The following is a 105,978-nucleotide window of genomic DNA, read 5'->3' as shown; positions in this document are numbered from 1 at the left end:
AGGTGAGCATCCAAACTACCTAGGCTCCCACAAAGCCATTACGTGCAATAGGATCAAAAACCCATTGCCATTGTTCTTCAGTTCTCAGTAGTCCTCATTGTCCGCTATGTTCAGCGAGTCCGGTTTTGTCCCATGCTTTTTCAGACCCCGGCCAGCTGGCCTTGGTGAGTTCCCGATAGAACATCCCCATTGCCTCAGAGTGTGGGTGCACCCCTCGTGGTCCTGAGTTCCTTGCTCGTGCTCTCTCTCCTTCTGCTCCTCCTTTGGATCGTGAGACTTCAGTCCAGTGCTCCAATGTTGGTCTCTGTCTCTGTCTTCTTTCATCGAAGATTCTTTGTTTCATTTTTTGTTTTGGTCACGGGATCTCTTCTCTGTAACCCAGGCTGGCCCAGAACTCAAGGCAATCTGCCCACCTCAGCCTGTTAAGAGCTAGGGTTACAGGCCTGAACCATCACAGTCGGCTAAAATATTTTTTGTAATAAGATCTTGCCAGGTAATATATCTTACTAGAAGGGACAGTCAAATCACTGAGTTTTTTAAACATATAATTTATTATATTTTAAACAATGCTGTGTTCTTATTTGTGTATGTGTCCGTGTGTGCACATACATGTGTGTGGCCGTGTGTGTGTGTGAGTGCGCACATGCATGCATGTGTGTATCCATGCCTGAGGAAGACAAAAGAGGAGTTGGATCTTCTGGAGCTTGGCTCTTACAGGAGGTTGTTAGTTACTTGACATGTGTGCTAGACACCAAACTCAGGTTTCTTGAAAGAACAACACTTGCTTTTAACCTCTGAGCCATTTCTCTGGGCTGTGTTTTTATGGCTTTAATTGTGTGTGTGTGTGTGTGTGTGTGTGTGTGTGTGTGTGTGTGTGTGGTGCATGTGAGGGCAGGTGTCTGTGAAAGGGGCTTCAGACACTCCTGAGCTAGAGTTGTAAGCCTCCCAGTGTGGTTGCTGGGAGTGGAACCCAGGTCTTCTGCAAGAGCACAGATGCTCTCTCTAACGCTTCGCTGTATTTTAGTCTGCAGACTCATTTTCCTCCTATGGTCAGGCTATCAACCTGATCTGCCCGATACTTGTTTTTATCTCTGAGGGACTTCTGCTTCCCATCTTGGCTTAGTTTTGTCTTATAAATTATAAAAGCCTTGTACGTATTCACAAGTCAAATGGTATAAGCAAAGCATATTCAATGATATTTTGTTTCTGACCTCATTCTCTCTCTGTCCTTCCCTCCTTTGTAGAACTTCAACCTTCCCCTCGGAATGTTCAAATTTGAAATGGTTGAAATAAACTGGTAACAGACTAGCATGAGAAAAGCTATAACAAAGTTATTTAACTGTAACTTTATTTGACAAGGGAGCCTTTAGGCTGAAGACCCAAAGACCCTGGTAAATTATCCATTTCTCATCTGGGGTTGGATGGAGCATGAACAGACTTGCAGGTCAGGGACTGGACAGATGGGTTGGGAGCTAATGCCATGGGTGGAGGGCAGGTGCCCAGCAAGGACTGACTGTTCACGGTCTTCCTGGCTTTTCAGTGACAGTACTTCTTCTTCCTGGTTGTGGGGGAATGGGACCCCTTCTGGAGTGGGGCTCTTACAACTTATTATCAGTGTGTGTGTGTGTGTGTGTGTTCACACCGGCATGAACATAGAATAGACTATACCCTGGCATGTTTGTAGAGGTCAGACAATTTTTGCGAGTCAGTTCTCTAACATTTGGGACTTGGGATTGAACTTGGATCTTCAGGCTTGGTAGCAAGCACCTTTACACACTGAACCATTTCACTGACCCCTAGTTAAAGATACTAGCAGGTTTGGAGGTCACTGGGGAGTCCTCATTCATAATTGGTAGCTTGTAAGACCTGGAACAGATGCTTAAGGCTGCTGGTGGGAAGAGTGGGATCTGAGTCACCTCTCTGTCCCTGGATGGAGACATGACATTTTGAACTGCCTGGAAGGGCCACCAATACAAAATTATCTAAATCTTACAGGACTGTTACATAACCACAGGCTTCTGATAGAGAACAAGGCCACATCATCACTTCCTTCCATAAGGATTAACCAAAATGAACCCATCAATCACCTGGACAGGAAACGCCCCTTCCCCTCCCCCCACCCACCCCAGGAAAAGCTGTCTATTCTTAAGACTTGATGAATACCCCAAAGCCATCGCCACTCTTGTCCTGAGAGTGGCCCTCTCTCCTCTGCGATATTTATTTCTCTTCTCTGGTATACACTACTAATGGTCCAGTGTGTGTCCTGTCCGAATTCCTTTGATGGGTATCACAAATGGCCAGGAAGCCAAAGAGCATCACAGCTAAGTCCTGACGGCTGATGATCAGGGAGTGTATAATCAGTTCTCATCCAGAAAGACAGGGGAATATAAGAACTTTTGGGTTGATTGGCTTCAGGTGGAAGTCTGATTTCTTTGACTTGCTTTGGGGAAGAGAAATAAGAACTTCTCTGGGCTGTCTCCGCAGAGAATGATGGGTAGAGAGACGTTGGGGAGCACTAAAGGGCCAAAGAAAACTTTGTGTCTGGGGATGCTTCTGTATTAGCTATTTTTCTTACTGCTCTGACAAAATGCCTGTCAGAAACAACTTAAAGAAAGGATTTCTTTCGGCCCGTGATTTAAGAGGATTTAATCACACGGCAGCATGCTTGCTGACAGACTCACGTGACTGGGACTCTCTACACTCCAGGAAGCAGAGAGTCGGCCTTCTGCTCTGCTCACCTCCTTTTCTCCCTCTTACTGAATTTTTTGGGAACCTGGCCCATGGGGATGCTGCTGCCCACATTCTGGGTAGGTCTTCCTATCTCATTTTTAATTCTTCAGAAATTCTCTCATAGTCATGCCCAGAGGTGTATCTCCCAGGTGATTCCAAATCCAGCCAAATTGACAATGAAGACCAACCATCAGGTATTGATGTGCAATTTAATAAAAGTGTTGGGCAATCTTTCATTACATTTAAATTCATTCATTAACTTTTTGAAAGGATATGTGCATTTTTTATATCCCTAGTCTTTCTTATTAAAAGGTAGATGACTATGCATTCTAATTTGCACTTTGTTCTTTCTTCACTCAACTCTATAGTGGAGCATGTAAATCACCCTATTAAATGTTCTTAACCCACCACTGTCCGGATTTATTCGGGTATCTGGTCCTGGCAGATTTGGAAAGTAACTCGGAAGCAGTAACTAGGAGATTGGAGTGATGGAGTATTTCACATTTGGGATGACTACAAAAAACAAATATGTTCTGCTGAGTGTGTTGGTGCACACCTTTGGTTCTAACACATGAGAGCAGAGGCTGGCATATAATTGTGAGTTTGCGGCCAGTTTGTCTACACCATCAGTGTTGTGGAGTGTTCATCAGAGAAGACTCCTTGGACGTGGGCTTAAGCCAATAGAAAGTCTGTTAGCTGGCCAGATGTTTGGGATCCCAGTTGTAATGATCTGTACTGTCCCTTTAAGAGACAAGCCCTGCCCACTCCCTCCCCCATTTACCACTGAGGCAGGCAGATCTTCCTTTTGCTTCCAGCCTGAGTTTTCTTCCTTTCCATCTCTTTCTTGAAGAGGCAGCTTCAGTCTCTCCCTTTTCCCTACTTATCCCCTCCCCCCATTCTCTCTCTCTCTCTCTCTCTCTCTCTCTCTCTCTCTCTCTCTCTCTCTGCCTCTCTCTATGCTCTTCTCCCTTCTCCCCTTCCCTTTCATAAGCCACTAAAAAATATCCCACCTCACTCTGTAATGCATATCTATCTGTCTGTCTCTCGCCCACTGTGTGACTACCTATCCAGGACCAGCCAGCCACCTTCAGAGACCTGTGGTGTGATCTCATGGCATGTCCATCCATCTGTCTCCCCTTGTGGGACTGGCTGCCTCATCGAAGTCTCTCACCCACCACACGGCTCCCTGCCTGACACTCATTGCCCCTCGTGGCCCACTGCAGCCACTAGGGGAACTGGGCTGTTCCTCCCTGTGGCACCCGCTGCCTGTTGCCTGCCACCACTTCAGGGACCTGCAGCATGGTCTCATGGCCTGCTGCTCACTTCAGCTACTCGGGGATCTGTAGCATTTTACTTAGATGAAATCGGGTGTGTTCATGGTGGTATGGCCATAGACACAGGATTTTACTTAATCCATTACATTGGTGCCATGACTTGGCCAGACTCTCCACATTCCCTCTGACCCACAGGCAGGCTTGCTGAGGACATGTGGAACCCTGGGCTGGGGAACCAGGTTTCTTTACAACAGTTATCCATTCTGCCTGAGCGTGACTTCTATGTGCACCACCAGCTTCAACTGGTGAGTTCCCCATTCTGGTCAGCTTAATAATTTCTCTGAACCCAAGGAATTGACTTTTGAGCTCCTGGCAATCTTCTGGTTTTCCTATAAATGGGGGGCGAAGCCCCCAACCATGTTCTTTACAGTTATAGTTGAACCCTTCACTGACATTCATTTCTGGATTGCTTCCCTTAGCTAAAATCGTGTTTGGATGACCCAGGGGCCTAGGAGCCCTCAGATTTTTCTTTCTCCTCTTTTTCCTTTCTTTTCCCCTCCTGCTGTGGTTATTTTTATTATTATTTTGGTTTGGTTTTGGGGTTAAAGGCCACTCAGAGTGGCCTCTGGCTTCCCTGGCTTCCAAGTCACCCAGACTGGATCCAGTCAGGCTTTAGCACCCTGCCTGTAGGCAAAGGATGCTCTCCTACAGGCCCTGCAGTGTTCACCAATGATTCACATCCCACCTATAGAAGGGAGAGTCTTCCTATAGGCCTTGTGGTGTCGCTGTTTGGTGGTTTTCAGAGTTTCAGCTATGGGTAGAAGCCATCCATGCCCATCAATCCAGCCTCCCCCTGGGACAGATGCCTTTTAGAGGATCTAAAATCCTAGGCCTTAATGCCCTACTTCTTCAGCTCCTACCCTCACTCTGCCAGTGTCCCACTGGCTCTACTTTTATGGGAACTTTCTAACTGCTATCAGCGCACAGGCAAATGGAAGGCATTTCCTCAAACTGTCCCTGCTACTGCTACTGCTGCCAACAAGATTGGTTGGATGCACAAGGCAGCTGTTTTCAATTCCTTCTGTTCCCCGCTGTGGCTTATGGCATGGTGGCTTAGGGACAGAGTGGATCACGTCTCTAGGTCTCTATTATTATTAAACTTAAAATCCCTGCAGCTCAAAAAATTGTGGCTTTTTCATACAACATGTGACCACTGACATTTTGACTGAGGTCAGGTAACTTTGTCGCCATCTTGGCTGAGAGCCAGGTCAGGTGACCAAGTTCTGCCATCTTTACTGAGGTATTCCCTGCCTGATTCCCCACTGTTAAATCTGTTACATGGGTGACCTTACCACCATCTTAACTGAGGTCAGGTGACTTCACCACCATCTTAACTGAGAGCCAGGTCAGGTGACCAAGTCCCACCATCTTTACTGAGGTATACCCTGCCTAGTCCCCCGATTTACTTATATTTTTGTCTCTAAATTCCTCTTGCTGACTCTGTTGCATGTATGTTTTGTGCAGTGGCATGCCTTTGGTAGGGTCCACGAAGAGCATCCACTTTACCCAATTTCTGTTCACTCTGTGTGTGTGTTCATACATTGATGGAGGAAGGTCATTGGTTAAAAAATAAAGAAACTGCTTGGCCCTCATAGGTTAGAACATAGGTGGGTGGAATAAACAGAACAGAATGCTGGGAGGAAGAGGAAGTGAGCTCAGACTCGATAGCTCTCCTCTCTGGGGCAGACGCCATGCCGCTGTGCTCCAGAGCAGATGCGATGAAGCTCTGACCCAGGATGGACATAGGCTAGAATCTTCCTGGTAAGTGCACCTCAAGGTGCTACACACATGAATAGAAATGGGCCAGGCAGTGTTTAAAAGAATACAGTTTGTGTGTTGTTATTTCGGGGCATGAGCTAGCCAGGCAGGGAGCTGGGTGGCAGGAACACAGCCCACAGCTCCTCACTACAATACATGTAACTTAAATGCACCCATGTTTACTGTTAAATGTTGTAACTGTCTGTTCATTGTATCTCATTCCAGACTACAAAGCAATACGTTTCATGTTTTAAATTGGTATGTAGTTTTAAGTCTCTTGCAACAATACAATATATTTAATCCAACCCTGATTTAAAATATATTAAGCTGTTCTTTACTATTGTCAGTTCTGCCAATAACCTTCTATTGCAAGCAGTTTTTTTTTCTTCTTTCTGTCTTTTTATGAGTGTTATTACCTGTTACCCTGTCTTTGTTGTTGTTGTTGTTATTTGAGACAGGGTTTTTCTGTAGCTTTGGAGCCTGTCTTGGAACTAGCTCTTGTAGACCAGGCTGACCTTGAACTCATGGAGATCCTCTTGCCTCTGCCTCCTGAGTGCTGAGATTAAAGGCATGTGCCACCACTGCCCAGCTGTGAGTTCTCTCCTTCCAACATGTGGGGCAAACTCAGGTGATCAGGTCTGTGCACTATATGCCTGTGTTTGCTGAGCCACCTCCCCAGCTTTTAGAGTACACATCTAAGGCCTTGAATTACGTACAATCCAGCAGTGAGAGGGACCCTTCTGCAGTCGTTACATCGCTAGCCACATCTCCAGGGTTGTGGAACTTGACTGCTGAAGGAGAACTTAGCCTTAAAGGACAATCTCTTCTTCAACACACAAAACTGAATGTACTCGAGGCAAAGAAAAGAGAGAGAGAAAGAGAGTAGTGGCAGCTAATTTTGATAGTTTGACAATAACGTTTAGCAAATGAGTTAGGTTTTCAGGCTTAAATGGAATGGGAACTAGAGTTTAGGCCTTGTTTCCCATATCTTCATAAAAAGTGCAGTGCTATTGGGTGCTACAGGGACACCGTTGTGCAACAGTGGGCCGTGCAGGTGAAAGACCCAGGAATTCCTTTCCAGTTAGATCTCCCCCATACAAAGAGCTTGGTTTTCAAGTAAAACACTAACTGCATGGGCTGTGAGTGGTGGCAGGGTGAAAGAGCTCCTCTGAGACACTCTGCAAAGGGACAGTTCATTGAGACACCCTAGAAAGGGACAGTTCATTGCAGTCGGCTATAGTACCTTCACACCCAGCTGGCCTCAGGCACTAGAGCCCATAAAAATCTCAAGTAGGACACTCCAAAGCATAGCATGCCCTGAAATTTAATGCCCAGAATATGGGCTTCTTTGGCTCCTCTGTGAAGGCTTTAGTCTGTAATTGCCAGCCTGGATTCACAAAACAACCTGGGGTTCACTCGGTAGGCAGACATATTTACACTATGTATAAAAGAAGGTGATTGGGCATATAACTCAGCGGTAAAGCAGTAGCCTAGATTGCCTAACACCCTAGGTTTAAACCTCAGTAACACACACATAAATATCACAAAAAATTAAAGTTTTTTTAAAATTTAATTTAACTAATTATTTGCCTATTCCCTCCTTCATTCTTTATTTAATTATTTTTGTTTTTGTTTTTTTGTTTTGTTTTGTTTTTTTGAGACAGGGTGTAGCCTTGGTTCTCTTGGAACTCACACTCTGTAGACCAGGCTGCCCTTGAACTCACAGAGATCCCCAGAGATCCACCTGCCTCTGCTCCTGAGTTTATTTAAATTGTAATTTAAGAATAGGTAGCACTGGGAGTAGGGATTTAGCTTAGTTGGTAGAGTGTTTATCTAGCATGCACAAAGTCCTGTGTTAGGTCCCCTGCTTGGGATGGTTAATGCCCATAAGCCCAGCACTGGGGAGGTGGGAGTGGAGGCAGAGACCAGCCAGAGAGGGCTACCAGAGTGGAACCCTGTGAAAACACAATGAAACAAAAATCAAACAAGAGATTAGGTTCTTACTCCACTTTGATGCTGCTGGAGGTCAGAAAATGAATCTCCAAACTGTGGTGCTCTGATATACTGGGTCTTTAGAACCTCAGAACCAAGGTGTCTCTGATCTTCTCTGTACCGCCTGCCTCTTGTCCTTGTTCTTTCCCAGTGTGTATCCAAGAAGCCAAAAATACTTCTTACCCAAAGGAAAGTATTCCTCTAATCTTCCCCCAGCTTTCCGTATAGGGACTGTGTTATGGTTTAAATAAAATGGTAGAATTCCTCAAGGGGCCCACGAGCCATGAGGCACAGGCAGGGAGTTACATGGCGCGTGAGAGACAGAGACCTATTAGGAATGCTATGCAGAGTGAGGTTAGATATTTATTTAGTGGGCTATGGAAGGGAAGGGAAAAAAGGGAAGGGGAGAAGAGGAAGAGCAGAGAGAGAGAGAGAGAGAGAGGAGGGGAAGAGGAGAGGAGCCATAGGCTTCTGCCTCTGTCTTCCATGAACAGGAAATTAAAGGCATACACCATTGTGCCCAGGGAGAGCAGTTTACATATAATCTACTGAGACTGTATTCTAGCCACCCTTTCCCATAGGCATACTTATTTTTCACTTATGCTGGGATTGAAGACCTTGGATATTTATTTATTTGACCTTTAAGCATTATTTGTATATTGTAGTGATGAGGCAAGCAGGTCTGCTTTTTGTCCTGCCGGGGTCTTGCACGACTAGCTTTACACCCGAAATAACAACACACAAATTGTATTCATTAAACACTGCCTGGCCCATTAGCTCTAGCCTCTTACTGGCTAACTCTCACATATTTATTTAATCCATTTCTAATAATCTGTATCACCACTTGACTGTGGCTTACCGGGATGAGTGTAATGAGCATCCGTCTGTCTGGGGCAGGAGAATCATGGCATCTGTCTGCCTGACTCTGCTTTCTTTCTCCCAGCATTCTGTTCAGTCTACTTCGCCTATCTAAGCTATTGTCCTATCAAAAGGCTAAGGCAGTTTCTTTATTTGACCAATGAAAGTAACATATAGACAGAAGGCCCTCCTACTCCAGTATATAGATATATAATTTTGAAAATTTGATGTAGGTTCTTATTATGTAGCCTGGGATGCCCTTTAGCTCATTGTGTAGACTAAACTGTCCTCGATCTCAGATTTCTGTGCTCTTCTGCCTCCTGAGTGCTGGAATTAAGGGCATGCATCACCCCCCAGCCGATTAATTAATTCATTTATTTAGTTAGGTTTTTAGGCAGGATCCCTCTATGTGGCCCTGGTTGTCTTGGAACTCACTATATAGATCAGGCTATCTTTGAACTCAGAGAGATCAGCCTGTCTTTGCATCTCAGTGCTGAGATAAAAGGCGTGCACCATCCAGCATTGCATTTCTTTATTTTTAATATATTTCTGAGTGTGTCAGTGTCTATGTGTATGCTGTGTGTGTTCAGAAAGGCCAGCAGGAGGCTCTGGATTCCCCGGAGCTAGAGTTACAGATGTCTGTGAGTCAGCTGATGGAGGAGCTGCGAACTGAACTCGGGTCCTCTGGAGGAAGAGCAAGTGTTCTAAACCATCGAGCCACCTCCTCAGCCCATCAACAACTTCCAGCTGAGCAGATAGTACTTCCCTGGACAGCTGAGTGATGGGTTCTGAAGCTGAGTCTAAGTCGCAGAGGACAGAGAACAGATGTTAGCATGTGTGGTGGTGATTAAAGACAACAGCCTAGTATAGTGGTGCACACTGTTAATCCCAGCACTCAGGAGACAGAGGCAGAATCTCTGTGAGTTCAAGACCAGCCTAATCTACAGAGCAAGTTCCTGTGAGTTGCTTTCTAAAAAAGAGAAAAGAAAAAAAATCTCTATTAAATTCTGCTTTCATGGAATCGGGTGAGCGGCTTAGTTTAACACAACATCAGCCTTTAGTTCCTCATTGAAAGGTTGGGGTGGTGTGCCTGCACCACAGACTGTGGCGACAGTGAAGTGGGTCGATACTGGAAGAACCATGTAAAGAACATTGCGTGAGAATCCTGCAGCAGCGACTGCCTCCATAAGAAGCTGCCTAGGAGGATGGAGGCCAGGTCAGCTCATGGCAACTGGGAGCGGGAAAGACTGCAGAAGGGAAATCCCAAGAGCAGTATGGAGCCAGGCGCGTCCTACCGGAGAAGACACAATGAAGGGGTCAGAAGCTCAGAACCGACAGAGCAGGTGTGTCTAATTTTTTGCTTTTGGAGAAATATTGAGTCCTGAGTGTCACGACCTCCCTCTCCCAGCTCTGAAGTTATCAGGAAAACAGCAATTTGAGTCCCAGTTTGCTTGGTCATTGATTTAACTAATTGATTATGTGTTGAAGCTGAAAGAGTGGCTGAGATCTGATGCAAGGGTTGACTGACAAGTGTCCGGAACAGTGCGCTCTCAGTGGTCGCTGTCATCACGTCACAGATGGATGACGGATGAGCAAACCACAGTGAAAGCTACAGTGTGTGCCTGTGGGGGTGGATCTCAGTCACTTCGGGTGGATCTGTCCTTAATTGTATTGTTATTCTCATACACAGGTCCCCAGCCAGGAACTTGCTAAGAAGCCTTTGTTTAAATCCCAGGGCCTCGAAAGCATTTAAATGTCTGGGTTACAGAAACCGAGGTGTGTGCAGATTTGAGCTGAGGAGCCTTTACGTCATTAAAGGACAGTCTGAGAACAGGAACCTGTTTGTCTTCTACAGCTGTGCTACTCTCGGTCAGACTCGAGTTCCCTGTAAGCTGTGAGTAAACCACAGGCCGACGCCTTCTTCCAAGTTCCTGATGCAGGACTGATTTCACTGGTGCATCCGACGCCAACGCGCTCTTTGCGGGGCTGTCCTTTTTTTCCTCCTCTCCATCTCCTTGCTCTTGCTATTTGCTGTGGTCTTTTCTGTTTTTCAGGTCTCTCCCCATCCTGACTCCTGTTTCTCTCTCTTTAGTCCAGGTATAGCAGATGGCACCTGGCCCCTAGAAAGCTGTCTCTGGAGAAAGGACTTGCTTCTAGGATCAGGCTTATTTTCATTTTTAAAAATTATTTATTTTGATATTTTTGAGTGAGACAGTGGTTCTCTGTGTAACAACCCTGACTGTCTGTCTTGGAATTTACTCTATAGACCAGGCTGACTTCAAACTCACGAAGATCCACCTGCCTCTGCCTCCCGACCACTGGGATTAAAGGCATGCACCAACACTACCCAGCAACATTTTTTTTTTTTTTTTTTTCGAGACAGGGTTTCTCTGTAGCCTTGATGCCTGTCCCGGAACTAGCTCTCGTAGACCAGGCTGGCCTCGAACTCCCAGAGATCCGCCTGCCTCTAAGCCTCCCAAGTGCTGGGATTAAAGGCGTGCACTACCACTGCCCGGCTAACATTTATTTTTTTAATTTATTTTATGTGCATTGGTGTTGTGTCTACATGTTTGTCTGTGTGAGGGTGCCAGATCCCCTGAAACTGGAGTTACAGTTGTGAGCTGCCATGTGCATGCTGGGAATTGTACCTGGGTTCTTCTGGAAGAGCAGCCAGTGCTCTTAACCACTGAGCCAACTCTACAGCCCCTAGGGACAGCTTTATTTTAAACACAGTGGCAAGCTCTTAAACTGGGAGGAGGACAAACTCAGCTTAGGGACAAGGCTGTAGGCTCTAGCAGAACAAAGCCTGGATTTTTTATTCCTTCACCACAGGCTCAAGCTTCTTTTTATTTGTTTGAGACAAGACTAACTACTACGCTGCGCTCACAAGGCCAGGAATTTACTATCTAGCCCAGGCTGGCCTTGTACTCACAATGCTCTTGATTTAGCCTCTCAGGAGCTGGGATTATAGATGGGTGCTGCCACATTCTCTCAGGCCTGTATTCTGTAAATAAGAGATGTTTTTAGCATAACAGAAACTGAGTGTGTGTTTCCTAAACACATTTTCTTTTCTTCCAGTACAGCAGGAGTTGGGATGCAATGACCCAGAGGACAGCTCCAAGGCCCTAAGATGTAGAAACACTAGACAGAAGGAGTCCAGGCCCCTGAATGACATGGAAGAATAGAGCCTCAGTGTTGTCTGCCCTGTCCCCTACTTTGTGACTTAACTAGCAATGAGTTTGTATTCTCTAAAACCGCTGAAATAGTGAGGTTGTTTGTTATGGCAATCGCTTTCCCCTGGTTGACTCACCCATTAAAATTGAAAAGTGCTAATGAAAAGACTCCATTTGACCTTGAAGAATGGGCAGGATAGAGCACACAATTTCCTGGTAATTGTAACTCACCCGGGGGGGGGGGGGGGGGGGGGGGAGGGGCCAGTCTTCTTTAGTTCACACTGCACCTCAGGACGTCCATGTTTTCACAGCACTCCTGCGGTGTGGTATTGCTGGTGGGAGATACCGGAAGCCTTGGGATAGAGAACCTGGCAGTCGCAGTGTCCCAAGAGCGATGGGTAGTGGCTGCTAGTGGACACAGTTGTCCTGGACCCAAGAGGAAGTCGCAGGCAGGTCAGGGCCTACAGAAATGTCTACAGTGGCCACAGAATAAGAAGCATTAGAGAACAGGATTTGCGCTTCCTTTGATTAAGTGCAGGACACTCTAGAGAGATTTAAAGTGCTGCCAGCTGTGTCACAAAGACAAGAGGTGACAAAGAAGGGACTCTTCTGTAAAAGATCGAGACCCCCACATGGGATCAATGTGGCTTCTGTTCTGACTTCTACAACATTTTCTCTTCAGAGAAGGCACAGTTTCAGGAGTGACAGGCTGTTCCAGGTCACCCCTCTCCAGTCACCCTTCTTTGACTTTGCTTGGAGGCGAGCCAAGTTTGGATGCCAGGGAGGCCTGGGGAATCTGCACCTTCTGCAGTAACCTCAGTGGGCGTTTTGGCATCTGAGATATTCGGTCCACCTGCTAACTAGGGAGAAACTCACAGCTGTTCCTATGGCAGGGTAAGTAACCTGATACCTCTGGTGACTGCTTAGAGCTTTTTCTTTGAGAGAAAAATCAGTAAGCAGAGGCAGGAGGGTTGACCCACATCCCTCAAACTCAGTGAATTCCAGACCAGCCTGGATGAGAGCGAGACTCTGCCCCTCAAAGATCCCCAAAAGAACAAATAATGAAATCAACTGAAAAAAAGAAAGGCAGACTAAGTTTGAGAATTCTGCTTCTGAGCTGTAATTCTTACGTTCAAATGGGGGAAAACGTGACAAGAAGCCGTCTGAAGGGACAAGACAAGCAAAATGGACAAAAGCTGTGGGGGCCAAGGAGGTCGTGGGCTCTCAGCATTCGCTTCCCTCTGCAAAGCTCTTGGCCAAAGCTACGTTGCTAGGTACATGCAGCACTTGGAGAAGCCTTACAGTTTATGTTTCTGTGTGGGGTTTATCCATGTGCGTGCGTGTGCGTGTGTGTGGAATGAGTCCAGAGGTTGTTCTGGGCTATCTTCATCTATCTTACTCTTCACTTTATTTTTTTCTTAGTTTGCTTCTTATTGTGTGATGAGACACTATGAACAAACCAATCTGTGGAAGAAAGTGTTTATTTCGTCTTACAACCACTAGGTTACAGTCAATCACTGGGGGAAGTCAGGACAGGAACTCAAGCAGGGAGGAACCTGGAGGCAGGAACTGAAGTAGAGGCCAGTGGGGAATGCTGCTTACTGGCTTGCTCTCCGTGGCTTGCTCAGTCTGCTTTCTCCTACAGCTGAGGATCACCTATCCAGGGGTGGGGCACTGTCTCCAGCAGGCTGGGCCCACACATGCTCAGCAATCATAAATCAAGAAAATGCCCCGAAAGCCTGCCCATAGATCAGTCTGATGGAGATACTTTCCAACTGGGGTTTCCTCTTCCCAGAAGACTTGAGCTTCTGTCAGGTTGCCAAACAAGATGACAACGACATAAAACCTAAGCAGCACACTCACTGAATCTGGAACTCACTGCTTCTGCTAGTCTGGCTGGCCAGAGAGCACCAGGATCCTCCTGGCCCCCAACCAATGCTGGGGCTACAGGAACACAACTATGCCTGGCTTTTATGCAGCACTGACCATCTAAACTCAGGTTGTCATGCTTGCCCAATAAGTCCTTCACATTGAACTATCTCCCTAGATCAACTTCATGACTGTAATGAATTGTAGTGTAAACATCTGATTTACAGGGTATCTTGATATGTGACCCCCAATGGGGTTTTGACCCACAGGTTGAGAACCACTACTACTACATTCTCGTGTGTTTTTTTTACTGAGACAGTCTTTCTCTCTCTCTTTCTCTCTTTCTTTCTCTCTCTCGGTTTTGTGAGACAAGGTTTCTCTGCATAGCCCTGGCTGTTCTGGAACTCACTCTGTAGACCAGGCTGGTCCTAGAATTCAGAGATCCTCCTGCCTCTACCTTCTGAATGCTGGGATTAAAGGCACCGTCCACCACTGCCTGCCGAGATAGTGTCTCTTCGGATAACCCAGGCTAACACTGAACTGGAGCTCCAAGCTGCCTCAGCCTCCTGAGTGCTGACTTTGCAGGCCTGTGTCACCAAGCCTGGCTGTAAAGTTTTCAAACTGTGATATGCACAGCTTCAACTCATTTCAATTCCAGAAGCAGGGGCACTCCTGGAGTCTCTTTCTTCTGTTCTCTACTGTGTCTGACTTCCTGTTCTGGGCCGCCTCAGCCTGTCCCAGGTGCTTAAGTTTCTGTCCTTTCTGTCCTTCTCACATCTCAGGGTCACCGACACCAGTCTTCACTTCTCTGACTGTGCTCTGATGAGCTGCTCTGATATCAGGCAAGCAGCTCCTGGTTTGTTGTGACGTGTAGTGTTTCTTTTCTTGGATGACCTACATTGACATAAAATAAGGCTTTTAGTCATATCCAGAGAAGCTGGCAAACCGTAAATATTTCAGTTACAGATCACTGCAAGAATTAACACATCAGGGACCGGTGAAATGGCTTAGTGGGGAAAGAAGCTTAGAGTCAGGCTTGATCTGAGTTCAGTTCTTGACACCTACACAGTGGAAGGAAAGACCTGATCCTCCAAAGTATGCATGTACTCATACACATGCATACACAAAATAAATAAACATTAAAAAAGAATTAACACGTAATTCATTAAGCCATTAAAATTATTATTGTGAGGTATGGTGACTCCTTTTAATAACATTTTTATTTATTTTTATGTGTATGAGTGTTTTACCTGCATGTATATCTGTGTACCATGTATGTGCCTGATGCCCGAGGAGGCCAGAGAGGGCACTGGTGGAGTTATAGATGGTTGTGAGTTGCCATGTGGGTGCTGGGCCTCTGGAAGAGTAGCCAGTGCTCTTAACCACTGAACCATCTCTCTAGGCCCCAAATTACTAATTTTATTACTCGGTAAGTTAAAAAGTTAAACCTTTAATAACAAGCCAGTGCAGGGGTATCTTTAATCTCAGAACTTGGGAGGCAGAGGCAGGTAGATCTCTGAATTCCAGGCCAGCTTGGTCTACATAGTGCAACCCAGTCTCAAACAATAAGACATCAATCTAAAGGACACCAGACACTGATGAAATACTGGTTTCCGGTGCTCAGGGCTTTGCACGTTTGATTCTCAGAACAGGAGTTATCAGCATTCAGCAGATGGTAGGGAGACCTGCCTAGATAAACGAGAAGCTCCAGCTTCAAGCTGTTGTAATGTTTTCGGTATTCACTGGAGCCTGTGAGTGGGAAACCAGTCAGCTCCTATTCTCCTGACCTTGCAAGTCAGGAGCAGCCTGTAGAGTGTAAATGGATACCTGAGACCAAGAAACCCACGTCAGAGCCTCTGTACACTTTAATCCACACCCGGGGAAAAGAGCCACAGGAGCTGTGTGCTTTAAAAGGATAGTATCATTTAATTCTCTCAGCAAGGAGATAGCAACATTTTCGTTTTAAGAGAGCAAGCCAGGTGTGGTGTTGCATGTCTGTAATTCCGGCGCACACAAAGTAAAGGCCGGAGGATTAGGGGTTCCAGGCCAGTTTCAACTACAAAGCCAATTCGATACCAGTTCGTACTACAATGATCTCAAATATATGTAATTTTAAAAACTAATAAATACCTTTTTTTGGAGACAGAGTTTCTCAGTGTAGCTCTGTCTGTCCCGGAAATCACGCTGAAGACCAGATTGCCTCTGCCTTCCAAGTGCTGGGAATTTTAAAGGCGTGTACCACCACCGCTGTCTGTCCAGGAAAAGCATGCGCAACCACACCTGGCCATAGATAAATAAGCTAAATAGATAAATAAAACCTGGTGTGGTGTCACGTGGCTGTAATAATGAGGTTTGGAGGTGGTGGGGGTGGGGAGATCAGGAGTTCAAGGTCATCCTCACCTACAAAGCCAATTCCCATTAAGACCCTTGTCTCAAAAACACGGACAGACAAAGCCAAAGCTCCGTGACTTGCCAAGATGGCCCTGGCAGTAACTAATACAAGTAGGCTTCAAATTCAGTTTGTCAATTCCAAACCCACGCGAACTGAACTTCCCAGCCCGCGCCTCCCTACCTACCGGCTATCTCGTTCCAGGCTCTCCGCACACCGGTCTGACCGCCTGCTGAGGAAGAGTGACTCCGCCCGGCGCAGCGCCGCCGAGCCGGTGACCGGCGGTAGCGGGTGCCTCCTTTCAGCCGCGCTTGCCGCAAGTCACACCTTTCCCGCCCGCGGCCCCACGCGCGGCCCGCTGCGAACTACACTTCCCGGCAGGACGCGGCGCGCGCACGCGCACGGGGGGCCTCCGCCATGGCGACAGTGCTGTCCAGAGCGCTCAAGCTCCCGGGTAAGGAGTCTGAAGCCCGGCGACCACGCTGGGGAGGCCTGGCCTGGGGAGAGAGGAGGACGAGGCTCGGCGGGGCCTGGCTGTTAGCCAGGAGGGCTGCAGCGCTCGGGGGACGAGAAGGGGCGCCGGGGTGTGGGTCAGGGGCGCTCGGGGACACTTGGGGACTCGCGGGGACTCCCGGGGCAGAGACTGCTGGAGGCGCGCGGGGCCGGATCGGGGGCGGAGGGGCGCGACGGTGACTGTCAGGTCAGAGAACCTGTCGCCGCCGTCTCCCAGGGAGGGCCGGCCACCGGAGCATCCTTCCCTGAGCGCCCGGACTCGCTGCTGCGATCTGGGGCTGGACCAGAGGGGGAGCCGGGGGCTGCAGGACTGTAAGTGAGTGGCCTGGGCGGAACAGCGTCTCCGCTTGCTGACAGCCTCCTGGCAGCAGCGAGCCAGCCGAGGCAGGTGTTCCCCTTCCTCCTGAAAGGAAAGGGAAGGCGAAGAGATTAGGAAAATGACTAATTGAATCGCACGGGGTCACACAGCAGGGGGCTATGCTGTTTGAACCAAGGCGCCTCTATCCTGTCGTTAGCAAATTTTAAACATTTAGAGCTAGCGAAAAAATTGTTGTTCTCCTTAAAAATTTAAACACGCAAACGTAAGGCTTTTTTGTTTGTTTGTTTGGCTGATCTCTTAAGAGGAGAAGCAATTGCTGTCCCTGGCATGTTAAAAAGGGTATCTCTGATGTCCAGCTTGAGGCTTTTGGTGGGACTCAGGGCCCTTGTTCTCAAAGAGTTTCTACTCTACTACCTTGAAACCAGCCCTGTGTCTTAGCTGACTCGAGACTTTGTCTTTAGATCTTTTCCCCCTTCATGGGCAGCTTGGAACACTGGAAAGAACATTGATAAGATCTATCTTGGAATGCGTACATAATACGTTTTCCCTGCAGGATTCATTTACCCTGAAGAAAGTACCCTCCTGTTTGCATGCTGTCTTCTCAAAGACATAATTAAATGTCAGGCATTTTTAGCTTCTCTTGTTTATTTGTTTTGGAGCCCTTGTTTTATTTCAGCATAGATGATTGTTATTCTCTGAGAATAAAGCTGCAGAGAGGGGATTAGCTCAGGGGTAGAGTGCTTGCTTAGCACACACACAGACCCAAGTTCAATCCCCATCACAGAAATATTATTAGTATTCAAGAGGAGGGGAACGAGAGAGAATAATGAGATGGATATGAGAAAAACACAGGACTCTACGTGTGTAAAAGTGTAGTGAAACCCGGCATTTTGTATACTATTCAAAATAATGTTAAAAAAAATAATTCAAGAATATCTTGGCTGATCACTTCGGAGAATGCGATGCACACAGCGCACTCTTTGGTGTACTGAGTTGTAGGTCTTCTCTCATCTGACCCTATCGAGTGAATGATTCCTGGCTTCTCTCATCTGACCCTATCGAGTGAATGATTCCTGTCTTCTCTCATCTGACCCTATCGAGTGAATGATTCCTCTCTTTGGAAGGCAATTTGGCCCCAAGGGCTGAGCTATGATCAGTACTAAGGCCTGTTCATATAGATCTATGCCTTGCCCTGTATGTGTTGTGGACTCTTTTTTCTTTTTAATTAATTAATTAATTAATTAATTAATTAATTAATTAATGTACATTGGTGTTTTGCCTGCATGTATGTCTTTGTGAGGGTGTCAGAATGGAACTAGAGTTAGAGTTGTGAGCCGGGAATTGAACTCCGGTCCTCTGAAGAGCAGCCAGTGCTCTTATCTACTGAGGAGTCATCTCTTCAGCCACACCCCACTTCTTTTCTTGTTTCTCTCCTAGTCTTTTCCTTGCTCCTTTTCTTCACTGCCCAAAATACAATTTGTGGCTTTTATATTAGGTAGAAGTTACTTTCTCAAAGCTGTTTGTTATTGGATACCTTGTAATTGGGGCTGTGACTCTGAGGTCCTGTTACTGTGCTGTGTTTCCTTAGGTAACCCTCTTGGTATTTTTCTGTGTGGGGGAAGCAAATGGAATGGTGGCTACGAACAGGAGCCAGGCTCTGGATTTGGCTGGATTTGTTTTGATTTTACCTCTGCGTTGAGGATCCGATCCAGGGCCTTGTACGTGCATGCTAGGCGTACAAGCTACTGGTTGGGCTTCATCCCCAGCCAGGCTCCGGGATTCACTTGGTTAGCTGCTTTACCCCTTTAAGCTTTAGTTTCCTCATCTGCAATAATAGTGTTGTTCTCAAACATTCTCAACATGCCGCACTCTGCACTGCGTAGTTATCTCACAGGGTTATTTGGGATGGTAAAGGAGAGAGTTGTTCTTAGGAATTTAATTAGCTTCTTGCACATCAGCTATTGTCTTGGTCATTAGTAACTTATGGGGGCGGAACACAGGGAAGACCTGATCCAGCGGTGAGTGACACAGGGACCAGCTCTGCTGGGGATGCAGTTCATCCTCTGGAACCCTTTCACTGAGCTCAGGATGGGAAGGCATTTGGCTCCTGTGCCTGGCATGAGGTTAATAAGTAACAGAGGGACAATGTGACATTCATAAAGCCAGTAGGACAGCTTATCTCTTAGGTATATGTTTTTTTAGTTTTAAAGTTTAAAGGTCAAACACGGAAGGGACTGTTTGAGTACAGTGTTATTGTTGTGGTTTGTTTTATGGTATGTGACTTAGAGGACTGGGCCTCTAGGTAAACTAAGCCATACTGGGAATTGTTGACTTTGGTACAGGCACATATCCTGTCCCACGTGTGAGTTACAGTGTCAGCTGAGGTAGAGGGTGGCACACGGTAGCATATGTCTCAGTGTCTTTCCCTAAGTATACCTAGGTGTAACGCGGTTGCGTCCCTTCACAGGAAGGAACAGGAACGATTCCTCTGCACCATTTGGGAACACTGTTGAGTCACTGTCTCTGTCTCCCGGGAGGAAAGCAGTGCCTGTGAGAAGCTTTTACATCACTGTGTTATGAAACCAGAGCCTTCTCTTGTAATTTTTGCAGACAGAAATACAGTTATAGAAGCGTGTGTGTGCGCACGCGCATGTGTGTGCGCATGTGCATGTGTATGCAGGAGCCCGTGGTGGTTAGAGGCATAGGATCTCCCCTGGAGCTGTCTCGTGTGTGCTAGGAATTAAGTGCAGGTCCTGCGAGTGTAGCGCATGCTCCTAACTACTCAGTGATCTTCTAGCCCCTCTTTGCAGACATCTCACTGACTGAAAACCTGGGCCTTTGGAAGATGGCTCAGTCGGTAAGAGCGGTTGCTGTACGAGCTTGAGGACCTGAGTTCGAATCCCTAGTACCCACCTAAAAAGCTGGGCATGGTTACACATGTGTCTATAACCCCAGTGCTGTAGGGCTAGAGGCAAGAGGATTCCTGGGGCTTGCTGGCCACCATCTTAGTTCCAGTTTCAGTGTGAGATCTTCTTCCAGGAAAATAAAGTGGAGAGCAATATAACAGGACACCTGCTACCCTACTGGCATGTGGGCACACACATCTGTGTGCACAGTGTACATACACTACACACACACACACACTATGCATACATATACACATGTATATACACAACATGCACATGTGCACCATACGAATGTGTGATACACATCGCACATACATATACATGTATACACCATAAACACACACACACACCTGGGTGCTCACCAAAAGCAGCGGACTCAGAGTGAGTGCTGGGACTTTGGACTGTGAAGCACAGACTCTTGTCTGGTCTGAGTTGACTAGTCAGGGGCTTCATGTTCTGCCCATTTCTGTTTCATTTTTGTGAATAGTCAGAAAAAAAAGGAAACCTTGTCTAGTTAACTTGCATTCTATAATAACTAAGCCAAAGTTTGTTTTCATACTATCTGTGCTAATGTAAATTCGATTATTTATCATGCTCCAAAGGTTGGTCTTGAATTGGCCCTAGTGTCTGAGAGCTTTCAAGGCACCAGCCAACGGTAGCTCTGTGCTCTGAGGTCCTGGACTTTACACCCTAAGTTCTTCCTCGGACGACTTTGGAGATATTGACCTACTACTACCTCCCCACTGCCCATGTAGCCCAGGCTGGCCTGGAGCCCATGTAGACCAGGCTGGCCTGGAGCTCACTACACAGCAGAGAATGACTTCAATGCCGGATTGCTTCTCTTGCCTCCACCTCCCAAGTAGTGATTACAGGCATATGCTACCACACCTAGGTGAAGTTAACCTATTAAAAATATTTTTTAGTGTGTGTGTGTGGGGGCAGCAGAGGGCTTGCATTCATGACACACATGTGGAAATCAGAGGCTAACATGCAGGAAAGGAGTTTCTATCACGGGGTCCAGGGGATTGAACTCAGGTTTGTCAGGTTTGGCACCCACTGAGCCATCTCGCTGGTCCTTACCCAGACTGTCCTCAAACTCTTGAGCCTCCTGAATTACGTGTTCCCCCATACCAGATGCCAGTTTGACTTTTGTCCATCATCGTTAGAAACTCGATCCTTCACTGTAAGCCGGATGCCATGCCCTCGGTTGTCATCCTTGAAGTCCTGCACTTTTACTGGGATGCTCAGTGAGAATTATCCTGTACCGGGTTTTCTCGGGCCTCTGTGCTGTTTGTTCTTGCAGTTAGGTGTGGCTTTATTGTAGTCTCTCTCCATCCTTCTTTTGCATCTCCTTTAAATACTGTGTTATGGTCCATTTTCTTTCCTCTTCAGTTATACATATCTCTGTATCGGTCAGTTTCTTAGGGTTCAAAACTTTGGTTTGAGTTTTATGTTTATCTGTGTGAGTTTGCGCATGTGAGTGCCGTGCCTGTGGAGACCCGAAGAGGGCAGCCCTCCTGCAGAGCCTGCTGAGTCCTGGGTTTACAGTCACCACACAGTCTGTTTTGAAAGCTTTGGCCTTGGGAGTTAGGAGTAGCCATTGTTGAAGTCAGACTGCCTAGGTTTGAACTTACTTGCACTTTAGCTATGGGCCAATTTCTTAAATGCTTAAACCTCAGTTTCCTCCTCCAGAAAATGGGAGGAATTTCTGTCTTCATTGTTTTGATACCTTATTGTTGATATTTTATCTTTTCTACTGCATTTTACTTGCTTCTTAGGAGTATTACATCTTTCTATGGGTCTTTATTTCAGAAAAGATGATACTATTTTGGGGGGGAATCCACTGGGAAATAGTTTAATATTTCTTTCATCTTATGGTCGTATTGATCTGCCCTCCTCCCTGCAGCAGTGATGAGGGCAAACCCAGGAACTTGTGCTTGCGTAGGCAGTGCTTACCTCTGTTCTCTATCCGCAGTTGCTCCTCCCAGTCCCCAGATGTTCTTTTCCTGACTTTACTCGCTGTATTGTGTGGTAGCTTTTCTTAAGTATTTTTAGAACTCCGTAGTGTCTTAGGGAGTGAATGTTAATGTTGGCTCCTTTCTCAAGATGGCTCCTGTTTTGATGGTGTGGCTGTTTTCCTTTGGGTTACTGACTGAGATGGTAGCACAGTTAGTCAAGGCAGGTGTTAAGCTGGGAGTGTATCCCCCAGCCCCCAGGCCTGAGAGTTGTATTGGTCTGGACTCGAAATTCCAGTATGTCAGGTCCTGACCCTGGTCAGGACCACTCCCACAGGGTATTTAAGATAGCTCCCAAAGGAGAAACAAGTGGTCTCCCGGTTCTCTCTTAGGGGGCCACCCGAGAGTACAGTCATCTCATTAAACCTGGATATATTTTAATTTGGCTTGTTATGATTTGGCTTGATTGGGATTTTTGTGTCGGCAGAGAGCTCATGTTAGGAAAAAATCCTAACATCTCTAAGTCCCTCTCTATTCCTTTCTGTGCCTCTCTATCAAATCCTGGGTCCTCCATATTCTCAATGGCTAATTCTTGTCAAATAGTTGCTGGCCCTGCCCCCTGATTCAAGTTTAACTTTATTAACACAGTCTCACAGTGTCATGGTGTGATCAAATATCCTGCAACATTTCCCTCTTTCTCTCTAAATAAAAAGGAAAGATTTTTAACTCCATCTTAGTAAAACTATATGCAATAAGAACAAATATCAAGTAAGAATTACAATTCACAATGTCCAATTCATTTGTATTTGGCAGATTTGGAGAAAATACTCTATTATCTATCCTATCTTGATGGATCTAAAGTCTTATACCTAAACTGCTTTCTGCCATAGCTTGTAGCTTACAGACTCTGGAAGAGCCTAGCCTCATGCCCTCGGTCGCCAGGGAAAGCCATATTTCCCAGCACCGGCTCTCGGAAGGTGTTGAACCCATGCTGCAGAGGCATTTATACCTAGTCTCCTGGTGAGTAGCTCACCGGCTGCCAGTTGGGTGCCAAGTCTAGTTAAACTTCTTTTGGGCTGCCAGTTCCCAAATAATGACATGGAGACTTGTTTTTGTTGTTTTTTTCAAGACAAGGTTTCTCTGTGTAGGTTTAGAACCTGTCCTGGAACTAGCTCTTGTAGGCCAGGCTGGCCTCAAACTCACATAGTAGATCCTCCTGCCTCTGCCTTCCGAGTGCTGGGATTAAAGGTGTGCACCACCACCGCCTGGCTCTAACAAGCTCTTATAAATTAAATTAACTCATTCTTATTAATCTACATTCTGCCATGTGACTTGTTACCTCCCCTCCATACTGTATGGTCAGCGTCTCCATGTCTTGCTGGCAAATCCCACCTTGCTTCTTCCCAGAGTTCCTTTCTCTACCCAGAAGTCCCACCTATCCTCTCCGCCTAGCTAGAAGGTGCCTTGACAGAGATGCATCTTTACAGTGTACAGAAAGATTACCCCACAGCACAGCTGGCCTCTGTCTGTCAAAGCAGCCAGCCTCTTCAGGATTTGATGATGCCTGAAGTTAGTTTCTGTGCAGCTTGTTTCTTGGAGAGATTATTATTATTATTATTATTATTATTATTGAGACAAGGTTTATTTTTGTAGCCCTGGCTGTCCTAGGACTCAGTCTGTCGACCAGGCTGGCCTTGAACCCGTAGAGATCCGCCTGCCTCTGCCTTCCAAGTGCTGGGGTTAAAGGTGTGCACCACCACCTGGCAACATTTTCAACTATCACAGTGTCATCACCATCAATTCTGTGGATTCTGTCTCCTTGTTCAAGTGTTGATACATGTTACTTTTACTTGTTTCCTCGAGGGGATAGAGTTTCATGAATTTGGCAGCAATTGTTCATACATCGTGTGTTGGGAGTATGTTGTTTTTTTTTCCTTCCTCTCTGCTCCCCATCCTCTCTCTCCTCCTTCCCCTCCCTCTCTCTTCCTCCTCTTCTTCTGTCTTTCTCCTCTCCTGGTTTTAAGGAAGGGACTATGACAGAAATGTCTCCTGTGACATTATTAATTAGAAGTGTGTGTTCCACTAATTATTTTCCACTAATTTTCCACTAATAAGAGAGTCCACTAATTATTTTCTCTAGATTTGCTACAGTTGTCTGCATTTCTGTAGCATATGTCGCCCAGGGCCTGCCTTCCCGTTATAGCGTAAGTCCTGGTAAGAGTGAATTGCCTTCAGTTGTTCTGTTAGCTGGTATTTTGTTAGTGGTTTCACTTTGACAGTTTCACTTCTTTGGGAACGTTGGGAGGGAAAGATGGACAAGATTGATTGAAGTCGATGCTGCTTCTAAATTTTTTACTTATTGCTCAAAATCCAGTGGTAAGGCCATTGGGTAACCTGCGTGCAGTTCAGAATCCCTGGGAGTTTTAGGAGGATTGGTGTGTGATGAGGCTGCCAAGAACTACGAGTATTTACCGGATCACTAAACCTTCTGGAACATGATGGTTTGGTTCTGTCCTGTCTGTGGTCAGACCACACCCTTGAATAGTGGTCAATTCCAGAAACCCTACTTAAAAAACTATGAGCATGTTACATTGTATGCAAAGAAGGATCCCCTGAAACTGTTCCTTCAAATTATGGGTTGAAGGAGATGGAGGAGTTTAACTTGGAGATGAGAAGCTTGGGCAAAGACTGTTGACGGATTTAGACAATCATAATAGAAGCCTAAATTATTGAGTATGACAATAAACTACGCACAAAGGGCCGAGTGTATATTTTCTTACATAATCCTTATAAGTGGTCGCCTCACACTGTCCCACTCAACTGTGTGCTGAGTGACTGCTTGCTGGATCTGTGAAAGGGAATGGGGATTAAATGGATTTTAAAATTTCACTCAACCTAAATTTGTTTACTTATCAGACTGGGTGGTAGTGGCCCACACTTTACTCCCAATGCTCAGGAGGCAGAGGTAGGCAGATCTCTGAATTCAAGGCTAGTGTGATCTACTGTGAGTTTTAGAACTACACAGAGAAACCCTGTCTCAAAAACAAATATAAACCAAACCAAACCAACAACAAAAAGACAATCTCCCCCAATTATGTATTTATCTTATATTTATGGTTGTTTTGTCTACGATGTCTGTGAACCACATGTGTGTCTGGCTCCCTCAGAGGCCCGAACATGGTATTGGATCCTCCAGAGCTGGAGTTTCAGACAGCTGAGATCCACCATGTGGGTGCTGGGAGTTGAACCCAGTGCTCTTAACTGATGAGCCGTCTCTCCAGCCCCCACTCTTTCTGCCCCCTCGCCCCAGACATGGGTTTCTCAGTAGCTATGGAGCCAGTCCTGGAACTCGCTCTGTAGACCAGGTTGGTTTCAGACTCACAGAGATCCTCCTGCCTCTGTCCTCCGAGTACTGGGATTAAAGGCCTGTGCCACCACCGCCTGGCCTCTTTTTTGGTTTTAAAAATTTTTTACTGTTATGTACATGACTGTTTTACCTGTATGTATGTATGTTCAACATATGCATACATGGCCATGGAGGTCAGGAGAGGATATGGAACCTGCAGGGACTGGAGTTAGACAGCTGTGATTCACCCTGTGGGTGCTGGGAGTAGAACCCGGGTACCTTGGAAGAGCAGCTAGTGCTCTTGACTGTTGAACCGTCTTAACAGTTCCTGTCAGGAGTATTCCTAAAATTTTTATTTGTCTTTTAATACAGAGGCTTACCATGCAGTCTGATAACTCGATAACGTAATTCAGGCTGCCCTCAGTTATGGGTTGATCCTCACTCCTCTTGCTTCTGCCTCCGGTGTTCTTAGAGTCTGAGATAGGTGGATTTGGGGGGCCTTGCTGGCTAACCATCTTAGCCCAAAATGACCAGATCAGTTTTAGAGAGAGACGTGTCTCAGAAAGTAGGGTGAGAATCAACCGAGGAAGATACCTGGACTTTGACCCCTGGCCTCCACATGGCCACACACAGGCAAATGCATCCAGATATACATGTATGCACAAACTTATAACACAGAGAGAGAGAGAGACAGAGAGAGAATGTGAGAGGGAAAGAGAGAGAAAGAGAGCCAACTGCAAGATAAGCCTGGTGACACAACCGTCACCTCAGCATTTAGGAAATCAGGGCACAGTTTAAGATAGAACCAACTTGAAAACAACAAAAGACCAAATCCAGTCTTCACTGTTCAACATAAATAACCTTGCAAATGAAAATAAAGAGTAGCTTCTAGTTAACGGATTGCCGCATTCCCCAGTGTTTCCCTGTTTGTGCAGACTACTAAATGCTGCAGAATTATCCTGTGCATGGTGTTTAGTCAGCCGTTTATCACACACATGCTAAACTGTATCCTCCAGGTCTCCCCTGCACCTGGCCCCCCTCTCTGTCTTACTGCATCCTTCCGCGTGTTAGGACACAGATGTGGATTCTAGAAGGACGTCAGCAAGACAAAGACCTGAGCCAGGGCTGCTTCCTCAGCACAATCTGGACTGTCTTTCCCTTTTTAATTCTTCAGAATTAAAGGTTTAACATGAACTCTCATTGGTCACAGCTTGCCAGTTTCCAGAGAGGAAGTCTCTTCTCAGCCAAGCCTGACGAGGTCACTGCTCTGAGAGCCAGGAGTCGGTGTGGGGATGCACCCAAGCTGCCCCGTAATGTTTCTCTCAGAGTCAGTGTAGAGACTGAGTAGAAGCAGGATGCAGCCTGTGTGGACGAGCTTCCATAAGTCTGCCACCTCTGCCAGGACGCATGCTCAGAATAGCAGTTTTTACACCTTTATGGAAAGGTCCTCTTAAAGGATATTAAAATCGCGGGACAATTCTGAGAACATCTTCAGCTTGCTAACTTGTTTCCATAGAAACAACCGGGAAACCACAGACACCCAGTGAGAGACAGCGTACAGAAGAGAATTGTTCTAGAAGTTTACCAGGAACAATCATGCATCATGGCTCTGAGAAAATCTAAAGCAGGAACCGGCCTTAGGTGTGAGGAAAGTTTGCTCAAGAGCCACAGCCTCTAGATGGCCGTGGTGGGGCACACATGTAATCCCAGCACCGGCAAGGCTGAGGTAGGAGGGTCATCACAGGTTCAGGACAGCCTGGGCTACGTAGTGAGTCCCTGCCTGGAATGACTGAGTGAATACATGCATGTGTGAATGAATAAAAAAGTTTAAAAATAGAAAGAGCCACAGCCATCTTTATTAATGACAATTGATCAAAATAAGAGGAACAGATGCTTGGACTGGCAAGATGCCTCTTCTGGTGAAAGCCCTTATGACTGACAGCCTGAGTTCAATCCCTGGGACTCACAGGGACAACCATAGTTATCAGTTGTGCTACAGAATTTTGAACGTTATTTTTCCATCCAACTGAGCCTTGTAACCACTGTACTGTTCTTTGCTTCTCTTAAAAAAATATTTATGTGTATGGGTGTTTTCCATATTTGTATGTCTGTGTACCAAATGTGTGCCTGGTGCCCACGGATGCCAGAAGAGGGCTGCAGATCCTCTAAAACTGGAGTTGTCGTCCATGGTGAGCCACCTTATGGGTGCTGGGAATCGAACCCCAGTGCTCTTAACCACTGAACCATATCTCCAGTCCACACCTTTTTTATGAGGCAGAGTCTTATGTGTAACAAACTGGCCTGAAACCAACTGAGGATGACCTTGAATTTTGAATCCTGGCACTGCTTCCCAAGTGTTAGAATAACAGGCATGCACCTCCATGCCTGGTTTTTGCTAGGGATCCAACCCAAGGCTTTGTGCATGCTAAACCAGCATTTTACCTTAGACTGAGTACAGGCCAGCTTCTTTTATGTTTTTTTGGAGACAGGATCTTTTTTATTATTACATTTAAAATTTTTTATGTATATGGTTAGATGGCAGCTCGTGGAAGTAAATTTCTTCCTTCCGTTGTGTGGGCCCTGGGGATTGAACTCAGGTCATCAGACTTGGCAGGAAGTACTCCCCTCCCCCAGCCTTATTGATAGTTCATGAGGCAGATCTTGCCTTGTAGCCCAGGCTGGCCTCAGACTCTTGCAGCCTGCCTGCTTTAGCCTCAGGACAAGCACTGAGATTAAAGGTGTGAGCCTTGTGCTCTCAAAGTCATTGTCTTAGTTTTCCTGTGGGCAAACATGCAGCATGTTTCTGACCAGGCCTGGAATAGCTTGGCTAACGTGGTGTATTCTGCTTCTGCCACATCTTTTTCAATTTTCTTAGCCCTGAAAGAAAATAGTTCTAGAGCAGTTGACCCCCTTGGGGGCTCCCGTGTTGACAGTTAATTGTACAGAAGGTCACTAAGGTCGGGATGATATAAAGCTAGGGTTTTTGGTTGTAGTTGTGACTTTGCTTCCATGTCACCACAGGTGAGGTTCCTTCCTTCCAGGCTCTCCCTGACTCGGTCCTTCTGTCTTTCCAGGGAAGAAGAGCCCAGACCTCGGGGAGTATGACCCCCTCACCCAGGCTGATAGTGACGAGAGCGAAGATGATCTTGTGCTTAACTTGCAGCAGAAGAACGGAGGGGTCAAAAACGGGAAGAGCACCCTGGGGGACCTGCCGGATGCAGGGGACTCAGATGCAGACGTGGCTGGGGCTGCGAAGCCACACCTGTCAGAAGTCGTCCCAGAGGGTTACCCCTCGGAGCCCCTTGGGGGTGTGGAGCAGAAGGCCACCTCTTCCCTGGTGTCCTACGTGCGTACGTCTGTCTTTCTGCTGACGCTGGTGATCTCGATGGTCCTGGTCCTTCTCTGCGCCTTCCTCGTCCCCTGTCCTCCCAGAGACCTGCATAGCACTTGGAGCCGACGCCTAGGCTCCCAAGGAGGTTAGTTGCGGGATTTTAAGACATACACCTGTAAATTTTCATATGTACATTCAAGTTTTCCTCCAAGTCATTTTGTTTGCTTTTGTTTTCAAGACAGGGTCTCACGTAGTCTTGGCTGGCCTGGAACTCACTATCTAGACCAAGAGATCTATCTGTCTCTGCTTCCCAAGCACTGGGACTAAGGGCATGTACCACTCTGCTGGGCCGAATTTCTTTTTTGGAGACAGTGTCTTATCACCATCACCTGACTGGCTTAGAAGTCACGATGTAAACCGGGTTGTTCCTGGACTTGTGGCAGTCCCCTGCCTTAGCCTCCCAGGTGCTGGTTTCATAGGCGTGCATTGCTGTGCCTGGCTTTCCCTCCAAATCTTAAAAATGAACGTGTGTTATGCAGTCTTTCCCCTGTGCGTGGGGTTGCCCAGAAGGTGAAGGGTTTGAAATTAAAGTAAAAGCTAGATTGCTGTGCCTCTGAGCCCTGCTCTCACCAGAGTCCTCTGGTGGCAGCTTCAGCCTACAGTGGTGCTGGTGTGTCCAGCACCCGGCTGAGGAGATAGGACATCACTGAGACCTCCGAGTCTTCCAAGTCTCCTGACCATAAGCCCCTCTGCCTCCCCCCTTCCTCCCCCCTCCCCAATTCTGCTGCTTAGTTTAAGCTGATGCTTAATTTAAAGTTTTGCCACATTGGTGTGTTCATTAACTTTGCCTCTTTGAATTTTATATAAATATAGCCATAGTCTTCTGTGACTTTTATTCTACATCAGTTTTGGGTTTTGAGACAGAATCTTACTGTGAAGTCCAGGCTGACCTTGGCCTTCAATCTTCCTGCCTCAGCCTTCTGAGTGCTGGCATCATAGCCATGTACCACCACATCTGGGTGCTACCACACCTGGGTTGTCAATACAAGTTTTGTGCTTTCTGAGCTGCCCCTAAGATATAGGCTGGTCTTGAACTCGTGTGTAGCTGAGGATGACTTTGGAGTCCAGGGCTTCTTGCTACCACCTGGGGTTCTGGGTTATAGCACTTGGTGCCACTGACTTTACCTTTCTGGGAAACAATGTTATTCAGTGTTGAGGGTTGAAGCCAGGGCCTTGTGTGTACAAGGTAAACCCTCTACCACGCCACGTCATTTTTAAAGAGACGTTTCTGAGACTAGTCTGTCTTGATGTACGGGAGCTAGAGTATTAATTTTTACCAGTGTCTAATTTTCCATGTTATGAGACTAGTCTGTCCTGATGCACAGTAGCTAGAGTATTAATTTTTACCAGTGTCTAATTTTCCATGTTATGAGACTAGTCTGTCCTGATGCACAGTAGCTAGAGTATTAATTTTTACCAGTGTCTAATTTTCCATGTTCTGAGACTAGTCTGTCTTGATGCACGGTAGCTAGAGTATTAATTTTTACCAGTGTCTAATTTTCCATGTTATGAGACTAGTCTGTCTTGATGCACGGGAGCTAGAGTATTAATTTTTACCAGTGTCTAATTTTCCGTGTTATGAATATCCTATGATTTATTTTTGTATTCTATTGTTGATAAGCAGTTAAATGATTTCCAATCTTTTTTAAAAGTAAGTGATTCCAAAAACATTTTGATTCATTTCCCTAAGGTTATGTACAAATTTCCCCAAGGCAGAAGCCTGGTAAAGCTGTCTGTCAGAGGGTGCGGGTGTGTTCTTTCTAAGCAGGTTTTACATTATTTGCCAAAGTGGTTCTACCAGCTTGAGCTTCCAGTCTTGTCTGAATTCCCTGCAGGTCTGGCAGGCATTCTTTCACTCCTCAGGCACAAGGAGGGGATCCTCCTTCATGTTTGCTCCCCACAGGACTGGGCGGAGCTCCAGATCTTCCTTCTCCCCCATGGCAAGTGGGATGGTCCTGGCTCCTCATGGCCATTTTGGCCTTGAGGGTAGGGTGACTTGATGGTGCCAGAGCAGGGTTTCAGAAGTCAGGTCCTGCCGGGCGATGGTGGTGCACGCCTTTATTCCCAGCACTCAGGAGGCAGAGGCAGACGGATCTCTGTGAGTTCGAGGCCAGCCTGGTCTACAAGAGCTAGTTCCAGGACAGGCTCCAAAGCTACAGAGAAACACTGTCTCGAAAAACCAACCAACCAACCAACCAACCAAATAAACAAAAAACCCAGAAGTCAGGTCCCACAGCCTTTGCTGTGGGGTGGGGTGAGGTTGGTATTATCTGTAATCAATTTCCCTGGCTGGGCTGCACCCTTCCTGGGCCTCTGGCCAGGGAAGCCAGGTTTTTTAGGGCTCCTTTTGCCCTGTGGCATTTCTGAATTGTTTCACTCTACCTTGTCTAGTGTGGCCAGAAACCCCAGGATCCCATACATTACCATTATCATTCCCTGGGTCTCTAGTCAGTCTAACTTAATGTCCCCTGCTGTTTGCTATGTGTGGTGTCCAGGGTTCAGGGCAGGGTCAAGGGAGATGCGTATTTCTACTGCCTGTTTGGGAACACACAGTCCACCTGGGCCGGGAGGGGTGCATTTGTCTTCTTTCTAACCCGGCAGAAGAGAACTAGTCTGTGGTAACTGGCTCAGGCCCTTTTTGTTTCATTATGTGTACGCCAGGCGGGGACCTGTCTCCCCTGGAGTTGGCTGACGTGAATAGAGACGGCCTACGGGACGTGCTTCTCTCCTTTGTGACAACCAGGAATGGGACCGAAGGAGGTAAGAGATACATCTGGAGGCTGCCAAAGGGGAGGTGTCAGCCAAAAGACAGCTTCCCAGGGACAGTGCACGAGAGGCTCTGCAGGCCACAGGTCACTTCAGATCCACCCTGCGTGATGTGCCTCATCAGAAAGTTCCTGAGGTAAATAAAGGTCAGCACATGAGAACAGGGCCCAGAATGGTGGTGCACATGCGCACCTTTAATCCCAGCCCTCAGAAGGTGAAGGCAGGCCAGATTCTGTGAATTCAAGGCCAGCCTGTTCTACATATCAAATTATAGGACCAGCGGAATTAGAGGGATGCTGTATCAAAGTGACCCCTGCTCCAAAAAAGAAAGAAGGGAAAGAAAGAGAGAGACAGGAAGGGAGGAAGGAAGGAAGAAGGAAGGAAGGAAGGAAGGAAGGAAGGAAGGAAGGAAGGAAGGAAGGAAGGAAGGAAGGAGAAACCAGAGTGTGTGGAAGTCTGAGGGACTTTGAGTGGTCACCCTGGCAAGTGAAGAAACTGGTTTAAAGAAGTGACCCCAACCTTGGGGTCACGGCTTTTAGTAATTAGGTCTGAGTGTGGTTTTTCCGACAGTTTGGCAGCTGCATCTGAACCTACTTATATTTTAACTGTGTCTGTGTCTTGCACCTATGGTTGTGTCAGCAATCTATCACTCATGCCAGGGCCTGGTGGAACTTCCGGTCCCTCTGGTGCTGGCTCTACCACTGTCGCTAAATGTAGTTTTTAACTAAGTCTCTATAGTCCTAGTTACCAATAAAGACTTGGGAGTCAGATGTTGGCGTGAAAACCTGCTAGCTCAGAGAGGCCGAGAAGCAACCAGCTACCTTTTTGTCCAAAGACCCAGCAAGAGAGAATTTTTCAGCTGTCCCAAACCAGAAAGACCAAGAAAGTCCAAGTCCCTCCCTACTCCTTCCTCTGTGTCTCTTTATCTCTCTTCCTGGCTCCTCCATGCTTTCTGTGGCTAATTCCTGCTAATTAGTTGCTGGCTCTGCTCCCAGGTTGATTTTATTAACAGTCTTGGGTTTTACAGTGTGATCAAATATCCTGCAGAGAGAGAGAGAGAGAGAGAGAGAGAGAGAGAGAGAGTGTTGGGGGGAGGGGCAGAGCCAGCCTCACATGTCATTCCTCAGGAACAGCCCACATTATATTTTGAGACAGTGTCTCTCTCTGGCCTGGAGCTGGCTAGCAGTCCTCAGAAGCTGCCTGTTTGCTTTCCTGACACTGTGATAACAAGCGTGTGCTGCCACTCCAGGCTTGTTTATGTGGGTTCTGGGGATTAAGCTCAGGCTTTCTTGCTTGTGTAGCCAGCACTTTACCAGCTGAGCTATCTCCCCAGCCAGTTTTCCACTCCCCTAAATTACAGTGACGGTTGATTCTACCCTGCTCTCGCAGTCCTGACAGGGTTGGTCATGGCTTAGGCACCTTTGCCCACAGTTGTCTGGGCTGGTGGCTTCCCTTTCCCCTTTTCCTTTCAGTTTAATTCTCCAGGCTTGCCCTCCCCGGGAAGGCTAAACTATGTGGAGGGTACTTATAGGCTCCCCAGGTGGCTAAGTGGGACTTACTTCCCTGGCTTCCTCGCAGCTGGAGTTGGAGCAGGCTGGCAACAGACTTGACCACCACCATAGCAGGTCTCAAGCTAGCCCTGTTAGAGAACTAACTTTCTTGGTTCCAGTGATCTCTCCCTCCTTTGTCCCGGGGGCATTGACAGCTCTGAGGGGCTACACTGCCACTGATGGGGCCCTCCACCTGAGACATCTTTATCAATAGTCTCCTCGTCAAGTTCTCCATAGTTTACACTAGCTGAGCGCGCTGTGTCTGGGACTCGGTTACACCTGACACCCAAAACAAGCAAAAATGCCATTTATAGTTACATAGTTACACAGGGATGTCTACTAAATTGACAGTGACTGTAGCACACCAGCTGACATAAGAACCCTACCCAGAGGGTGAAGAAGTCCTAGGAAGAGCTTTTGAATCATTTAGGCCCAAAGTGAGCACTCGGTATGCTTTAGGGATTTCCATACTGTACATTTGCCTGGTATTACCAAAAATACCTTTTGGAAGCATGTTCGATATGCGGCTTTGTGACAGGAAGAAGAACATTGGATTGGACTGGAAAAGTCTAGAGTAGTACCAGGTAGTACCAATTGCTACCTCTGCAGGCCACTCCGTTTCCTGTTTGAGGCTGTATTGTTCAGTTAGCACTGCTGGCGGACAGGAAGGAGCTTTGCAGCTGGTGGTGGCTGAAAGTAGAAATGAGTCGAGATGTCCGCTGGCAGGAATAGTGACCACTCTTAAGTCAGATCCCGGCCTGAGCTGCTGTGGTTCCGCTTCCTTGGACCTGGATCCTGTCGCCCCAAGTGTTCTCCTGTCCAGGAGCAGATCAGAGAGCTGCAGGCTGCAAGCCCCCCTTGCTGCCTGCTGCTCCGTAACCTTCAGGCCTGTTCTAAAAACACCCTCTTCTGCTCGGGACGAGGTTGGGGTTTACTCCGGATGCTGCGTGGATTCTGGGTCAGCCTGTGCTCCTCCTGCACACGTCTTTCCCCACTTCAACAACCGCTAGTCAGGGTTCTGGGTTTTGCCCCTGTCCTTTGGTGTGTGCATGTATGCGTGTGTGCATGTGTGTCACGGTGCACTTGTGGAGCCGGAGGACAACTTGTAGGAGTTGACTCCTCCTTCTACCATGTGAGAATCTGGAATAGTGGTGGGGATTGGGGACTGAACGCAGGTCGTCGGGCCCGGGAGCAGATGACTACCTTCCCATTTTGATGGCCTTCCCCAGAAAGCTGGTCTTTTGCTCAGCTGTTTTGTGCAGCAGGTAGGCATCCTGTAATGAGTTGAGAAATCAGAAATTAGTGACTGTCTTCAAGGATGTCCCGTTTAGTGTGGGCTAAGGTGGCCGGCAGATAAACAGATGTGTTGGGAAAGGTGCCAAAATGGAGACATGGTGAGGCCGTGTAAGAAAGCCCACAGCGGCTGCTCTTACACTTGTCCTCCACGAGGTGGGAGGTAGGAGAGATGACAAGTTCTGTGTTCACACCTTGTCAGAAGCAAAGGAGGGACAAGCACACCAGTGTTCACACCTTGTCAGAAGCACAGGAGGGAGCCAAGCACACCAGTGTGAGCCGCTGCCTTAGCAGCCACCATTCACTTTTGGGTTTCAAGTGTCTTGAAAACTCACCCCTGACTCTCCTCTCTTCTGCCCCATCCTTCTCTCTCTGGCGTGCCTTTAGGTGGTGGCTCACAACCAACTGCAGATCTTGTGTGTCTTTCCGGGATGAATGGCAGCACACTGTGGTCCAGTCCCCTCCCAGAGGAGGCTCAAGATGTCACATGCCTGGATCTGATGCCAGGAAGCATGGCCAAAACCATCTGCCTAGTGACAGGGACACGCAAGATGCTCAGCGCATTCAATGCGACAACAGGTAGAGTGAGTGGCCTGGAGCTTTGCTGTGAGCCTCGGGTTTTGTATTTAAACAGCCTGTGTGGGAGGGGGAGGAGAGCTTTTCTGCTCTGGTTCTGAAGGTGTTTATTAAAGGAAGGAGATAAGGGGCTTGGGCAGGTGGAGTTAACAGAGATTCTTGGGGCAACCTGTTTGGTGATAAGAAACTCTTCTCCAAACTTGAAGTTGCTGGGGTGGGGACAGTCTCTCTGCTCTGCTCCTTTGTTCAACAGGCAAGGGAGTGTCACCTCCTGAATTATGCTGGTCCATGTGTGAACCTGGGTACTGACTGGATGCTAGGGCTAAGAACTGGACTGGGGAGGCTGTTGATGTTACCCTCTGAGGTCCACAGGACAGAAGTGATGGAAATGAGCCCAGTGTAATAAAGGTGTCTCCTTACAGTGTGCTTGTCACAGGGCCACTTGAAGGAATGTGACATCCTTCCCACATCAGAGGTGCCATAGTGGGGTGTTTTATTTTGCCTCCTCCTTTTTGAGACTCTTATTTTTTTTTTTTTGGTTTTTAAAGACAGGGTTTATCTGTGTGCAGTTGGTTCCCTGGCTGTCCTGGAACTAGCTCTTATAGACCAGGCTGGCCCTTGAACTCACAGAAATCCGCCTGCCTCTGCCTTCCGAGTGCTGGGATTAAAGGGGTGTGTCACCACTGCCCCGTCAATTTTTTTAAATTTCAGTAAATATTTTTTTAATTTGTTTCATTTATTTTACATACCTATCACAGTTTCCCCTTCCTTATCTCCTGTTCCCTCCCCCATCAGAGACGTGGTTTTACACTGTGCCCAGACCTTGAATTCATTAGATCTTCCTGCCTCAGCCTCCCAAATTCTGGGATTACAGGTGTGACATGCTTGGTTACTGGGAGTACAGCTGATGTGTGTGTGTGTAATCTCACGTGACTGATGTGTGTGTGTGTGTGTGTGTAATCTCTTGGTAGAGTGATTACTTAACATGCCCAAAGTCCCTGGTTTGACTCCCAGCATCACTTAAACTGGGCATAGTCATGTAGGCCTGTAATCTCAGCACTCACTGAAGAGGTAGAAATAGGATCAGAAGTTCAAGGACATCAAGGCTAGCCTGAGTTATATGAACACACACACACACACACACACACACACACTTACACATACACACACACACCAGTCACTTGCTGTCTTAGCTCAGGACTGAAGTCCTTGAAAGCCTTCTGCAATTTCTCTGGTGTGGCCTCCTTAGTGGCTGCAATGCCCCATGACAGACACATTCCTCAGCCCTGGTTAGTGAGCTCCTACTTGCCAGGAAGACTTAGATGTCTCTATTTGATACACAGAATCCAGGTGTGTGGGACTGGAGAGATAGCTCAGCAGTTAAGAACACTGGGCTGCTCTTTCAGAGAACCCTGCTTGAGGTCCCAGCAACACAGGGTAGCTCACAACCAGCTCACAATCAGTTGCAGGGGGGTCTGATGCCCTCTTCTGACCTTCCTGGCATCAGTGCACACGTGATGCACACACATACATGCAGTCAAACAATCACACACATAGAACCAAACAATGAATGAATGAGTGAAAATCCAGATATGGGATTATTACATGGAAGTATTCCCATATGCCCAAGGATCTGGAATCTCGCTTTCCGTTCCTTTTGTCCTCAAACAAAAGCTAAAGGGGAAAAGTTGGGAGAGGCTGCTGTCCCCTGCTCAGCCCTTTGAGTTTTCTTTTCTGGCTGGGAACCGCTGTGGCTACCTTTTGCTGGGCCAGAAAGCAGAAGTGATCCGCCTCTCTCTCCTTCCTCAGGGAAAGTCATGTGGACCCTAGACCCGGACCATCTGTCTAATGGCACCTTGGCCGCCCCAGTTGTGGTGCTGCCGGACCTGGACGGGGACGGTGTCAGAGATCTGGTGGTGTTGGCCATCGGAGAATTGCAGGTATAGTCTCTGTTTCCTAAGGTTTTTAATTTCTTATGGGAATTGCTTTCAACTGTTGCGTTCTCTGCCTAGAACCTTGTTTCTGCAATTGTTTAGGCTGAAATAGATTCTTTTGGTGAGGTTAAGTGAACCAAGAGCATTCCAAATTCATTTTCCATGATACCACTGTGGTTCTGAGGACTGTGGTGTGGGAGAACTGTGGGGGCAGATGGCCTGTATGTAAATTCCTTCTGCATCTCTCTGAAGCTTTGTGGCCTTGGGCAAGCAGTACTGTATGATGCTGTAGTTCCTACGCCCCTCTAAAGTAGAAAGTTATATCTCCATGTGGGAGGCTTAGGAAAAGTAGAGCTAACAAATTAAGTCCTTAGAAACTGCCTATTTTCTACTCTGTAAATGTAATATTAGTTTTACTATATTGTATCCACTGGGATGGGTTGATAGAAAGCTTATAGGATGCAGATTTTGATTATAGCTCAGTTGCTGGCTTAGCATGCATGTAGCCCTTGTTTGGTCCCCTATATCACATGAATCAGGTGTGGTGGTAATACCTTCACACCTAGAGAAAGGTAGAAGGATCAGACTAAATAGTGACCTTGAGATCAGCCCGCGACACAGAAGATCCTGTCTAAACAACACCCGCACACAGGCGCTGCACCTCTGTAATCCAGCAGGTCAGCCTGGGCTGCATGTTGAGAATCAGACCGCACCTCTCTGTTTCATCAGTGACCAAAGGAAGGCGCTGTAAGGGGACAGACTTCCAGTGTGGATGTGGTATCTTACACCTATAATCCCAGCACTTAGAAGCTGAGGCAGGAGGATTGCTGTAAGTTTGAGGATAGCCTGATCCTTCCTGGTCTACTTAGTAAGCTCTAGTCTGTCTGTGTTCCACAGTGATGGCGTGTGCCACTCAATTCCTCCCTTCTCCCTCAAGAAAGATAGCCCTAACTTAACCCTAGGGCTCTATAGACCAGGCTGGCCTGGAACTCACAGAGATCCGCCTGCCTCTGCCTTCTGAGTGCTGGGATGAAAGGTGTGTGCCCCACAACCCAGCTGAGATTTCTTTTTTTTTTGTTTTGGGACAGAGTTGCTCACTTTAAACAGTTCCCTAGTGCTGGGGCTTCGGGTGTCCTTAGTCTTTTTTTTATTTTATTTTCTTTAAGATTTATTTATTTATTATGTATACAGTGTTCTGTCTGCATGTTTGTCTGCAGGCCAGAAGAGGGCACCAGGTCTCATTACAAGCCACCTTGTGGTTGCTGGGAATTGAACTCAGGACCTCTGGGAGAGCAATCAGTGCTCTTAACCTCTGAGACATTTCTCCAGCCCCAGAAATCTTAGTCTTAATGCCCTATCTGCTTCTTACACCCAGTGGTGTTAAGGGTCATGGACCAGGCTGTCAGGACCCTCCGCACTGTGGGGCCCTTGGAGAACCAGCTCGCCTGCTCTTAACTCTGTCTCTAACCCACCTATTGCTCAGCTGCCTCCCAGAATTTTCTCATTTGAGCAGTAGTGTGCAAATAACAGGACAGTCTCCCTTCTGCCTGGAAGGGACAGCTAGGAGCTATGACCAGAGAGGCCCCAGGTGTAGAGCAGCCCCTGTTGGCTCCTTCTGACCTCTGCCTTGATTCTAGGCAGCGTGAGGAGTCCTGAGAGCCACAGACACAAAGGGAGGGAATGTAGTTAGGGCTGTGGCTTAGAGTGGTAGAATTCTTAGGTCTGGGTGGAGTATGAACTGAACTTGGCAGAAGGACCTGCCTTGGGGTGTGGGGGCTGGTCTGGTCTAGCATGTTAGGGAGAAGGGACCTGAGAAGCCTGTAGTTATTGCACTCACACCATACATCAGTCTGAGCCCAGACCCCTGGTCACATGTGCTGAAGGCGAAGGCGTAAGTCACAAACAATCCCACGCTAGTTTGGAATTATGCGCCTGAAGCGGAGCAGGAAGTAAGAGAGAGCGAGGAGGGAAGTGGCCGCTTTTTTAAAGGGAGAGAGACCACACCCCAATGGGCTGGTATCTCAGCGGCTATTGGCTGGAGGAACGGAAGGACCTCCTGCAACACCTCCCCCTTTTGTTTAAGTAAGAGAGTTCTAAACCTACTATGAAATTATATACAATAAGTACAAATATCCTATTCTAACTAGCTTAGGTCTTGTATAATAAATAGCTTGGCTAAGTCATGAGTGGAAAGTAACTACATTTATATAGTCTTCAACCCCATCGAAGATCTGAGAAGGGAAATAATGTTACCTGAGTAATTAGGAAGTGCAATCAAACAACTTCCAAAACATGCAACAAATCACAGAGACAGCTAGCTACCTGGGCAATCACCCAAGTTCACGTTTGCAGCATTGAAGCAACCAACTTTGGCTAAGGCCTAACATAACTGACATACCATTTTCAAAGGCAAGAAACTTATCAAAACTATCTTACCCTGTCTTGGCAGGATATGACAGTACTGTTTTTTTCATTCAGGGATACTCTGTATCTCTGTCAGTGGTTGAGGTATGGGCATTTATTTGCCCAAAGGCCAGTTCAGCCAAGAAGAAAGGCTCCAGGTGGAGTGTCTTTGGTGCTCAACATTCTCTCGGGAACAGAGCGGTGTTGCCAGGAGCAATTGTGTCTTACTACCACAAAACTCTGAATTAGATTAAAGGCCATTTTCTACAGCTCTTTGAAGAGGTTGAAGATTATCTATCTATACTGAGTATAATCTCTATGTATCTAAAGAACCTGATTAGTCTAATTATAAATGACAAACTCAGAATACTATTGATCTATATAATTCTCAATACCTATATAACTTAAAGACTAAAACAGTAAACGACTGTGAAACAAATGAGGACAATGACCTCCAAATATAAACAATATACAAATATACATTGTAGTATGGTAAATATATATCAATATACAAACAATATGTAAGTATCTTAATCAGAGGTAGAAATGTACACTGCAATATGGTAAATATATACAATATATATATCAATACAATATATGTCAATACATAAAAAATGTTTTTAAACAGAGGTAGAAACATGCATGCATACAATAGTCAATATAATTTCACTTTGTATCAATATATAAGAATCGATACCAATACATTTGTCTCAAAACAATAACTCACAAGTACCAACAAGTACCAATCTATTATCCCTCTTTTTTTTTTTCAAATGATCCCTGAGCTTATAAAATTCCTTCCCCAACCCTCAACCGTATACCAATTATAATCAACCCCTAAATGATGTCCCTAAACCCAAGGGCAAACTTTACTGGGAGAGGGGACGTCGTCCTCTAGAGTTACTTCCAGCTGTCATGGGGGCGACGTTCTTTCTGGGGGATCCTGTGAAAGTAAAATGATGGTTAAATTTCAAGATCAGTGTCTTTTAAAATTGCAAATAGTCTCTGAGTATTTTGTGCAGGTCTGGCCAGAATGTTGTATAAGATGTGCACCGTTTCAGCTAACCAAGTTGGAACTGTCTTGCACAGCTGGTACCCAAAACAGGTCTTGTAGTAGCGCTATCAGTATCATGACGTCATATCAACCAGATGGAGTTGTTGTTGTGGGGCCCCATCTTCTTCCTGGAAACTTCAAATGTCACTTCAGGAAAAACTCATTGTTCATTGTGAAAAACTTAAACATTAATCATATAGACATATATTGACTTATATATATATATTCAATGAAAGGCATGATAGATATATTCAATGAAAAGTATGATAGATCTGAAGAAAAGCAAAGATGTTTTCTAAACTCATATTTCTTTCTGTCCCATATCATGGCTCTTGACATGAGACAGAAACTCCAGAAACTCTGGGTTTTTCTCTTACCAACAGGCTTGGAATTGGAGAGGGACTGAGCCAGAGTCCAACTTCAAAACCAGCTCTATAAATTTAGAAATATGGTTTAATAATTTTACTTACACAACCTATTCAGTTTTCTTGATAGTTCCTATTGGGACTTATCTTCCTGGTAAGAGCACCTTGGGGTGCTACACACATTAATAGAAATGGGCCAGACAGTGCTTAAAAGAATACAGTTTGTGTGTTGTTATTTCGGGGCCTAAGCTCGCCAGGCGGCCGGGAGCTGGGTGGCAGGAACACAGCCCGCAGCTCCTTCAACAACGTGCCCCCCTCAAGCATCCAGGCTAAGGTGGATATCACTCCGTGTGAGCAGCCCCATTACATTGTGGACCATCCCCTGAGCTGTTTTGTTGGGAGATATGTTCATCCTAGTGGCTTCCAGTCACTGTTCCCACCACAGTTCTATTTGGCGTCTTGGAATGAATCTGGTGTCCACCCAGTTTAGGAAACCCCGCAGCTGCTGGCCTGGCCCCACTAAGCTGGTTGGTTACTCCGAAGGCTGAATACCCACAGTTTTTTTTTTTATACAGTCCTCTCAGACAGGGAGCCCCTTTCCCCTTGATCCCAGTCTGTCCAGATGTCCTGTAACATGCAGCACCCACATCTGTAAAGAGTTCTGTTCTTGGTTATCTCGACCCAAGGATACTAATAGGTTTCTCTGCCACCACCCCCATAGGCTTCTCCACCAACACAGCCAGATCAAGCCAAAGTGAAAAAGTATAATAACAGATCCATTTGAGCAAAGTAACTCCTTGACAGGTTCTCCAGTCCCAGAGATGGCCTGCACCCACAAATGACTTTAGAGAGTGTAGGCAAGGAGTGATGATGTGTTTGCCACAAATTGGGGTTGTGCCCAAGTATGATCAAAAGCTGAGTGCTTTAGAGGTGCCAGACTGGGCTTTGGCATCTTCCTTTTGTTCAGAGTCTTTCTGAGTGGGTGGGGTTTGGAGATAGAGAGACGGGAGTGGGGCTTTCTGGGTTGTGCAGGGGCAGCCTGGAAGTTCAAGCCAGCTACCGTTACTTCTTCTTTTACAGGGCTTCTCTGAGTAGCCCTGGCTGTCCTGGAACTCACTCTGTAGACCATTGGCCCTCAACTCAGAGTCCACCTTCCTTTGCCTCCAGAGTTCTGGGATTAAAAGCTTGCACCACCACGAGGTATTTTTTTTTAAATTTTGTTTTGAGACAGAGTTTCACTATGTAGAGAAATCCACCCTTCTTCCTCGCTAATACTGGCGTGAAAGGTGTGTACCGCCACACGTCTTTCCTTTTAAGGTCTCTGCAGGGCAGTGATAGTGCACACCTTTAATCCTAGTACTCCAGAGGCAGAGACAGGTGGATCTCTGAGTTCAAGGCCAGCCTGGGTCTACAAAGTAAATTCCAGCACAGCCAAGGCTACACAGAGAAGAAACCTTGTCTTGAAAGACAAGCCCTGTAGAGCTTGGATTGGCCTACAGCTTACTATGTAGACCAGGCTGGCCTGGAACTTGTGGCAATCCCCTTGACCCTGCTTCCCACACCCAGATATTTTGTTTTGTTTTGCATGCCCAGCTTCTTCCTTCTTTTAATGCAAGCTTGATTGTTGTATTTGTAGCTGAAGACTTTCTACGCTTTGCTCTGTGTTTATAATCAGTGAAAGGACTCATATCTTTTAATTAATCAATTAATTAGTAAAACAGTTTTTTCTTACAATTTGATTCTGACCTTTCAGAGAATTACATTTGTTCTGTAGTGTGTCAGCTCTTCCTCTCAGCTTTGAGGTACATTTATTTCGTTCATCTAGTCTTTGATAAGAATGTTTTAGAGCCAGGCAGTGGTGGTGCAGGCCTTTAATCCCAGCACTGAGAGGTAGGTGGATCTCTGTGAATTTGAGGGCAGCCTGGTCTACAAGAACAAGGTTCCAGGATAGGCTCCAAAAAAAAAAAAAAAAAAAAAGGAGAAGAAAAGAAAATGTTTTAGAATACAATACGTAAAGGCAGAGTGCGATGCATCCTGTAAAAACTCCACTCGAAGTTACCATTGACGGAGTATGCACTTTATCTGCCTGTGCTGTAGACCACACCCATCTGTCTTCTCTGTGAGAATTTGCCAGGCGATGGTGGCACACGCTTTAACCCCAGCACTCAGAGGCAGAGGTGAGTGGATCTCTGTGATCTTGAGGCCAGCCTGGTCTACAGAATGAGTTCCAGGACAGCCAAGGCTATTATATAGAGAAATCCTGTCTCAAAAAACAAACAAAACAAAACAAGAAGTTTAAAATGATAAACCTTGTCAAAACCTTTTGAAAGGGCTGGGGAGGTAACTTAGCCATCTTTCAGAGGACTGGGGAGGTGACTCCGCAGTCTTTTGGAGGACGTTTGGTTCCTAGTGCTCATGTCCTGTCACTCACAGATGCTTGTAACTTCAACTCAAGTTCTCTGACGCCCTCTTCTGGCCTCCAAGGGCACCTGCTCACAGACAGCATATGCATATACTCAACAGACAGGTACATATATGTAAATAAAATAAAAATAAATGAAAAAAAAAGAAAAAACATTCTAGAGCTGGGGCTGGCTAATAAACTGTGTTAAATTCCCCCACTGTTTTTTCAAATAATTTTTGTTGGAGCGTAGTCATTTCCTGTGTTGCTTGTGACAGATTTCATGCTAGACTAACAATAGAGAGTAGTTTCTATGGAGACCATGCCACTGGAAAAGCCTACAATATTATTTACTAGCTGGCCATTCACAGAAAAGCGAATCTTTTTTTAAAAAAAATATTTATTATATATGCAGTGTTGTGCCTGCATGTACGCCTGTACACCAGAGAGGGCACCAGATCTCATTATAGATGGCTGTGAGCCACCATGTGGTTGCTGGGAATTGAACTCAGGACCTCTGGAGGAGCAGCCAGTGATCTTAACTGCTGAGCTGTCTCTCCAGCCCTGGCAAGTGAATCTTGAGAGTGACGTTGGCGGTGGCCACGGCCAGGCCAGACATCTGATGTTAAGATGAAGAATTCTGTGGGCTGATGCACTGATGCTCCAGTGTGTTGGCCCTTTCTCATTACTGTGATCAAATGCCTGGCAAAAGCAAACCGAAGGGAGGAAGGTGTCTCACTGATTTAAGAGGTGTGCTGGCAGGAACATGAGGCCGCCAGTCACCTTTCATCTGAGCCAGAGAGCAGAAAGAGATGAAGGCTGTGCTCAGTTCTGTTTCTTTCTTATTACAGTTTCACTTCATTTATGTGTGTGCATGTGTTTATATGTACATCTGTAGCTATTACGTCGATTCAGGAAATAACCAGGCTAGCTTAAAGATAAACAATTATACTTTTACTTATTATAAGGGGAAACTCATGCCTCAAGAATGGAAAGTCCAAGTTCTGTTGTGTCCCACAGGAATCACCCAGAGAGACTGAGCACCTGTCCGTCCCAATTTTTCTCCTGGGCTCCAGGAAGCTAAGCCTTAACTAGGTTCCACTTTTTTTTTTTTTTTATTCTTTTTTACTTAAAATTTCCAACTGCTCCCCGTTTCCCATTTCCCTCCCCCTCCTCCCACATATTGCCCCCTCCCCCCGCTCCCCTCCCCCTATCCCCACTCCACTTCTCCTCCCCCTAGTCCACTCCCCCTCCCTCTCAATACTGAGGAGCAGTCCAAATTCCCTGCTCTACATGAAGACCAAGGTCCTCCCACTTCTATCTAGGTCCAGGAAGGTGAGCATCCAAACAGGCTACGCTCCCACAAAGCCAGTTCATGTATTAGGATCGAAACCTAGTGCCATTGTCCTTGGCTTCTCATCAGCCTTCATTGTCCGCCTTGTTCAGAGAGTCCAGTTTCAACCCATGCTTATTCAGTCCCAGTCCAGCTGGCCTTGGAGAGCTCCCAATAGATCAGTTCCACTGTCACAGTGGGTGGGTGCACCCCTCGTGGTCCTGATTTCCTTGCTCATGTTCTCCCTCCTTCTGCTCCTCATTTGGACCTTAAGAGCTCAGACGGTTGATCCAAATTGGGTCTCTGTCTCTCTCTCGATCCATCGCCAGATGAAAGTTCCTGTGCCATTCTCCTTGGCCTCTCGTCAGCTCTCATTGTCCACCACATTAAGAGAGTCCGGTTTTATCCCATGTTTTTTTCAGTAGCAGTCCAGCTGGCCTTGGTGAGCTCCCAATAGATCGGCCCCCCTGTCTCAGTGGTTGGGTGCACCCCTCATGGTCCTGACTTCCTTGTTCATGTTCTCTCTCCTTCTGCTCCTCATTATAACCTTGGGAGCTCAGTCCGGTGCTCCAGTGTGGGTCTCTGTCTCTATCTCCATCCATCGCTAGATGAAGGTTCTATGGCGATATGCAAGATATTCATCAGTATGATTATAGGATAGGTTCATTTCAGGTTCCCTATCCTCAGGTGCCCCAATGAACTAACTGGGGACATTGCCCTGGGCTTCTGGTAGCCATTCCAAAGGTTCCACTTCTTAAAGATGATTGGTTAACAAAGCTTCCCCCATCACCTCCCCCTTTTGTCTAAACAAGATCAATCCAAACCCAATACAACTATATACAATGGGAACAGATTCCCAAGTATAAAATTACAAACAACATAAGCAATATTAAGCAAGGAACACATGACAGATGTTTTAATAAACATTCTAGTTCAAGGAGTCTCAATCTTGCATTGGAAATAACCTTGGCTAAATCATGAGGAAGGTAACTATGACTATCTAATCTTCAAGCCCAGCGAAGGCCTGAGAAGGGAGAAGCGAGCAGTATACGACAGAGACAGTTGGCTACCTGAGCATCATTCTAAGTCTCATTTGCAACGTTGAAGCAACCAACTTTGGCTAAGGCCTAGAATAACTGACAGAATATTTTCAAAGGCAAGAAATTTTTCAAAACCGTCTTACCCTGTCTTGGCAAGATTTGAGAGTCCTGCGTATCCATTTCCAGATACTATGTATCTTGTCAGTGGTTGAGGCATGGGCATTTCTTTGCCCAAAGGCCAGTTTTCGCCAAGAAGAAAGCAAGCTCCAGGTGGAGTGTCTTTGGTGCAAGGGAATAGATCGGTGCTGCCAGGAGCAATTGTGTCTCATTTCAACAGAACTCTAAGTTATTTAAATGTCATTTTCTACAGCTCTTTGAAGTGGTTGAAGATTATCTATCTACAAACGGGCGGTGGTGGCGCATGCCTTTAATCCCAGCACTCGGGAGGCAGAGGCAGGCGGATCTCTGTGAGTTCGAGACCAGCCTGGTCTACAAGAGCTAGTTCCAGGACAGGCTCCAAAACCACAGAGAAACCCTGTCTCGAAAAAAAAAAAAAAAAAAAAGATTATCTATCTATGTAGAATATAATCTCTATGTATCTAAAGAACCTGATTAGTCTAACTATAAGTATAACAAACATAGATGACTATTGATCTATAATTCTTAACACCTATATATCTTAAAGACTAAGACAATAAACAACTGTGCAATAAATGAGGATCATGATCTCCAAATGTAAACAATGTATAAGTATCTTGATCAGAGATAGAAATGTACATTGCAATATAATAAATATATATCAATATATAAAAATGTTTTAAGCAGAGGTAGAAGCATGCATGCATACACTATTCAGTATAATTTAACTTTGTATCAATATATAAGAATCTATACCAATGTAATTGCCTATAAATAATAACTCACAAATATTCACTCTATTCACTATTATTAGTGTGAGTAAGCTCATACTAATCTAATATCCCATCCAATTTCACCCCCCCTTCTTATCTTTTTCTATTTTCAAAGAGATCCCTGAGCCTATAAAATTTTCCTTCCAACCCCTAACCCCAGTAAACTCTGCTGTTACAGGGATTCTACAAAAAACCACTACAAAAAGCAAACCTGTCTGAGCCGTGGAATGGCCAGGCCATCCACCTGGTAGGTGTGGAGTTTAAATCCATGTGGGCACCAAGTGATGAATGGGCGTGTAAAAGAAATCCCACACTAGTGCAGAAATGAGAAATAGACAGTTATTTAGGGGTAAACTCACAAATCAGAATTCTCTGCTTTCGCCATGGACAGAGATCAAATCTAACAATCCAACAATCCGTACGAGCAGCCAGGGCAAAGGAGAAAGAAGAAGGGGTGGACGCAGGCTCTGTATCTGCATATATAGTATAAGAGGCCACGCCCCAGTAGGCAGGTAACCACAAGCTGCAAGCCTTCCTACAGCATACGTCTATATGAGTGCGTGTGCACATGTGTGTATGTGAGTGCCCTACAGCGGTAGATGACTTCTGATCCCTTGGGGCCAGTTATAAGGATTCATAAGCTGCTGGATTTCCATCTGGGGATCCAGACACTGGTCCTCATAGTTGAGCCACAGTGCCTATAACTGTAGCACCCCAAGCTGATGGGATGAAGATACCTACAACTAGGGTTGGTTTTCCTACTTTGTCAACCTTTCTGGAAACATCTTCAGAGATATGCCCAGATGTGTTTTCCTGGTGATTCTAATCTCTACCAAGCTGGCCCTTAGGACCTCTCTGGTAGATCCTGGCTCTTGAGTAAAGAACCTCTGTATCATGAATTCTAATTGTTCTTAATAAAAACCCATAGTCAGATATTAGGGGGTGAAAGCTGAGAAATCAGAGAAGCAGAGTAGCCAGCCACTAGAGAGACCTTTTACCTCTACTGAATTCTTAGACCAAAAGGGTGATTCTTTTGACAGCATCCTCAAGACTGCAGTGAGCTCCTGTCTCCTCCAGCCTTAAATTCCTCTCTCCACCCAGCCATATCCCTTCCTGTTTCCATTTCCCTAGTGCTTGGTTTAAAGTTGTGGGACTCCCAAGTCCTGGGATTAAAGGTGTGAGCCACCACTGCCTGACCTCTAGTGGCTTAGCTGTGCACGCTGATCTTCAGGCAAGCTTTATTTGTTAAAACACAAACAAAATATCACTACAACCCTCCTTAGATCAGCATCTTATATTTAGCTTCTGGCCTTGGGAGAGGATATAGCCAGAAACTACTGTGTTCCGTCTTCTGAGGAGTCCTGAAGATATTCTTCACACATGTCTGGTCAGAGAGCACACATTTCTCCCACTTTTTATTCCCAGGGGAATAAGCGAGTAAGTTTAGCTTTGTGCTTTCCAGCATAGGAAGAGTTTCTGAGCCCTTAGCTCATGAGGCATTAGGAAATGAAAGGCTTCTATTAACATGTTCCTTTCTTTTTATTTCTTCAGCCAGATCTGTGTTTTCTGCTGGTTTCTGGCCGGACAGGGAGTCCCGTGGGCCGACCTGTGAAGTACAACATCGTGGGAGTGGGGAATCTGATTGGTCCCCAGGTTTATATCACCACCAGTGGGGCTGTCTACATCCTGTTTGGCTTTGGTAAGAAACAAGGCTGACTTTGGCTTCTGCTCTCCTGGTGTCGGTGGCTAGGCCTCCCGTGGGGTTCGCTGGTGTTGACTGTTTTTCAGGGTGTCTCACCTACTGCAGGTCATTAATTATGGTTTCCCTTGATGCCTTCTCTGGAAAGGGGGCTGCCCAGCATCCACTTGATCACTTCCCCATCACTCCACGTGGGACCAGTTGGAGTGGGCTCTGTTGCCCCCGTGTGATCCGTTGTGTGTCTCCCGCCCAGAACCCCGCCCTGGGATAGCCTGGGTAGTTGTTTTTACCCCAGCTTCTCAGTGTTGACTCTTCCTGTGGCACTAGGAAATATACAAGCTGTCGCCCTGCGGGACATTTTTGTTCAGGCCCAAAACCGAGACAGCTCACCACCCTCTCTGCAGATAGAAGAGCCGGAATGGGAGAAGCGAAGATCTGTCAACCTTTCGGAGCTCATCGACGTTTACAGGTGTGGCTGAGATCCGCCTTTGGCCATAGTGAGGTCTTCTGGGGACTCAGGCAGCATGGAGTCTCTGAGTTTGGGTTGACTGGTGCCTAAGAGCAGAGGTTTGGGCAATGTTGGGTCTGTGCCTTGGTGAACAGAATTTACTTCCTAACTGGATTCCAAGAACGGGTGTTAGCTATGGGTCCCAAGCAGAACAGCTAAGGGGATCTATTTATAAATATATAAATATATGGAAAAATCTATATGAAATCTTTGACCTACTCTTCCCTATACTTTTCTCCCAGTTAAAGAATCATTTTGACAGAAGCAGGAATAGCAGGCGTGAAATCTTGTGTTTTTTTTTTTTAATTTTTATTTACTTCTCAACTAAGAGCATGTGGTTGTCACATGCAGTGATCCATATACTTTATCTACATAGCTGCTGGTCTGGGTAAAAATTGTTATATTCCTTTCTGTCAGAAATTTCAAGTCATTTTATAGCATTTTTCCCTCAGGCATTATCAGATTTTGATGGAATGGTTCTAGTTGTGTAGAAAAAGAATTAATTTAAAGTAGATGCCATGAGTTATTGTCTAAGCTTAGTGACAATTTCAGGCCACCTGTCCTGATTTCCGTCTATCTTCCATGCCATTATCCTTGTCTCTGTTACTGTCCCCAGAGTGTCCAGGTAGAGAGGTATCACATCGCAGCTTTGTTTTCTAAGTTCCTTTTGAATGTGCATGGACCTTTCTGGAGACAGAGGATGAGATTCAGTAGGAATGACCAAGTGCTTGGACCTTTCTGGAGAGAGAGGATGAGACTCAGTAGGAATGACCAAGTGCATGGACCTTTCTGGAGACAGAGGATGAGATTCAGTAGGAATGACCAAGTGCCTCGCTTGACAAGACCATGGTGGGAAGTGGATGCAAGAGTAGAATGGGGAGTACTTATCCTGGGGGGGGTCCACATTTGTGGATTCACCCCCTCCGAATGAAAATACTTGGAAAAAATTGCATCTGTACCCAACATATACAGACTTGGTTTTCTTGTCTCTACCCCCTGAAGAGTGTAGCATTGCTTCTGTTTCCATTGCACTCAGCCATAGTTACTCTAGAGATGCTTACACTACACAGGGGGTAGATTATATATAGACACCGCATCCTTCTGTGTAAGGAGGATGAACATGTGAATTTGGAATCTGCAGCAGGTCCTGGGCCCAGTTCCCACATAGACACTAAGGGACAACTGTATACGCAAGCAGGCACACAACGGGAATAAGATGTCAGAATAAGTGGGTATGGGGCTCTCGCTCACAGCAGAGACTAACTCTTGGGTTTCTGTGCAACGTAGTGATGGAGTTGAGCTTCTCCAGCTGGTAAAGGCCCCAGATTCCAACTGCAGCAGCCTCTTGATTACAACCAGACAAGGCCTGGTCCTGCTTCGGGGACAAGATCTTACGCCGCTCTGGAAATTGAGCCTCCAAGGCCTGCGCAGGTTTGCAGAGTACCTTCACATGGCTGCTGTTCTGAGCACCTTTCCCACTCTCAAAATTATCTAGAGCGCTTGCTTGTTACCCGTGGCTGTCGCAAGGGAAGGGAGGGAGGCACCTGTTTCTTTTTTTAATTAGTTAATTAATTATATTAGGTACACAGTGTTCTGCCTGCATGCGTGCATGCAGACAGAATAGGGCACCAGATCTCATTACACATGGCTGTGAGCCACCATGTGGTTGCTGGGAATTGAACTCAGGCCCTCTGGAAGAGCAGCCAGTGCTCTTGACCTCTGAGCCATCTCTCCAGCCCCCTATTTCTTTTCTGTATATGCTGTTTATTGCTTCCTCGTGTGATTGCAGCCAGCCCACTCCTGGGTATTTCACTGATGATCAGACATTGGACTTCCTTCTGCAGACACAGGATGGAGTTGGGATGAAAAAGGTAAACCATGGGCCTCAAATCAGTCAGAACACACGGAAAGAATGGGCTGTGTCCAGCCCCGGGTGAGACACTGGGGGAACAAGAGCCTCCTCCCTTGGAGAACACCAGTGTAGTCAATGAGTAAAATGGAACCTCACAGCTCGTTGCTGTGAGCTGCAGTTCAGCCTCTCTAGATTAATCCTATGTCCCTTTCTGGAGCCTGTTTTGCGGTTGGGTAGGAGGAGCCGTCTTACAAAGCTGGGAGGGGGAGAGGTGGGTATAAGGGAGCAGAGCCGTTTTGGTACAGGCACAGTAAGGTTTCAGAGGGGGCAGCACTCAGACTGGCTTGGTGCTATGGACAGCTTTTGGTAAAGGAAGGGAATATGGGTCGGGCCTTTAAGGTTGAATTTATGTGACTGGCAAAGAATAGCAGGTCAGGAACGCTAGGACCAGAGCTCAGAAACAGAGTGCTATAGCATGGTCAGGGATGCTGAGCCACTGGCTCCACATCTTGGCTTTCCTGTAAGCTTGTGTGTTATAAGGATGTAATATTTTGATAGACAGTTTTCATTCATCTAATCTTAAAGGCAGAGTTATAGAGTTTTAATTTTTAAAATATAATTAGCCTAAATTTTTTTTTTATTGGTCATCAAAACTAACCAGCCGTGGCCTGAAAATAACCTAAAAAATGGTTTCTATTGAACACTTGCAGACTGTTTTCTTATTGTCCCTCAAACAGTACAGCAGCAACTATCGATACATTTATTGTACTGCAGTGGGTGTTGTGAGTAACCTAGGGGATGAGCTAAGTGCACATGAGGACATGTGTAGCTAACACTTACCCTTTCTGTAAGGGACTCGGCACCTGCTGGTTCTGAGTGTCAGGAGTTGGAGACCAGCGCTCACAAATACAGAGGATGACTGTCCTCTGGGATGTTTGTCTTACGTCTTGTTTTTGTGTGTTCCCTTGTCCTGCCATCCTCCTAAAGACGGCTGTCTTCTCTGTCTTCTCCTTTGCAGATGACGGTGGTGGATGGTGGCTCTGGCTCCATCATCTGGAGTCACAGTATCCCATGTCACATGAAGGAAACACCAACCACTTCTGCAATTACTTCAGATCAGAAGTCTGTCTTCCTCTTCTGGGCAGAAGCTCTGACTGCTGCATCTCTCAGTTCTGTGAGTGAGAAGGATGGCGGGGCTGGGGGCAGGATGGGAAAACATGGTAGACCCACGGTTCTGAATTGGTTGACCGTGCCCTCCCAATAAGTTGCTTTTCTGAGCCATCTAGTTTTGGGGGAGGGGGCTCCTGTTCTTCACTCCTAGAGATGCTATCTATCCCCTCATTTTGATGATCAAGTCTAGGTTATGATTCTAGTTCTGCCGTGCCCTCGGTCCTGACTTCCTCATAGTATTGAGAGGATTGGACCGGATGGCTTTCAAAACGAGCTTCTATGGGTAACCCCAAAGCAAGGGTGTCTTAGTAACATGGAGGGGCAGGTAGGAACTACAGGTGAGCTAGCAAGGTAAGACAACCTGTAGTTGCTTGCCACCAAGGTTGACAATCTGAATTTACACCTTGAACAGTGGGAGGGGAAAACCATCACCTCCTCACTCCCAACCCGTTGTCGATTGACCTCTATGCGCACACTGTGACTCACGTGCCCACACTCGCATACACACGCACATAAAGCAAATAAATAGGTGGACAAAAGAAGGGAGGTTTGATTTTGTCTGGGGTGATGAGGGAGTGTTTCACGAAAGAGCTTGGATACACAGTGTGGCTGAGGGTGAGACGCTGTGTGGAAGAGGAGTAGAGAGAATGGTGGGGCAGTCTGAAGGAGGAAATAGCACGGTTGGCAGTGGCTTTGTAAGGAAGCAGAAGGAAGCGTGAGCGGATTGAGAATACTGTGGGGGAGGCAGCAAATGTGTGCGTTAGAGTTTAGAGAAGTGAAGTGAAAAGCTTTTTTGTTTATTTTTACTTTTTGAGACAGGGGTCTCTCTATATAGCTCTGGCTGTCCTGGAATTCACAGGCTGGCCTTGAACTCGCAGAGACCTCCCTGCCTCTGTCTCCCGAGTGCTGGAAGAGCTTTCTCTTTTATGCTAAGAACTTTGCTCCTTGTTCTGTAGGCAGTGAGGAATGCTATTTTCGTGGCATGTTAGTTGAGCCTGGGGTCTGTCCTGCCATACTCGGGCGTATGAAAATGGCTTCCTCTGCCTTAAGAGCTCATGATGGGAGTAAGGGTGCAAGTCTGCTTCCGCTTCTCATGACAAGTGTATGGCCGCCCACACATGGTGCCCGTAGTCCATCCCCACTCAGAAGGCATGTTGATAACGCCCCCTTGTGGATGTTTCTCCTGCTGCGGGGACTCGGAGACTCAGTTCTCAGATCTCGGCAGTTTTTATTTGTTTTTTTTTTTTCTCAGCCAAATTCTTTATTTCTTAATGTAATTACAAGAGAGGAGAGATAGTTGTAAATTTAGCATTGTTTTCCAAGAAACAGAAAGTTTAACATTCTCATTTAAATACAGTGTTAACAATCATTTTACTTATATGCGTAAAGGAATAACAAAGTTGAGATAAATAAAATTACAGTATAAACTAAGTGGAATATGTTTAGTTATTTAGTTATTTTAGTTACTTTTCATTTATTTGATTGTTTTTCTCATTTAACGCTTTCTGGTTTTCTGAAAATCTTTCAGTCTTTCTCCTTTTCTCCTGCTCTTGAATACCTCCTGCTAGAAAACTTCACTTTAGTACAAGCTACCATTTGGCTTTCATATGCTCCTCTCAAATTCAAAATGTAAATAACAAATAGGAGAAGACTTTGATTATTTAGGAAAAAAGCAGTTTTTATTTGTAACGTGATTTTCTTCTGTTTCTCTGGGGAACGGTTAGGTTTTTCCTACGTTTAGCCCGATTCTGTCTTTGGCATCGAACCCAGGGCTGGGTACATGCTAGGCGAGCACTTCCGTGGAGCTGCATCCCCAGCCCTTCGCACTTGGTTTTGACGTCCAGTGAAAGGAAGTAGATTTTATTTTTAAGAAAATATATTTAGCTGCAGTTCAGAAATAGCTTTTCTCTCTTCACAGCCTTACCTGCTGTAAGGATGAATGAGAATCCTAGCTCTGTGATGAGGGGAAGAAGGGACTCCCTTCTTCCTCCCCACTTCCTGCTTTCTCCCCTGCTTCTCCCCTTCTGCAGATGCTTGCAAGTAGCCATTCTTCCCCCCCCCACCTCCCTTCCCCCTCACCTCCCTTCCCCTCCCACCTTCCTTCCCCTCCCACCTCCCTTCCCTTCCTTCCCCTCCCACCTCCCTTCCCCTCCTTCCCCTCCCACCTTCCTTCCCCTCCCACCTCCCTTCCCCTCCCACCTCCCTTCCCTTCCTTCCCCTCCCACCTCCCTTCCCCTCCTTCCCCTCCCACCTCCCTTCCCCTCCCACCTCCCTTCCCCTCCCACCTCCCTTCCCCTCCCACCTCCCTTCCCCTCCCTCCCTCTTCCTTCCACTCTCCTTTTCCCTTCTTTCTCTCTTTCTCCCTTTTAATTTTGACTGTAGCTAGGGATTTGGAGTTAGGGGTGAATCTGCATTTTGAACTCTGGTAAAATTGCGTGTGTCCCTGTAATTGGGATCAGGAGTGGGGCTGACCAGAGGAGAGTCTTCTCCTCTGCTCCCCATCCCTGGTGGTGTCGTGTGTGTGGGAGATGTAGTCACCTTCGCTCTCCTTTTCTGTGACTGTTGCCAGGATGACACCCCAGGAACTGAGCCCCCTGGCCTTTACCACCTCTACCTCCTGCACCCAGCCTTCCCGTCGATCCTCTTGGACCTGACCAACACCACTGGCATAGTGACAGCTTCGGAGGGTGAGTCCCGATGGCACCAGAGAGTGCGTCTTGGCTGGGTGGTAACTTTGCCCTCCAAGAGAAGGATGAGGACTTTTCAAGAGACAGCAGTGTCCTTTTCCTCAGTGTTCCTGGAACCAGGAACATTGCTGGAGAGTTTCCTCTGGCTTATGGTTCCAGGCCATATTATGACTATTAAACATACACACTGCATAGAAACTGGAGTCGACAGCAGAACCAAAGGAGAAAAGTTACCCATAAGCTGACCACACGGAACATTTGGAGATACTCTGCTTCATTCTGTGTCTAAGCGATCCTATACAGCAAACTTAAAAGCATATATTAGAGAACCCTTAGAGAACCCAAAACCCTGGAAACTGAGCCGCACTGCTGCTGGTCTCCCCTGGGCTCCTGTTGGTGGGTGGGCGAGGAGGGGGAGCAGCTCCCTTGTGTTGTTTGCTTTTTCAGCCAGGGAAGGGGCAATTACATAGGTCTCATAGCCCAGGTTGACCTCAGACTTGCTCTGTAGCTGAGGATGGCCTTGAACACCTAACCTTCCTGCCCTTCCCTCCCAGATGCTTGATTGCAAGTGTGTACCCTTACACCAAGCTCTTCTATGCCTTTCCACACTCCTGCCTCTTGTGGGCTTGCTCCCTACAGCTCTTTGCCTTGAGTTGAAGTGGTGCTGTGGCTCCATCATGGGTGTTATGGGGGAGAAAAGCTGCTCTGGAACTCGCAGGCTGTCAGCTGATTGGGGGGTGGGTGGTGGGGGAGTGGGAAGTGTCAGTTCGCAAAACCATGTAGGAGGTAGAATGAGCTGTTGGAGCATTTGCATAAAACATTTATCAGGGAACATTAAATGATGGTAAATAAGAATCTCATGGGCTGGGGATGTCGCTCAGTTGGTAGAGTATCCGCCTCACATGCAGGAGGCCCTGGGTTTGATCCCAGCACTGGCGGGGTAGAGGCAGGAGAGTCAAAGGCTCCTTCTTGGCTACCGAGCCAGTTCAAGGCTGCTTATCAAACTAGGCTAGTACTTGGCATTGGTCATCTACATGGCCTTCAGAGTCAAGCGCCCCAGTTACCTAAAACCCTGGGCAGAGGGAGAGAGGAGCGGAAGAGGGGAGCAACAGAGCAACAGAGGAGGCAGGGTGAGCCGAAACTGGCTGAAGCTCCTAGCACAGCATATTAGAGGAGGGCCAGTGAGCCTGCAGATGAGCAGAGCTTTGCAACTGGTTTCGTGGGAAGAAAGACTCTCACATCCCTTTCAGACAACCACTGTTAATTCCAATTTTAAAGACAAGGCAGTCAGGTGTAAGGCCTCACGCTGCTGACTCCCTTGTTAACTGCTTCTTGTCATTGTCCTTCCTCAGTTGGAATCAATGACATCTGGAAAGATGCCTTTTATGTCACCAGGAGAACAGGGATGAGCCCGGATGGACACCCCACCTCTCTGGTGATCAGCAAGCTTAGCCTGCGCTGGGCACTTATGGAAGGCCAGATGGTCCAGCTGAAGGAGACTACCCCTAAAATTGGCCGTGGGGAGCTGCGAAGATTCCTCTCCAGGATCAAGTTTGTTGATTCTCCCTACCAGGTGACTGGCTTCTGTGATATTTGGTTAATTATTATTATTTTTTTCCTGAGATAGGGTTTCTCCATGAACAGTACTGGCTATCCCAGAACTTGCTCTGTAGACCAGGCTGGCCTAGTAGTCAGTAGAGAGAGAGATGTGCTTGCCTCTGTCTCCCGAGTGCTGGGATTAAAGGCGTGTGCCACCAATGCCTGACTAATTTTATGTGTAGGGGGCCCACGTGTCCTGACACGTGTGTAGAGATCAGCGGACAACTGCAGAAGTTAGTTTTCTTTTGTGTGGGTCCTGGGGATTGAGCTCAGGTTGCCAGGCATTTAGAAATGTGGAGTGGTGGGTTTTTAATCATCCCAGTGACTGGACGGGGTAGATCTTTTTGGAATTTTCTGGGTAGGGACCAATGACAACATCCATACAGATGTGGTTTACAGAACTATAGAGCATCCATACAGATGTGGTTTACAGAACCATACAGCATCCATACAGATGTGGTTTACAGAACCATAGAGCATCCATACAGATGTGGTTTACAGAACCATACAGCATCCATACAGATGTGGTTTACAGAACCATAGAGCATCCGTACAGATGTGGTTTACAGAACCATACAGCATCCATACAGATGTGGTTTACAGAGTTATCTTGCTGAAAATGCCAACTGTTTTCCCTAAAAAAATACTTGAGCCAAGTTCAAAGATGAAGAGCTTATTACCGAGGATAAACGTCCCTGGGGCTTACAAGCCATTGGAGCTAAACTAGAGAGCTGGGGTGTGAAGAAGCGTTCTGATCCTTAGAGTTCCCATTTCTTTGGAAATCCCACAGATCTAGTGCGATGGAATCCAGCTTCAGAAGACCCTTACAGAGCAGCTCCTGTCCCTCCTGCGTCAGTTCTCTGGAGACATGACTTCAGGGTCATGCAGCACTCGGGGATCACTGCACTTTGGCAGCCTGTTGGAGCTGTGTGCTGCAGCATGATCTGCTTAGCTGGGGCATCTCACGACCTTCCCATCCTGCACTAACCCCTCCTCCTGGGAACTCTGTGTGGATAGTTTGGAAATGTGAATCTTACAGCGCTTTATTTTATTTTATTTTTTGTACCTCTAACTTATAAACCCTTGCTAGGAAACCCAGTGGTGTACAAGCAGGATGTATGTTGTTTTGCATTAGGTGATGTGTATGTGCGTGTGTGCGTACGTGTATTTGTGCGTGTACCTATGTGTTCAGTGTTGTAACAAAATGATTTTTGAGATATGCCCCAAGCTTCAGGGATTCCATTTCTTGTCCTCTTAATTTATCTGATTTGGTGGTCTTCATGTGTCTGGATGGCCTACCTCTGAGATCCTGAGGGTCACCCATGGCTCTCCACTGTTTTCCATCTGCCTGTACTGTGGTTCTTAACTCTAGACAGCAGTGAGAAACACTGGAAGTTAGGATGGGGCTACTTATCCAGTATGCCTGTCTTTCCGTCTCCTAGACTGTGCACTTCTGTTAAGTGGTTGTCAGAAAAGACTTGTTTCGATCACAAAGGGAGCACGGGGCAGAGTTTCTGTGACTCCACTGGTTATCAGGTCCCTATGTGGTGCACTGTGAACTTCTGCAGCTATGAGCTTTGATTCTGCAGTAACGAGGGAAGGGTTAGCATGCACATTGTCCTCAGCTTCAAGGTTGGAGTCCCACGGCCTTGTCCTGGCTGCAGCTCCACCCTGCTTGCTCCCAGTCCTATCTAGGGCATCTCCATCTCCTGCTCCCTTGCTTCCTCTCCTATTCAGGGATCTATTTCTGGACTTTGACTTCTTGGGTCCAACATGTAACCACTCCGCCCTGTCTTCTTCCTTCCTCCTAGAGCCTTGGAAGCATTATATTGAGAAAATTCTCATGTAAATACTGTAACTTTTGTAATGATCAGGTTCTTTAGAATTATCTCCATTCTTCCGCCTTCTACGTAAATGTCTGACTTCTTTTAATTTTGAATTTTCCAAGTGTCTGTGTCATTGTCTGATATGCCATGTGTTCCTATGGTGGTTAATGAAAACGTACTTCTTGAGTGAAAACCGGAGTTTCTCCTCACTTGGGCTTGTATCATTTTAGCTTGTGTTAATAAAGCGATCCAAGGAAACTAGATTCTAGATTTAAGGGGCTATGAATTGCCCACAATAGGTGTTATGGGTATTAGGAGGTTGGTACTCAGTTCATCCTGCAGATTTGCCTCACCAGGCTTGTTGGCACCTCTGCCATAAGACCCTGGAAGCATATTTGGAAGTCGTATGGGACGCTGACTTGGAAGTCGGTTGACGCTGCGAAGGGGGACAATGAATAGGCCCCTGGAAGAACTCTAGGTTCATCTCCAGTAAGTAGGATTTCTATGAGTAAAAGGGCTGAATACAGTTTGTAGTCTTCTAACGACTGGATTATAGTGGACCAAATTGCCAAGTGGGTGGTGGCCTGGTTGAGCCCCCAGATACAATGTGTTCTCTACAGTGTTGGTATTCTGAGAAGCTTGTCTATAGGAAGGAGTAAGGAACAAAGATGCTCAATGGAGACCTGTTTGGGTTGTTCTATCGGGGCTGAAGGCTGTTTATGCTGGTTGAGTCTCAGATAAGAGGAAGCCACAAAAGACAGCATCACTGAATTCTCCTTGGTGTTTTGGTAAATAGCATCTTAACTTCTTGCTAGGAACGTGAATCTCTTCCTTGCTAAATGCAATGGAAACTCCAGGCTTAACTTCCTGTTGCAGCTGGTACAGAAAGTTACCTCAGCTGGTAGCTGAGGGTTGAGGTGGCTTCATCTAGTCAATGCGAGTGCTGGCTTCCTGTCAAATGCCTCCCTGTACTTCCTCCTCCTTGCAGGTACTCACCCTGATATCCAACATAGGGTGGCCCGAAAATCAGCCTGACCACTAAGAAGTAATGCCTTCAACAATGCAAGGGTCTCCCCTCCTCTCTGTCTCCTCTTTCCTTACTTTAAATGCCCTCCGCTCCACCCTGCCCAACATCCTCACCCCCCCACATACCACCGTATGTGGTGATACCAACCAACCCAGGAATGTGAGTTACTGTCCACATTCCCTGTGTGGAAGAAGAGCCAGCGGGTCTGTTGCCAGAGAGCACCGTTTAAAATGTGAACTGTTACAGAACAAATAAATGCTGTGTACAGGAATATACATGTGTGCCCTTCTCTTTCTTGCTAACCAAAATGGTTTACTTCCCTTATAGAAAAAAAAAGGTACGTTGATGGATGGCATGCTCTGTGAAGGAAACAGGAGGGACAGTTCGAGGTGACTGAGCAGCGGGTATCCGGTCTCATTCACGGGAGAAGGGCCTGTATGAGGCTCCTGGGGTGCACTTCTAGAAGTGAGCCTGGTCCTATAGGCTATAGAAACCTTCATATATCATATGATCTTCCAGTGGCTTCTAGGGTCCTATTTAATAATGTTTTCGTTTTTAAAATTTTATTATTAATGTGTGTCATGCATATGTGTGGATGTTAGAAGACATCTCTCAGATTCAGTTTTCTTCCGCTGTAGGACCCCGGAATCAAGTCCAGGATGTAGGTTGTGCAGCAAGCACTTTTACCCACTGAGCCCGTTAGCCAGCCTAGTTTTTTAAAAGTTGTTTTGAAATTTATTATGCATATGGATGATTGCCTGCCTGTATGTCTGTGCGCCATGTGTGTGCAGTGTCTGTGGGGGCTGGGAGAGGGCGTGAGACCCCCTGGAACTGGCCTTACAGTTGTTAGCCACCATGCATATCAGGCAATGGAAGGTGAGCCCAGGACCTTTGGAAGAGAAAGCAGCTCCCTCACTGGCTATTATGAGGTTTCGAGACACAAGTATGGAAGTATGCAAGATGCCTTCAGTCGTGTTTCTGTCTTCCTGTGTGTGACCTCCAGAAAAGTCCCAGGGCCCGTAGACAAGCCACCATCAGTTTGTTCACCAGCGTTTCTTCCAGACTGCTGACCAGCTTTACCAGACCCTTAAAGGTAGGCACTGTATTGCACTTGCCTTTTTATCTGCACTGTGTAGTCTGGAGCCAGCCCTGAGCAGTCAGGAAGGGACGGGGATTCTGATCCACGCATGGGAGACAGATAGAGCAAAGCGGCATCAAGGGAGGGGCAGGGCAAGGTCCTGGAGACAACTTCTCTCATTCTTAGCTTCTAAACACAAGACTCAGGAGACACTTTTGCTTAAGCGGATGTTGCTAATAAGCAAACACAGATGGTCGGGTTTAGCCTGCTCCCCAAACCCGCTTAACATCTAACATTGCTCTTCTACGGATGATGACCCAGCCACTTCTTTCAGCTCCTGGCTGGCCCCTTGTTGAAATTCCTTATGCTGTAGCACCGAGTAGAGGTCAATACCTTCGGAGACAGAGCGGATGGGATGGTTGGGATACTGAAGGCAGGTGGTCAAAGGTTCCCCTGGGTGGGCTGCACAAGTCAGCTGGGGGAGGAAGCAGCGGTGGTGGCCTATGAGACAGCTGGGGCTGCGCTTGAAGCTCTTCCTGTGCCTGCACTGGAACTCCAGCATCATCCTTGTGTACGCGTTGAAGGTGGTGACAGCTGACGCCATGCAGCAGGTGAAGGAAACCCAGGCCGTGCTAGGGGCAAACGCAGAAGGGACAGTAAGAGTCGGGCTTTATGGAAAGCAAAGTGCCGTCTGTTTTGCCACAGACTGGGCTCTGTCTGTGTGGTGTCTACCCCCTGTGAACCCCTGTACAATCTAGATCCCACAGACCTCTAGCTCTCTTCCGTGTGCTGGGCAAGATCTAATGCACCCCCACCCCTTCTTTCTTCCCTTCATGCACTGTGCACTGACCCGGAAGCCATCATTCCTCCACTGCCCAATGCTCTTTGGAACTTTATTGTCCCCAAAGTTGAGCCTTGAATTACTGCATTTGTTACTACAGACCTGAAGGCATTGCACTTTGCCCTAGTGGAATTTGATTATTATGAAAACTGTGGTTCTTGGCATGGGGTAGTTTACAGTGGAAGCTGGGTGGATCTGAGAAAGGAAAAAGCACCCCAGGGAATGACATCAAACACATTCCTGAAGACCCCGGAAGCCAAACCCCTAAACAGCCCTGTCCTAGGGTTTGTGAGGGTAGAAGGGGCTGCTTGGAGGCCAAAGGCTGGTGAGAGGGTTGTCCTGCAGGTTCCTGTTTGTTGCCATGGTCATTCTGGAGGGGCTGTCAGTCTGAGCCCCAAAGTCTTCTGTTCCTTTGTGTGTATGTGTGTGTGTGTGTTTCTGTATGTCTATATGTGTCTATCTATATGTCTGTCTCTGTGTGTCTATCTGTGTGTCTGTGTCTATGTGTGTGTCTATCTGTATGTCTCTGTGTGTGTCTCTCTGTGTATATGTGTCTGTCTCTCTGTGTGTGTCTGTAGAGGCTCTTGGGTCCACCTTAACTTCCACCTTGTTTGAGGCAGTTGCCTCTCTTTTGTTGTTGTTGACACTGAGGACACAGGCTCACCGGCCAATGAGCTTTGAGGAATTCTGTGTCTCTGCCTCCCATCTTTCCATACTGCTGGATCATAGACATAGGCACTACTGTGTGAGGGTTATAAATGGGCCCCAGGAATTTAAACTCAGCTTCTTATGATTGGTTACTTTACCCATGGAACTATCTCACCAACCCAGCCTTACCATGTTAATGGCAAGAAAGATTGAAAGTGGGTAAAAAGGGAGGTCTGACTGGTTGGGAAAACCAGCAAAACACAGGGCTGGTGGATGAATTAGAGTCCTGGATCGCAAGTGTGTACTGCAGTGTGAGGAAACGGGTAGGATCGGGTGTGAAAAAGCCCTCCACTGTACCTGCATTAGGAAGGAAACGTAAGCCCAGCAAGCATAGTGTGTTTTCCGGGCCATTGATGCCCTGAGCACTTATCTGAGACAGTGAATCTGGTTTGTTAGCTTTGCAGTGAGTAGAGAATGTTTCTCCAGGGAGAGAGGAGAAGAATTAAAAACAAAAACAAAAGTAATGAGAAAGAACTTGTGAAGGGGGGGCTCCAAGGAAAGAATACTTGAGATGTAAACAAATGTAGTGTCCCTCTGAAGGTGCCGAAGGTGGTGCGCCTGTAATGCTAGCACTTGAGAAGTAAGAATCAGGAGTTCATGGTCAGGCTTGGCGGGAATTCCAAGCAGAGATAGAGGAGGAAAGAAGGCAGAGTCAGGGAGATGCCATGTAGCTGCTGAAGGAGACAGATGCCAAAACTTTACCCAGTAAGCCACAGCCTTGTGGCGATACACAAAATAATAAAAATGGGTTAATTTAAGATGTCAGAGTTACTTAATAAGAAGCCTAAGCTATTGAGGCCAAGCAGTATTGTAATTAATGTAGTTTCTGTGTAATTATTTTGGGTCTGGGCGGCCAGAAAATGTACAAGCAGCCCCCGTCTACACCCAAGGACACTGAAAATGCTTGAGTCCTTAGTTTTTAAGGTTAGGATGTGGAAGCAAGCAGTGGTGATGTATGAGGTTGGCATTAGGTGATGCCCTTCGTGTGCCCATGCTTTGAGCTGTAGCACTGTCTTCATGGATGTGATGACAGCCAGTGCTGTACAGCGTGGAGCTGACTGGAGATCTGGAGTTAGGAAGCAGTTACTCTTAGAATAAGGGAATATAGAATGGATGGAAGAGATTTCAGCTGAGGACCATCAATAGTAGACCAGGTGGAATTCAATCCTAATTTCCCAATTATAATTATTGTCCATTTCTCTAAAACCCTGAATCATAAAGTACAGAGCATATAGCAGTTCCTACAATCCATATAAAACCAGCCTTGCCTTCAAGGACTGTATGTAGGTCAAAGAGGCAACTAATTATAGCTGCTGAACAGGAGACCAGGTCGCATCCTCAGAGCAAGTGAGAATGTTCTGTGCACCCTCTGAAGGCAGGGAGGGAGAAGATATTCCCCTGCTTCAGCCCTACCTTGGGCTGATGGAGGAAGAGGAGGACAAGGGAAGGAGGTACATCCAGCTGAGGGTGGAAAATCCTGTGCATAGTTGTGGAGTTAGGCTGCGAAAGCTCGGGGGATGAGAGTACTCACTAGAATGCCCAGCCATAATTCCAAGAGTGCGGTCTCCAGTCCTCTGGACCTAAAGTGGCAGTTGCCTGGAAGACTTGTGAATACGTCATGTGGGCCACCATCCCCAGAAGGCCTGTGGAGGGAGAGACAGAGGCCTTGGAGAAGTCTGTGTGGCATCAATCTGTTGGTATCTGGGTCACTATGTCAGGGCATCCGTGACTCCTTTGCCATTATATTTCCTGGAAAACTAGTCTAGGGGAGGGGTGTCTCCTTGCATGTCTATCTTTACAACGATTACCCCAAACATTTGTCTGAGAACTGTGGCAAAATCTGAGTCAGTCTGTCATGGTTGTTGCTCATTTTGACTTCTTCCTACCCTTTAGCCTTCACAGTGTGTGTGTGTGTGTGTGTGTGTGTGTGTGTGTGTGTGTAAGATCTTACTTTAGATGTTGTCCAACAGTGACACCGTGGAAAAGCTATGTATTCCAATGGTAAAGCGAACCAAGCCAAAGGCTTTCCATGTTGAGAAAGCCTGTGAATGAAGGGACCTGGAAGTCAGAGCATATAAAGATAGTTTCACAGAGTCTTCTGCTGCTTCTCGCTGTGTGTGGTTGTGTGCATGTGTGTGCAGGAGTGTGTGCAAGTGTCTGTGCATAAGCACACAGAGGTTGTTGGTTTTCTTCTGTTGCTTTTCATCTTAATTCCCTAGATTCAGGGTTTCTTTCTTTTTTTTTCCAAGACAGGGTTTCTCAGTGTAACCTTGACTGTTCTGGAATTCTCTCTGTAGACCAGGCTGGCTTCGAACTCACAGAGATCTATCTGCCTCTACCTCCTGAGTACTGGTATTAAAAGTAGTGTGCCACCACCACCCAGCTAGACCGGGTTTCTTACTGAATCTGGAACTCCCTGCTTTTTGCCTAGGCTAGCTGGCCAGCCCTAGTGATCCTCCTGTCTGGTAATCCATGCTCAGAGCTGGAGTTCCAGGAGGAAGTGGCTATGCCTGGCTTTTTATGTGGATGCTAGAGATTATGACTCACATTCCCAACCTGAGCAGCAAGAGCCATCTCCCCAGCTCCTACTCCCAACTCTTCTTCTTGGTTTTCTAGTCCTGTCTTCCTCTCATCAAGGAAAAAGACCCAAGCCTTGAAGATGGTGCTTCAAAGGGACCTCTGTGAGCCAAGCCGTGGTGACATACACCTCTAGTTCCAGGTCTTGCTTGGAAGCTTGAAGTCAGTCAGTTATACAGTGAGTCTAACTTAGCCTACAGAGGAAGGCCCTGGGCCCCGCCTCACAGTATGGGCAAAGCAAAACAGCAAAAGACAGCATCTCAAGGAGCCCCGTGAGGAACCACCCTCTGCCGCTCTGTGGTCACTCACCTGACAGGACCAAGGAGATGGCTGCAAAGGCGTTCAGCTTGAGCCCACAGCCAGGGTTACTAGTGAGCAGCAGGTCTGTTAGTAGCAGGAAGAAGCTGATGAATTGAAGTCCGATGTAGGCAATTTGGGCGCCCAGTGATAACCAGAGGACCTCTGCAAAAGGCCAGGAAAAGGGAACCCACCCGGACAGTAGTTAGTAATCACTGTGGACACCAGTGCCTGGCAGAGGTCAGAGGCCCAGAGGGACAGGAGAGAGAGAGACGAAGCTGAACTTGGCACCTGGTGGTGTCTAGGTAGAACCTGTGTAATGGTCTGTAAAACTAAGCTTAGCTGCCCAACAGAGGACTCCATTTCCATAAACCCTGTGCCAATCATCATTCGTGGCTTTCTCCTTAATTAGGGTTTATGTTTTATTCTCCCAACCTCTCGCTTCTCTTTTAGTAAAACAAACGTAGACAAGGTGGCATCTACCAGCAATTCCAGTAGCAGGGTGGTAGAAGCAGGAAGAGTGGTTTTTCAAGGCTAGTCTGGCTACAAAAAGACCCTATCTCAAGGAAACCAAAAAAAAAAAAAAAAAAAAAAAATCACAAAACAACAAAAACAAAGCCATCCCTCCTCCCACAATAATACAAAAGGGAGGAAAAGGCCATAAACTCTTCAGCTTGTCTCCTAAGTTGGGTGCTGGTGACTTTTTGGAATTTTAGGAGGGATGCCTGTCAGCCTGTGGGGCTCAGAGGTATAAAAAAGAGGTCATAGTGCAGTTTCGATCCAGAAAGACCCAGGTCTCCAGTTCCTGAACACGTACTTGCCACGGGCCCCAAGGGGAGGAGGAGGAGAGAGGCCTTCTCTATCAACCACTTCCCTCCAAATCGGAGAGTGGCGTGATATGAGCCTTGCAACGCGGCAAATTCCAGTAGTCCTTTCTCACCTCTCTGGGCTGGTGGTGTGAGTTCAATGAAACGTCGGCACTTCTCCCCTAAAACACACGAAGGCCAGTGTCATAAGGAGCACGCGAGGGTCACTGTCATAAGGACTTTCTGGGGCTGTGGGGATAGAGATGTCCCACCCCACTCCCAGCCCTGCTGCATTTGCTCTGACACAGCCCCTCATTCCACGGTAGTGTCTCGTTTTGAGAACAGGAGAGAATGCAGCCATGAATGACACATCCAAGACTCCTGGTCTTCATCTCTGCTTGTGAAGATAATGCTTTTCTGAGACCATCTTTGTAGGACAGGGTTCCAGTTTCCTGTGTTAATGTTGACAAGTTTTGCAGCTGGATCAGAGTGGCTTAAACCCGTTTGCAGAACGGTGGCTTGGCCAGTGTTAGGTGACACGAGGCTACAGACGTGTGTGTCTGCCCTCTCATTTTCTCACTCTCTCTTTTCCTCAACTTCCCCATTTTTATTGCCCTTCCATGTCTTTTTCCCTTAGCCCACTTTGTAGGAATTTCATTATCAAGTTGAATATGATCTCAGGTTTTAGAAAATACATTGCCACCATGACCTCTTTTTCCAGGCCCCACTGTTAATAAATGTTCTGAATGGGGAAGAGGAAGAGCTGGAGGCCGGATACAGCTGTCTTCCGTGCCACTCTAGTTTAAGGCACACATATTGACTACTGTGAATTGAACAGTGTTTTCAGTAGGTGACAAGAAACTTGGGAGAATCTGTCTGCAGCTTCTCCAGGGCATCCTTACAGAACCATGTACTTCAGGACCCCCTAAAATCAAATCAATCAGTCTATCTATCTATCTATCTATCTATCTATCTATCTATCTATCTATCTATCTATCTATCTAATCATCTATCAATCCATACATCTATCTAATCTATCCAATCTACTCATCTATTCATCATCTGTCCATCTTTATATCTATCTATCTATCTATCTGTCTGTCTGTCTGTCTGTCTGTCTATCAATCATCTATCTAATCTATCCTCTCTCTCATCCTTAAGTATCTATCTACCCATCATCTTCATCCATTAATTCATTTTGAAATTCTGGGACCCCAACACAGGGCTGACACCTGCTAACCACTCAGCCACAGCACTACGTCTCCATCCCTTAGCGTTTTGAGATGCTCTCACTAGGTGGTCCAGGATGCTTCCCACCCTCCTGCCTCAGCCTCTGGAGTATTGGCTCTATAGGAGTTTGCCACTAGAGTTTCCCCTTACCTTTTAAATTGAAACCCTAATCCCTATCCCGGAAGAAGAGAGCCCTTAGGGGTGATCTACCCCAGCCCTACCCCAGCCCTTTTCATCTAACAGGAAAATCTCGGCCTATAGAAATGAAGTTATCCGTGCGAGGGTCCAACTGGGCAGAGCTCGGGTTGTTTCCTAGGCAGCGACTATAGCCCACTACCATGAAGGTTCTACTAATTTAAACCTGACCCATCCACAAGCTTCGTTAACCTGGGTCTGTTGAAGCTGGAGGAGCTGAAGAGCTCGGGGACGTTTGACTTTGTTAAGAGGGGCCGTGGAGAAGAGATAACTAGATAGTGGGGCTCGGGCACGAGGCCCAGCAGGGTTTGGGAAAAGTGTGGACCTTCCCTTCGCTTCTCGGACTCGTCTCAGGCCTAATGGGGCTTCTTTGCCTGCAAAAGATTCCGAAACTCCCTGCCCTCGCCTGGTGTGGATCTCTTATCTGTAATATGAGTATTCAAGAAGCCAAAGCAGGTGGATTGTGGCAAATTCTAGGTCAGCCAGACCTACATAGTTAGTTCTATAATAGCCTGGGCAATAGCGTCAGAAACTTATTTTTTAAAGGCAGATGAGATGCCTCAGTGGGTAAAGGTGCACGCTTGCCACGCTGACTGCTTGAGGTTGACCCACACGCTATACCTTGTCTTCTGACCTCCACATGTGTGTGTATACCCCCATACATACCCATACATGACACAAATAGAAATGTAATTGATAAGGCAGATCAAGCCGTGTAGCCGGTGCGAGGGTGTTACCTGGCTCTTCCACGGTTTCCTCACAGGATAGCCACATGCCACTGCGGAAGGTAAGGAAGGAGAACCGGTCATCCCCAGTCTCCCAGGTGTATTGTACCACCTCCTGGGCTGATGTGTTGGTGACGCCCCCATCCAAGGACATCGGCATGTCAAAGCACTTGGCTGCCAGACCTTGCCCGCACAGGGGCTTGGGCACCTTCTGTGTGCCCACAATCCATTCGCTGCTGAGCAGGGATGCTGCGGAGAGGCCGAGTGATAACATGTTGAGGATGGCAGATATGAAGATCCGCTGGACAGGGGAACCCTTCTGGAGTTCCATCTGCAACACACAAGCAGGGGGCGGGGAGTCAGCTGGAGAGCTTGCTCACAGGGCCTCAGCCACTCCTCTTTCCTTTAACACTGATGGCCACAGCTTTCTCTGGGAGCCCTGTGGAAGCTGCTGGGCATCCGTGTGGCCAGGAACCAGCGCTGTAGCGATGGCATCACTGAGCTTGAACCCTATGTGTCTCATGCAGAGCAGCAGTAATTTGCATGGGCGGAGTGACAGCTGGACAGACACTGGACAGATTGACAGAAGGATGAAAGTGATACCAGACGGGGGACATTATCACAAGGGATCCTCATGTCAAAGTGACCTGGATGCGAGCAGGGTGGTATTATACTTGTCCGCTTTAGAAGGCAGGCGAGCACCAAGCTAGCCTGGCTTCTGCCTGCCAAGTCACATGGCATTCAAGCTTGTGCATCTGGGTGGAAAACCACCTCAGAGCCATAGCTAGAGCACATATCCTCAGGCAGAGGCAGCGAGGGAACACTCCGAGCTAGCTGGCCTCTTTTGGGCGTACTTTATATAACTATTTGTTCATGTATAAATTAGTGGGTTTTATGGTCATATTTTCAGGCATGTTGATCATTGTATTTTGCTCATATTTGCCCCCTCCAGCTCTTCCTTGTCCCCTCATTCTCCTGCTGGTCCCTTCCTCTTCCCTAACAATCCTATTGTCTCTGTATTCGTGTCATATGCAATATGCATTGTTCAATCTAGAGTCTGTATTTAGGAGAAGTCATGCATTATTTATCCCTCCCCTTTCATCCTCTGACACCCTCCTCTCCCTCCTTTCTTTGCCCACATAGTTTCCCTTCTATATTTATGCCCTATAGACACACATATATCTATACATATATATCTATATCTATATCTATATCTATATCTATATCTATATCTATATATATATGAGAAGAAACATGTAATATTTGTCTTTCTGAGTCTGGCTTATTTAGCTTACCAAGTTGCTCACCAGTTTTACTCATTTTTCCTGCAAATAACATTATAAGTTTATTCTTTATAGCGGAATATAACTCCATGGTGTGTATATATTATCAACTTATCCCCCCCCCCCCAGGGGAAGCAGATGGACGTTTGATGCCTTCATGATAAAAGATGGCAAAAGGTAAGTAGCTTGTTTTGAGAGTGTTTGCTTAGTGTGAGTGAAACCCTGGGTTTGATCTCCAGCACAATAGAAACCCAGTGTGGTGGTGCACACCTGAGGTCCCAGCACTGGAGAGGTGGAGGCAGGAGGATCATCCCCAGCTACTTAGTGACCTTGAAGTCAGCTTGAACTACATCAAATCCCGTCTCAAAAAACAAAGACCTGTGTTCACCTTATCAACCTCATTATGTGATCTGGGTTAAATTTTATTTAGGAAAATAATTGTGATCGGTCTTGAGTATCCTAAAGTTCTTTCATATGTGGGAAGCAGGAAGCAGCTCAGGCTTAGCTTCCTGATGGTTCTTAGAGTAATGCATCTTGAGCTGATGGGATCTCTTCTAGCAGAATTAATCAGACCTCAATCTGCTTAGCTTAAGAGATGTAAATAACATCACAGGCAAATACATAAACCCAGCAATCTACCTTACCCCAGCTTAGCAGAATCTACATTGAGCAGCTTAAACCATGACCCTCTGTCCTTCGGAATCCAGGGACGAGTGCAGTGCATACCACACACAAGGTGTTGTTTGGGGCCATAGCAAACATAAGGTGGTCGTTATCAAAATATCCAAACTATGAAATGGAAGAATAAATTGCTCCTGGAAACTGTCTGCCAATGTTGACTTAAAAGTGTTCAACAAATTAACTCCATGGGAAATGCCAGTCTTTACAATATTCTGTGTGACCTTGACCAAGGACAAATGTGTTAGCAGTTCACGAGTTGCCTTTCCTGGTTTTTTAGTCTTAAAATTAGCAAAGTGGGAGGCGTCCCAGTGGCATTTTCACTTGGTTCTGCTTGGGCTTGGTCTCCTACCCACTGCTCACTGCCACCAGCCCCTCTGCAACCGCCCTTTCATCCTTATTACCCATTCCCTCCTTCCATTTAGATCTTCCCCCTCCTCACGACCCCCCCTTTTTGTAATACATATTTAGAAATTAAAAGCTATTTTTAAGTTATTTTTGGGTTTGACTCATTTCATTTAAATTTATTTTTTCCCTACTTTATCTACTTTCCTTCAAATTTCATGATTTTTCTGATCCATCTATTGGTAGTGATGGAGGCTGGTCCAATATCTTAGCCCCTGTGAAAACTGTGGCATCAGACATGATGTATAGGCATCTCTGTGGTGGGTGTTCTTTCTAATTATCTGATATCCATTGCTTGCAGGTAAAACATCTTCACTAAATATTCTATAAAAAGACCAAACTGGCAATCTAGGCAGTTCCAAATCTCTCACCCCAGGTTCAGTTTTAATAGTGCTATTTGGCCTTAATGGGTCGTTTACTACCACACCAGAACAGATTTGTATGTATCTACCCAAGTTCCTCCAGGTTATTCAGACATAAAAAAGAATATTAGGGCTTACAGACACCTGTGGCCTCAACCGAGATGACAAGGCAATTATGGACAAAGTGACTTGAGGAACAAAAGATGACTACTGACTCAGAGTCTCTGTCCTGAAAGAACACCCACCACGGAAAGAGGCCTGGTCTCTTCATGTTCTCTTCCTCCTCCACTTGCTGCAGACAGGATCTCATAGAGTTTGTGACCTCAACCTGACTAGAGTAAGACACCTAGAGGTTGACCTTGAACTTGGGATCCCCCCTGCCTCCACCTTCATGTGTTAGAATTACAGGTGTGGGTCCCACTGTCCAGGGAAGCACTCTGTGGAGCTTCCTCAACCCCAGATACTTAAAGTGACATCTCATTCAGGAGCCTTTTCCAGAACTCTCGTCCATCTTGCCACATCTTTGGATACATGCCTTACTCAAATCGGAAGAACACAGCTCATCTCATAAGTTTCCTCAAAGTGAGTCTAGACCAAGTGGCGCAGCCTAAGGGAAGCTCCGCCTTTGCTATGCTCACACACGCCTTCCCAAGGTGACTCTCTACTTTCTAGACAAGAGACAGAACGGAAGCGCCATAGGTGCTACCGTGGCAGCCATGCTCACATCAATGTACATTAACAGAAAAACACGGCATTCGTGTATGCTAACAAGGACAGCCAGCTGATAGATCTAGATAAGACCCAGGTGCCAAGGCTTCTCCTGTGAAGTAAAAGGGGGAGGCTGGTTACCTTGGCCATGGTCAGCGTCTTGTAGCCCGTCTGGAAGGATGGAGAGATGTCATCTGTACAAGTCTCTTTGGTGCAACATAGCAAAAATGAAAGTCGGGTTCCCTCCCTCCTCCCTTGCCTTCCCACCGCTCCCCTCCTAGCTCAGACTTTGTGCTGTGCCTCTTGATTAAATGCTGCTATGCAATGAATGTGGGCATTTAATAACTGACGGTGCAACCCCAGCCCAGCTGTTCTTGGAGATTATGCCAGAGAACTTGCCAGTCGGGGACCTGAAATTCAGCACGGAGCAGCATGGATCCGCATTTGCAGAGGGGACTTTCTGTAAAAAGTAAAGGGTGGTTTGTGTCCCCTCTACCCGTTGTTCGATAGGTAAGTGGGGTGAGTGGATGGGGCTTGATTTTTGCTGCAATGCACAGAATATCTAGATCCACTGTCCTTGCTTCCCAGACTCTCCTAGGGAGCAGCTTTGGGTTGTTCTCTGTGTGGTTTCCACCTTCTAGGCAGTTCACAAACTGTTGCTTCTCTCCATGTGGGATGCTGAGCGTGCTGGGTGGAGATAGGATGGGACAGGACTGGAATGGATATCCAGGGTCAGCCATGTGATGGCTGTATAATGGCCACAATTTCCCCCAACTCTTAAGCAAGGAATGAACATCTTATTTTCCACAGAACAAATTTCAATGATGATGATGATGAAGCCAACCAGCTCTTAGGGAGTGGATGGCTATCCTCTTGGCAGCCACTAGAGGCACAAGTCATTCTTTCTGTCCTGAGTTTACAGATTGCTATTTTGCAGCAACTACTCTCTTCTTTCTACCCAGCACGCCCTCAGTTTCTTTCTTTCTCTTTCTTTCTTTCTTCTTTCTCTCTTTCTTTTTCCGAGACAGGGTTTCTCTGCCGTAGTCTTGGCTGTCCTGAAACTTAAACCAGGCTGGCCTTGAACTCAAAGATCTGCCTGACTCTGCCTCCGAATGCTGGGATTAAAGGCATGCACCACCACGGCCCCTTTCAATTGGAGTATAAAAAGTCTATTGTTCTTTAAAAGTGGCTTTCTTTTTGTCTTTGTCCCGTCATGCCTCTCTTGCAGCTTTTTTTTTTTTTTTTAACTTTTAGTGTGTGTGTGTGTGTGTGTGTGTGTGTGTATCGGGGGCATGGTGCATGTATGGAAGACATCTCTGGGAGGACTTGCTTCTCTTTTTCTATCATGTGTGTTCCAGGAATCACAGGTTGTCAGGCTTGGAGGCAAGCCTGTCTACCAGCTGAGCCAACTTTCAGGCCCCTGAATATGTTTTATGTACCACCCTGTCAACCCTTTCTTCATTGTGACCCAACCCACTGGGCCTTGGGAGAAAGGCACATTATGGTCCCATGCTGCTGTGGGATAGGCTGGTTTCCTGACTGCATGGCTACCTCATGCCGCTGGGTGGCGCTACACTCTCATGTTTTTATTTCTGCCCTTTCCTTCCCTACAAGTCAGCAAACTGTGGGTGGAGGTGGCTACTTCTCTCTCTAAAACTGCTCTCTTTCCTTCCTCTGGCTTTCACCCCAAATATGAATCTCCAGACTGTCATGTGTCAGCCTTATGGAATTCAGGACTTAGAATGAACTTTGGGGCGTCCAGCCACTCCCGGGAGGACCTTTTAATAGGAGTATTTCCTATAGTACATTCTTTGGTGGCCAATTCCAATTCTCAGTGACTCAACAGATCCTCAAATGCCTCCCATGGGAAACACGACATGGCAGTATCAGAAAATACAGTTAGCCAACATTTCCTGATGAGTTTTGTGCACATTTTTCTCTCCTTAATTGTACCCTCATTCTCTCTCCACCCTAGAACAGTGACCAATTCTTTTCCCTTTGCCATGCTTCCACCCTTCAAATACTTGGAGACGCGTCTCATATCCCGCCTTGAGTCACTGCTTGGCACAGCACCGTGTCTTTGGTTTTTATTACTCTGCCCATAAACCGCACCCCTGAAGCCTTAATAGCCCGAAGTTTTCCTCCTTCAGGGAAAAGGGGATGGGAGTGGCAGGCGAGGAGGCCCAGAGGTGGGTCAATGCAGCTCCATCTCCCGGGCCCCTCGCTTGTTTGAGCTGCTTCCAAGGGCCTGTTGCCCAGGCTGAACTTACAATTTTGTATTATTTTCCTTCAAGGTTTCCAAAAGCCTAGTGTAGCTAGCAGCGACACACAGCAGATCTGAGACCCCCATTCCTAGGCTGTACATTTTATGTGGATGCCTGGCTGGCTGCTGGCTGAATGTGAACAGTCTTAGCTCTCTCTCCCAGAGAACCTTGGGCCCCAATGCCCAATTTCCTCCTCTTGACAAAAACACAGGTTTCTCTGTCTTGCCACAAAAGGTCAGAACCCAGCATGCCATTAACTTCCTTTCATTGGAATTCACTCTTGCTGTTTCCCGCCCCTTTCCTTTCTTAGAACAGAAGAGGTAATTGCTGGTCAGAGGAACTAAGATAATTAGGTTCAACTCGAAAGCTCAAAACTCAGTATAGAGACGGACACCCCGCATCTCGACACAGTATTTAAACTTGGTGTGTGGGACTGTTGATTCTAGGGTGACTTCCAGGGGCGGTGTATGCACCACACCACTGATGACATCACAATGCCAAGGCCCGGGACTGGCCTCCTTTTGCTAAGGACCTCAGTCACACTTCGCCGGAACATATGACAATGTTTTTACTAGATATGCATAAAGAGAAATGATGGTCTTGGACACACATCCTTCGTAGGCAGGCATTCAGTTTATTGCCTTGCTAGGACGCTGTCGAGGTGAGGTGATTAAGAAGGCTGAGCAAGAGTAGGTATGTTTGCCTCTCACTGGAGCCTGGGGCTAAGGGATCCAGTATTTTTGTCTCTCCCTGCCATCCATCCAGACATCTAGTTTGGCCTGGCTGGCGAGAGTTTCTCTGTCCTCCCAGGGGCCAGAATTCTTGACCCGTGACCCCATTAAGTAACTCCTTCTGTTACTCAAAAAAACAAAAGGCTGAAGTGGAGTTTAAGTGCTTTGGCTGCCCCTGGCTGATGTGCGGACAGCTGTTTTCTGTGCTTCCACCTCCTGACAGGTGCACCTTCCCTGAACTAGCTCATCACCTTCCATGTAACCCATCATGTGCCTTGTGTTGGTTCCACTTGCTCTATTCTGAGGCAATGCATGGAGTGTAATTGGCCTTGTTTTATGCATTGCCGACTCCAGCACGGTCTTCACATCCATGAACAAGTTTCGTAAAGCTAACAAGGCCTATGACCACTGTTGGAAACCAGTGGGCCAAGACATGAGCACAGACATATCCAAAGAGCGTCAGGCACACACACTCTTCCCAGTTCATGCACAAAAGCAACGGGGAGCCACAGAAAGACCCCAGAGGGCCAGGGGTCATAGCAGAGGCCTTCCACACAGACAGTTTCTGTCAGTACGTTTCCTCCTACGTGTGGGAACATTGCTGCTTTTCCATGAGCAAAGGCTCCGAAAATAGCAATGATCTCATTACCACTATTATCTTTACTCTGACCAAAGGACAAACATCACTCAAAACAGTGACAGGTCGGAGATGTTCTGTCCTTTTCAAGAGGGCTGAAACCCTGCAGATTGGGGTCATTTCGATGTGGCCCGAGCCTTCTGAGCTTGAATTCTATCCTGGAGGACACTGAATTTCATTGATGAAACCAGAGGACATTATGACCTTACAGATGCTTGTGCTGTGTTCAACTCTGCACCCCCCATTCTCAACCGTACTCAGCTTGTAAGGGCCCCCGTGTAACCCCAAATGCTCCGGCCACGAGTACTGGGAACTCTCTCATTTACAGTTCAGTGGGAAGGGCCAAAGGAAAAGGCTTCCTCGAGCCCTTCCCTTTCCGCTTTGCCATGGAATTGTTTGAGGGCTTTTGCTATAGCAGTCATTTCCAGGAAAGGAAGCCCCAGCCTTTCTTCCATGCCCCAAGCCGCTGGCGTGAATCAGAGCGGCAGCCACATCTGCATTTCCTGTGGAGCAATCGCTCACGCGCGCGAGTGACTGCTTAGACCGGGCTGGCCCGGCTTGCTAGGAGACTGTAGGATCCAATGAGGAAGTGGGGTGCCCAGAATGCTGCTGTCCATAGACAGTGCAGGGTCACCCCTTTCCACCTAAGCGTGTGCCCCCCTCGCCTAATGGTTTCCTTCCCTCTCTCCTGTCACCGCCTCGGTGCCTGAGCCGGATGAGATTCCCACCAAGCTCCCCCCCCCCACAATGAGTAACCCTGGTGGCGTTTACTACGGAGCCCCAGTTGCCTAGCAGCGGGCGTGGTTGCCACGGCGACGCACCAGAAGCCTGTTTTGAATTGTTTGGTGAGGCCCCGCCCTTGTGCTGCGGGCGTTTGGGGTTTCCAGGACGGGTGTGGCAGGGAACCACGAGGTTTCTTCCTCTTTCTCTTCCTTGGGTGGGTCCTGCGTCCCGTTGGCCTTCCGTGCTGCAGGCGAGGACCGGCCCAGGGAAGGGACTGGATCCTGGGATAAATTCCTCAGACCCTGTATGACCTGGCTGCTGTCAAACCCAAAGTCAAGCATTTCCCTGTCCCCCAAAGATGCGGGTCCCTGATCCCTTTCTGATGAAGGGGCAAGGTAGGCCTGACTGCCTCGTTTTGTAGATGCGAGAGGTGATGCTGGGGCCATGAAGCCCACAGCACATCTGAGGTCTAGCGGTTACCTACCTGCTTCCCCAAGGGGCGACAGGGGAGGTGGGGAGTCCTCTATAGTTTTGCTCTGAAGATCTAAAGAGGTAGAAGGAAAGCGGAATCTAAGGAAAACCATCCCAGCTCCCAAGCTAGGGGCTAGCTGCTTCACTAATTGCCCTATCCACCCCACCAGATTCAGGGGCGTTGTCTCCATTGTATAAGTGAGGGCTCGAATTCAGTTTTTGACTTGCACCAGATCTCACATGTAGACATGGTGGGGTGGGCATTTAAACCTGCAAACCCTAGAAAGTTGACTCCTTTCGGACTAAAGTCCCACCAGCAAAGGGCAGGCACCTTTAACGAAAGTCACGGCTTGCTGGTCACACCGGGAACCGCCTTCAGAATGAGGCAAGGGTTCAAGTGTTCTATGTTTAATTCTTAGCTCCATGTTAGCAAACAGATTTCCCAGTAACCTTGCTGTTCCCCTTCTAGAGAACCAATGAGAAGAGATAAAATTTCAGGCTCTGAATTTTGCTACCATGTTTAGCTCATACCTGTCTGCAAGGGCTTTCCAGTTGATGGTGGGTTCCTTGGCAACTTCTGACCTGGGGTAGCTGCCCCAGCCTACACTGCTGACTTGAGCGCTTAGAGCTCTGCCCCGCAGTCTCATCAATGCCTCTTTTTTAGGTTATCTTGGCTTTCTCAACACACTTGTCCAGTAACCCTACATTGCCCTCCCATCCCACCAAGCTTAGGTATATATCATTGCCATTAAAGATGGGGGCTCAAGCCAGGTGGTGGTGGTGCACGCCTTTAATCCCAGCACTCGGGAGGCTGAGGCAGGCAGATCTCTGCAAGTTCGAGGCCAGCCTGGTCTACAAGCGCTAGTTCCAGGACAGGCTCCAAAGTAACAGAGAAACTGTCTCAAAAAAAAAAAAAAAAAAAAAAAAAGAAAAGAAAAGAAAAGAAAAGAAAGAAAGATGAGGCTCAAACAGTGAAGTAAGTAAAATTAATTGATCGATCAATATTCACACAATTTCCAAAAGCTGTGTACCTACCTCCTGGGTGAGACAAACATTTTGAGTCAGCGGGGAGGGACTGCTCATTCACTGTGGTTTTTCAGAAACAGAGGTGTTTCAGTGCCTCCTCTGATGGCTCTTCCTCAGCTGTGTGGCTCAGGTGTTAAGGGAGAGGACTCACCAGGTCCCCTCTTGCCAGCAGAGGGGTAAGGTGGTATGCGGTGAGTTGGGAGAAGGTGAATGGCCCTCAGGCAGGACACCGGGTGGTGGGTGCTGGTGGGCTATAATGACATTGCTCTGTGATGTCACAGTGGCAGGCAGGGTTCTCTCCCCCTGATGCCCCACCCATCTCTCTCCCAACATCAGAAAGACCAGGTTGGGAAAAGGGGCACACTGGGTACCCCTCAAAACCCAGATGCCTTCTGAGGTCTCTCAATTAGTGCTTATGGTACATAAAAAAGAACTGGGAAGTTCATTCAAACACAACTCGGAAGGTTAGGGATGGCTGGCACGTGGTGCCAACCAGACCACACTGCTGTTAAAGAGATTTACAGCTGTGAGCCACATCTTAAAATGTTCTAACACCTCTGTTCAAAGCAATGAAATGAATGCACGCAGCAATACCACAATGAACTCTTAGCCTGTGCTGGGGAAAGCAGACTGAACCCTTGAAACTTCACCCTCCTCCCCCAAACAAGTTGGGTCTAGTGGAAGAACACACTGTTCCCATCTTAAAACTTCAATGCATTAAAATGAAGTATAATGACGCAGTTGGACCATCTCCCCGTCTTCCCTTTCTTTTCCTCTTCCCCTTCCTTCCCTTCACCTTCCCTCACCTCCCCTTCCCTTCCCTTCTCCCTTCCCTGCCCCCATTCCCTCTCTCCCTTGTTTCCCAACAGTGTCTCTCTATGTTCCCTTGCCTCAGCCCACTAAGTGCTTGGATTATAGATGGGCTCAGCACCAGAAGCGTCTTCACACAACAGCTTGGACTGTTTGCTTTAGGTGGCTTGTTCTGTTTCTCCCACGATACTCTAAGCTGTTGAAGGATAAACCTGTTTCGCTTCTATGATATCTAGTGTGGTGCCAACCGGAGAAGGGTTGCTCAACACATCCTATCCTAGTGAATTACCTAAAGCATCCAGGAAAATAAGAGAGAACGTCAAGTCAATACAGACAGAAGAGCCTGCCTTGTTCTGAGTGTGTTTTAATCACCGAGACAGGGTCTCACTGTTGTAGCCCTGGCTTGACCTGGAGTTCACTGTGAAGACCAGGGTGATCTCAAACTCACAATGACCTTAACCTTAACCTTCTGGGGGCTGGGTTTAAAAGTGTAAGCCACCAGACCTGGCTCCATGATCATTTTTAAAAGCCAAGACAAGGCTAGGGGTGTGTCTCATCCACAGAGGATTCATCCAGGGTGCATAAGGCCTTGGGTTAATCCCCAGTACAGTGAACAAGCAAGCAGCAAACAGAAAAGAATTGAAACAAAACAGCAACAGCAACAAAAAAAAAGGAAAGAATTTTTTCTTTCTCTTTATATTTTTAATTATTTATTTTAAAGGAGACGTGGCATGTATTTTAGTTCATGTGAGGAAGTACACAAAACTAGCTTCTTTTTTTGAGACAGAGTCTCATTATGCAGCCAAGGCTAGCCTGGAACTCACTGTGAAGCCAACCAAGGCTGGCCTTGAACTGGCAGTGATCTTTCTGCCTCAGACTCCAGTGCTGGGATTACAGATATGCATCACTGCGCCCTGCTCCAAAGATGATCTTCTTGACATGCCCTATTGGAATAAACTGGATAGGCGTATAGCAAACATAAATCATATGCATAGCATATAAGAAAGTAAACTCCAAAGGAAGTAGAGACTTGGATGTCAGGTGAGATTACACAGGTACTAGAAAGAGCCATAGATAAATTCCTCTGTGACTCAAGTGTGAAGAAAGGATTTTGAATTATGACTTAACGTCCAGATACTTGATACAAAAAGTGATCCATTCATCCAGCTGTATCATAAACAAATGAACAAAAAACTACCACCATCAACAAGCCAAACTTTTGAATGGCAAAAATCACCATAAACAAAACCAAAAATCACAAGCTGGAAGAGAATCTTTATAATCCAGATACAAGGCCAACATTCCTCAAATTTTAAAAACTGTTACAAAGTAAGAGGAAGTCAGATGTGCTAGTGTGTGTCCCTAAGCCCATACTCAAGAAGTGCAGGCAGGATTGTGGCATGTTCAAGGTCAGCCTGGCCTACTTGACAAGTTCCAGGCTCGCCGAGATTGTATAGTAAAATCCTGTCTGAAAAACAAAAACAACAAAAAACAATCAACCAACCAAATAAATGAACAACAATGCAGCCATACTAAGTAAATTTAAAAACTGATAAACAGTAATGATATGGTGGAGCACACCTTTGATCCCAGCACTCTGGAGGCGGAGGCAGGGGGATCGCTGTGAGTTGGATCCAGTGTGGTCTGTAGGTCTATGTGCTGAGCTAGATAGCTGTTCTCTGCTGTCAGGGAGGCAAAATTCAAAAGCTTGGCCAGGATCTCTTGGTGAGGGTTAGCGCAGGTGGTTTGCAAAACGGAACAGCTCAGGGCAGAACATTTGACAGGGTCTACCAAAACTCCATGCGTATTATCTCTTGACTCACAAACCAAGCTCTTAGAGATTTACCTTGAAGACACACTCCCCACAGTAGGAAATATGTATGCATGAAATTATTCATGACAACGTTGCCCAGAAATGGCACAGGCCACTTTGGAGTAGTGTGCGGCTATAAAATGAAAAACAATTCAAAATGTCGAGGGTGAGGGGTCGGGGGCTTCTGCGAACTAGGAGGGATGTTTTCTAGGTAATGGTCAGTGAAAGCATTCCAAGTGTAGGAGGGGATACGGAGTGTGTCATCCTGTGAGAAAGGAAAAGCTGGAGTCTCTTTGCTTATTGCTCCACAGGAAGGGAGAGCCAGAGAGCAGTAATGCTGATGACTCGTCAGGAAGACAGGCGGGCTGGCTCTGCAGGGAGTGACACTGAGGTCCTTTTCGTGTGATAGGTTTGGTTTTTAAAAGCACGCCAGAATAATATTGAAGAATAAAATAAAACAAGATGAGGAGGAGAGAAACCCCTGAACTGTATGTAAGCAGGGACAAATCAAGTGTATTTCACATGAATATCATGACCACACCCAAGGGCATGGGTAAAACAAGGGATACATTTGAAGAATTTGGGATCACGGTCTTAAAAGGCATCATCAGGCTGGGGTGAAGGAATTTGGGGCCCAGGTTTAGGTTATATACTTATGTGTCTCGTAGTAGGTATGTGGTGTGATTGTAAACCTATGCCAGATGACCTGTGGGATGAACAAATAAGAAAATGTGGTGGGTGCTGGAGGGATGGCTCAGCAGTGAAGAGTGCTTGCTGCTCTTCCAGAGGATGGTCAGCTTCTAACCTCCTGTAACTGTAGCTGCAGGGGAGCCAGCGCCCTCTTCTGGCCTCCCCAGGCACTGCCCCCATGTGCACATACTCTCAGAGAGACATGAAATATACACACGATTAAAAATTAAATCAAATCCCCAAAACAACCCAAAAGCTGGCCTCAGCAGTGAGGCCCAGGTGGATATTGTGTACCTAGATGTAACACTCAGGAAGGATATCACTTCTGCAGCATCCAGCTGGGGATTGCATTGCCTGACTCCACACATGAGAAAACAGCCAACGAACTTGAGTGAGTACTATCCCATGTTTAAAAATTAGATCTGTGGTTGGGCAGTGGTGGGGCCTGCCTTTAATCCTAGCACTCGGGAGGCAGCATCAGATGGACCTCTGAATTTAGGACTAGCCTGGTCTACAGAGTGAGTTCCAGGACAACTAGGGCTACACAGAAAAACTCTGTCTTAAAAAAAATGTAGTCTTCAAAAATGTTACCATTAAGATGATATGAAAGAAGACCCAGAGGCTGCTAGGCAATTTTCTGTGGCATTCTAGGAGTGGATGTGACCATCTTCAAACCTTTTTCATCTGGGACCAGAGCTTCTCCTGAAATGTGACTGCCGACTCTATATGCCTTTGGCGTCTGGTCTACGTTGTCTCTTTTCATAAAGGGAAATGGAACTGTGATTTTTTTCTAGCTCTGCTTCTGCTCAGTTATTCCTGGAGGTAGAGAACTTGCTTTCCTCAGCTCTGGGATTCCTACAGCTTGGGGCATAGGAGCTCACTCAGTTAACATCTGCTGCCTGGCATGGATCAAATGAGCCCAGGTTATCTGGTATCTGGAGCTTCATGTGGAGGTCTCAGACCGAGTCTGTTCAAGTCAGGGAGAGCGGCCTGTCGACAGCTTTGCTAAGCTCCCCCGTTACGGGTAAGACAAAGGTGACGTAAGGCTGGATAAATATTTTTACATGAAAAGTAGTTGTTGTGAGCCAACATGGGGCTCAGGCCTAAAATCTCAGCACTGACAAGGTAGACGCAGGTAGATCTCTGAGTTCAGGGAGTCTGGCCAGGGTTCTGTAGGGAGTTCCAGGCCAGCTAGGGTTATATAGGGAGACCCTGTCTCAAAAAACTCAAACCAAAACAAAATTCTCCCAAATGAAAAGCAGTAGCTGTGATAGGCTGAAAACACTCTCCTAAAAAAATTGGTGTAGCCGGGCGTGGAGCTTGTGAACATCGGCCTCTCTGTCTAAAGAGACACAGTGTGAGAGTGTGGGGCTAGGCTCACAGCCCATGAGACAACGTTAAGATCCTCCTTGATCCCAAACGCAACCCTATGTATCCTAAAGGGTCAGATGTGGAGAGATCCACGGAGAAGCAGGCCTCAGAGGCAGAGACTATAGGGATGCAGTCGTTGGTGAGACCCTCTTAGATGCTCGAGGTGCCGCCTATGCTGTGGGCTGATGAAACAGCGTCCAGGCGTTCAGCCTCCAGAAATCTTGGTGAAGTCTCTCTTGTTTTAAGTCATGGAGTTTGTGACAATCCCTCCCAGCATTCTTAGGAAGCTGATATGGCCGCAGAACTGGAAATAAGTTCGTTTTATTCTCGCGCGTGCATAATATCTGCTTTTCCAAGACTTGTTGTTTTAAATTTGCCTTCTCTGGATCTCACTGCTTTCAATTAACAAAAAATTAATACAGAGCACTGGGAATGGAGCTCATTTGGTAGAATGCTTGTCCAGCCTGCACAAAGCCGTGGGTTCGGTTCATAGGGTCATATAATTGGGTGCACTGATGCGAGCCTCTAATCCCAGCACGTGGGGGGTGGGGGAGGCTTGGGGCTGAGAAGTTCAAGATCTTCCTCAGCTTCTTATCAAATCTGAGGCAAGCCTGGACTCTGTGAACCTTGTCTCAAAAGCAAAAATCCAACTGCATGTGCTTATTAGTCATACTGTCCTTAAATTTAATATGGTTAAGCCTGTCAGGAATATAAAGCATTGGCTAGCTGATCTTTATTGACGGTTTATAGCATGTCAGTCACTATGGTATGGTCCTTTTCCTGTTTGGTTTTTGACTCAGTCTTACTATGTTCTCATTTCTGGCCTTGAACTTGGCATCCTCCTGCTTCATAGTCTCCCAAGGGCTAGGATTACCACATCTGGCTACTGAGGGTTTGTTTTTGTTTGTTTCTTGAGGAGGTTAATAAAGATATTTTAATTTAGAGGGCTGAAACGCCCTCAATTCGGTATCTATGTGCATGAAATAACAGTGAAAAAGAAATTTTGGTATAGATGGCCACGTAAGGGCTACAAGAAAGAGAGACCTGTGCAGAGAGAGAAAGACGCCCCGAGCATGGGTGTGGGCTCCTTCAGGGAAACTAGCACTTTCCCACAGTCATAGGTGCAAGGCTTTGGTGGCTTTTGAAGTTGTTATGCTCAAAATGTTGCTCAAGGACCCAAAGAGACCACAGGAGCAAGTGTTCCTGGGAGCACTTGCCAGGCTTACAGTGAATAAGATAAAAGTCTACATCACAGAGAGGCAGGAAACTAGCTATCCTTACTGTAACCAAATTAATAACCACTTTTATTTTATTTTGTTTTTACAAAAAAAAAAAAGCAAAACATGCCTTTAATCCCACCACTTGGGAGGCAGAGACAGGCAGAGCAAATCTCTGAGTTTGAGGCCAGCCTGGTCTACAGAGTTCCAGGACAGCCAGGAATATACACAGAGAAACCCTGCCTTGACAGAAACCAAATCAGCCAACCAACCAAACAAACAAAAGCAAGCTATGACTTTAAATTGCAAATCAGTATTTTTAATAATCGATTTGATTTGTGTGTGTGCTGCAGCATGTGGAGGCGGGGGAACGATTTCCGGGAGTCAGTTCTCTCTGAAGTAATCTTCGTGTAGATACTGAAGATTGAACTCGGGTTGTCAGGGTTGCAGGCAAGTGACTTTATCCATTGAAACTCACTGGTCCACAAATCAGTAGTTTTAATAGTTACATTTATGCTGGGCAGTGGTGATGCATGCCTTGAATACCAGAACTCAGGAGTCAGAGACAGGTGGATCTCTATGAGTTTGAGGCCACCAGCCTGGTCTACAGAGTTAGTTCCAGGACAGGCTCCAAAGCTACAAAGAAATCCTGTCTGGAAAAACAACAAACACAAAACAAAACAAAAGAATTCCTCCCTCCCTCCCTCCCTCCCTCCCTCCCTCCCTCCCTCCCTCCCTCCCTCCCTCTTTCTTTCTTTCTTTCTTTCTTTCTTTCTTTCTTTCTTTCTTTCTTTCTTTCTTTCTTTCTTTCATGTGTATGTACACACTGGAGATTGAACCACAATTGGTGGTAATAGCCTTTACCCACTGAGTCCTCTCACTGGTCCCAAAGTTAATGATCTCAATTGAGATTGCCAGAAAAATTTCTGAGGAAAGGGATGGGCTTTTCCTAAGGTCATATACATTCAGGCTTTCAGCCTGACTCTTTGTTACTTTAACATAAAACATCTATCTATGAAAATAACGAGGTCTCTATATTGACAATTTTCACAGCAAATTTTAATGGTGTACTAATTCTTGCTTCTCAGACTCTAGGGATAGGGGCTCATTTCCCTTCCTATGTCACCATAATTTCCTCCTTTTTAAAATCTTTCCTTACTTTCCCCCTCTGAGACTTGAGATCCCTTAATTTATGGATCGACAAAGGCCAAAGTCTGCTTCCTGTTAACTCGTCCAAACTGGACAGGGCATAGACCTTACCTATCCAGGGATCAAGGGTCTCAACTTCAGTCTGGAGAGAAGGCTCAGGAGTTAAGAATTCTTGCTGCTCAAGCATAAGGACCAGAGCTTGGGTCCCAACGTCCACGTAAAAAATCCAGCCATGGTCTGGGGCAAGTGTGTAAACCCTTGTACTCAGGAGGATGGAGACAAGAGGTTCTCTGAGGCCTGCAGACTGCTAGGCTCAACTAGAGGCTCTACCTCAAGAGAACATGATGGAGAGTGATTGAGGATGGAACACACAGCACACACCAACCTACTAATCTGGGGTCCGGGGGAGATAACAGGCAAGCACTTGGAGATCATAGGGTCATCATTTGAAGTCAATTTGGAACAGAGGATGTCATTACTGAAGACATTAAAACACATGAACAGTAAAGTGTATAACAGATTGTTAGGTCTAAGATTGTTTCCAAAAACAAGAGTCTTTTATCATGAGGTAAATAATTAAATTGTTAAAGCTTCAGTCAGACTCTGATAGAGATTTAATCTGGATACATAACTCTTGGAGGACTGGAGACATATGGCCCAGTTGTCAGGTACATATTTAATCCTACTAATGACACATGTTTTCTTTGTCTTGCTCTCAGAACACTAAGGGCCTTTAGGTCTTGTAAGACAGCTGTTCTCATTGTTGTAATGCTTTTATTTTTAATTATGTGTCTCCGTGTATGTGTATACGTACGTGTGCAGTGCCCTCAGAGGCCAGAAGAGGACATCAGATCACTGGAACTGGAGCTACAGGCCCTGGTGTTGTTCTTTCTGCAGGTTGGAAAGGAAACACGAGACGCATAGTGGTCCCACGTGGGTAAACTTTAATGGGGGGGGTGACGACAAGTGGGGGATGGGGGTGAAGAGACAAAAAGGGGCGTGAGTTATGGTGTTCTCCGTTTTTAAGGGGGATCCAGGTGCATCTGGGAAAAATATCCTGCGCATGCGTGGCTTTTTGTGGAATTGGGAATTGTAGTCCGGTGGGGTGCTGTATCCTCTGCTACTTCTGGGAATTGTAGTCCAGTGATCCTTTTGTGCATGTGCGATTTTTTCATCCCCAAAAGGAACAACACCTGCAAACTGCTGATACAGTTGCTTGGAACAGAACTAGGGTCCTCCTCTGATGTGGGATGTCCTGTATATGTGTTGCTTTATTGGGTGATGAATAAAGCTGCTTAGGCCAATGGCAGGGCAGAATAAAGCCAGGTGGGAAATCCAAACAGAGATGTAGGGAGAGAGTAGGTGGAATCAGGGAGCTGCCATGTAGCTGCCAAAGGAGACATTCAGTCTGGAATCTGATGGAGGAAGGTCATTGGTTAAAAAGTAAAGAAACTGCTTGGCCCTCATAGGTTAGAACATAGGTGGGTGGAGTAAACAGAACAGAATGCTGGGAGGAAGAGGAAGTGAGCTCAGACGCCATGCTCCCCTCTCCCGAGCAGATGCGATGAAGCTCCGACTCAGGATGGACGTAGGCTAGAATCTTCCCAGTAAACACACCTTGGGGTGCTACACACATGAATAGAAATGGGCCAAGGAGTGTTTAAAAGAATACAGTTTGTGTGTTATTATTTCGGGTATAAAGCTAACCATGTGGGAGCCGGGCTGTGGGAAGAGGCCCGCAGCTCCCACTACAGAATGACGCCCAGACATGGGGCACTGAATCTACAGAAAGCCTGAGAAAGCTTGGGAAAGAATAGAGTAAAGCATGTTTTCTTGGTAGCAGCAATTTCTCGGGTCTGCTCTGCCTGCTAAAGGCAAGCAAGCACTCTCATCTAAGAGAGGCTTCCCGACTCAGCTTCAGCTGCAAAACCCTTCAGCTCATTAAGAGGTCCTGCCACGAAACACTTAAATGGTATTGATAAAAGCTGGCTGTATGCTTGTTTGTTTTCAGCCGTAGCAGGAAAAAAGCTGCGCCGTTTAAAAATGCCAGTTTTCTGGGCCGTCCAGCCAGGGCAAACTCTTACTCTTTCAAGCAGGCGGTCCTGACTACGGAGCTTTTTGAGTGTTGCTTAATAACTGTTGCAGTTTGTTTACTGGCAGGGACCTTGAAATGCCTGGAGTTGTAGCAATAAACGTGGCTACAGTCGGTACCTCAGCCAGGAGGCTGGAAAGCTAAGGAATGGGCTGGATCTAGCTGCTAAAGCCACAGCTTTAGTCCTACCTATATTGGTCAGTAAATTAAAGACTCATGTGACGGAGGAAGGTCATTGGCTAATAAAGAAACTGCCTTGGCCCATCTGATAGGGCAGAATTTAGATAGGTGGAGTAAACAGAATAGAATGCTGGGAGGAAGAGGAAGTGAGCTCAGACTCGACAGCTCTGCTCTCTGGAGCAGACGCCATGCTCCCCTCTCCCCAGCAGATGCGATGAAGCTCTGACCCAGGATGGACGTAGGCTAGAATCTTCCCAGTAAGCGCTCCTTGGGGTGCTACACACATGAATAGAAATGGGCCAAGCAGTGTTTAAAAGAATACAGTTTGTGTGTCATTATTTTGGGGCATAAGCTAGCCATGCGACCGGGAGCTGGGGCGGCATGAACACAGCCCACAGCTCCTTCAACACTCATGTGGTCAAAAAAGAGACATATATGGTAAAAGAAAGATTCAAAGTCAAAGAAAACGTCTTAATGATTTACAGTGTGTTAAAAATATATGCAGGCTAAAAGTTAAAGTTTTTAAAAGTAAAAAAAAATAAAAGGAAGAAAGAGTAGTTGGGTGTGGTAGTACACACCTTTAATCCCAACACTTGGGAGGCAGAGGGAGATTGACCTCTGTGACTTCAAGGTGTGGTAGCATACACCTTTAATCCCAATGCCTGGGAGGCAGAGACAGGTGGATCTCTGAGAGGTCAAGGACAGCCTGGTCTACAGAGTTATTCCAGGTCAAAGATACAGAGAACCTGTCTCAAAAAGCAAAAAATAAAATTAAAAATAAACAAAATAGAGGTTAAAATAAAGCGCACAAAGATGGAAAATACACAGAGAATCTTGATACTATGTGCTATTATGCTCTGTTTGAATTGTTTGAATGCTGAGGAAGGAGCAACAGCTGCCAAAAGATATTTGTTTATAAATGTTGCTGAACTAATCCAGGATAGATATTTTCAAAATACCTTGACTTCAGAATTTGGATCTAAGGATATGATACTTTGGAAAAGAGTTTCTTCTTTTGTTTTCACAGAGGATGAGACACTGTGGATTGCTTCTTCGATCCCAATATGGTATGATAGACCATGCCCTCCTGAAGGGTTGCTGTGAACACCCTAAAAAAATTGCTTCGCTCAACTGCCAACTGAGATGAACCTAGCAGACAGGTTATCCCATAAAAGATCCGAATAACAGCGCCCCCATTCAGCAGGAAGCAGTTTGGAGAGAAAAAACTGCGCCCATGTTCCCATATATTGTTTATAAATGTTCTTTTACATTTAAAGGTGGAGATGATATAGATGTGAATAACTTGCATTGATATGAATCTTGGTTTACTGATATTAATTTAAGGTCAATTTTATTATATGTATATGTATTTCTGATATTGATTAAGGTATTGTGATTGTGTAGTTCACTTAAAAATGTAATGTATATAGGTTGTTAATGGATAATTATCAATAATAGTCAAGCTTGTAGTCATGTTAGTTAGATTTTCTAGATGTACATAGATATATTTTAAATAGACGTTCTTCATATCTTTCAAAGACTACGGAATATGCTATTTAATGTTTTAATAACTTAGGACTTTTCATGACAATGAGACACTCTCCTCCTGGCAGCACCAATCTACTTCAAGAGGAAGATGGGCATCAAAGAGGCTCCTTATGGAGTTTGATAGCCATTTGGGCAAGAAACTGCTCTTGCCTGGACTGTTGCATAAACTGGACACAAAGAACCCGCAGAAAGAGGACTGCTGAACTTGCCGAAAGGTGAGATGATCTTTCGGGGTTCCTGATTCATGAAAGAGTCTGCGAGACATTCTGCAGGACACAGCAGAAAGTGACTGAACTGCTTTTGAAATTTCCTGCTTCATTGAAATGCCTGCTGGAAACGATGGGCCTGTAGGCCGAAGATGGATGCCCCAATGGTACAGAGGAACTTTGGGTGACTGTCCAGGCAGCGAGATGTCTCTGTGATTTCTAGAGTTTTGTAAGTTGCTAACATCTCATTTACTTAGATAATATTATATCCTTCTGGAGTCTTTGATGGAGTTGAAGAATAGATAGATAGTTATAACTGTTTTCCTTAGTTATGATAAAGATAAAAGATATAAATATTGTAATTTTTACTTGATAATTGTTTTGTTATATGTAATTTTGCTATGTTATAGTTAAAGCCTTCCTTTTTTTTTTGTTTAAACAGAAAAAGGGGAAATGATGGAGGAAGGTCATTGGTTAAAAAATAAAGAAACTGCTTGGCCCTCATAGGTTAGAACATAGGTGGGTGGAGTAAACAGAACAGAATGCTGGGAGGAAGAGGAAGTGAGCTCAGACGCCATGCTCCCCTCTCCCGAGCAGATGCGATGAAACTCCGACTCAGGATGGACATAGGCTAGAATCTTCCCAGTAAACACACCTTGGGGTGCTACACACATGAATAGAAATGGGCCAAGCAGTGTTTAAAAGCATACAGTTTGTGTGTTGTTATTTCGGGTATAAAACTAACCATGTGGGAGCCGGGCTGTGGGAAGAGGCCCGCAGCTCCCACTACAGGAATCTTTACCGGTAGGCCACAGTCTTGTGATGATACACACATTAACATAAATGGGTTAATTTAAGATGTAAGAGTTAGTTAATGAGAAGCCTGAGCTAATAGGCCAAACAGTGTTGTAATTTATATAGTTTCTGTGTGATTGTTTGGGTCTGAGCAGCCAGGAAATGAATGAGCAGCCTCTGTTTGCACTCCTCAATGACAGGAATTGCTGTTAACAACTGGGGAGCCATCTCTCTGGCTGGTGGATTTCTCTCTTTCTTCTTCTTCTTCTTCTTCTTCTTCTTCTTCTTCTTCTTCTTCTTCTTCTTCTTCTTCTTCTTCTTCTTCTTCTTCTCTCCTCCTCTTCCTCCTCCTCCTCCTTCTCCTCCTCCTTTTTTTTGTGTTCACTGTCTCATATAATGTCCATAATGCAATAAAGTGGTTCTATAAGATCGTTTTAATGAAGAGGAACCTGAGAATGTGATGATGTGATGTCATCAATGGTGACATGCCATTTTCTGACGTGGTGCAGCAAGACTGCAGTTCTTTTGGGTGTTCCATGCAAGCAGGAGTTTCCTGGCCTAGCAGCACACATTGTCCGGCTCTCTATGGTACTTAACAAATATGACAGAGATTCAAAGTCAAAGTGAACAAATATGACAGAGATTCAAAGTCAAAGTGAGCAGAGAAGATGGCATGTGCAGAAAGGAGATCTGTAGTGGGAGCTGCGGGCTGTGTTCCTGCCGCCCAGCTTCTGGATCTGTAGTAGGAGCTGCGGGCTGTGTTCCTGCCGCCCCAGCTCCTGGCCGCCTGGCTAGTTCTGTAGTGGGGACTGCAGGCTGTGTTCCTGCCACCCCAGCTCCTGGATCTGTAGTAGGAGCTGTGGGCTGTGTTCCTGCCGCCCCAGCTCCTGGTCGCCTGGCTAGTTCTGTAGTGGGAGCTGTGGGCTGTGTTCCTGCCGCCCCAGCTCCTGGTCGCCTGGCTAGCTTATGCCCCAAAATAACAACACACAAACTGTATTCTTTTAATCACTGCTTGGCCCATTAGCTCTAGGCCTTAATGGCTAATTCTCATATCCCGATCAACCCATCTCTAATAATCTGTGTAGCACTAGTCTTACCGGGAAAGATTCAGCATGTCTGACCTGGTGGCTGGCTGCATCGCATCTGGCTCTGAGAGGAGCTGCCCTGCATCTAAGCTCACTTCCTCTTCCTCCCAGCATTCTGTTCTGTTTACTCCACCCACCTATGTTCTAACCTATGAGAGCCAAGCAGTTTCTTTATTATTTAACCAATGACCTTCCTCCATCAGAGGCCTCTGAATCATCCAGGAGCCAGACATAGTCCTGTTTTCAAATGGACAGGTACTCAAAGGTGTCGGCTCTGGGATCAGCCACCTCTGGCATCCTGTGACAATGAGGGCTCTGAGGAGGGTATAGGGCAGTGTGTGTCTCCAGCTTGTCTTTGAAGAGTCCCTGGTTGTGTTCCCTAAGGGGAAAAGAGCAGACAATTTAACATTTGGCTCCCACCCTGTCCACTTAGCAAATAATTTAAAAACTGCAAGGATTCTGCTCACCTGTCAGTCTCAAGCCTGACTGTAATAGCCCGGCTTCCCTACTTACTGTAGGGAGTGGCTGGTTTGGTAAGGAGGTGATAGTTTGGATGGGAAGTAGATGAGGATTGCAGAATTCCTGCCAAAACCCTGAAGGAAGTCATTGAGCCTGTTGGTGACACTACATCTTTCAGACAGAAATGATAAGCCTTCCTTGCTTGCTTCACAAGGATGGCATAAAGCTAAAGTGAGGAAATACAAACCTCTTAGGAACTTGGAATTTAGACAGCTATGTTTACACCCTATCTTTCCATACTTATAAGTTATGAGACTTTGGGAGAGCATACCCCCTGCCCCCAATTTTTCTCCCTAGTCCTCAGTTTCCATATACAATCTTGGAGGGACTTAATTAGAGAGCATTTAAAATTCCAGGCACGGAACAAGCATTGAACTGGTGGAATATGTTGTTATTAATAACCGTAACTTATGTAAATGGAAATTTAAAAGTGGAAGGGAGTTCTGGCGTATATTAGTTATGTCATCCATGTGACTCACGCAATCAGTGCCTGCAGTTAAGAATGCAAGTGAGTTTCCTTTGCTAATGGCAATAAGTACAGCAGATATGTTAGATGTATGCCCAGTCCTAATGGTCTTTCCCAGAGTGGGACTTTGCCTATATTTAGATTTTTTTTGAATGTGTATGGATACCTGTGTCCCCTGTGTGTGCAGTACCCTCAGAATCCACAAGGGGCGTAGGATCTTCTGGAACTGGAATTACAGACATTGTTAGCAGTCATGTGCGTGCTGAGAACTGAGCCGGGTCTTCTGTCAGAGCAGCCCCAGCTTTGCCGTCACCCTTCAACTCCCATATTTAGATTTTATCTTCTGGTCTTCTGTAAAACATCCTGTGCCCTGTGTGACTTCTTCTTCCTCCGAAGACTGTAAATGCCCAAAGAATAAAGACATTTCTCATTGTCTAGAAAGTCCTGCCAGGCTTGCTAAGAACAGTGTGGGTGTTCAGATGCATGAACTACTAATTGGTGCTCATGGGAAGCTGGGCTTGTTACTAACTTTTCCAGCCATGTGATTCCAGGCTGTTGTGTGTAGGACACATGGGGAGGGCACAGCATGAAGCCAAACCTTTGCCAGGGATTCGCAGCCTCTTACAAAGGAATGTGGGCACAGTTGTCTGCCCAGGGCTTATGTCCATGAATGACAGTAGGTTGTGGCCAGCCAAGAGGCTTGGTTAAGTCACCGTAATTCAGACACAAAGTCCACATACTCTGACACTCCCTAGCCTTGGGAGCTCAAATATGTCATGAAGGCAATTTCAAGCCACTGGTTTCTGTGGTTTAATACAGGAATGTTAATATCGGGTATGCTTGCTTAACAAGGTTGCCAGGAGCATCTGAGATTAACATCCGTAAGAACAATGCCCACTGAAAAGTGTGGTACAGTAAGGTGCTATTACGGTGTCCAAGGCCTATTTGGTGACTTCTTGCTTCGGAGGTGACCATGAGCTATTTTCAAAGTATCCATATCTCTTTGGCTAGTAAAAGGGGCACCTGTAGAGAAATCAAGAAATGAATTCCTGTGGGTCCTAGTTCTTCCCGTGCAGGGTGGGGTTTGATTGCTCCTAGGGAGCAGTTACTTTTGTGACTGTCCTTCAGGAGATGTGGATAGATTTGACCCTCTATCTACACACTCAGAGGTTTCCCCTGACTAGCAACAGTTATCGAGACCGCCTTAGAATGACTAGTGGGTGTTGAGGCAGCAACTGTCTGTGAGTGGAGCCTGGAATGGTTCTGGAGGGAAGGTAGCCAGCCCAGAGCTCCTCAAACCTCCAGGTGCTGTCTGGGTCTTTGATTACACATCTCTGTCCATTATGGTACCAGAGGCTCACTTATACACCAGGAGCTTTAAGCCTGTCCTGGTGTTAAGGTTTGAATGTGAAAATGACTTCCAGAGAGACTGATGGGTTTGGTCCTTGGTCCCTGCTAATGAAAGGTACAGTTTGGGAAGGTTGTGGAACCACTGGGACCCGGGACCTGGCTACCGAATCCAGGCCGGGGCAAACTGTGAGAGGTTTTACCCACCTCCAGCTCTAGTCCGGCTTTCTGCTTCCATGTCTGTGTGTGTTTAAGACAAAGCTAACCTCAAACACACCACATAGCTGAGAATGACCCTGCGCTTCTGATCTGCCTACCTCTGTCTCCAGAATGCTCCAGTGTCCCAGCACGCAGTTTTCTTCTCCTGGAGACAGAACCCGGACTTAGGCAGTCCCTCTGCCAACTGAGCCACATCCTCAGCTCCCACTGCTCTGCCTCTCACATACCCACCTACATGGACCAAGCAGGTCCTCCTTCCTGGGAGCCTCTCCTCCCTGCCTTCCTGACACAATAAACTGACATCTGAAACCATGAGCGGAAACAAGCTTTTTCTCCCAGAAGTGGTCTCTAACAAACACTTTGTGGCAGTGACAGGCTAGTGACAAAATGATCCAGATGCCAGCCAGGTCTCCTCTACTTCCCTCCTCGGGTCGGGGGAAGGGACACATCAGCCCTGTTATACCCAACAATGGGTTTGGGGGAAGTTTCCAGATGTGACGGTATCTGAGGTTGTTTTTTGGTACTCATAGGGTACAGAATGGGGCAGAGGTCATTGGTCCCTTGAGAAGGCTTGGGCCTTCTCTGTTTATGTTCCTCAATGGCTCTGTCCCTTTCCTAAACTCTTCAGGAAGCCCAAGGACAAATCACCCCTCAGCTACTTGTTCCACTCATGTGACATGTTGGGGTGGCCACAAGTTTCTTTAAGTTTGAATAATGGGAACCTCTGAAATTCAGTATAAGAAGGGGCCTTGGTAACACCTCCTGGGCCTTTCCCACACTGCCTGCTCTGTTTCGAACACAGTCTGACTTCGTCACATTCCTCAGGACAAGGAGCGCCCTGTTTAGGTGGCCCTGACACCCCCCAGTGCTGCCCACCCCACCTGCCTTGCTGTGGAAATCCAAGTCAGATAGAGCTCTCCTGTCTTTCAACAGAGCTCCATATCCGTGGGCCGTTGCCATGGAAGGCAGGGAACTAACAGAGAGAAGGAAATGGAGCTAACGTGGAGAAGCGCATCCAGGAACCACAGTGGAAACAATGCAGGAGGCAATAAAGGCACCTAACCCTGTCATTACGATCCTTAGAAGGATGGCTACTGCTCAGGTCCTGTGCATGCAAATGTGAAGATTACTGTCTGAAAGTGGTCTGAGGTCTGCACAAACTGTCCTGAGTCGGGGAGCTAAGCTCTCTTTCTAATGATCAGCTCTTGAGGCCCAAGCCAAGACCTCTTGAAAGGGAAAGAATGCTAAGGATGGCAGCGGAGCTAGTTCAGGCTTCAACACTCTTACTGAGACTAGGCAGAGTATCTTGGTTTCTGGAAAGTTCTGGGCACTTTCTGAAATCAGAGCTGGAGTTACAGGTATTTGCTACTATGCTCGGCAGGATCTCATTATCAAGGCCAATCTAGTCTCAAACTTGCAATCCTCCTGTCTCAGCTTCCCAAGTGTTGGGCTTACAGGTGTGGTGAACATACTCAAGCCTGGCAAGATGTTTTGAAGCAGCAAAAACTGCCAGTCCCATGGGTGCTTCAGGCTGAAAACCTGCCTCTCCCCTCCAGACTGCAGATGTCTCCGTGGGAGGATAATAAAACCCACAGCCTGTCATTAATCCTTCCAGGCTGCTGGGGCCTTTCATCCCGGAGCATGCCAAGGCCCTGGAATAAAAGCAGCTAGCATTTGTGTGGCTGGTACAGCAAGGCTTCATGATAGAGCCCATTATCAAACACACGCCTCTTTGAAGCTCTCAAGTCCCTTGAAGACGTTGGCTTTTTCTAAATCATCTTTAAATTTCAACGGCCAGAAGAGCTGATCTGAGTCCCCCATCTGCTTCCTTCCTGCTACAGTAGAGACAAAAACTTGGTCTGAGTGTTTTCTCTAATTCTTGTCTCCTCAAATGGGGGAAGTGGGGAAAATCAAATACAAGAAAATGAAACAAAACATGGGGAGGGACTGGGGAGATGGTTTGGGGGTAGGGTGCTGGTGGTATCAGTTTGCTCCTCTGAAGTCACATAAAATGCCAGGGTCAGCTAACCCACTCTAAGAGGTAAGCTACTAATCAATGAACATATTTTGCCTCAAAATAAGATGGATAGTGCCTGAGGAACAATTCCGGAGGCTGGCCTCTGGCCTCCACACACACACACACACACACACATGCATGCACACACACACATGCACACACGCACATACACATGTACAAGCATGCAGGTCTGCAGATGCATGCATATACCCATACGAGGACATGCATACACAGGCATGCGTACATAAACAATTGCCACCACCTCTTACCTCAGAAATACTCCAGGACCAGAAAGGAGGAAGCTGTGATACTGAATTCTTGCAATGGACGTCGCCGACAAGAGGAAGGGGACCTTTCATCTTTGCGTATCAGGGCTGTTTTCACTCAACCTGTATGATGTTCACTGTCAGTGCGATTGTACTTAATTTGTGCAGGTGGTGTTTGGACTTCACCAAGCTGAGAGTTGTACTTCCTAGGCATAAACAGCAGCCACAATAAGGTTATTGCCCTGGGAAAAGATCACTATAGTTTCCGAACTTTAAAAAAAAAATGTCATCAATGTTCATTCATGAAGGACGCTTGAAATACTGACTCTGGTTCCAATTCTGCGCAGCCTGGTGGGTCTGGCCACCCATACTGGAGTGACCGTGTGGTGGGAGGCTACCACACACAGAGCCAACAGCGGTGGACGTCTCACGCCCCAGCATGCAATCGCACTGCATCCCTCAGCGCTGGTGAAAGGGAGAGAATTTCATTTCCTGACTAGTCTATGCGCCCTCTGCTGCGATGGTGGGCACTCCTCTTGTCTCAGTTCACACAGCTCCGCACTGTGGAACTGGGTGCAGTCTTGTTTCTGGCTCTCACACGGCTCCGCACTGTGGAACTGAGTACAGTCTCTCCTTGCATTTCTCTCTGATCCTTAATTTCTGGTGATTTGGGAAGAGGGAAGATGGCGGATCTGGCAGATGCTTTCAGGTCTGACTACATGTCACACACATGTAAAATTATCTTACTTTGTTCACCAGTTTTGACCTGAGGGTGTCGCTGTTTTTCAAAACCCAGGTTTTGAACAGAGGCAGTCACGGTCATGGAGGTCAGAGGGCAAGGCGTTTCTGTGATCTCCTCCATTCTTCTCCCACACGGGGATGGCAACATGGACGCCCCAGACCCCAACATCGGCATACTTCCACACGGGCCACTTCTGGGGCTTTGAAAAAAAAAAGATTCATTTTGCCTTGTGGAAGAACGAGCCCTTTTCATGATGGTGGGACATGGATCTGTCCCAACGACTCTGCAGCTTTGACCTTCACCATCTCTTAACAGAGAGGTTTCTTTCCTTAGTTTTAGCCCACATTGGGGATTGCAGATGTCTATGAGCCCAGGGCCAAGGCATTGCTCCCCATCCCACAAGACAAATACCTTGCAGGAAACAAATAGCTCTGTTAACAGCACTATAGCCATTTGTACGATCAGCCTTATTTCGGTTCCGGTTGCTTTATTTTGTTTTTGCTCATTGGATTTATTGGTTGTTGGCTGTAATAGCTTAGACCTTCTAACTCCATTAACATCCTTTTGAAATAGATAACATGCTTTGTGGCTCAGGAATCCTGAGACCAGGGAGATGTGGCTTCTGGGATCTGACCTATCCAGTCCTGTGGGTGACCAGATGGCCTGTTCTTGTGACAAATTGCAGGGAAGAAGCCATGTGACTGATGGCAGTTCACTGTGCATATATTAATACTTAAGTTTGTGTTTAATAATACACTCAAGGCAGATGTCCTATGAGCATATTACCTGCACAGTCAGCCTCAGGTACGTTCAGGATGCCTGCCCTTCTGCAGACAGCTCTTCCAGCCTGCCGTCTCTCCAGCCTAGAAGGCATGTAGCACACAGCAGCGAAACTGATTAGAATTGAGCCACATTTTTCCCTGCTGACTTCTGTGACTCCTTCCCTGGTAATAGGTATGCAGAGCAGCGACATGTGAGGTACAATCAAGTAACAAGTCTTTGTGGCATCCTCTGTGGTCCTCTCAGGAGCAGTGGAGATACCCACCCGATCCAGAAGAGGTGGGGGGAGGTAGCCCTTCCCTTCTCACACACGAACAATCAGACCATGGAGCTAAAAATTACACCCAAGAAGGAAGGGTATAAAACGGTGACAGTGTTTGTAAATTATGTGCCTGGCCTCTTCCCAGAATATTTGGAAAAGTTATCCTGTAGATTAAGAAAGAGGTAAGGGGCTGGAGAGATGACCCCAAAGAGCTTACTGTGTAAGCACAATTACCTGAGTTTGAATCTCCAGAACCCATATAAAACGAGATTTAGTAGCCCATGTGCATAATCCCAGCGGCCCTGTGGCGAGGGAGGCAGAGACAGGAGAGTCCCTAGAAACTGACAGGCCAGCTGTACACCATGGACAGAGTGTTTTTCTCCAATGAGGTGGAAGTCAGATGCCCGAGGTTCTCTGGTCTCCACGTGTGCACTGTGCCATAGCCATGCCCCTTTCACACATACACAGGGATGATTGTGCACACATACAATACATACACACACACACACACAGATGGGGTGGTATAGTGTGACGTTTTACTCTTTTGGCTTTTTGGGAGGCCTGCCACCCAGCTCCCAAATAAATCACACACAGAGGCTTACATGTTATTATTTATGTACGACCTTAACTTGGCTTGTTTCTTGGCAGCTTTTCTTAATTACCCTGACTACCTTTTGCCCCTGGTGTCCTCTCTCCTTTTCTCATTGCTCTTCCTGGCCCTTGAGTCTCCTGCTATTTATAGTCTTTGCCTGCCAGCCCCGCCTACCCTGGATCCTGCCTTGCTATTGGCCCTTCAGCTCTTTATTAGACCAAGCAGGTGTTTTAGACAGGCACAGTAACACAGCTTCACAGAGTTAAACAAATGCAGCAGAAACAAAAGTCACACACCTGAAAATAATTTCCCCAACCAGGGTGGCTTGACTTTGGGGAATTAGAAAACTTGTTATAATAAATAATAATGATGATGATAATACATTTATAACAGGATAAATGAATTGGCATTTATAGTGAGCACTATAACCCTCCCCCTTGAGATAGATGCTGGAAGGAAGAAGTACATTTTTTGTGTAAATTGTACAGTGGGTCAGGTAACACCCACATAGGAACCGGCTTTAATTTAGAGAAAAAGAATCCTGGCCTGAGGGCACCAACTTTTTTATAGTGGGCACGAGACTGGCTTGATTCACATTCCAAAGTGAAGGATTAGTGTCGCCTTCCAAGGCTGTTCACCAGACAGATGTCTGCAGAAAGAGTCCCTAAAACCCGTAAAAACATGAAAGACCTGCAGAGATCAGTTTCCCCGAAACATCTCCAAGTCTCCCAGCTCAGAAGCTTCTGGACTGTGATTAGAACCAAAGCTGGTTTTGACCAAGTTGGTGATCTTTAATCATGGCTCCTTATCCAAGACTCTCAGACTCAAGATTGTTCCAATTCTGGGATATATGGGCTCCTTCTTGCTGATGGCCTGGCCCACCTGTGGCACCCCCACATTGGTGTGTATGCTCCGGATCCATCCCATGGGGCCAAACCCTAATCTTGGTTTCTATTCTTGAGGTGTTCTTTGTCATAGTCTCAGTATGAAGGGCCTACCTTAGTCTTGGGCCCATCCTACAGTTCTAAGAATCTGATGCCACTACTCACCTCACTTGTGACCAGCACAGTTGCTGACCTTTTGTGTCTCCAGTTCCAGATGTGCCACTGCAGGCCCCTTGGCACACACGCAGCAGCTCCTTGGTGCTCACCTGCCCACCACAATCCTTATCCTGACCTTCCTTCCACTGCCCTAAGACTGCTCCTCAGGCACAGGTGAGCTTCAGACCACCTGTGCCTATCACAACCGCTTACACATTCTCACTACTCCATATAGTATGCTTTCTTGCTGGGTCCTTGTCCCACTTGGGCAGCTGTAATAGAATGCCACGGACAGAGTGAATTACAGCGCAGACATGTTCTGTCTTGTGGGTCTTTGGGCTGGGAACCAGCAGATTTGGTCACTGGTGAGAGATTGCTTTCTTTCCATAGTTGCTTGTCTTCTTACTCTGCCCTCAAAGAGCAGAGGGGACTCTTTGGTGTCCCTGTGTGTAGACATTAGCAACACGCATGAGTTAGTTTATGTGTGGGATGTTGTCCTTTCTAATACCATCACATCACAGGCGAGGGTTTCAATATATAAATTTGGGGCCGAGTACCAACAGTGAATCACTGTCCACTTGGGTTACTTGGGCTCATCACAGTCGGAGAGAGAGGAGGTGATGGGACAGTCATGAGCTGCAGTATCAACAACACACTACAGGGCAAACCAGTCCAATAAATTGATCTCTCTGCCCTGAAGAACAGGAAGGAGAGACATTGAATGACATAATGAGGAATCCAGGAAAACTCAGGCTAGCCCAAGGACTTTGTGGGAGCATTGGTGTCTGGAGACAGCCCCGGAACAGAATCAGGGAGAGCTGGGTTTGGTGCTGACTCCGCAGCTCAGGGCACATGTGACTGTGGAACTTTGGCTCTGTACTCCAGAGTTGCTCATCCAGAACACCACTGTCATTATAGTGACCCTGCAGGCTGTCACAGGGCTGTTGATACACCGTCTAGTTCAGTGGCTTTGGATGTCATACTCATATTCCAGGTATGGTGGCATACACCTATCATTCTAGAACTTGGGGGCTAGAGGCAGGAGGATCAGTAGTTCAAGGCTAGTCTCAAGTATTTATAATGAATTTTAGGTAACCCTTGCCTTCAACAAATAAAACAAACCCAAAAGAATAAATTTAAATACAATGTGACAACGGTCAGTACAAAGCCTAGGTGCTAGCCTGAGAAGACAGCTAGGCCTGGGTGTGGAGCTCACCAGCATGATCCAGCACTCTAGAGGCAGAGGCAGGAGGATTGTTGCAAGTTTGAGGGAAGCATAATCTAGATAGCACATTATAGAACCTGTCTGAAAAAGCCAAGGAAAAGGGCGATGGAGAAGGAGTAGGAAAGAGGAGGAGGGGAAGTGGGGAGAGGGAGGAGGTGGGAGAATTTAAAGACTCTGAACCGAGTTTTATTATTGATATTGTTAACTGTGGTCACACCAGAGGCTTGGACTAAAGAGGTCACAAGATCACATGACCTCTATAGGGTGTATCTCATTGTCACTAAAAACTAACATTGTTTTACATGTTTTTAAAATATTTTTAAAATATTTGGTCAACATGTGTATGTGTATATATGTGTGTGCATGGGTGTGCACACACACACACACGTGTGTATGTGTGTCTGCCCATCCAAGTACTATTTGTGAGAGTTAGTGGTTCTCTCCTTCAGTCCTAGAGATTGAACTCAGGTCATTCCAGCCTAAACCTTGTTTGTTCTACATGAGAGGAAACAAGGCTCCTTTCCTGGCTGTCCAGATCCAAATAATTGATACAGTGTAGTAAAAGGAGTGGTGGGCTGCCTGCCCAGATCCTGGCTAGCTTACCCCCAAAATAACCACACCAAATAGTATTCATTTAAACACTGCCTAGCCCATTATTTCTAGCCTCTTATTGGCTAATTCTCACATCTTGATTAACCCATTTTTAATAATCTGTATATCATCACTTGACTGTGGCTTACCGGGATGAGTCTAACCTACATCCATCTCGGGTTGGAGAATCATGGCATCTGCCTGACTCTGCTTTCTTTCTCCCAGCATTCTGTTAGGTCTTACTCCACCTATCTAAATTCTGCCCTATCAAAAAGCCAAGCCAGTTTCTTTATTAACCAATGAAAGTAACACATAGACAGATGACCCTCCTACTCCAATACAGAAACTGTATCAATTACAACACCGTTTGGCTGATGTCTCAGGCTTATTTCTAGCTAGCTCTTACATCTTGAATTAACCCATTTCTATCCATCTACGTGTCACCACAAGGCTGTGGCCTACCAGGAGGCGTCTTTCTCCTTTGGCAGCTACATGGCGTCTCTGACTCCGCCTACTCTCTATATCTCTGTTCAAATTTCCCACTTGACTGTACTCTGCTAAGCCAAGGAGCTTTATTTATCAACCAAGAAGACCAACACATGTACAGAAGGACATGCCTGCATCACAAGTAAGCAAAGAAAGAAGGAAACAAACCTGGAGCATGGAGTGGTCCTGTCTTGCCAGAGGTGGCAGAATCATACTCACAGAACACTTGCCAGTTGTCACAGAGTGCGCCACTGTGCCCAGACAGGCATGTCAGGTGGTGACTGCTGCCAGCACTCAGCAACATCCCCAGGGACACAGACTATGCGTGGAATTCCTGCTCACGGGGCAGCATGCTGTCATTTACCCTCCTTGGCAGACATGAACTAGTGACATCATCCTGTGATGTGGGCATCCTGCTGGTCCCTGGAGTCTTATGACCTCCACTGGCTCCTCAGACATCTCTCTCTACTGCCTTTCTAAGATGCTGCTTGCTGTCCACAGGTACTGCTTGTCTTTGAGTCTCAATTCGCTTGTTATTTGCTCAGAGGAAACTTCCCAGATGTCCTAGTGTGGTGGCGAGTCATACGCACCCATAATGCTGGATACTGCTCCTCCATCATGTTCCTTGGGCTCCTTTTCCCCTTCCCCACTAGGTCATTCCTGAGCTCGGTCTAATTCACCGAGACATTTCTCAGAGTCTGGTAGAGGATGGATATTCATCAAAGCTGGTTAAATGGCCAATTACTTGTGGTTGCTAACCACAATGGTTGGATCGAAATTTTGAACCCACAACTTAGCATATTAATAAGGCAGGGGAGGAAGTGCTGGATAGATGGCTCAGTTTTAAGAGCATGAGTGACTCTTCCAGAGGACCTGGGTTTGATTCCCAGCACCCATGTGGCAGCTCAGTGTCGTCTGTACCTCCAGTTTTAGGGGAGCTGCTGCCCCCTTAAGTTCTCTGTGGACACCAGACAGGCTTGTGGTGCAAGACAGGCAAAACACTCATACATGCTAAAAAAAAAAAGTCTTGAAAAAGACTTTAAAAGTGTTAAGACAGCAGCCTGGTGGTGGTGCACACCTTTAGCCCCAGCACTCAGGAGGAAGAGGCAGGCAGATCTCTGAGTTTAAGGTCAGCCTGGTCTACAGCGCAAATTTCAGGACAGCCAAGGCTACACAGAGAAACACTGTCTTAAAAAATAAAGAAATAGCTGGGCGGTGGTGGCACACACCTTTAATCCTAGCACTCAGGAGGCAGAGGCAGGTGGATCTCTCTGAGTTTGAGGCCAACCTGGTCTACAGAGCGAGTTCCAGTACAGGCTCCAAAGTTGCAGAGAAACTCTTGCTCCAAAAACCAATAATAATATTAATAATAATAAAAGAAAAAAGTTTTTTTTTTTTTTTTTTTAAAGGCAAGACAGGTACTGGCGAGATGGCTCTGTCAGTAAAGTACCTGCCATGAGGCCATGTGAGCAGGAGTTTCTGAGTTTGGATTTCAGAACCCAGGTTCCAAGAGGGGTACAGCAGCATGCAGCTGTAACTCAAGAGCTGGGGGACTGACCTGACGTCAGCCTCTGATCGCCGCACATGCGCACACTAACAGGTACATACACCACCCACAATGTGACACACAAGTGATTGAAGGGAAAGATAAAGGTCTCGGAATAAAGGAGAACTCTTCCCCGGATCGGAATAAAGGAGAGCTCTTCCCCGGATCGGAATAAAGGAGAGTTCCTCCCAGAAGTGCGATTAGGAAAGTCATGGCCCTACTTCCGTGTTTGTGCTGGGCGTGCTCTACGCCTGACCTCGAGAGCACGCTGCCTTCCTCCCCTCTTTGAATCCCGCCTTTCCGTTACACTTCAGCAGGGACTCACTTAGTCCCAGGATGGGCCTTTCGAAACTGCTGTCCTAAAAGTCACAGCCATTAATTAAGTGTAGCAATTGCCATTGCCCACGGAGCTGACAAAAGCAGATTTCTGAGTCCCAAAGGTTCCCATGACAAATCTACCAAATATGCATCCTTATTTATTGCCTCTTGGCTCAACTTTTACCCGAGTCCTTTTTTTTTTAATTGAAAAGCTCTACCTCATTGTGGTGGCTTATATAGCAGACAGGGTGGTGTGCACTGTCTAGGACCGGGAGATGTCAACACCTAGAGACAAAGACCACACCTTTGGGAAGTGTCATTTAACCAAAGTGGGGCATGACCCTCACTACTGTGACTGAAATTCCTCTGTAGATTGATGACACACCTTTAGGTCTGCATGTGTGACCGTGACTTTTAGAGCTACATGCGTGACTGTGTTTGGGCAACTGGTATGAGGCTCCAGAGACAGTTGTGAGGTGACATCTTGCAGATTCCCAGATGAGCAATGGGTACACTTTATCCAAGCCTAGGTGGGGTCTAAATTTCTTACACAAGACCACCTGATTCCACTTACTACAAAGGAGAAAGGGCCGGGGGTGGCAGTGGGGTGAGTCCCTTGAGGATGTTGATTCACAGGGCTGACTTTGCTAGTGGACAGATCTCGGCCCCACTCTCTCTGTGACTTTGGGGGAATTTGTGAATCTAAGTTTTCTTATCTGTTAACATAGGGGCAATGGCAACAATGTCATCTTTTCATAAAGTCATGGGCAAGTGTCAGTGAATCTCTGGGATTGGTGCTGTAAATTTATAATCTGTCGGTTGTCAACCTTGGCTTTCTGGGGAACTTATATATAATTACAATCTTTAGTGGTATGTTTGTGTGTTTATTTACGTTAGTGATTCCCAGGGAATTCATTGGGTTTGACTTTGCAACTCACCCACGATGGGAGCCCATGTTTGGGTGTGTGCTAATTAGCACCTGCTCTTTTCCCCTCTCCCTCCCTCCCTTCCTCCCTCTCTCCTTCCCTCTGTCCCTCCCTCCTTGCTTTCCTTCCTTCCTCCCTTCTTCCCCCACTTTCTCCATCCCTTCTTTCTCCCTCCCTCCTTCCCTCCCTCCCTCCTTGCTTTCCTTCCTTCCTCCCTCCTTTCCTTCCTTCCTCCTTTCCTTTCTTCCTCTTTAAGATTAATTTTTTTTCCATGTGTGTATTCAATGCAAGTGTTCTTGGAAGGCAGAAGCCAAGAATTGCCTGGATGCTGGAGGTACAGGAGGTTGTGGGCCATGCTGGGAACCAGCCCGGATTCTCTGCTCGAGCAGTACATATTCTTAACCATTGAGCCATGTCTCCAGCCCCTATGAGTTTTCTTTTAAGTAGATTTTATCTACTTGGCATATAGTGGTTGTCCGTAGTGATGTTTTCACTAAGACTTTTCATATGAGCATTTCATGTACATCACCTCTCTATGCCACTTCTCGCTCCCTTTATTCCCATTCCTTCCTTCAAACAGTCTTGTCTATCTCCATGTCCTACATACACATATGATTTTGTATATATAAAGTCTAGGATCTATAAATGAGAGAAAATATATCATATTTTTATTTTTGAATCTGATTTATTTTGCTTAATGTCATGATGTCCAGTTGTATTCATTTTCCTGAATACACACACACACACACACACACACGGACGAACTCTCAGGTGCCACGACACCTGTGTGGAGGTCAGAGTGCAACACACATGAACATGCGTGAGCACTCAGGTGCCCTGATGATGTAGGAGGATCTTCTATCTATCTGTTGCCTTCACTGGTTAATTAATAAAGAAAACTGCTTGGCCTGATAGGTCAGAACATAGGTAGGCGGGGAAGACAGAACAGAATGCTGGTAGAAAGAAAGCAGAGTCAGGCAAACGCCATGAAGCTCCGGCCCGAGATGGACCTAGGTTAGAATCTTTCCAGTAATCCACCACCTCGTGGTAAACACAGATTAATAGAAATGGGTTAATCAAGATGTGAGAGTTAGCCAGGAAGAGGCTGGAACTAATGGGCCAGGCAGTGTTTAAATGAATACAACTTGTGTGCTGTTATTTCGGGTATAAACTAGCCAAGCAGCTGGGAGCCGGGTGCCAGGAAAGCAGCCCGCTGCCCCTTTCACTACAATTGGCGCCACAATGTGGTGAACTGGATCCATGTAAAACCTGAGAGAGTTTAATTTTAAACACAGAAAAAACAAAGTTTACCGCAACTTTTTCCTGTTTGTTGGCATGCTGCAGAGAAATTTTCCTGACTCAGCAGCCTCAGCAGGAAAAAAGCTGCACCATTTTAAAACGCAGCTTCCTGGGCTGTGCCGCCAGTACAAACTCCAGCTGTGGAGCATTTGTGGGTCGGATGTTGGTGTGCCCACTCGGGATCAGGAAGAAAGTACTCTGAGACCATGCCAATGGCTCAGAGCTCCCCACCTGCACCTGGGCAGGTGGTGGGATCAGGTTTACTAGGTGTGCACAAGCGGGAGAGCATGGCAGATTTCTGCCGCCATACAGAGAGATGTTTCCAGGCTGCACAGTGGTCTGCCTGGCAGATTAGGCTGTAACTGAGATAAAAAGCTCATTCTCAGAGTTAAAGTGCTGAGTGTGGCTCCTACCTGGAGGCAGGAAAAAAAGCCGTGCAGTTTTAAAACATCGGCTTTCTGGGCTATGTTCCTACTGAGACCTCTGTCTCTTGTGGGAGACAGAGAATTTGAATGGGGTTTTGTGAGTAAAGTGCTAAGGCTTGCTTGATGGCAATGTGGACTGCTGTGTGCCTGGAACTGTGCTCAGTTCAGGGGCACCAAATGGATCTGAGGCAGGACTGGCTGCTCCATGCTGAACTATGCTGATCTCAGGCAGGAACTGTCGTAAGTATAATAACAGAGCAGTTAGGTTTAGACTGGGCAGGAAATAGGTGGTACCATATTACCTCTACATGGCACAACTTAAGTTTTTAAGAACTGCTCCTGGACAGTAAAAAAGTTACAGGCAATGCAATAGGACAAATTCAGACATAAAAGACCTCTAAATGGGTCATAGTGTTAGACATAAGTAGGCTTGGGAGAGAGAAGAAAAAGAATATAGAGAATAAAGTTAATGCCTTAAAAAAGGGGTAAAGTCTTTAAAGAGACAGAGTACAGATAGTTATAGATTAAAAGAAATAAGGAAAAATAAGCCACATAAAGATGGAAAATTCACAGAGAGTTTGGATTCTGTATATTGTATTTTCTTTGAATTTTTTGACTGTAAAGGAGCTAAATTCAGAGAGACATTTATTGTGTGGGCTGCTAAACTGATCCAACATGTATGTTCTAAAGGTATCATGAGTTCCAAATTCGGGTCTAAGGATATGATGCTTTAGAGAGGGTCTTCTTTGTTTTCACAGAGGATGAAACCCTGTGGATTGCTTCTATCCCAATATTGTATGATAAACCATGCCCTCCTGAAAGGTTGCTGTGAACACCCTTAAAAAACTACTTCACTCAACTGCCGACTGTGATGAACCTGGCACACAGGCTACACCATAAAAGACCTGAGTAATAGCGCCCCTATACAGCAGGAAGAAGTTTTGAGAGAAATAACTATGTCCACATTCCCAAATATTGTTTATAAATGTTCTTTTACATTTAAAGGGGGATGGGATATAGAGATGAATAATTTTCATTGGTATAAATCTTGATTTATTGATACAAGTTTTAGGTCAATTTTGTTATATGTATATGCATATTTCTAATCTTGATTAAGGTATTGTGATTGTGTAGTTCATTTAAAAATGTAATGTATAATTAGGAAATATAGGTTGTTAATGGATAATCATCAATAATAGTCAAGCTTGTAGTCATGTTAGTTAGATTTTCTAGATGTGCCTAGATATATTTCAGATAGGCATTCTTCATATCTTTCAAAGACTACAGAATATGGTATTTTAAATGTTTTAATAACTTAGGGCTTTTCATGACAATGAGACACGTCTGCTCCTGGCAGCACCAATCTACTTCAAGAGGAAGATGGGCATCGAAGAGGCTCCTTATGGAATTTGATAGGCATTTGGACAAGAAACTGCTCTTGCCTGGACTGTTGTATTAACTGGACACAAAGAACCCGCAGAGAGAGGACTGCTGAACTTGCCTAAAGGTGAGATGATCCTTTGGGGTTCCTGATTCATGAAAGAGTCTGTGAGATATTCTGCAGGATATAGAAAAAAGTGACTGAACTGTCTTTGAAATTTCCTGCTTCATGAAAAAGTCTGTTGGATACTATGGGCCTGTAGGCCGAAGATGGATGCCCCAATGGTACAACTGCCCTATAGTA

General features: G+C 46.4%; 2 protein-coding genes across 5 annotated transcripts; one reads left to right on the top strand and one right to left on the bottom strand.

Annotated features, from left to right (window-relative positions):
* The first annotated feature begins 16,388 nt into the window (after positions 1-16,388).
* On the top strand, positions 16,389-56,630 carry Fam234b (family with sequence similarity 234 member B). 3 transcript variants are annotated; one of them, XM_057773008.1, is made up of 13 exons: positions 16,389-16,557; positions 28,217-28,618; positions 31,195-31,293; positions 34,530-34,721; positions 36,528-36,658; positions 47,711-47,858; positions 48,186-48,327; positions 49,654-49,797; positions 50,156-50,237; positions 51,237-51,392; positions 53,958-54,075; positions 55,428-55,648; positions 56,465-56,630. In XM_057773008.1, exons 1-13 carry the CDS (start codon positions 16,521-16,523, stop codon positions 56,468-56,470), a joined length of 1,878 nt encoding a protein of 625 aa, XP_057628991.1. In that variant the 5' UTR covers positions 16,389-16,520; the 3' UTR covers positions 56,471-56,630. The 3 variants fall into 3 exon arrangements, with proteins under 3 accessions (XP_057628991.1, XP_057628984.1, XP_057629000.1); XM_057773001.1 differs by having other exon boundaries at positions 31,165-31,293; XM_057773017.1 differs by lacking the exon at positions 56,465-56,630 and having other exon boundaries at positions 16,432-16,557; positions 31,165-31,293; positions 55,471-55,633.
* Positions 56,631-59,894: 3,264 nt separating this feature from the next.
* Positions 59,895-76,329, bottom strand: Gsg1 (germ cell associated 1). 2 transcript variants are annotated; one of them, XM_057773028.1, is made up of 6 exons: positions 76,282-76,329; positions 66,997-67,315; positions 64,846-65,016; positions 64,041-64,193; positions 62,686-62,797; positions 59,895-60,237 (listed from the first exon to the last, which is right to left on the bottom strand). In XM_057773028.1, exons 1-6 carry the CDS (start codon positions 76,327-76,329, stop codon positions 59,895-59,897), a joined length of 1,146 nt encoding a protein of 381 aa, XP_057629011.1. The 2 variants fall into 2 exon arrangements, with proteins under 2 accessions (XP_057629011.1, XP_057629017.1); XM_057773034.1 differs by having other exon boundaries at positions 64,969-65,016.
* Between the last annotated feature and the right edge of the window lie 29,649 nt (positions 76,330-105,978).

Source organism: Chionomys nivalis, chromosome 1, assembly GCF_950005125.1.
Source record: "Chionomys nivalis chromosome 1, mChiNiv1.1, whole genome shotgun sequence".
NCBI lineage: Eukaryota > Metazoa > Chordata > Mammalia > Rodentia > Cricetidae > Chionomys > Chionomys nivalis.
This window is presented reverse-complemented; position numbering and strand designations above follow the sequence as displayed.

Bases quoted from the DNA above. Each gene is read 5' to 3' on its own strand.
- Fam234b (XM_057773001.1), top strand. From the start codon at position 16,521: ATGGCGACAGTGCTGTCCAGAGCGCTCAAGCTCCCGG. The intron at 16,558-28,216 runs GTAAGGAGTCTG...CTGTCTTTCCAG, and splicing joins CAGAGCGCTCAAGCTCCCGG to GGAAGAAGAGCCCAGACCTC. The intron at 49,798-50,155 runs GTTTGCAGAGTA...GTGTGATTGCAG, and splicing joins AGCCTCCAAGGCCTGCGCAG to CCAGCCCACTCCTGGGTATT.
- Gsg1 (XM_057773028.1), bottom strand. From the start codon at position 76,329: ATGAGCAGTCCCTCCCCGCTGACTCAAAATGTTTGTCTCACCCAGGAG. The intron at 67,316-76,281 runs GTAGGTACACAG...TGTGTGTTGCAG, and splicing joins ATGTTTGTCTCACCCAGGAG to ATGGAACTCCAGAAGGGTTC. The intron at 64,194-64,845 runs GTACGTGTTCAG...GGCCTTTTGCAG, and splicing joins CCCCTTGGGGCCCGTGGCAA to AGGTCCTCTGGTTATCACTG.